Here is a 143173-nt window from a genome sequence, read left to right as displayed (position 1 = left end):
CCAAGCAGGTCTGCTCAGCAGTGCAAGGATGGTTCAAGAGCAGGACATTGACCAGCATTAAGAAGAAAAACTAGTGAAAGGAGAAAGAGGCAGAGAGCCTACACTAAGCAATCAGAGAACAAATGCCCCTTATCTGCTCAGATTCTCCTGGGAGGTCTGAGGGAGTCTGCAGAGGGTGCAGGCTGAGCCGGGGGGAACAGTGGGGGTGAGTGCCAGCAGCATGGGGACGGCTTGCTGAGGTGTCAGATCCATCCTGCGATAGTCAGGGGAACTTCAGGGCAACAGAGGACGCTGTTGGTGGAGGGACTGAAAGGTGGGGAAGGTCTCACTCTCGGTTGTGACAGTTTGACGGCAGGTCACAGACACCCAACGCAAACTGTCAGACGTGGACAGGGAACTTCCTAGAAGGGTGACTGTGGGCAGCTGATCTCAGGGACATCTGCCACCACGCTCTAGTCTCAGCCCTCCTCTCTGCTCCTCTCCGGGACAGGATGCCACCCTCCTTGTGCTCCTGCGAGCCACTGTTCTAGTCCACGGGCGGGGACCTGGGCCGGCTCTGGAAACGTCTCCTCCTCCCGCCCAGGGGTCATGGCAGGTGGCTGCAGCCACGGACCCACACTCCTGAGGAAGGCCTGCACCCACCCTGGTCAGAGGTCAGAGCCAGGCTGTCCCAGGGACAGGCGTTGGATAGCTCAGGTTAGCCCTCTCCCCACCCTCTGATCCTCTCCTGGCTCCTCAGAGGGGGTGGCACACAGCATCCAGGCATCTGGGCTGAGGTCACATTAGCCAAGGTTATGCTGGGGCCTCAAAGGAGATGGGGTGTTTTATGTCTGTGTTTGAGGGTCACAATAACAGTAAAAATGAACAAAATAGCTCTCCGGGTCGTGTGTGTTTACAGTGATTTTAATACTCCGCCCACTTGATGGAAGAAGTGCTGTGACAGCCTCTATTTCACAGATGGGGAAACCGAGGCAGAACTTGCCCACAGACAACTAGCCACCCAGATAACCAAGCTCTGGGGGGCTCCTAACCCCTCACCTGCCCACTTACCTGTGACAGGTAAGGACAGTGCAGTGTGTTTGGGAGAGGCTCCCTGTCCCCAGGCCCCGCCTCCTTACCACCATATTCTTCTGGGTGTGTCTGTGAGAGCGGGTGTGTGTGGGGGAGTGGGGGGGGGGGGCTGTGCAGGCCCATGGGAGCAGCAGGAGGAGGAGCAGGAGAGTTGGATCCTAGGTGGGGGAGGGTCTTGTGTCTGCAGGCCTCGGGCCCTCTCCCAGGTCTTCAGGTCTCAAAATACTGGGCCAAGCAGCCAGGCATGGAGGCCAACTGGTCCCGGCCACAGGGGGCACTTCTTGGTCGGGGAGGAGGGGCATGTTGACAGTGACCCCTGCTCTGGTTCCACTCAGACTCACCTGTTTGCTAGAACACTTCCTCCAAAGTACAAACACACCACACTGGTCGCCAAGCCCACCAGTGACTGACACCCAGGCGTGGTGGGCCTGGGAGTGACGGGCTCCTGGACGTCGGTGTCCAGGGGTTGTTTGAAGGAAGATGGCAGCACCAAGGAGGGGAGTGGAGCCCAGGACCTGAGCCCCTGGTGTGGAGGCTGAGCCCCGAAGGCATCAGGGCTGGACCGAGAACCGCAGCACCTGTGTCACAGGTGGCACGGGAGCGGGGGGCTGGGCAGGAGGCCTCTCCTGAGCAGCAGAGTTCTCCCTGATCCGAGCGCGGCCGCGCCTGGAACAGCTGGCGGGTCTGTGAGGAGCATGGGCTGCCCAGGGAAGCAGGGCCCAGGCGGGTGGGGGCGGGGGTCTGCTGCAGGGCCCAGCCCACACTGGGCTTCACTCCACAGGCGAGAAAGCCACGAAGACGTGAAGTCCCCCCGGTGGAATTCCCCCTGCCCCGGAGCAGCTGAAAACCAAGCGCCAAACACCACCCCCGAAGGAAGAGCAGGAGCAGAACCACCAGGTGGACGGCGGGAGCGGGAAGAACCACGCTCCTAGCAGGGGAACACCAGCCTCCGTGAAACTCCGAGATGGCCGGAGGAGTAAAGAGAAAAATAAAACCGCATGGGACCATTCAATGGTCTTCTTCTCAACCCAGGAAAGCATAGCACCTACTTGTGAAAACAACTGTTTGAAAGAAAAAGAATATATTCAGGCTACTAGTTTCACGCAGTAACACGTAAGAAACCCTTACCTGTAGGGAATAAGGACTAAGGAGGAGATGAGGCAGAGAGCAGGTGAGTGGGAAGATAGGCAGGTGGGAATGAGAACGGATGGAATAAGCCAGTGGTTGGCAAACTACGGCTTTCGAGCCACATGCGGCTCGCGAGCCGCGGTTTGCCGCTCTGTTGACTAATGAGTTTGCCGACCACTGTATATACTACCCTTTACCTCTTTGCACACAACATGCCACAATTGCCTAATCCTCACAGCTTCCAACTACACGGTAACATTTAGTCTAGTCCAGTGGTCGGCAAACTCATTAGTCAATAGAGCGGCAAACGGCAGCTCGCGAGCCGCATGTGGCTCGCGAGCCGCGGTTTGCCGACCACTGGAATAAGCAAATAATGTGGAATAAAGATGTGATGATGACTTTAGGGACATTTGGAGACAAAAACTAGAGATCTAACTGATTTTCCAGATGAATAAACAAAACAGAGACAATAACCAAAGAAATAATAGAAGAAACTTTCTTCGGCTGGAAATAGATCTCAATCTATTTAACAAAAGAACTTGTTGGGTATCAAACAAAGTTAATAAATATTTTATAATCAAATGCAGGAAAAGCACAGGAAGACAGAGTGGCCCAAGAGAGTTCTGTGCAAACACCAGGAGACAATGTGAATGGCCACAGTGTCCCGGCTGCAAACCCAGGCTTCTGTGCACAGCCAGGCCATCGCAGGGTGACCTGCTGCGCGTCAGCTACACGGGGGACCAGAAACTGAACTGACGACATTTCCTCCCTGAAAAACCAACTCAAAAAATTACCCAGCAACCAGAGGTGACCCAAAATAAAGACCACAAACAAGGGATGGTGGGATGGGGGAAGAGAGGTGACTGAAGCTAGAGTTAAGTCCAAGCAGATTTTGTGAATAAAATCTGAAAACTGCAAAAGAACTATCCTTGCCCTGGCTGGTTTTAAAGGCTGATGCTCTGGCCCTAGCTGGTTGCTCAGTGGTTAGAGCACCACAGACTGAAGGGTCCCGGCTTTGATTGCAGTCAAGGGCACGTACCTTGGTTGCAGGCTCGATCCCTGGCCCCAGTCAGGGCACATGAAGGAGGCAACCAGTTAATGTGTGTGTGTCTCTCTCTTTCCCTTCCACTCTCCCTAAAAAAAATTTTTTTTTTTAAATCAATGGAAAAAATATCCTCAGGTGAGGATTAACAACAACAAAAAGAACTATCCTTAACGCTAAAACCTTCTTCACCTGTTAGAAGTGATGGCTCTTTGGGGGTCTCACTGCAAAGGACACAAAGATGCACATGGCAGGCAGCACCCGGGAGAGGTGTGACGCCATCATGTCCATAGCCAGCACCGGTCTCCGTGCCCCCTGCCCACCCCAGGGCCCTTCTGAGCTGGCTCACATAAGCAGGAACGCCGGTCCCCATTCTACCCCACGACCTGCACCCTCAGCTCAGCCAACTACCTCCTGCCAGGCCCCTCCACACCTTCTCGTGCTTCGCAGCTTCATAACATTCACTCTACCCACTTCCCTTGTGTAGTAGTCGGGGTTCTCCAGAGAAACAGACCAATGGTGATATATCTCTCTCCATCTCCATCTCCATCTCCATCTCCATCACTATATCTAGAGGCAGATTTAGTTTAAGGAATCACCTCATGTGATGGTGGTACCTGGCAAGTCCAAATTCAGAAGGGCAGACCAGAGACCCAGAGAAGAGTTGATGGTGTGGAGTGGGAATCCTTCCTTCCTCAGCACTCTCAGTATGTTTTCTCTTAAAACATACCCACACCTGGAGGGCAATCTGCTTTCCTTAAACACTACGGATTCCATGCTAATCTTGTCTAAAAAATACCTTCAAGGCAACATTCAGATGTGCTTGGCCAAATATCTGAGTACCATGGTCCAGCCAAGTTGATATAAGATTAACCATCAGGCCTTGTCGGTCCTTTAAAAATTAAGGTTTCAAGATGCTGTAAGGACAGGCAAGTATTTTCCTTTCCAAAGAATAAACCATCTAATCTTACCTCGCACAACATGGGTTATTTCTACCATTTATGTGTATATTTATTATTATGTTTCATAAATATAACTTCATTCTGAATTACATAGTCAGGGCAGGGGGAAGGGACCCCTAAAGGTATTAATCTCCCCCTTAATATTGGCATATCTTCTTTCTACTTACTTTTTTAAAAAATCCTTACCTGAGGGTATGTTTTTATTGATTTGAGAGAGAGAGAGAGGAAGAGAAAGAGAGAGAGAGAGAGAGAGAGAGAGAGAGAGAGAGAGAGAGAGAGAGAGAAACATCGATCAGTTGCCTCCTGTACACGCTCTGACCAGGGATTGAACCTGCAGCCTGGGTATGTGCCTTGACCAGGGATCAAACCCGCCACCTTTTGGTGACAACACTCAACCAACGGCCCCCCCGGCCGGGGCTTTGCGTATGTTTTTAATGCTGTGATTTGACAGCAAATCACAGACATCCCGGCATGCCTTCCGGAAATATTTCTGTGTGCATCTCTAAAAAAATACAAATATGTCCCCCGCAACCAAATAACATCCTCGCCCTTAACAAAACCGAGACGAATTCTTTCATACTGTCTAACGTCCTCAGACCGAAAAGAATATCTTCAACATCTGGTCTCTCCCAAAGCGGACTCCGCCGGGGCCTCTCTTGTGGATGAATGTCCCCGGGGGTCAGGCCCGGAGCTCATGTTGTTTCCACGACCCTGACAAGCAGGAGACGGGCCAGCTGTCCTGTGAACGCGGAAACTTAGATCTAAGGGCTTGTTGGATTCCAGTGAAATGCTTTTGGCGAGAGCGCCTTGTGGCTGACGTTCATTTGCGGAGTTGTTTCACAGTAAGAAACACGAAATCCAGTTGTTGCCTTGTATGGGGCCAAGACTAGCCTTCAGGGTCAGGCTTGTGGTTTCAAATCAGGACACTGAAATTGGCTGGATGAGCTAAAGAAACAGCCTCATTTACAAAGGAAACTTTCTATAATCCCATAACCAGCCACTGGAATCTACAGTAACGCCTGTCGGCGACCCTCATGAATTTACTTCCGATTGCCCAGCCGCTCGTGGAAAAACTCGGTCTGGGTTTCACCCGGGAACCCAGTTTCATCCTGTCACTGGGCCCGGGTGCTGCCACGTCGAGGCTGAGGAACCCTCCCTCGTGGCCCAGAGCCCAGCGGCCTTTGCTCCCGCCTCACCTCCACTCTGATAACTGCCTTGTCTGGGGTCCCACCCTCACTCCTGGGGCCGCAGATCTGACGCCTCTGGCCTGTCACGTTCCCCTCCAGCCCCACAGCCCCAGGCTGGCCGGGCCTGCGCCTGCCATAAAAGGTGGCTCGCAGCTGTTGGGAAAGAGGCCAAGTGCCAGCACTGAACGGCAAGACGGGCACGTGTGGGCGCTGGTGGGGCCTGCCGTCACCTGTGCCCTCAGCAGCGTCATCACCGTGGCCTCCTGAGCCGGCTGCCCAGTCTCCTGCGGCTCCGCCCCTGCAGGGCCTTTCCCTCGCCCGCCCGGAGAGGGCGATGACCTGACGAGTGGGCGCGTTAGCTCATTCTGTCCACTGCGCCCGCCCCGCCCAGGCAGCTTCCGCAACGCTGCCCTCCGCCCGCCTCACGGATCCGCCACCCGTCCAGGGCCATCCCATCCTCATGCTCCTGCGAGGGCCCGAGCCCCTCACAGTGAGGCCAGCACAGGTCCCGGCACCGAGTCGTGTTTGAGAAACAGGGCCTTTTCCTGTGGAACCGACGGTAACAGAGCGGGGATGGCGCTGGTCGCCGGGCACCCCCTGGCTTCCGTGCACGCCACCACTTCTCCAAGTGGCAGTCCCTCCTCTCGCTTTTCCACGTTATGTCCTCCTGTCCCCCCATAAGCCCCCCAGCTCATGAGCCAGCAGCCCAAGGTGAGGCAGCACCTGGGCCAGCCCAGCTCATCCTCGTCCACCAGGCTGTGCGGGAGGGTGAGCAGAGACAGCCGGACCCGTCCTGGTGATGGCCCCAGAGGGATGGACGGCTCCCACAGAGACCAACCGGCTCTCCCGGGAGAAAGCCCTGGTTTGTGGCACGTGCCCATTTCCGTGGCATAAATACACTCACGTGGCTGATGTCAAACTGCCAGCGTGACAACATGGCTGCGCGTGGGTTGGGAGAGTTGCCCACCCTGGGCTCTCACGAGCCACGCAGGCTGACCCTGCAGCTGCACCTGAAGGGTGGGGTGGGCAGGTCTGACCAGCACCCGCAGGCCCAGGTTCCCGGGAGACCTGTGGGTTTCTAGAAGATAAAAGCAGAGACCAGAGCCAAGGAGATGGAGGCCCGTCCCTGACACTCGACCTTCCATCTTCCTGAGTTTGATTTGTGGCTGCGTTCTGCTCACCTATTGCTTTGAAACAAACCCTCCCGACGTGGTGGCTCAAACAATCTCAATAGCAGCTCAATAGCTGTGATTCGGCTCCGGGAGGCCAGCTCCGGCGCGGGGCTTCAGCAGGAGGGACTCACGGGCTGGCCAGACCCCGCTGCAGGCCGAACTCACACCTGGGGAGAAGGACGTGCACGCTGCAGGGCTCCCTGGGGACGCTACATGCAAGCCTGTGCCCGGCCCTGCGAGCCAGGGCTTAGCCCTCGGGGACCCTTTTCCTCGACAGGCGTCCACCAGGCACAGAGCCCCACGTGCCCTCGGGGACCCAGGGACCTTGGTCTTTCTGTCCGCGCCCCATGAGCTACGTGCCCACCCCACCTGCAGTGTGCACAGGGTGTGCAGTTGTTTGGGCGGGCCCATTGCTGCCCGCAAGGGAACTGCGGGCACCCTGCAGACGCAGCTCGAGGGTCACTGAAGAGGGCCACTGTGTGCCCAGACCCGGGGCCTGAGTTTGGCCTCAGATGTTCCTGTGCAGGACTCAGGGTCTGGAGCAAGCGAGCCCTAAGCAGGACAGGCTGGGCAGTGCCAGCAGTGGCTCCTCACCAGCCCCCCTCTGGGCCTCCCTGGACCCAAGGCAGTTCGTGAGAGATTGCGTGAGCTACAGTACACACATGTGCACATACACAAAGATGCACGCAGACATACACATGCAGACACATACACGCATGTGCATCCGAGCACGGCAGTGCGGGGGGGGGGCACTTTATTCTGATGGGGTTGGCATTAAGCACAGCCTAGGACAGGAGAGGGGGACCTGTGGGCCCCCAGGTCAGGTGGGGGTGAGGGAGTGCTCAGTGGAGGAGGGGTGGTGTGGGGCATGAGGTCTGGACGCGATGCTCACAGTGTGGGCCCCGGACAGCAGCCCAGACCCGCGGAGCCAGCACCCTTTTGCAGGACCCCTGGTGACTCCGTGCAGTCACTTCCGAGAACCCAAGAGTGGCCGGGACTCTGAAGGGACAACAAGCCCCAGTAACTGGGTCAGCGAGGAGGCTGGGGCGGACCTCCAGGACGCCAGGCGTGGCCCCCGCCCCACGCCGCCCGTGATCAGGGGTCAGGAAGGTGCGGTTAAGGTACCGACCAGCCGCCCTGCCACGAGGGAGTCTCCTCGGGTTGGCTCAGCAGGAAAGCCAGCGTGGACCGTGAAGGTGGGGGGCCCCTAGGCCAGGACCAAGGGCGGCGTCTGGGAGCTGAGAGCGGCCCCTGCCCGACCAGCAGCAGGAAACAGGGCCCTGTCCTGCCCCCAGGAACTGAGCTCTGCCACGGCCTGAGCGCCCCCGTGGCCCGCGCTGGTTTCAGCAGGTGAACCTCGAGCCGGGGCCCGGCCGTGCCGCACTGACTGCGGACCTACAGGCAAAGCTGATACATGGGGGTGGGTTCTTCCCCCTCACTTATCCCTTGTTGCTGCGGTAAAGTACACATAACGTGACATCTACTATTTTAACGGTTTTAAAGTACTTGTGTGACCATCACCTCTCTGTAGGTCCAGAACCTTCTACCCACCCGGACTCGCTGAGTGAACCCCCAATTCAGGTCACTGAGGACACAACTGGAGAAAGTGGTTGCGGGTCTCTCCCGAGGCCACCGGAGCCCCGGGAAGCCCCTGTGGGACGTTCACCAACGACCAGGCCACAGGGCCGCTTCCTCCAGACAAGCCCGCCCTGCTCACTTTCTCCTCCCGGCCCAGGGGAACCCCACGCCCGCAGGGGAGACTGGCTCTCTGGAGAACATTCTGCCCAGGACAACCTCAGACGCAGGAAGTGGCACGACCTTTCTCCTGCCCGAAGACCCCCGCGCAGCTCAGGCCACCTGGCAGGGAAGAGGAAGGCGCCTGCCCTGCTCTGGACTTGGGGCATCTGGAGTCAGCGGGTCACCTCCCCCCGGGCATTTCCGGACATCCTGGCTGGCATCTGCACCCCGGAACTCCTCCAGGGGAGGGTCTGGGCGCCAGGCAGTGAGAGGGGGGCTGGTCAGCACGTGGCCTGTCTTTGGAGTGGGTGGGGGCTGACAGGACCCCCGGGCACCACCTCTGGGCAGCACTGCTGGTTCCTGGCCAGAAGCCCACAGGAAGGCTGCAGGCCCTGACCTCCCCAGCACCTGTCACCGTGGGCACTGCTGATCTGCTGGCCCCACGACAGGTCCTGACACAGTGCCTCCCCTGGAGAGGAGGTCCTGCAAAGCGCCCCTCTCCGGCCAGGCGTGAACCCGTCCGTCCAACCCAGTGAAAGCATGCGCATATAATGGGTATTCACACATGTGCCCCCGTGGTCTGCAGGGTGGGCGAGTGTGAGCCATCACATCACGGTGGCCACCTGCCTGTCCCCTCCCACAACCAGATGGGACTAGGGGTGGGGGTCTGGGGGGCATTTGGGGCCCTCTTTTGACCACACCAAGACCCTTGTCCTAGAAACTTCTTTCTGCCCATCAAAATAATTGGGAATGCAACGAACCCAGTCCCAACATTCCCCACCCCCTCAAGTCTGCCAGCCTCAGCTTTCTTCTTTAAAACCTTTCCATTTTTGCAGGAGACCCAAATGAAGGTCGAGGCACCATGGGGGTTATGGGCTTGGCTCAGTGCCAGCTGCGGGCTCAGCAGTCCCCTCATCTGTTTGAAAGGCCCATTCATTTGTAACGTGGGTGAGATGGTGCTCGCTTTGCAAGGGTAAGAGGAGCCAGTGTCTGGCCCTTCTATGGGGCTCCGGAAACCTCACCTGCCTCCCTCACCCCTGGGGAGCGGACCTGCGCGTCCCTGGCGAGGTGGCACTGGGGAGTGGATGTGAGCTCTCCCACGGACCCAGTGTCCTGGCAGGAAATGTAGTTACAGTGAGATGAGAGCACAAATACAGGCCACACGTGTGAGGGTTCCATGCTCCCCTCTCCACCGTGGCGACAGGAAACAGTGTTCTCCCTGATTGTGTCTCGGTCTGTGCACTTCCTGGGGAATTTGGAAAGTACAGAAGAACACGGAGAAGAATCTAAAAACCACCCAGCTTGTGGCCAGCAACTGCCAGTGTGTGTTTTTCTTCCCAGAAAGACTTGTAGAGAGAACAAACTGATGGGTCCCAGTGGGCTCAGTCGTCCCATACACCAAGAGGTGGTGGGTTCGAGTCCTGGTCAGGGCACATATCCAGGCTAGGGGTTTGATCCCTGGTTGGGGCACGTGTGGGAGACAACCAATCCATGTTCCTTTCTCACACTGATGTTTTTCTCTCTCTATCCCTCACTCTAAAAATCAATAAAAATTTAAATCAAATTAGAAAGGTGAAGGGATTAAGGAGTACAAATTGGTCGTTACAAAATAGTCACAGGGATGTGAAGTACAGCATCGGGAGTATACACAACAATATTGTAATGACAGCGTACGGTGCCAGGTGGGTGCGAGACTAGCCGAGGGATCCCTTCGTAAGGTGCATACATGTGTAACCACTATGTTGTACACCTGAAATTGTACATGATATTGAATGTCAACCATAACTGAAATATAAATTTAAGTTTTTAAAAATAAAATTTGAAAATCAAAAACAAAAAGAAGTTCCCTGGCTGGGTTTGAGAATGTGTGAATTCTGTCTCTAAGTGAGACGGGTGATGGCTTCAGGTCGCCGAGGTGTGCAGCTCTCTGCAGAAAGTGTGTGTGTGTGTGTGTGTGTGGGGGGGGGTCTTCACGCAGAGAAAGGCAAGCCCGTGAATGTCACCCCCGATATCGGTTCGTTCACCAGGGACAGCAAGATGCACGGCAAGAACGTCACAGGAGAAGACGGCCCGCAGGACCAAGTCCACGCCTTCCGTCGACGCGCAAGTCAAAGTGCCTCCGTGTACCTCTGTCCTGACTGCTGACTTCCATGGAAGATCGGGGTAAAATTACACGACTCCTGTCTCGATAAGGCTGCATGTCTGTAGACAGAGCTGTGTGCACGTGTCCCAGGACAGAGCAGCCGGAGCGCTAACAGCGAGGTGCCGTGGGGGACCAGGGCTGGGCAGGTGGACGCAGGGGAGAACCGGACCTTGAGCGGCTCCTCTGAGCCACCCTCCGAGCACACGGGCCTCCCAGGTCGGTCCAGGTCCACGGGAATGTCGTCTGCCCAAATTCTCCGTGCGGGTTATTCTGTAAAACCAGGCAGATGCTGCCCTGATCAGGACATGGCCCTTCCCTGGCCCGGCGGGAAGGCTGCCTGGCAGAGGCCAGTAGACCCACTGGATTCGGGACGGACACGAGTAGGGATGCCTTCCCCGCTGAGGCCCGAGGCCGCTGAGGGAGGTGCCATCTTCCCAGCTGCCTCTCCCAGGAGCTTGGCCCTCTTACCCGCAGTGCCAGAGCACTCACCCCGTCTGCAAATTCACCTCCCACCTTGTGCAGGTGCCGGACGCCGCGTACACGTGGGCACCCTGCTGCTGGGCACCCTACAGTGGGAAAGGCCCGGGGTCCCGGGGCAGGAGCCGTCGTGGCCATTGTGCCCGGAAAACCACAGACCAGCTGACCACCTGAACCATCCCCGTCACAGTGACCCGAGGATGCAGGTGACCCGGGGGAAACGGAGGCTTGGCCACGTGAAGAGCCGTGTCCCCATTCCGGGGGGGAACTTGGGCTGCCAGGACCATATTCTGAGCACTTCAGCCCAGCAACAGCCACCTTCCAACCTCCCAGACCGGCAGTTAAGGGGGAACCCCAAGCCTGCCCAGACTGACCCCCCCCACGCCCTCTGCTATCGGAGGCCAGGAGTTGTGGGGCTGCGAGTCGGCCCCCTCCTCGAGGGTGGCTGTTCCGCGCCCAGTGCTTCGCTGGCAGGGACACCTCCCTGCCCCCAGCTGGGTGCCAGCGGAAGCCTGTCAGAACAGCTCACTTCCTCGGCCGGGCTGCGGGCCAGGTTCCCACGTGGAGAAATGAAAGTCGGGGCAAGTCCCAGGCTGCTTCCCAGGAAAGCCCCTGCAAAGCCCCACGGCGGCAGGTTCGCCGGCTCATGTTAGCCCAGGAGGAAAGGGGGTTTCTCTCTCCCAGTCTGCAGGCCTCACCTGCCTGTCGCATGTCCCAGTCTGGCCCTGACGCTGGCTGTCACCGGCGTGTCCTACAGTCTCCAGGGAGAGGGGATGAGGGGCCACCCCATCAAGGCCAGTGCCCGCCGTACCCCATGATGGGGGGCACTAGAACACTCCAGCCTGCATCACACCTTTCTGGGCCTTTCTTGGGGCGCAGGTGTCTGCACATTGAATTCTGCACTTACTCGGGGAGGGCCTCAGCCCCCAATTCCAGCCTTCCCTGCCCCGTAGTCACCCATCTCTCTCTCGTCTGGGATGTTTCTCTTTGGTCTCTGATCTCTCTAAGTCCCAACTAGTCTGTACAGACGACATTCACTGACCTTCATCCAACAAGCCTGTAATGGGCATCCACTCTGTGCTAGGCCCTGGGAGTGGGAACAAACCTCCAGGCAGGGGAACAGCCCGTGCAAAGGCCCTGGGGCAGAGGTGCTTGGACAGGGCAGAGTGGCTGAGCTCAGTGAGGTCCAGGGTCAAGGTCGGGCACTGTGAGGGTGTGAGCTGGGAGAGTGAAATCTGACCCAGGTTTTGGGCGGTGCCCTCCCGGCTCCTGGGACGTGGGTGGGTCTCTCCAGAGGGTGTTGGCCCTGGCCTCTGGCTGCGGGTGACTCCACTTTCACATGGGGTTTCCCCGGGAGCTGTCTCTGTGGCAAGGAGCCCGACCAGGAAAGTCCCGGACCACAGTCAGCGAGGAGAAGGCGGCTCCAGGCCGGGCCGGTGAGGCCAGGCCAGCAGTGCCCTGTAGAGGCTCCTGAGGGCACGGGCTCTGACACCACAGAGGGCCTGCGGGTCCGGAGCCTCCATCGGGCCCTCTCCTGTGGGACAGCAGGACACCTTTGCCTCAGGCTGGTGTCCCTGCCTCGGTCCGGCCTGGCCCTCAGTTGTGCAGGGACACTCAGGGAGGCGGGTGTGGCCCACTGTCCTGAGGGGGCAGCCTCCCCCTCGCCTGGTGGACAGCTGTGTCTACAAAGGGAGATCGGAAACCTCCCAGCTCCTCTGCACGGCGGCGTCCAGGGGGTAGACTGGGCCAACAGGGAGCTCGGAGGGACACGCTTTCCACAGAGACGGGAATGGCCTGGGGGACAGGCGAGCAGCTGACCGATGGCCATGGCCGGTGTAGGTGTTAACGAAGCCCTGCTGACAGGGGTGACAGTGAGCCCCTTTCTTCCCAGCCAGAGCATCTGCTCTCCCTGGAGCTGGCTGCTCTCACCACCCTTGGTCCACTAAGAGGAAGTTGGGTGCCCTGTGCCTCCTCTGTGCCCTTTGGGCCCCAGTCTCCCTCTCTCCTCCTCCGACCTTGACCTCTGCCCCAGACGGCTGGGTCACAGTGACAAGAACACGACAAGGGGAGGTGACTGGAGGCCCGGAACATGTGCTCCTGTGCCTGTGCGCCACCCAGGACACCGACTGGCCGTGTTCTCGAGTCCTCAGGGCACTGCCAGGCGCAAGGACACATGCTGCCCATGTTTAGAGCATGACCTTCACCTCCTCTCTGGACGCCCGAGAATCCCGCCTCCCAGCCCCTGCTCTGTCCACCAAGGCACCCCATCCAAGACCTACGACCTTCCTGCACTCCCACCCCACACAGACTCTGGCGCTGCCCTCACTGTCCCCTCCTGCCCATGCCCTTCATTCCATTTGCACCCCGCAGGCTTGCCCTTGGCAGGGGGTGGTGTTCTCTTGTGAGCAGGAGTGATGGACACCTGCCATTCAGACATGAGCAAATCCGATCCCATTCTACGGAGTCCACTCCGACAGCCTGGTCATGTCCGCACGTAGCCCAACACCTCATGCCCCTCGCCTGTGGTACTCACTAACCCATCTCAACCCCATGCACCCGGCAAGTCGCCTCCTTATTTTTCCATTTCACAGGTGAGGAAGTTGAGGCCCAAAGAGCTGGGCAGGCTGCTTCGGGCCACCCAGCACAGAGGGTGGTGCTCACTTAAGAGTGTAGATCAGCCCTGGCCGCCCCCCTCTTCAGCCCCCCTGTGTCCTTTGGGCCCCTTTCTCCCCAGCCAGGGCACCTGCTCTCCCCCCTAACCAGTGGGGACACCTCCAAAGGGAGGCATGCAGTTTTGGAGGAGAAGGCCCGAGCCACCGTGTGTTCCTGCTGACACAAGATCGAAGATCGGGCTCCCAGGCGCAGGCCGCTGGTGCTGGATGGCAGCTGGGACCCGGTCGCGCCTGCTGCGGACGGCCAGCCCAGGCAGCAGGAGAGCTGGAGGAGGACCGGGATAGCCCAGGGCGCTGCCCAGCCTGGCACCGTGGGCGAGCCCTGCAGGATGGAGGCACCACTGATGGCTCCCAGGTGGCTGGGTCTGATGCAGGCACGTGGACAGCCCCCTGGCCGGGCGCAGGCGGGGGACTCCAGGGCGGCGTGGCCACCGGCATTGTGGGACGCGGGGGCGCGGGGAGGGCAGATGTGCTGGGCCCCAGGTTCTGGGTGGGAGCCAGGCGTGGCATATCTTCAAAATATTTCCAAGATTTGAAAGACAAATGCCTCTGTGAAAGGCATCGCTTTTGGTAATTGGAGGGAACGGATAACAGGCACGCTGAGAAGAGTGACAGCTGAGGTGGTCTGGCTGCCGTCCTCGCAGGGCTGGGCGCAGGCGGGATAACTCAGAAATCTTCGCCTCGAAGGGCCAGGGCCGAGACGCGCTGAGCTGTGGGCGCGGCTGAGTAATAAGGTGACATTCTTGGAAACCCAGGGTTTCGGTCTAAACAGAGGGCGGCGTAGACACACAAAAGGCGAGGTTGGACGTCCTCCTGCTCATTTAAGTTGGGATGTGGTACGTGCTTTGCATTTCTGTATGTGTTTATTTCACGTTCTAGATCTACCCCAGGCCAGTCCCGTGGGAAAGCCGGAGCACCGTGACACCAGCAGCCCTCCCTCCTGCCCGGGCCGGTCTCGCAATTCCATTCCCACCCGAGAGGCAGCAGGAGCAGCGAGGGCGCCGGAGGGCACAGGTGAGCCTGGCACCTGAGCGGCAGGAGGGCCGCCCAGGGGCTAAGTTTTGGACAATTTCAACTTCAAACAGAACAATGACTGTAACTCATTGAAGGAGTGAAAACCCACACGTCCAGAGAAACACTGTTTAAAACCTAAAACGGAAACCAAATAAAACAGCAGAAGACTGGGGAGAGGAGAGGGAAGGAGGCTCTCTTGAAGGCAGCGAGTCAGCCAGTGGATGCAGAGGTGCTGATGAGTTCAAGCCTCTCATCGGCAGCCCCCCGTGATCACTGATGACCCGGGACCGGCAGCGGTGGCAGGAGCCACCAGGTGCAGGGGCACTGGGGACCAGGGTACCTCTTGGGGCTGAAGCAGAGCGCCTGTGACTTGGTAGTTGCCAAGGTGGGAATACACCTGCAGAGTGGAGGCCAAAATGGGGGCCCGGGGTCGGCTCCTGAGCAAGCACTTGGGACACACTGAGGGTCTGACCAGCGCTGACTGCCAGCCAAGACGTTTGGGGTGGGGATCTCTGTGGGGCCCGGGCTGCACTACACAGGGTGGGCGTTGAACAGCACCCTCGCCAGCGTGACAGCCCCAAACTCCTCCAGATGTTGGCAAACATCTCCTTGGGGGCAAAGTTAAGGTTAAGAACGGCGGCTCCAGATCCAACCTCCAGGTTACAGGAAGCCAGGGAGGGGACAGCAGACAAGTTAAAGAGCCCAGGAGGGGCGGGGAGACAGATCTGGAATGTGCGACGCTGTCCACAGCCAGGTCATCAGGAAGAGTCTAGACAGACTGATGAAGAGGCTGGGAAACCAGCGTGGAGCCTGGCAGGCGGGGACGAGTGGGGACCTGTGGACGGGGACTGGCGTGGGCCCTGCTACAGGATGTCCTGAGGCGGGAGGTGGCGCGCCCATGTTGTCCTCACCCCGGAAGCGTGCCAGCACCAGTGTGCAGCGTTACACCTGCTTCCAGCACCGCTCACTGGAGCGCATGCACCGTCAGTGCTGCGAGTGGTGCGTGTGCCGTCTTCCTGGGGAGGGTGCGGCCCTTCCCTCTCCTATTCTTTAAACTTTTTATATCAGTTTTCACAACCCCCCCCCCATTAGAATGGTTATTACATAAACACAAAAATGAAAGATGAGAAATTAAAGCCCTCGTGCACTGTGGGTGGGAATGTAAAATGATGCAGCCACCTGGAAAATATTATGGTGGTTCCTCAAAAATTTAAAAATAGAATTATCATATGACCCAGCAATTCTACTTTTGAATATACACTCAAAAGTGAAAGCGGGGTCTTGAAGAGGTAGTTGCACATCCAGGTTCACAGCAGCATTAATCACAGGAGGCTAAGGCAGAAGCAACCTGGGCGCACCGTGAATGACGGATCAGCATGTGGTCCAGCCACACCGTGGAGTGTTACTCAGCTTTGAAAAGGAAGGAAATGCTACACGTGCCACAGCATGGATGAACCTCGGGACACCACGCTCAGGGAAATAAGCCAGACAAGAAAGGACAAATACGGTGTGATCCCCCTCATACGGGGTCCCTGGAGCGGTCAGATTCATGCAGAGAGTAGGATGGTGGGTATCAGGGTCTGGGGCAGGGGGATGGAGAATTCGTGTTTCATGGAGACAGTTTCAGTTTGGGAAGATGGAAAGTTCTAGAAATGGGTGGTGCTCAATGCCACTGAACGGTGCACTTAAAAATGGTTAAGACGGTAAATTGTATGTGATGTGTATTCTACCACAATTTCTGAAAAGGTAATGTGGGTTCCAAAAGGTGGGAGGGTCCTGCAGTCAGGCCCCCAGACCCCGGCCCCCCACCAGGGACCAGCTCACACTGTGAGAACCTTCCTACGTGGTGACGTGGCTGCAAAACGCTCCCAACCTTGAGTCTGCAGCCCCATTTCTGGGAAAGTGCCCCGAGGAAAAGGTCTCTGGGGACAAAATGTTCCTCCCAACATGGTTTTAATCAGGAGAAGCTGCCAACAACGGAGCGTCCGCGGGAGCGCGGGGGTGGGCTGCATGTAAGCACCCCGAGGAACAGGGCAGGCCCGGCCATTTGGGGCCGTGACCCAGCAGGGCCGTCGGAGGGCTGGGAGGCGCGGCGGCTTTTAACGTGCTAACCTGCACTCACCGAGAAAGGACGAGGTCGCTCACTCCCTGAGCTACAGGACACACGGGCCTGGCCGCTGTAGGCTGTAGGCTGGAGGCTAGGCTTCTTTTTCTTTCCTCCATCTCCAGCAATGTGGCTGCAGCCACTTTCACAATAACGTAATTAAACATCAAAACTGGGAGCAGCGTGGCTCTAGGGCGGCCCCTGGACATTCCTGCCGTCGGCTTTCCCATGCTGGCATCATCATTGGGCTCTTCCCTGTCGGGAGAACCATCTTGGGGCAATTAAGGGCTTTTCCATGGGGAAGGGCTCTCTTATGTCTACTGGGGCACCCACCCCAGCGAGGGGAGTGCTCCCCACCCTCAACTCAGCCTCCTGCGAAGCCCTGAGGGGCCTGGGCAGCCTCACAGAGGTGGGCCTCGGGCTAAGGCCCGGGTGGCAGCAGCCCCGAGGCCTGAGGCCCTTGCACTTGGCCAGCGAGGCCGCCAGAGCCAGGTCTGGGGCCCGCACGCACGCTCCTCGCAGACCCCCAGGGACAGGTCTTGTCTGGCTCCCCAGGACTTGTTTGGGTTTCCTATCACCTGGTTTTGCTGAAATGGCCAGGGAAGAGGGTGGAGAGTCCGTCCAATCAAGTGCTTATCTCGTCAGGAAATGCCCGCACAGACACACCCAGAATGATGTTTAATCTGGGCCTCTGAGGGCAGTTACACTGACACATTTATTAACCATGACAGCGGAGACGCCAGCAGGGGATGCAGGGCTGGGGGCGGCTGGGGGTCGGGGGTGGGGGTGGGGGTGGCCTTGCTTGTGCCTTGTGCCGCGGAGGGAGCCTGGCACTCCCGCCCCAGCGCTCCTGGGCGTGGACCCAAGAGACCGCAGCAGTCTTCCTCGGAGGTGACTCATGTGACTGACCTTTCAGAGCCATCTAGCACCATCAATAAAAGCTGGTCTCCAGCTGGAAATCCCCCTCAGAATCCCCCACAGGCCTCCAGAGAACAACTTCCTCCCAGAGAGAGCGAGGGCTGGGACCCATGTCACCTGCAGTAACAGCCGGGCAGGTGAGGGGCCTTGGAGGGGCACCGCTCTCGATCCCCTCCAGCCTTTTCGTGCCCCGCCCCACTGCAGGGCACTCTGGGTCTAGTCTGGGCCTGGAGGCACCTGGGACCGTGTCCCAGGACCACTGGATAGGGTGGGGACAAGGAAGTGTCACCCACCTGTCCTGCAGGGAATCATGAGGCTGGGTCACCCTCAGAGCCCCACGATCCAGCAACCTACCCTGCTTGCTGCCCCATCCATTCTCCCGCGTCCCCTCCTGTCTCCACCTGCCTACCTCACCTGGGCTCCCTTCCTCAGGTGGCTCTGGAGAACCAGTCCAGGACAGCCAGCTGGGCGCCAGGGCTCGGCAGCCGGACCCCTCTGGGCACTGTGGGGTCAGGGCCCAGGCCTGGCAGGATGGCTGTGAGAGGAAGGTCCCAGTGTGCTCACGGACAGACGGGCAGACAGGCAGCGCGCGCTGCGGGCACAGGCCCAGGTCCCACTGCACTCAGGGAAGAGCTGGGATCTGAGATCCAGGCAGCTGCTTTCTACATTTTTTCTGAGGGCCAGCTCAGAGTTTCTGGGATCTAAAACCCATGACCACCCCGAGTGGACGAGCCCTCAGGCAGGCAGGCGGTGGGCAGCGACGGGGTACCAGGGGTCCTGGACTGACTGTGGGGGCCGCAGAGCACTGTGACTGCCCGTGCTGCCACGGAGCTGCACTCCGACCGGGTACGATGGTAACTCCTATGTTATGTGTACTTCACATGCACGTCCTGGGCTGTGCTGGGCCAGGTTTGGGCAAGGGTCCCATGAGGCTGTCAAGGGGGCTTTGGGCTTTGCCTCCTTCAAAGTCCTACCCAGAGTGAGCTGTGCGCTGTTAAAGGCACACCCGCCCTTTAACCCGAGGTGGTCAGCAACTTCACCTTCAGCCTCTGTACTGACTTACAAACCTCCCAAAGACAGGCCCCGGCTCCACAGTGTGCTCACAGACAGATGGGCAGCCCTGGCCAGTGTGGCTCAGTTGGTTGGCAGTCGTCCCATGAACCAAGAGGCTGAGGGGTCAATTCTTGGTCCCAGCACATGCCCAGGTCGCAGGCTTGATCCCCAGTTGAGGGCATGCAGGAGGCAGCCATCAAAGAGTGAGGGGTGCGCGAAGAGATTGGACAAAAATCTTACACCTATGGATGAAGACAGTGGCGGGGGGGTAAGGGCATAGGGTGGGGTGGGGAATCAGGTGGAGGGGAGCTATGGGGGGGGAGGGGAAGAGGAACACCTGTAATAATCTGAACAATAAAGAGTTATTAAAAAAAAAGTTTCACTTTCACATCAATGTCTCTCCCCCTCCCTCCCTTCCTCCCCCTCTCTCTCTTTCCCCTCAAAAAGAGATCGTTTTATAAGCTAAACTGTGTCCCCCGCAAAGCTGATATGTTGAAGCCCTGACTCCAGGACTTCAAATTGTGACTGTGTTTGGAGACGGGTCTTGGAAGAGGTGATTAAGGTAAAATGAGGTCATTAGGGTGAGACCTGACCCAATCTGACTGTGTCCTTCTGAGAAGAGACCAGGACACAGACACACAGAGGCACAAGCACGTGAGGACACAGGGAGAAGACGGCTATTGGCAAACCAAGGAGAGGCCTCAGGAGAAAACAGCCCTGCTCACACCTGGATCTCCGACTTCCAGCCTCCAGGACTGTGAGAAAATGACTTTGTTGTTTAAGCCGCCGGGTCTGTGGTACCATCATGGTCCCCTGACACTAACACAGCTGGGTTCTTGGTTTCTCCCAAACCATCCTTTACCCCCAGGGAGCAAACCAGGTCTTCCCCAGGCTGGGAACGGCCCCCTCAGGGGGAGAGTCCAGTGTCCCTGCAGGACCCAGAGTGGGGGCTGGGGCCGCAGGTCGAGTGCACAGAGCCCGTGATGAATGCAGACTTCCGATGACACGTCTCAGAGAACTTCCTGTTTCAGGTCAGATCAGAAGCTCCATGAGACATTAATGAAAACTATTTCAGTACTTCTGCTATTTGACCTTAGCCCAAACCAGGAAGTGCAGGGAAGCATGAAAATGAGACAGAAAATATTAAAGAGAACATTTAAAACAGTGATGGATTGTGCAATTTTAAGACAACTCCATAAATCCCAAGGCGCCGTGGTCCTCCCCACGCTGTCCCAGCAGGCACAGCTGTTCCTTTGGAGCCCAGAAGTGAGGCCACACTCGGGACACACAGGATCTGTGGGTGCTGGAGAGCAAAGCAGAACAGCTGGGGTTGGTGGCTGGTGGGGGTGGCGTCTCCACTGGGGGAAACAGCCGGAAGTATTACGTAGCCACAGGTCCCAGCTGGATCAAGCCTAGGGTGCCCCACTGTGCACACCCCATAGCCCCACAACCCCTTGTTCTCGGTGGCAAACGCATGAGGCTGGGCCTGCACCACTGTGGGGCTGCCAGGGGGTTCTGGAAGACCCTAAACGGGGCACAATCCCACACAAGGTGGGCGTTCTCCACGGCCTGTGAGGACAGAGGTGGGTGTCTGCCAGGGTGGCCTGACCATCTGTCCTCAGACAGCAGCCCAGCCTGAAGCCACAGCAGAGTACCTCCCAACACAGGGGACCCCTGATGGTCCGCCTAACCATGGACTCACCCAGCAACCTGGCTCTCCGACCCAGTGACCTCGCCTTTGTTCTCTCTCCTCCTGACCCTGAGTCCAAACCCGCTTGGGGGCGGGGAGACACGCACATGGCCTACCAGGGGCCAGGGCTCTGTAGTGCAGGGCCAGCCACCCAGGGCAGGACAGGCCCACGCCCCACCTGGCAGGATGCTCCCCTGAAGTTATAGACCACCTGTCCGTTGTGGACTGCCGAGGAGTGAGCTTTTCTGCACCACAGCCACCCATCTCGCTTCCTTCCTTCCTTCCTACCACCTGCCTGGATGTGCAGGTATCGGGAGACTTGCTGCCCTCTGGCACAGACCTCTGGGGTGCTCATGTCTCTTGTTCACTCTAAGCACTGCATCAATGCGTCTCTCACCCCAGGCCCCGAGCTGGGGGTTCGGACGGATATGAACAAGAAGCGTCCTATCCAGCCCCCCTCGAGCACCCCTTCTGTGGAGGTCAGCCAGATGCTGTTTCTTGATGCAGGGCAGCCCACTGGACAGGCCCCTGGCCCAGCCTGGGGCAGGGAGTGTATCATTACCTCCTACTGCATAACAAACTACCCAAAACTTAATGGGTTAAAACAACCGGCACTTTATTGCTCACAGTTCTGAATCAGCAGTTCGAGCTGTTCTCCCCAGGCCTTCACGCACCTGCAGCCATTAAGCCATTGGTGTGGCCGTCAGCCCACTGTCAGAAAGGGAGTGTGCGTACATACAGGCTTGCCACCAGAGTGGCACCATTGGGACTCCTGCTCCTGTCTCTAAGGAAGCACCAGGCTGTGAGCTCAGGGCTGAAGGACACGGCACAGACAGCACCTGTCCTCCATCCACCCACCAACACAGCCAGCCTGGCCCCTTCATGCCCACCCACTCCTCTCTCACAAGGCCCACTGGCTTCAGGAGAGCAGCAGACACAAGGAGGGAGCTTCCAAAGCCACATCCCTTTCCTGTGAAAGTGCAGCAGGAACAGGGCCCCACTCATGGAACGTCTGCCCTACTGTGTGCAGGGCCCAGGGGCTGAATCATGCCCTCAATGCGGAGCACGCCAAAAACCAGAACTAGGCTTGTCAGAGTCAAACTACAGAAAACCAAGATAAAATCTTGAAGGAAACCACAGCCCGGCTGGTGTGGCTCAATGGTTGTGTGTCCACCTAGGAACCAGGAGGTCACAGTTCAATTCCCTGTCAGGGCACATGCCCAGGTTGCAGGCTCGATCCCCTGTGTGTGTGTGTGTGTGTGTGTGGGGGGGGGGGGCATGCAGAGGTAGCCAACCAATGATTCGCTTTCATCATTGATGTTTCTATCTCTCTCCTTCTCTGAGATCAATAAAAATGTTTAAAAAAAAAAAAGAAGTCACAGAATTAACCACCTGACCTACAGAGGAGCAAAGGTAAGAATTATATCTGACATCTCCTAGAAATCATGAAGCAAGACAGGGAGTGAAATATTTAAAGTGTTGAGAAAAAGCCCACCAACACATAGAAGTCTATGCTCTGAAAAATGATCATTCAAAAGCGAAGGAGAAAGACTATCTCAGACAAACAAAAACTGAGGGGTTTGTTGCCAGTAGACCCCGCCTTACAAGAAATGTTAACAGAAGTTCTACAGAGAGAAGGTAAGGATATAGATCAGAAACTCAGGCCCACATAGAGCAAAGGATTGGAGAAGGGACAAGTGAAGGAAAAACAAAGCACCTTTCTTATTCCTAATCTATATAGCAGACAGCGGTTTGTTAATAATAACAGCAACAATGTAGTCAATGATTAGTTTTCATAGAAGTGGAATGAATACAAGAGAGGGAGGGATCTACAGTACTTTGTAATTAAATGTTATTGCCCGGCCAGCGCGGCTCAGTGCTTGAGCCTTGACCTATGAACCAGGAGGTCATGGTTTGATTCCAGGTCAGGGCACATGCCTGGGTTGTGGGTTCAATCCCCGGGTGTGAGATGTGCAGGAGGCAGCCAATCAATGATTCTCTCTCATCACTGATGTTTCTCTCTCTCTCTCTCTCCCTCTCCCTCCCTTTCTGAAAAAAAAAAAAAAAGTTACTAGTATTTGAAAGCAGTCTTAGTTATAAATGTATTGCAAACTGTAGGCAATCATTAAAAAAAGTAAAAAAATATAATTGATATCCTATCAGAGAAGAGAAAATGGAATCATATAAAATGCTCAGTTAAAACCACAAAAAGCAAGAGTAAGAGTGGAAGGCAAAAATAGGAACAAAGAATAGAAAATAGTAACAGTATGGTAGACATGAATAGAAAATAGTATGGTAGACATTAATTGAACTGTGTCAATAATCACTTTGAATGTCACTGGTCTAAACACACCAATTAAAAGACAGATTGTCAGGCCCAACTACATGTTGTCTACAAGAAACCCACTTTAAATAGAGGGTGGGCAAAAGCAGGTTTACAGTTGTTGGTACGGAAAAATAATAAAATTATTAATAAATAATAATATAAGAACAAATTCTGCCCTGGCAGGTGGCTCAGTTGGTTAGAGCATCTTTCCATTCACCAAAAGATTGCAGGTTCGATCCCCAGTAGGGGCCTGTACGGGAGGCAACCAATCAATGTTTTTCTCTCTAAAACTCAATAAAAACATATCCTTGGGTGACAATTAAGAAGAAAAAAAGAGAAGCAACTCTGTGTTTCCCATACTCACAATTGTGAACCTACTTTTGCTCTGTCCTGTACACAGATACATTTAGGTTATAAGTAAATAGGTAGACAAAGAAATACAATGCTAACACTGATTAAAAGAAAGTGGAAACAGCAATGTTAATTTTAGACATGGCGACGTTAGAACAGAGGTATCAGGGATAAAGAGGGGCCTTACATGATGATAAAGGAGCCAATTCTCTGTTTAAACCTGCAGAGAATCTTTATGAGTTTGTTTACTGACAATTACTGGGAAGCAGAATTTTAATGGATTGAGAAAATGTTCTGGAGAATGGCAGTTTTGCACCTTATTTTATACATCAGAGTCAAAGGGGTTACCTAAGGAGAGTTAGGGAGAAATCTCTCAGATTGGGTAAAAAGTAAAATAGATAGACACATCCTTCTTTTACACCGGCGGATATGAGATAATTAACAGCACATAGCGATAGTATGCGGGAGAATGAGGTAACAATGAGGGGTTCTGTGGTCTCATGTTCTGGGGGGAGGCTGTGCCCTGACGGGTCTGGAAAAGGGGACTGCTCGACACTCCACAGGTATGCTACTGTAGATGTGAAACAAGGTAAAACAGTGAAGGGAAAGGCTGACCTTTGTCAAGGAGATACTGGCCTAGGACATGAACATCCGCCATGACTCGCTCTTAGAAAGTTTTCATTTCAGACCATCCTGTGTGGTTACTGTAGGCCTCTGAGTTTGTAAGGCTTGACATGCAGGCCTCCCAAGAGCTTGTCAGGTTTAGTATATGGCCCCTTTTTTGTCCACATCTCCAAGAAGACGTAACAGATCCTAACACACATGCACCTACAAAGAGGGTCAAACTACATGGGGCAAAAAGTGATAGAATTGCAAGGAGAAAACCCACTATTATCATTAGAGACTGACACTTCTGATTCAGAAATGGACAAACCCAGCAGATGGAAAAGCAGTGCAGAGACAGCTGAACTCAATGACACCAGCAGTTAGCTGGGTTTAACTGACATCTAAGGACCACTTTATACAACGACAGCAGGACACACATTCTTCTCAGGCTCACATGGGGCATTCATCAAGAGAAGCCATATTCTGGCCCTAGCCAGTTTGGTTCAGTGGATAGAGCTTCGGCCTGTGGACCAACGGATCCCAGGTTTGATTCCAGTCAAGGGCCTCGGTTGCAGGCTCCTCCCTGACCCAGCCCTGGTCGTGGCAAGTGGAGGCAAGCAATCGATGTGTTTCTCTCACATCGATGTTTCTTTCTGTAGTTCCCTCTCTCTTCTACTTTCCCTAAAAGTCCATGGAAAAATACCCTCAGGTGAGGATCAACAAACAAAAAAGAGGCCACATTCTGGGTCAAGGACACAACTTAACACATTTAAGAGAACAGAAATCATATAACATCTGCTCTCAGACCACAATGGAATTAAACTAGAAATCAGTAACAGAAAGATAATGGAAAATCCCTAAGCACTTGTAGATTAAATGACATACTTCTAAAGAACATGTGTGTCAAACAAGAAATGTCAAGAGAAATTTTAAAATACTCTGAACTAAATAAAAATGAAAATACAGCAATCAAAATTTGTGACATGCAGCAAAAGGAGTGCTTAGGAAAAATTTATAGCATTAAATGCATGTATTAGTAAAGAAAAAAGACCTAAAATCAATAATCTAAGCTTGCACTTCAGGAAACTTGAAGAGAAAATGATAAGTTCTGAGGAAGCAGAAGAAAAGAAATGAAAATTAGAGCAGAAGTAAATGAAACTGAACACAGGAAATAGAGAAAAATCAATGAGACCAATAGCTGGTTCTTCTTTGAAAAGATCAGTAATATTGATAAGCCTCTGGCCAGACTAAGATAAAAAACTAGAGAAAACACAAATTACTAATATCAGAAATGAAAGAGGAAATATTACTACAGATCCCATAGACATTAGAAAGATAGTAAGAAATACTGTGACCAACTTTACACCCAACTTTACACCTGGATGAAATGGACCAATTAATTCCTTGAAAGACACCATTTGCCAAAATACACAAGGTACCGATGATCTGAATTGACCTATATATGAAACAGAATTAAAGCAATAATTAAATAATCTTCCCAAGCAGAAGGCACCAGACCCAGAGGGGTTCAGAGGTGAATTCTGCCAAGCATTTAAGGAAGGCTTTATACCCATTCCCCAAAATCCCTTTCAGAGGGAAGAAGCTGAGAGAATACTCCCTAACTCATCCCATGAGGTCAGCATCACCTTGGTACCCAAACTAAAGGCACTACAAGAAAACTGCAGACCAGTATCTCTCATAAACAAAGATGCAAAAATCCTCAACAAAATATTAGCAGGTCAAATCCACATGTTTAAAAAGAATTAAACACCACAACCAAGTGATTTATTCCAGGCATGCAAGGCTGGTTCAACATCTGAAAATCAACTATGTCATCCATCACGTCAACAGACTAACCAAGGAAAATCACAAGTTCCCATCCATAGATACAGAAAAAACACTTGACAAATTTTAACACCGATTTATGATAATTTAAAAAAACCCTCCTGGGAACTTAGAAATAGAGGAAAACTTCCTCAACTCAACAAACAAAATCTATAATTAACCTACAGCTAACATTATACATTTTGAGAAACTCAAAAGCTTTAAGATGCTCTGCCCCTGGCCGAGGCGGCAGAGGAGACTCAGGGAGGCCACCCACCCAGGCTGTCAACCAGGGAGCCTGCAGCCAGACCCCAGGACAGCTCTGTGGTGCCCCTGGTGGCAGCACCTGAACCACAGGCACGCTCCATGGCTGGGCCTTCTGGTCAAGGAGCCTCCAGGGACCGGCCACACAGAGCACACCACTCACGGCCCTACTGCCCCCATGCTGTGCTGTCCTTGGCCTTGCTGGTGCTCCCACTGAGCCTCTGCACCAGCCACTCCTGTCTGGAACATTCTTCACACATAGCCACCTGCTCACTCCACTTCATCCTCAGAGGTGCCTTGTCCCCTCCCGTCCCTGACCACCCGGGCCCCACTGGTCCTCCTTCCCAGTGTGTCCAGGTGTCCTCCACGGTCTGTCGGCTCCATGGCTCACCTGCCTATATACCGGTCGTGCCCCGAGCCTGGAAAATCACAAGCTCTGTGAGTGCTGGGGCCACGCCTGCCCGTTTGCTCTGCTCTGGGCATGCAGCAGGCACGCAATCGTCAAAACAAATAACTGAACTCGGGTTCGGACTGCTGGGGCCTCTCCAACGTTTCAGGTTTGAGCAGCCGTCTTTGCTTGACCCAAGTCCCAGCTTAGCCTTATGACAGGAGGGGACAGCCAGGAACCCACTGCCCAGGCCTCCGCAAGGGTTATGTGGGACGGGTGCAAGTGGGACAGGTGACCCTCTTTCCCCAGCACAGGGGATCTCAGGAAGGCAGGGGAGTGCCATCTGACCCGGGCCATTAGCACCTTGTGGAAAAGCAATGGGATGCACAGTAACCAAGCACACAAGGGAAGTGCCTGAGGACTGAGGGACACGCTAGCTTTCCGGGGTTTCCTTCCAAGTTCTCCCTTCCCTTTTGGTCACCTGCCCTTTGGCCAGGTCACCGCAGGTGAAGCAGAAGTGAGAGGAGGTGAAACCCGGCCAGCCTGTTGTTCCCCGAGCGCAGGCTCCATTTCTCGGGCACCTCTGATCACTAAGCCCTGGGGGTGAGCCGAAGTGGGTAGAGGTGTGTGTGGGGGGTGCTGCCCCCGCCCAGGGTTCCATTCCAACAAACCACACTGCAGAGCAGATGGAGTCACAAACTTTGATTCTAGATGAACCACTGATCTGAATGAAGGTCAAACAACAGGTAACAGACGACAACACAGGAAAATGCCTTCATGATGAGAGGTGGAGAGGAATAACAGAGAAACACAAGTGTGAAAGGTGATCCATGGGCCACATAAAAATGAGGACTGCCCTAGCCATTTGGCTCAGTGGGTAGAGCGTCGGCCTATGGATTGAAGGGTTCCAGGTTCGATTCCGGTCAAGGGCACATGCCTAGGTTGTGGGCTCGATCCCCAGTAGGGGGCATGCAGGAGGCAGCTGATCAATGATTCTCTCTCATCATTGTTATTTCAATCTCTCTCCCCCTCTCCCTTCCTCTCTGAAATCAATAAAAAATATTTTTAAAAATGAGGAATATCTGCTCACCAAGACGCCCTTGAGAATGAAGACAGTGAGGGAAGAGATGGGTGACCCACTTAACTGACAAAGGCCTTTAGCCAGAACACATACGTAACCCCAATGACCAGACAGACAACCACAGGGCTTCACAAAAGAGGACTGCCAAAAGGCTGAGAAATACATAAAAGGTCATCAGCTCAGTGGACCTCAGGGAGACACCATCCACCTACCAGGGTGCTGGAATGAGACCGACAGCCAACCACACCCAGCAGGTGGGAGAGGACACGCGTGCTGGGGCACACAGCATGGATACGCAGGAACGCTGCTGACATTCCCACTAAAGCTGCACAACATCCCTGCTCTGCCCAACAGCCTGGCAGCTGCCCGTGAAAGTGCAGGGAACACAATGAGACGTTGGTGGAGGCGTGGAACGTGAGCAACACCCCAGTGGAGAAACCCGTTTGGAGATTCTTCCACCGGGGAAGCCACACAGCCGAGGCTCCCCCGTGCTTGAGCCGAGACGCACCGGCACCTGTGGGCTCAGGTCTGGGGCCGTGGTCTCTGGGTCCGAGTGGAGGTTCCAGAGTGCATTCTCTGTGAGAACTCACCAAGGCCCACGCTTGAAATCGGCGCATTCTGTCAGATGTGCACACCCACGAGCAGTTTTTCAATCAACACCTTTCTTAGGTAGGAGACTTCAACCTGTTACCTGCCCTCCAACGGGTCCTGCGAGGTTCCCTTTAGCTGCCCAAGCAAGGACAGGCCTGGCCCTCATGGCTGGTGCTGGCAGGTGCACCAAGGGGGCTCTTGCCCACGGGCCCAGCTTCAGTGGGAGAAAAGCTGGCCGCCAAACAATGGGGTTCCCGTAGAGAAAGGACTGGAATGTCAGGGATTGAAACAGATGCAGGTGAGCCAGAGGGCCTGGGCGAGCGTGGAAAACCAGCAGAGGGGCGTCCATCATCTCACCCTCCCTGGCAGGGGTCGGGGAGGAGCGGAGTGGCAGGCCTGTCTCTGTACCCGTTCCCAGGCCGCCTCCGACACAGTGCAGTGTGCAATGGACCAAATGAAACAGTCCAGCTGCTTCCACCCAAGAGCTTTCCCAAAACCAAACAAAGCACAAACACTGTGGCGTCCGTGTGTCCAGAGTGCCCCCCAAGGGGCACAGAAGACAGACCAAAAGGGGAAGGTGCTCCACACTTGGGTGGTCACTCCAAAAGCCCTCTCCCCATAACAGAAACCACACTCGCAAGGGAAACACAATAGAATTTACTGTGCCTTCTGGATACATCTTGTGTCAGCTGCTGCTTGTGCCTGGGACCACCTGACAGTCACTACCCAGCAGCCCCCCACCCAGGCTGAGGCCTGCAATTTCTTCCTGAAATTTAAGAGAACTGAGACTAATTAAGAAACCTCATTTACATTTTTCATTTGCCCATTTCAGAAGACCTGACATGTGGCTGCCTCCTACAGAAATCCCAATAACATTTTATTGAGTACATATTTACTCCAGATTAGAGAATCTTTGTCAATAACCATGTTTCAAGTTTTCTGATTACATTTATAAACTTAAAATTATTTTTTCCTTCCAAACACTAAGTATTCTGAAGCTAGGCAAACCTGAGGTTATACAATACCTCCACCTGACTGGCTTCCTGAGAAAGCGGACTGTCATTTCCGGGATGCACCAGGAGTCCAGTCGCCACTCCATCCTACAGGCAGGGGGCTCCAGCCGCCTCTCCAGGGCGCGGGCTCTGCCTCCCTCCTCTCCTGGAAGGAAGGTGAGCCGAGCAGAGCTGATGACGACTCGCACACCAATTATCTGACCCCAAGTGTGTCATATTCCACGCTGGACAGCACAACAGGCCGCCGGCTCCGCCTGGTGGATGAGGCGAAGCCAGAGCCCGGCGGCTCACTTCCTGGCGAGCTCCAGCACCTTCGTCACCATGGCCCCGATCCCGTCATGGATGTGGTGGAGCGCCGTCTCACACATGAAGGCTGGGGTCGTGACCACCTTGTTTTTCTGGTCCACGTGAGCTTCGTGCACAGAAGTTAGGGAAAACACCGCCCAGAAGGATGAGGGGAAGTTTTAGGCACAAAGCACGTACCGGCCACTGCTCCCAGCTGCCCTCAGAACAAGCGTCCCGTCCTTCCCAAGGTGGGGGTGGGGGCGTTCTTCCTGGAGGAATCTGCTGGCAGGGCCCCTTCTGCACAATCTGTGCAGCTGAACTACACGAGAACGTGACCAGCACGCTCCCAAGAGAAAGCTTGCACCTCATCGAACCGTGTCGGCCTCATGAAGCTGTATAGCAGTGTGCCCCTCGGTACCCACACGGCACCCACAACCTTGAAGGCAGCAGCAGCACCTCTGCTTTTCAGATCAAGAAAACTAGGAGAGCTCACCTGCGTGCCAGCAACAGCAGAGCAGAGGCCAATTCCACCTGGGACCCGCCTCCCCACCCCAGCTCACGCAGACCCTGGAGGTGACAGAACTGGCCTCGCCCCATCTGCCCTGGACCTACACAAAACCCCGGGCTGGCCTGGCTCCTTCCCACCGGCCACAGGGTTTGGCTGGCTGCTCTGTGCAGGGGGGGCACAGGGACACCTGAAACTTAACTGCTCATAAAGACACTAAGGATGACGGCCACCTTCAGCACAGGCAGGCGCCCAGAGGTGACGTGGGCATCTCCAGGATCCCCAGGTCCAGGTGCAGACCCGGGGTGTGACCTGCCTTTGCCGGAGGCTCTCTATGCCCACGGCGCTCGGCGCAGTTCCTGGCTGGAGATTGCCCAGCCACAGAGGGGAGCCCCCTCGCCACATGGGTCCCCGCTGCTGGAAAGGATATGGTCACTCCCTTCACACAGTGCTTGGCACCCATGGCTTTGATGGCCTCCGCGGTCCCGGCATACGGCCACTTGCCGCCTTCCTCCTGCTCGTGGCCCACGGTGACCTCGACGCCAGGGAGCACTTTGGCCGCGAGGACAGGAGCGATGCAGCACAAGCTGAAAGGCGAAGGAGAACAGGGTCAGGGAGGCGGAGCCTCTGCAGCTCTGAGGGGAGACACGCAGCATGGATGGCATCGGCCCGGTCCACAGGTCCAGTCTAGGTGGGCAGGAGGCACATGCGCAGACCGCTCCCAGGCTAAAGGACCAGTCTAGGAGGGCAGGAGGCACATGCGCAGACCACTCCCAGGCTACAGGACCAGTCTAGGTGGGCAGGAGGCACATGCGCAGACCGCTCCCAGGCTCGGACCCTCGGCGGCCCTGGTGGTGCTGCAGGGCTCCAGGACGGCCGCTGGGCCAGCTCTGTCCGTGACTGAAGTCTGTGAGGCGCTGTCAGCGGGCACTGTCCTCGGCAGCCTCTGTCTCCCCCTGGGATGACGGGTCTAACATAAGCTGCTCTTGTTCGGTTCGCCAGTGACACGGTAGCAAGCAGCACCCACGGGAGCCAGGAGTGGCCTCAAGTTTGCATCCCGCAAATTTGTTCCTAGTATGTGCGCTGTGCTCCTGCCAAGCCTTCTCCCAGTGACTGACTCTAAAGACGGGAGACATTCGCGCTCTGGTTCACTGACGTGGACAAACCACGCAGTGGAGTGAGCAGCAGCCACTGGGACACTTGTGGACACGAAAGTCTGATGAAATCAGGTCTTATAACAGGGTCGCCATCACACGTTTCTGAGCCCCTCCTGGTTGCAGGTATGGCCAGTCTCACCTGTCTGTCAGGACCAAGGACCAGGGGCTGTGACATGAGCAATGGTTGTGCCGATGAGTGTGGGGGTGCAGAGAAGCAAGGGGACCCTAGTGTGCGGCCGGCCTTAGGAACCAGGCTCCACAAGGAAGAGAGGGCAGTCGAGAACGACATGGAGGCAGGAACAGTGCGCACAGCAGCAGTGAGAGGGGAAGACAAGGGCTAACTAGCTGAGCAAGGACAGGAGAGCGGATGGAGGCCAGGCGAGGGGCAGGGGTGTTGGGAAAGGATGGTGGTCAGGGAAGGACTGGGGAACATTATGGAACCTGACAATCACCCCCTCTCCTTCCTGTTAAGTCATCAGGAGAAACTAATGTAACCACAAGACTACAGAATTTTCAGAGCTGGAAGGCACCTGTGAAATCCCGCAGTTAAAAGGAGGAAACGGGCCGAGTTTTCAAGACCACACAGCTCCGAGTGGCAGCTCCTCGCTGCCAGTTATGAGCCCCGGGCCCCCGCCCCCTGCCCTCCCGCCACTGCCGGTCACCAGAGGCCCACCTGCCCCCAGGCCTGCTCCTGGGCCAGCAGAACCTACCCGATGGGCTTCCCCGCCTTGTGGAAGTCCTTCAGGACGCGCTCCACGTCTTTGTTGACTTTGCAGTCTTTTCCGTCCACGGCGAATGTGCTCCTACAGTGAGAACAGGCTGCCTTACATCTCAGAGCCCCTGGCTATTTGCACACTGAGATCTGACGTGTGGTTCCATGGATTCCTCAGCAATGGAAAGGATTAGCCTGTGAGTGTGCACATGTACACAACATGTGACTTCTCAGATCACTGTATGTTTTTCTGTTTTGTTTTTAAAAAGAAAACAGCATGGAAAGCGGGAGGAGGGAGGTGGGGCAGCAGAGGTGAGGTGGGAAAAGCAGACCCAGAGCTAGGTGAAGCCTCGGACTGCGAGCCAGCCCGCCTGGTCCTCAGAGGTCTGCTGGAAACCAAGGGACAGCAGGGTGTGCGCTGGCCTAAAGCCAGTGACAGGTGCTCCACTTGACTGACAAGGAAGAGGAATGCGAATTAAACAAGACACCATCTTTTTCTCCAGAGCAAGAGTGGCTCAGGGTCTGGAATAGTCTGCCCTCCCAGGTGGTGGGTCTGCCCTGCCTGTACCATCTCTATGGAAGGCAACTGGGAGAGACCCGTCAAATTTCAAAGTGCACCCTCTTTGCCAAGAGCCACACGCTGGGCTTCCCCGTGTTCTGTCTGTGGGTCCCACTCTTCCATCCCAGACACGTGCATGGCGCTGGCACAAAAGACTGACGGGTGGTCACTCTCCTGACACGTCAAAAATGCATCATTTAAAATATGCATGTCGCCCTAACCAGTTTTGCTCAGTGGATAGAGCGTCGGCCTGTGGACTGAGGGGTCCCAGGTTCGATTCCGGTCAAGGGCATGTACCTTGGTTACGGGCACATCCCCAGTAGGAGGTGTGCAGGAGGCAGCTGATCGATGCTTCTCTCTCATTGATGTTTCTAGCTCTCTATCCCTCTTCCCTTCCTCTCTGTAAAAAATCAATAAAATATATTTAAAAAAACAAAAATAAATAAATAAAATATGCATGTCAACTGCACCGCCAAAACGCTATTAGGAGAAAAGAGGACTGACTGGACATCATGAGCACATACCGAAGTCGGGTCATCCACCCAGTGGGATGTATTTGCAGCTGTTAGACTAGTAACGGACCAACAAGCCACACTATTAGGAGGCTACCGTCTGGTTAGCATTTTAACACAACCACATACGTGAATATCTCGGGAAATACACACAGAAGCTAGTAACAGTGCCAGGTCCCACCATGAGGAGCCAGGTGACTTCTGTCACCACTGAACTCGCGTGCTGCCACGTGCTGTACCCAAATCACCACAGCAGCCACCCGGCAGGAAACCACGGATGTAGGAGCAGGCCTTCCTTCTGGGAAGGCAGGAAAGAATGGGGCCAGCGACCAGAAGTGCATGCTGGCCCAGGGTGCCCCACACCCTTTAACACCGAGACACAGACACACCAAGAACCCGGTGCACCTCCGGTCTGAGCTCCTAAGCCAACCAGGTATGGTGTCAGCCATGCTGGGGACACGCCCCAGGGGTGGTGCTAACGGTCAGAGGTAAGGCCAGCGGTTTGTGAAGCCAGCTTATATTTCTGAGAAAGAAGCCCCAGTCCTGTTGCAAGTGAAAAGCCTTGCTGATCCAGACAGTTCTCTGCCATCTCCTACCAGGAAGCTCGTGAAGATGGTGACGTGGGAAGTCACTTGAATGGCTGGTTTTGGGGACCGAGAGTGGGTGTGAGGCAGGGGCAGGGCTCCGGGCAGAAAAGCAGCCTTCTCGGGGCTGGATCTGGAGGCATCAGCATATCGAGTGGCCTTGAGCAGAGTCAGACTTTAGGGAACATAACCACCTCTGCCCATCACTTCTGGGTGCAGGACGCCCAGATGGACAGAGCCAGCATGGGGGTCAACTGTTCAAACAGGGTGATGGGGACAATGAGCAAGGACCCTGGCTGAGGCCTGAAGCCTCCCCTGCCCCACCTCCCCGCTCGCTGTTTCTGATGACAGGTGAGTACAGGTGAGGGAGTCAGCGCTAAGGATCAGCAAGATGTTCCAACAGGACTGCGGGGCAGGCAGCTGGAAATGGAGGGGGAGGTTTGCAGTCCAAACATGATGGCAGAGAGGCAACATGTGAATGCAATTCATGGGGAGAACGGGAAGGGGTGCAGGAGGGAGGCGGAGACTCCATGAAGGAGTACTCAAAGGACCACTGGGCCCAGCGATCAGGCCAGGCCCAACAGCGCCCAGAAGAGTCACATAGGAGGGAGCGCCTAGGAGGGAGCACCTAGGTCGACACCTGCAAAAGGTGTGAACAGGACGGCGAGGACCCAAAGGGGGTGGGCCTGGAAGGGCTGTGGGAGAGCAGCACCCACTCAGTCCGAGAGCTAAGGGGATGAGGAGAGAGTAACAAGAGGAAGTGGTGATTCCTGGAGCGCTGCACGGGCAGGCGCCATCAGCAGAGGGTGGGGAGCAAGGAAGCTGCAGAGCCCCAGGAATGGCCTAGTCAGCGGAAGGCGGTTTGTCACCACAGACCCCGCGCCTGGGAAGGAACGTTCTTACGAGTGACGCGGAGAATGCTCCATTCAGGGCCAATTTGCTGATCTGCTGTGTTTCCCTCAAACGCATAGAATCAGGGTGTCACACATACTACACTGCGTGTTCACGCAGCTGTGACGTGAACCCCGCTGCCCACCACAGGAGACAGGTCCTGGGACAGTGAGGCCAATGCAATTTCCATGAAACTCAGAGACAAGGAATGAGAGAAGAGAAAGAGGACCTGAAACCCAAAGGACGTCATAGTGACGGCCTCCCTCCCAGGCTCCCAGCCAGCTGCCGTGGCAAAGACCCAAGGATTCTGGTCAGGACCGTCAGGTGACTGGAAAAACACACACTTTTCTGAGCCCTACGGCCCACAGGAGCGTGGGCGCCTGCAGGAAGACACCGGTTTGCTGTGAGGAGACACACCGGCAGAGGTTCGGTCAGAGTCACACCCACAGCAGGGCCAGGGGCCAGGAGGGCTCGGAAAGGAGCAGGCAGAGGAAAATTCATGTCCTGCCAAAATGTGACCTAAGCCCCGTCCTGCACTGGCTCCGTCAGAGCAGCTACTTGTAGCTCCTCAGCAGTGGCTCATGTCGCCACCTGGTCCCTGGCTACTTCTCCAGGTAAAAAGCACAAGGCCCCAAGCTCAAACACTCACAGGTTCTTGGCAGCTCCAAAGCCCCCAGGAAAGATGGCAGCATCATGGTTGGCTGCACTTAGCTGGGCCAGGTCAGTGATCTTGCCACGGGCGATCCTTGCTGACTCAGCCAGAACATTCCTGGGAAAGAGCACAAAGAAGCCAAGAAAAGGTTCAGCGCAGACGGGAGAATGCCAGGTAGGAGCCCACAAGACAAGAGGCCGTGTTTTCTCAGCCCCAGGGAGGATGCTCGCACATGAATTTCATGTCAACACGCAGAAAAGGCAATTAAAGCTACAGGGACGTAAACGTCTGCAGGACCCTTCAGATCAGCACTTCACAACCCACCCGGGTCATCTGGAGCTTCCTGCATCAGTCAGGGGCCACCAGGAAGGCAGACCCCAAGTGCCTGAAGCACACAGCTTTGTGTGGCACTGACGGACAGGGCGGTGGTGGGGAAGTTAGGAAGCTCCTGAGCCGGGTGAGTGCAGCAACCACAGTGGGGGCCACTGCCACCCTAGGCCAGGGTCCTGACTAGGATCCAGCCCCCAGCCCCCAGCAGACAGCTGCAGTTTCTTCCCCTGGCCCATCTCGCACTGTCTGAGCCCAGCTCAAAGGTGTCGGGAACCACAGCCTCCAGGGGCCATTCTCTGTGGTCCCGGCAGGACAGGAGGGAAGAAGATCTCAAGCACCTGGGGCCGCAGGAACAGAAACACTGCTGGGAGCTACTCAGACATGTGGGCCCAGGCAGGCAGTGAGGCGCCAGACAAACTGAGGTGCATCCCTTTGGTCAGAACAAAGCATGGAGCTCACTCTGCAGTAGTTTGTTTTGTGAGGAATGGAAGTAAGTAGGGACAGTAACACTGGCTCGCTGCATTAGTCCCGACCAGAGGACGAGAGCGTGAGGAAGGATGCTCATTTGAACGGGTTTGGCCCTGACTGGGCTGAAAGAGCTATGCGTGCAGGTTCTCAGGGAGCTCACAGTCAAGGACGAGAGGGGCAGGACCCACACCTGGTCTCGCTCTCAGAAGGCTGCCCCTTGGTGTGGTCAATCACGTGCATCTGAGGGATGTTAGGAGCGAAGATCTGGACCTCAGCCCCGCCACGGCTCAGGTGCACCAGCGCCCTGCAAGGGAGGAAATCACACCAGGCTTTGAGACAGGCCCAACCCAGCTTCGCCTGTCAACGTGTTTTTAAAGGCAAGATTTTAGCTGAATGGCAGGTATAAATTCCTTGTGTCGTTAATATCTCACTTGCTTTGCAAAAAGCTGTGGCTGGCTTGCTCAAGATCCAAACACACACAATTTGAATTCATTGTCACTGAACTAGCCTGCACTGCAAGCCAGTCTCCATGTTCCCTTTACAAATCGAGGTGCAGGGGGCAGAGTGACCTGGCTGGTGTCACAGTCTGGGTGTTTGGGTTCCCAGGCTGCTGTGGGGTGTCGTCCTCTCACAGGCCAATTGATGTGGGTCTCAAAAGTCTGAGGTGGGGGGGGGGGTTTCGGTAAGTTTAATTCCAGGTGTCCCCCAACTTTGCTGTCACGGAGGTGGGAGATACGGAGACATGCGGCAACTCACCAATCAGCCCCAGACTCGGTGCTGTCACTGTGCCCCTTCTGGAGGACGCATGACCCAGCAGAGCCGGGACCGCCCTGGTACTCACTCGGGCTCTGCTGCTCTTGTAACTTCCTGGGCACTCCACGTACAGCTCCTGCTCCATGCTGGGAGGTTTCAAACTGTGCCCCGCTGCTCCTGCCTTCTCCACTCTCTAGTTCCCCCACCAGGAAACTCTCCTGGCCCTCTGCCACCCACCTCTGCACACTTTAAATTCCACGCCTTGTCTAGCGCCAACACCAGCATAAGCTGGCAACCCAGGGATCTGAGGCCACGCACAGCCAACAGCCCCAGGCTCCTAACTCGGTAACAACTGACAGGTTTACATGAGTTAACAGTCTACAGCCAGGAATGCTGCAAGGGTGCTGCGTGGATGGAAACCCGGCTGATAGAGGGGGAAAACAGCTCCAAAACTCAGGCACCTGATCCCAATGTTTGTAACACGTGGGTGTTCAAACCACTAGAAGGATGTCACAGGTGATACTGAAGCAGCTTATTTTGCGTGTCGTATTTTATAGCTGTAATTTAGAACTTCCCCCCTGTGCCTCCCTGTGTCTTGTCAATCACTCCTGCCTTAACGGGACAAAGGTTTCTCCGATCGGTTGGGGAGAAGACAACCCCTTCCCCAGGGCACTGTCCCGGGGTCTTACGCCGAGGCCTCGTGGAGCTCCGTGCCGTCGTAGACTCCGCACCCGGACAGCACCTGCGGGGGAGCGCGGGTCACGGGAGTCCACACAGTGGGGGAGGGGGGGCGGGAGAGGGTGTTTCAGCTCGGGAACGGGGCGGGGGGAGCCCGACCTCGGCGGCCCGCCCCACGTCCCCGCGGGCGCGCACTCACCAGCGCGACCCTGGGCCCCGGCCGCGGCGCGGAGCCGTGGAAGGCCGCGCGCGGGGCGGGCGCTGGCCCAGTGAGCAGCAGCGGCCGCAGACCGGGGGCCGGCGCGAACGTAGAGGCCGCCGCCACCAGCCGGGGTGCCAACAGGGCCCTGACAGCCGCCATGGCCGCGCCGGGACAGCGGGGTCAGAGGGTCACAACGCGGAGGAGACCCGCGCGGGAACCCGCTCGGTGGCGCCTGCGCAGTCACCCTATTCCCCGCAGCGAGTGCCGGTGGGAGGGGCCGCGCCTGCGCAGCCACCGTGCTTCGCCTGCGCGAGAGCGGCGGTGGGCGGGGCCGCGCCTGCGCAGTCGCCGGGCAGCGCTGCGGCTCAGCCCGCGGGAACTGGGGCGTTTTTCCCTGGTCCCTGGTCTCGCGGGGCCGCCCGGCCCTGGACCCTCGCTGGTCTCCTCCAGCCCCGCCCCGCGCCCCCAGCTCCGGCGGGTTCAGGGCCGCGGCCGCAGTGTGCCCCGGGGACCGCTGTGAAATAGCCTGTGTCAGCTCACCCCTAAAAGCGATTCCTGAGCAGCGGAGATCAGCGTTCAGGCGTGAGGCTCCCAAGGGTCCATGCTGTTTGCGTCGGAAGCCGAATGCAGCCCCGGGCCTGCCGCTCCTTGTTTTTCCCACGTGGGTCTTTCCCTGCGCGTCCCCAACACAGCGTGTGCTCGAGCCTCCTGTAAACTGCAGGCCCTAGGGGCGCCACTCTCTCTGGGATAGCCCCAGGCGGTGGCGCGTCCTTCCATCCAGAGCCCGTGAGGTCTGTTAGCTTCCTGCCCTCGATGCTCAGTGTGCGGCACCCTTGCACTAATCTTTGCAAAATGGGGTCATGCTCTCATTCTTTAGGGTACATTAAACACACCTAGTTATCCAGGAGCCGGTCGGCATACAAACGCCTGGATAGATGCTTTATCCTTTCCCTTGATTTGAAGTTTCAAACTAACACAGATTTTTTAAAAATTATTTGAGAAGTCACAGGTGAGCAACAGGCTGGACTACAAACACAACCCAGGCCTGTTGCTTCTGGGCCCCACCTGCTGAGCTTCGCCTTCCATTCCTGTTACCTCCCTCCATGCGGGTGTGCTCAGCTGTACTTCCCTGTGCACACCGTGAGGCTTACTGAAAAGCTCAGGTGAAAAGGGAATACACCTTTATTCAGCCTGCCCGCGTTACAGGTGGGTAAGGTGTAGAACAAACAGCCAGTGACCCGGGCTGAGCTCTGCCAGCCTAAGCATGTACACTGTGGGTGAACAGATGGGTTAGAGGCCAAGAGCAGGCATAGGCCGGCCACGGAGGGCCGCACCTGATAAGCGGCAGGGTGGGGCCCACAGACACCATTCCCGTACACTCTGGGGAAAGCACTGCACCTGACACTGTTGCTACCAGCGAGGGGGGCCAAGCACCTGGCTGTGGTGAAGCTGGTCCAAGCTACTCTCAGGGACGCCTCCCAAGGGACACTGCAGGGCAGAGCTGGCACAGCAGGCCTCTGAGCTCAGGAGGCCCATGTGGTCCTTCTCCAGGGCCAGAGGCAAGCAGCTGCTCTCTGCCCAGACCCTACGGAAAGGTTATGGGGTAGGCAGCCTAGGGTGGGGGCCATGAAGGCTGGGCATGGCAGGCGATCCACTTGTCCTGCTCACCTCTTCTCCTGGCGTGGAGGTGCCAGTGGGTGGGTGGCCCTGACCCCCCTGCATGACAGTTACACTCACGATACATTATAAACATTTTAATTCAGAGTTTAGACTTAATCCATGTTCACATTTTAGAAAATCCCCATCTTTTTCATCCCTAAATGTACAATTAAAACTTCATATTAAAAATATAAATAACTTTCATACAAAGTTCACGAGTCTATAAATATAACCTATTTGCGTCTCGAAAAGGCATTCTCAGTAGCAGACGCTCAGCACTTTTTTATTCATACCATCAGGTCCCGGGCCCTGTGTGCCAAGCCCGTGCTGACCAGGGACCGGTCCGCTCGCTCTGATGCTGGGTTCTTGCACAGAGCGAGTCCTCAGTGGTGGTTCCACAGCTCCGCGGACTGCCCTCCACTCACTGCCTGGGACCAGACAGCCGTGGTTCTCTTTCTTCCACGGTCTTAACCGAAATGAACGGGGTTGCAACGCGGCCAGCTTTACACCAACAGTCTATCCCCGTTGTCCCCGTCCCCATGTCCTCCACCGAGCAGGTGCAGACTGTCCTCATCATCAGACGCATCGGCTTCCTCACTTCCCAGCGGCTCCGAGGGGCGTTTCATGCCCCGCTGCTTGGAAACTGCCAGAGCGTACTGAATGTTATAGCGGTTCCAGTCGCAGCTGTGAAAGTGCAGGGGTCGCGTTAGTGAAAGCAAGAGTGACTTCTATTCCACCAGAAACCCTGGTTCACCGGCACCCACCACCCTCTCTGTGAACCTGACAATACCCAGCCGTGGCATCTCTTGTCCCTGAATGAGATGACACCAGGAGCAGACCCTGGTGCGGTCCAGCTGCCGATGATACCGCCCCACCCAGCCCACCGACGCCGATGATACAGCCCCACCCAGCCCACTGACGCCGATGACACAGCCCCACCCAGCCCACCGATGCCGATGATACAGCCCCACCCAGCCCACCGACGCTGGCAGAACGTACAGTTTGGAAACATCGTCCAAGTGCCGCTGGATGCTCTTCTGAAGGAACTGAACTGCCGGCAGCAGCTTCCCTGCTCTGGAAAGGAGACTCCCCTCAGCGCTCAGCAGCTGTGAACGGCCCCACGGGCCGCCCTTACGCTGTGTGTGCTTGTAAAGGCCTCCCTTCGTGGTTTATGTGCATCTGAAGGCCTCTCTTCGTGGTGTATGTGCATCTGAAGGCCTCCCTTCGTGGTGTATGTGCATCTGAAGGCCTCCCTTCGTGGTGTATGTGCAGCTGAAGGCCTCCCTTCGTGGTGTATGTGCAGCTGAAGGCCTCCCTTCGTGGTGTATGTGCAGCTGAAGGCCTCCCTTCGTGGTGTATGTGCATCTGAAGGCCTCCCTTCGTGGTGTATGTGCAGCTGAAGGCCTCCCTTCGTGGTGTATGTGCATCTGAAGGCCTCCCTTCGTGGTGTATGTGCAGCTGAAGGCCTCCCTTCGTGGTGTATGTGCAGCTGAAGGCCTCCCTTCGTGGTGTATGTGCATCTGAAGGCCTCACGTCACACCACACACGCTTGCAGAGGCCTCACTTCATGCTGTGCACCCCCGTAAAGACCTCTATTCACGCCGTGATTGCATGTCAAGTTTCCCTTTTTATCTGCAAAGATCAGCTGTGACAGGAGTCACAGACGAACGAGCACGTAAGCACGTCATACCTGGACTTCAGCTTCTGTCCATGCGCCATGAGCAATTTCTGAGTCCAAATGAGGTAGAATTCCAGATGGCGAGACACCTCAAAGGATGAAGCCAAAAACTCAAGCACTTTCTCCACGTACAACTCGGGGAGGGAGGAGCTGATAACGTCAACTGTAAGGGAGAAGGAAACCCACGCTCACTCCGGAAGAACTCAAACCAGGAGAAAAGCCGGTTCCAGCTCATGCCCTTTCTGTACGTGCACAGAACCCGAGAGCCCCGACCAGCGGCTGTGGGTGCAGGGTCCTGGCAGCTCCCCGCCCCCCCGCCCCGTCCCAGCCGGGCCTGGCGCTCACTCTCATCCCAGGGCACTGCCTCCAGGGTCTCCTGCAGCAGCAGCTTCTCGTTGAGCCGGACGGCCATCAGGATGGCCCTGGTGAAGTCCTTCTGGCGCAGTGCCGCCCGGATCCGCCCAGGGGTGACGCTGGTGTCCAGCTCAAAGGGGTCAAAGAGCATCTGGGTGTCCAGAGAGTAGATGAGGAGCCCCTCGGTGGTGGTGGCTGCCCAACAGCGCCCTGCGGAATGAAGCAGTCACATGCTCCTAGACAGTTCCTCCCACGTTTCCTCACTTACTTTAAGGAACAGGCACTGAACAGAGTGCGTGGTGCCCGATGCGGCAGCACAGGAAGGAGCACGGGGATGTCCTGCCCCGGCCACCGGGTCCTCTGGGCGGAGCACCCGGTCACTGGCGCCAGCCGTCCTCCCGCACCGTGTGCACGAGGCAGCAGACACATAGGTGCCCCCCGCCTTGTGTACCCTGGCAGGCCTGGCAAGGGCAGCAGACACTCCCAACTCTGCAGGCCGTGTGGTCTCCGCAGCAATGCCTCAACTCCACCACAGTGCCCAGACAAAAAGGGCAAGCAAACTGGCATGGCTGGTCTGTAAACATTTAACCTACAAAACCAGGTGGCCCAGACCTGCCTCTCGGCCGCGGCCGGCACCCCTGGCTCACAGTGATACTGTGCCACGTGCTGCTCTGCACCTTACTGTCCTTGTCACCACTCCACACTGGAGCGTGTCAGCTATCAACTAGTAAAGACAAGCCCACCACCACCATCACGTTCTGGTGTGCACACTGCACACCCAAATGGCCCCTGGCCCTGGGGGTACTGACCCCTCCCCACAGCTGTCAGAGGTGGTCTGCTGGACACTAGGTGGGGGGGGGGGGGGCAGGGTAGAGGAGCAAGGTACTTGATGGTAGACGAGGAAGCGGCCTCCCAGGATGGTCCCAATTGGCACATGTGAAGGGAGCTCAGAGCAGGTGCCTGTCTCCCCGTCCCCAAGCCCAGCCTGTCTGAGGTCACAGCTTTCATAGCCAACCTCCAGAGAGGACAAAGATGACCATGCCTAATGCACAGGGGACAGCGCAGCTCAGACAGAGCTAGTTAAAAACTGAGACCGACACTGTCCGTGGGAGCAGAGGCACTGTGTATAGTGTGGGTCCATGCCTGACTCCCACCCCTTCCAGCACCAGCAATGCACTGCTTGGCTCACCTGTGGGAGAGAAGCGGAGTGAAGTCACCCTGATTTCGGGTTTGAAGTGACGCGAGCTCATGTCACCTGGAAATCAAAGGAACCACTCAGTTGCAGGGCAGCACATCCCTTATCAGGCGAGTCACTTCACTGGCCAGGGTGGCAGGCCTGTCCCTGGCCCTCCAGCCCTATTCGCAGATGTGGCAGCTGAGCCCCGAGGTGGCATCTCAGGTGCTGTTTCACAGGCGCCTCAGACCGGCATGAGTGTGCATGTGGACTGGCCAGCCAGCCACTTACTAGTTCCGGGAAGAGGCAGGCTGGTTCCCGCCTCCACCTGTCCATCAGCCGGGCACCTGGAGCAGTGCACAAGCCGCACGACTGCACCAGGCAGGTCTGGAGTGGAGGGTCATCCTTCCTGGGTAATGTCACGTGAATCCTTCCTGGCACATTGTTTTCAAATTTGCTTTTTAAAGGGCAACACATTCTCATGGTAGGAAACTCCACAACTCAAAGGTGACCTGTGAAAAGTCTGTCTCCTCACTGCTCAGCCCTCGGCCGCCGGGAGCCCTTCCTGGAGGTCACCAAGCCGCGTTCCATGTGCCCCACCCCGAAAGACGCTGCTGTGAGCGCTCAACCTCGGGTGAGTGACATTTGGAGCCAGGTCCTTGCGGGTCTACAGACCCCTGGTCTATCTACACTTAGTGCCAACAGCAACACCCCCGGAAGTTGTGACAATCAAAATGCCCCTGGACAGGTGGAGCCACTCTCAGTCGGAGGGTCTGGAGGGCGTGTTCAGTGCAGGCCTGTCGCCATCTGGTGGAGAAGTGAGCGTCCTGTGCTCTGTGGTGCACGGAGCTGCTCTAGAACCGGCATCGGCTCGTTTGATCCTCCCCGTCACCCAGCCAGCTAAGGTGCCCTCACTCCCCAAGTGCAGGGCGGGCCTCAGGTGCCGGAGTGGGCATAAGCCAGGGCTAGAACGAACCGGGCCCAGGTCAGATGCTGCAATACTGTGCCACGTGTGGGCTTTCTGGCGGATAGATGTCCCTTCTCTATAGGACCCGAGGGTCCCCGAGTCTGCTGCCCTGTCCCTGGGAGGCACATGTACCCCTCGGGCCTCCTAGACTCCACAACACTGAAGTCCTTGTGGCCCATATGGGGGGCGAGGCACAGGGCTAGGCCTGGCCCAGGGAGCACACCGAGGCCCAGAGGGAGGAGGACGCAGCTGTGCAGCAAGTCATAGGGAGGCTTCCCGCAGCCCAGCCTCCAGCAGACAGCACACGTGTGCAGGGAGTTTTCAGACATCAACCACGGAAGCAATGACAAGGAGAGGCAGGTGAGCAGGGCGGCCTGCTGTGGCAGAGTCCATGGGGACAAGAAGGACCCTCTGCTCACCTTTCCTTACGCCTGGCAACGGAATCGCGACTCCGTTCTCCTCCCCGGCATCTTGATCAATTAGCGCCAGGTTGCCAAACTCTGTCATTTTCCTTCTGTTCAAAAATTCCTAGAGGAGTAAAACCCCAGGTATCTCCGTAAGAGGGAGGGGAGGGGAGCATGTCCCCCCTCCTTTGCTGTGTGTATAACACTTAAGGAAACCCCAGCCGACTAGAACATGCACAGGACACAAGGACCCTGAGGAGAGACAGCAACAAGCCAGTTTCACGGCAGAACCTCCCTCAGAGCCCAGTGCTGCTGGATAGGAGTCCCTGCTGCCACAAGGGGGCTGGGTTCTCTAACTCAGGGGTCCTCAAACTGTTTAAACAGGCGGCCAGTTCACTGTCCCTCAGACCATTGGAGGGCCGGACTGTAGTTTAAAAAAAACTATGAACAAATTCCTGTGCACACTGCACATATCTTATTTTGAAGTAAAAAAACAAAACAGCAAAAGCACCCGCATGTGGCCCGCGGGCCGTAGTTTGAGGACGCCTGCTCTAACTCAACCTTCAGAGGGCCCCCAAGGGCCTCTGTGAGGGGGACGAGCACAGGGGGGGTGGGGGGGGCGGCTCTGCTCCCTCAGACTGCCAGGCCCACCCTGGCCACATGCCCTCACACCACAGCCCCGCCCCGCCCCACGCCGGGTCCCGAAAAGCCCACAGAGCTGTGCTACGGAGCCCCCGCCGCTCACTCACCTCCATGGCGTCCAGCGACAGGTTGCAAGAGATCTCAAACTTCTTCCTGAGAATCTGCTCCTTGACGTGGTAGATGCACACGAACTTGGACATCCCTCCTGCCAGGACACTCTGGCCGTCCGCAGAGTAGCACAGAGTGGTGAAGGCCCTGCAGCGCAGGGGACTCGGACTTAGTCACCACCCGGGGACCTGCGACGTGTGGTCCTCCCACCATGTTCCCCAGCAGCCTCCACGGCTCACAGCCTAGACACCCACAGGACCCTAACCCTGCACCCACAGGACCCTAACCCTGCACCCACAGGACCCTAACCCTGAACCCACAGGACCCTAACCCTGCACCCACAGGACCCTAACCCTGCACCCACAGGACCCTAACCCTGAACCCACAGGATCCTAACCCTGAACCCACAGGACCCTAACCCTGCACCCACAGGACCCTAACCCTGAACCCACAGGACCCTAACCCTGAACCCACAGGACCCTAACCCTGCACCCACAGGACCCTAACCCTGCACCCACAGGACCCTAACCCTGCAGCACAGGACCCTAACCCTGCACGCACAGGACCCTAACCCTGCACCCACAGGACCCTAACCCTGCAGCACAGGACCCTAACCCTGCAGCACAGGACCCTAACCCTGCACCCACAGGACCCTAACCCTGCACGCACAGCACACTAACCCTGCATGCACAGCACACTAACCCTGCACGCACAGCACACTAACCCTGCACGCACAGCACACTAACCCTGCAGTCCACTACTCCAGTCCGTTCCCCTCAGTGTCGGGCATGGACTGCAGCCTCCTGGGAGGCACAACCTCAACACAAAAGGACCACGTGGTTCAAATCAGGGCGTGTCCTTGGGAAGCCAGAAGGAAATAGAAGTCTTCAAAATTAAAAACCTCTGTGCTTCAAAGGACACCATCAAGAAAGCGAAGACAACCACAGAATGGGAAAAATATTTGCAAATGGTACTATCTGCTAAGTCTCTCGTTGTATCTTGAAGATATGCATTCTTACAACTCAAATGAAAAAGACTCCGTTCTCACTGACGTCAATTAAAATGGGCAAATGCTCTGGAGACACATTTATCCAAAGCTGACGATCAAATGGCCAACCCAACCAACCCATGAAAAGATGCTCAACAATATCAGTCCTCAGAGAAATGCAAATCAGAACCACGAGTTTTGCCATCTGGTGCAGAGAAGTGAGCGTGCTGCGCTCTGTGGTGAACACGTCCTCAAACTGCAGCAGCTCACCACCAGAATGGCTGCGATGTAAAACGGTGCACAGGAACGTGCTGGTGAGGATGTGGGGAGGTCGGAACCCTCCCACGCTGCTGGGGAGCAAGGGAAATGGTGTGAGTCTTTGGAAAACCATCCGGCAGTTCCTCAAAAGTGAGCGTCACCCCAAGTCACCCAGCAACTCCTTACTAGGAACAGACCTAAAAGAGCCGATCAGGTATCCACGCAAACCAGTCCTGCGTGCTCAGGGCAGCGCTGCTCACACGGCCTAAGTGGGGGACACTGCGATCTACTAACCCACACAGAACCCCAACACAGCTCAGTGCCCCCTCTGGGGGATGAGGGGGAAGAGTCCCCTCTGCTGAGCAGGCTCCTGGGTGCCAAGGCGCACGCCCCGGGTGAAAGACGCCCTGCCCCCAGCAAGGCACTCACTTCCCCTTGGCAGAGTGCTTGGCGGTGATCTTGTCCAGCTCCTTCCTGCCCGTCTTGAGGTCGTGCCTGCCCTCGATGGAGCCCGTCTGCACGGCGTTCTCAGGGTCCCAGAAGGTGATCTGTGAGTTCAGCGTGGCCACAGCCAGCTCGGCACCATCGGGTCGGTAGGTCACAGCCAGAGCTGAAAAGAGATGGAGAATCAGCGCCTGAGGAAGACCCAGGCTCCAGCAGACGGGCCACACCCTCGCTGTCCTCGTTACCAGCTCCCTGAGGGATGGGCCTGGCCGGGGTGGAGATGGGACACACAAGCTCTCCCTGATGCTCCACCCCAGGAGGAAGGACCAGGCCTCAGCACCAACAGCTCACAGCCACATCAGCTACACGTGCAGACAGGGCGGGCCCCAGTGCAGTGGGGCAAGGGGGTCCAGACTTGGCCACAGTTGGGTCCAGGGAGGACTAAGCAGGGCCAGCCTGGTGGGAGGGCACAGGGGTCACAAGGAGGTCAGGCAAAGGTGGTTCTGATGGGACTGCAGGACAGACTGGAAACAGACCAACTGGAGGTGGAGGTGTGTGGAGGCCCCATAAGGATAGAGGAGGCCGGCTCGTACGAGACTGAACCAGAGGCAGGTGGGGGGCGGGGGCAGGGGGCAGAGAAGCCCCCAGGGACCCGGAGTTGGCAGATGTGTTCTATGCAGGACAGACAGCGAACAGTCCAGTCTCTGCTGTGACCAATCAACTCTGCTGCCGCAGGGAAAGCAGCCAGAGATGGGACGTCCACACTCCGCTGGCTGTACACGGGGGCGACTTCATGCACAAGCACAGGTGGTGGGGCTCCGGGTGGCAGGGTCCACCCAGCCTGCCGTGGGGCCCCCTGCACTACTGCTTTCTGTGGACCAGGGTTAACCTACCGGCCAGGGCAGAGCGGCAGGAATCTGCAGCCAGGCCCCAGCTCACTCTTAGGGGGGAGCCTGATGCAAAGTGACATGACTGGGCTGCCAACCCCGACAGCTGTGGGGCCCTTGGGAGTCCTGGGCTTACATCCACACACACAGCTGGGACAGGCAGGATCAGCACTGAGACCAGCCAGGCCTTCCCACCTGGGCCACGACTTCCGCCCGCTCACCCCACGGTGCAGCTTACCATCGGAGGTCAGAGCCAGCGTCTCTGTGGTCCTCCAGCTGTCCACCATGTCCCACAGACGCACTGTCTTATCCCAGGAGGCGCTGGCCAGGATCGACTTCATCGGGTTAAAGCACAGACCGCTGATGGGCCCCTCGTGGCCGGACAGGACCTACAACAGTTCACAGAGGAGGTTTGAGAGATGAGCTTGGCGATGGATCCCTGCTGGACAGGGAGCACAGATGCTGTGGCTGCTGAGACACGACCCTTCTCTGAGCGCTCAAGGCCGTGGGATGAGGAAAGCGGGGAGGCGAGGCCAATAACTGGAGTCAACAGTGACCTCTGCCCTCCTGCATCTGTCCCCCACCACCCGACCCTTCCAGAGCGCAGCTCCTGGGACGAGCGGCCCTCACCTCCAGCAGCCTGCCTGTCTGCATGGACCAGATAAAGATCTCGAAGGAGTCCTGGGCCCCGGCACAAACGATCTCCCCGCTTGAGTCCACCGCCACACAGGAGAACTGGGTGGGCCTCGGGGACGTGAAGGTGCGGAAGTTCCGGTACCTGCCGCGAAGGGAGAAGCCCCAGCTGACGTCGCCCGCTGAGGCCTCCGTGTTCCGGGGCCTGAATGCTGTGGCTCCATCCCGGGCCTCAGTCCACACCACATGCTGCCCGACAATCCCAGAACCCCCAGCCTCACTCTCACCGCCCAACAGAGGAACAGCTTGCTTTGAGCCAGAGACTGAGCAGAAAAGTCACCTGTGAAGGTCAAAGGCCCGCACAGTCCCGTCCATGGAAGAGGTCACAATGACGTAGCCAGTGGCGGTGAAGGTCACGCCGGTGACGCCGCTCGAGTGCTCCGTAAAAGTGATGAAGCAGAAGCCACTGAGGGTGTTCCACACCTTGACCTGTGTGGGGAGTGAGGAGCCGGAGGGCCCCGGTTTGGGCTCACTCTCTCACACACACATGCACGCACAAATCCCGTGTGGACACCGCCTGCCCTCACCTCCTCCCATGAGGGAGGGCTGGGGGATTGTCGGGGGCCCTGTGTCACCCTGGGAAGGCAGCAAGTCAGATGGTGGTTGGTAGCACCAAAGACCCATCAGCCAAGTAGCTGCAAGTGTGGGAGCCCAAGCTCAAGTCAGGGAAAGACACCTGAACCCACTCCACTCAGATCCGGGTAAGTTTGTAAATGACTTTTCATGAGCCCAGATGAGGCGAGTGGGCCTGCAAGCCCTCGGCTGAACCCCGCAGCCGGGCCTAGCCCCAGTGCCTCGGTTCCCAATATGCCCCAGCCGGAAGGACAGGGGCAGGACCGCACAGCTCCTCCCACCCGGGCCATGCTCCCTCCCCGCTGACCAGCCCAATTCCAAGGTAACACAGCCCCACCTTGCCGTCATCCCCGCCGGTCACGATGTACTGCCCGTCAGGGGAGTAAGCCAGGGACACCATGCTGTTGAAGTGGCCCTGCTGCTTGAGCACGTAGGACTCGCTCTGCCACTCCCACACCAGCAACTGGCCCAGGCCTGAGGGGCACACAGGGTGGGGCTGAGGACCTGATCACAACACCCTGCCCCATGGGCAGACGAAGGCACCAATGGCTTGTGAGATTGGGGGAGGGGGGTTGGCAGGTGTCTATCTGGCCCTGACTCATGCTGGCACCCTGAGTGCCAATCCCACTCTGAGGCAGGTGCCGCCATCACCCTCCACCTGCGTGAGGGGACCCAGCACAGACGCACCAACCTCCTGAGTCACCAGTGTGCAGAATGGCCCCACACTGTAACCCACCAGAGAAGCCATTCTGGAAGTTTCACTGACTGCTCCGTCACCAGCGGGCCCCGGAAGGGGTCTCCCAGGGCCCGGAGGAGGGTCCGGGGACCGAGGTGGGACCACTGGCAGGTGCCCCAGAGCAGAAGCTCCTTGTTCTCACACCATCGGGCAGGAAGACGAACCTGAGCAGCCCAAGGCGATCCAGTCCCCGGAGCTATTGATGGCGACAGACTCGATCCTCTGATCTGAGATGCTGAGCAGAAAGCAGGACTCCGTGAGCACAAGCGCCTCCTGTCCCCACCCTCGGTGGCCAGCTTGCCATCGGAGACCAGAGCCAGCCCCTCCGGCCTACACACTTCCTACCCACTCTCACAGAGTCAACAACTCAATGCCAAAGCCCTGGCAGCCCCAGAGCGCTGCCCTGCCTTCAAGCCCTCGAAAGTGCATAATTTTGTGAAATAGGTATTTTCACTTTCTCTTTGTTCCCAAGATCAGAACAGAAGGGGGAAAATGCTGAGACCCACACGTGGAAGGGAACAGCTGCATCCCCTCCACTCCTCCGAGCACCTGGCCAGGACGGAGATGAAGCCAGGTGTCCTGGGAAGCCACCCATGCGGCCACCAGGCCTGCTGGCCACTGCAGGGCCCGAGACCAGGGCAGGCACAGCATGGCCTCACCTGGTCCCCCGCCACTGGCCCCTCAGACTTGCAAGGGCATAAACCACGCCCACCAGAAAGCAGAGGCACCCACCTCAGGGAGTGGATGAGGTTGAACTCCGGGAGCTCGTGTAGGTGGAAGATTCCAGAAGCAAAACCAGTGACCAAGAGGTGGATCTTCTTGTGATATGCTGCAGCTGTCAGATTGTTGAAATCTCCTTCTTTGTTGAAAAAGTACCTAAGTACAGGGGACAGCAGAGTTGGAAGGACCAGAGAGCCAGGCTGGTCTCACAGCCCCGCCTGGGACCGGAGGCCAGAGCGCCCGCTCCATGTGGGCACCCGGGAAGCCAGCCCTCACTGTCCTGCCTCGAGTCCCCTATTCCCGCCCGCCCTCAGCTCTCCACTCGCTGAGCCTCCCTGTGCCTGGGACCCAAGGAGCCTCTCAGCTGGTGCCCGAGCCAGGATTCCCCACGATGGGCCTAGGAGGAGCGGTCTGTTCTGTGCCTCTGGGTCCTCGCCCCGTGACACCCCGCTGCGGGGTCCCTTCTGAGGCAAGAGTCCACAGGAGCGTGACCCATTCTAGTACGAGGCCCCCCGCCCTCTGTGGACGGGAGACCTACTTGGCCAGCCGAGAGTACTTCACTTTGCCCTGCTGCTCCTCCGAGGCCGGCGTGGCTTTCCCTCGGATGGTGGTCTCCTGCTCCGCCTCCTCCTCCTCCTCCTCCTCCTCCTCCTCCTTCTCCTCCTGCTCTTTCCTCTGCAGCAGGTCTGCCTTCCAGCCCGTGGGGGCTTTCAGCCTCAGGCCCTCAGGGGGGGTGTCACACTGCCACACACACAGGGCGCCGTCCTGGCTGAGCGTGTAGAGCTGCAAGTGGGAGCACACAGGTGGGCACTGGTCACCCTGACCCCAGGCCCACACCCTCCATAGGCAGCTTGACAAGAACCCTGTTTACCTGTTCCACGAAGCCTCCCCGCGCACCAGAGAGATGACCCAACGGGCAGCCAAGAGCCACCCATGACTCCCCAACTGACCCGGGAGGACCGCAGGGGAGGGGGCACCTACATCTACAGGGACATGACCCAAGACTGTGGGGCTAGGGGTCTGGGGGCAGGGACATACGTCTAGGCTGTTGGACTCAAAGAAGCAGGCCACGATGGCGTCCTTGTGCCCGCCCAATGCGTAGTAGATGAGGTTGTCCCAGCGCTCGGCCCCAAACACCCACGTGGACATGTCTTTGCTCCCGACCGCAAAGCACCTGGGAAGAGGAAACAGCTCATCCCCAGGGCTCCCAGCTGAGCACTGCCCCAAGCACAGCGGAGACACCCAGGGTGACTAGCGGGGACACGTCAGGGTGTTGGCTACATCCATCTCGGCGTCTCCTGGAGCCTTTGTGGACATGTGTCACTGTTCTTCCTCAAAGAGTAGGTCCTCACAGGGTCAGCCAGAGAAGTCCCAAGAGCCGATCACAGAGCCCATTGGGTGTTGCTTGGGGAGCCTGCCTAAGCCTCCCTGAAACCCCACCCTCCCCCCAAGATCCCAATTGGGGCAAACTCTGCTTATGGCAATGACAGAGCCAGACCCAGGTGCCTCTTCAGAGAAGACCTGGTCTCGGGGCACCCCACCCTTCTCCCATAGACCTGTCCCCCAGGAACGTGAGACTGCTGACTCCCACTGACATGCTGCCTGGGGGCTGTGTCCCCGCTCCCCCGCCCTCCCTGAGGCTAGGGATCTATAAGGCCAACTGGTCCGATGTACAAAGCAACAGCCACCGCCAGACTTCATCTCTCCCTGAACGCAGAATGACAGGCAGCTGAGAAAAAGCCAGCCACTCTCAGGTGCCTTCTGGATGGTTAGGGATGACGGCCATGAAAGGATGGGCCACAGCCACCCCGGGCACCCAGGCGGGGAAAGGCTTGCCAACTCGCCCACCGACCACGGCTCCTGAGACCTGTGCTGGCATGAACCTGGCCAGCGCACTGGGTTACAGCTTCCCTCGCCAGGGTGGACTGGTCTCCGGTTTCAGTGACCAATGCCAAGCAGTGTGGCTCTAACTCCAACCAGACCCGGGCCATGACCTGGCGCTCTTTCTCTAATAAGAGGCTGGTTACAGGCATCCTTTACGCGCCCCCCCCCCCCCCGCCCATCCCCCAGTCACCCCCCCCAGGCCTCACCGGGAATCATCTGTCCAGTCAATGTGTGTGGTCTCATCGTATGGCCCAAAGTAGGTTTTGTCCAGGACAAAGGCGTTGAACTCTCTCTTCCTCCCAGGGGCGTGGTACATCTGAGCAATGTTGCCTTTCGTGATGACGAACTTCCTGTGGCAGAAATGGTGGTCCCGGTAGTTATCAACATTCAACACCAGCCAGAGCTGAGGCCAGCTCGGGGCCCCGGGAGCACAGACCACCTGCTCTGAGATCAGTCTCCGAAGAGGCAAACCTGGGGGCCTGCCTCACTGGCCCAAGCCCCCCTTCTCCTGTGGGGACCCAGGCTGAAGGAGGACCGGCGGACAGTCAGGGAAGCTGCCACACCGCTGCCCTGAGCAGATTCCCTCAGGCGCTCCCTCCCACCATCCCAGCTGCCAAAGCCCTGGGAGGAACCGAAAGGAAGATACTGGCCCTGACACAGGCAGGACCTCGGATGCTGGCTAGGGGGTTTCTCAGTGTGGACGTGAGACTCACAGCTGAACCCGGAGCCGCCCCTTCCACGGCACACCCAGGTCAGCCCAGGTCTGAGCAGCCTGGGAACAAGCCCCTTAACTCGGGCCTCGAACCTGTGCCCACACAGCCCCCTCACTACGATTTCAAAGCTGGTGGCTCCTTCACGGCCCATGGTCTGGAGGCCGTGTGCCCACCAGCCCGGAGCAGGCGGAGCAGAGGGGCCACGTGGCAGCCCCGCAGGAGCCAGGACCCGGCGGGATCACTCGGTTCAAGAATTGTCTGGGCTGCCAACACAAGGCACCGGCACAGGCTCCCACGGGGACGTCCTGAGTGGGAAAAGCCCCCCAGGTCTGCCCCAGACAGCTCCAGCCCTCGACAGCGCCGGTCCTGAGCCGGGGGCCCTTACCTGCCGTCAGGGGAGAAGGAGACGCTGTGCACGGAGCCCTTGAAGTGGAAGCGGTGGAGCACGGACCTGCACACCAGGCTGACCAGCAGCGCGTTGCCCCCTGCAGGAAGGAAGCGAGTGGCCACCGTGCGACACCTGACCTGCAGCTGACCTGCAGAGCTCTGTGGGCTTCCAGCACATGCAGCCCAGCCCCACTTCGAGGCCAAGGACTATGCCCACCACTGCCACACTCCCCACCCCCGGGTCCCAGTGTGCGGGCCGATACCCCCAACAGGACCTGGAGTCGGCTGTGTGTCACCCCGATGCCCACACCTGCCCCCCTCCCCCAGCTTGTGCCACCCGTCACCACCCTGCACCACCGTCTCTTATCTCTTGGTCAATGGTGGTTACCTTCATCAACGATGATGGCGAGTCGGCCATCTGGGGACAGCCCCACACACTTGACATTGTACCGAGTGGTCAGGGGCAGAGTGTTGGACTTGTTGCTGGGAGACAAAAACCAGAGCCGTGAAGGTGGCCTCATGCTGTCAGACCGGGAGGCCAGGACCACCAGGTCACCTGCCCCCACAACACACCCCTCCTGTCCCCGGGGCCAGAGCTCATTGAAAACCCTTGCTCCTCACTAAAGGGAAAGGAAGACAAATCCCTGGGGAAAAGTTGGCACAGCATATTAAACACCTAAAATACGGGCTTTGGATATGTCAAGTTTGCTTCTAGGACCGCACCTCCAAACCCTGCACATGTATGAAGTCAGAAAACTGGACACAAGAGAGATTAACAGGAGAGATTAACCAAAGACAGCACAACCATGTAAAACTGTTTTTACAGAAATTGCACAAAAATGGAAAAAGAAGTAATGCCAAAAACAAATAACCACTGGGTTAGATTCTAATTTTGTTCTTTATTTTATTCCCTAATTGTTCTTCAGTGAACGTTTGATAGTTACTCTAGAGAGCCCCCGTCAGATGTCATTTGAACAAAACAGTGACAGTAGTGACCATGCCAGCAGCCAGCCCTGGGCACGCCCTGCGCAGGCTTTGCTCTTGGGCGCCACAGCCAGGAGAACGCTTGCACGATGGTCCTATCCCGCAGACAGGGATACGGAGGCCTTCAGAACAGGGGAGAAACCCAGGCAGCCTCTGCAACAAGAGGATCGTGCTCAGGCCGCACCCGTCCGGGGAGGGGTGACAGCCCGCCCATGCAGGAGTCCTTCCCGTAAGAAAGAAACACAGAAGCACTGCGCTGACTGGGCAGGAGTCCAGGGCGGCTTCCACGCCCTCGTACCTTTCCCACACAGTTTAGCCCAGTGACACAGGATTTGTACCTGGAAGGTAACGACCTAGATGCATGGGGTGTAGCTGAGGGACTAGAATGAAGAAACTGGGACTCCTACGACCAGTTCCCCTGCCGACCCATCCACTCTATGTAATCCTGCGGCCTCCGCCTCAGGCTGCCTTAATGAACAGGTGTACCATTAAGAGGAAGTTAAGGAAAACACCGCCGATTTTTACATGCAAAACTATGACTGCTGCTGTTAACATGATTTTAGTGTTATGAACTTAATACTTTGTTTTTTAATCCTCACCAGAGGATGTTTTCCATTGGTATTTAGAGAGAGTGGAAGGGAGGGAGGGGGAAGAGAGAGACAGAGACAGAGACACACTGATCAGTTGTCCCAACAGGGGTCGGGGATCGAACCTGCAACCCAGGTACATGCTCTTGACCAGGATCCGAACCCAAGACCTTTCGGTGCATGAGCCAATACTCTAACCACTTAGCAACACTGTCCAGGGCTTACAAACTTACTTTTTAAGGTCAAATACAGTGACTCTGTTTCCCACAGGACTGATGACTGAATTTCCATCACACGTAAAATTTAAGTTTCCACGCCGATAGACTGTCCCCAGCAAATTTGAAAACTGGAAAGAAAACAAAGTTGTCTTCAGACAAAGAAAACACAGAAACTCAACTCCAGAAAAGGGCTAAGTGACAAAACTGATCAAGAAGATGGTGCAGAGCCCGCACAAGGTCCCTGGTCACCCCGGGGTCCCTCCAGTCACCCCCTGGGACACTAACTGGGCACCTTTGCAGCCAGCCCTGAGCAAGAGAGAGAGAAGTGAGCCCAACCCCTAGGGGCCCCGAGCTCCCACTGCGGTGGCTGAGGGTGCCATGAGCACTGGGGCAGCCTCCACAGACAGGGGGTATTTGCCAGGAGGAGGAGAGAACAGGGCCTGCGTTTCAGGAGAAAAGCTGCACCCACCCCAAGTGCACTCTGGGTTCAAGGCTTCCTGAACACAGGAGGAGCCTGCCAGCATCCTATTTATTAACTCATCCATTTATTCAACCACATGTGAGTGTCCCCTGGAGTCGTCTCTGTGCGCAGGGCCTCCGCCCTCAATGCCCTCGCCGTCTATGTGCGGCAGGCAAGGCCAAGGAGACATCATGAGAGCACACGGAGCCAAGCGCAGACAGCAAACCCCAGCAGTGGGAGAGGCAGAGGCATTTCAGGGAGCGACTCCTGGAGGGGCCACCGGGCAGCATTGGGAGCTACAGGCCAGCAGGACCGAGAACCTCAGGGAGCCCCCGGGGGCCTGGTCATCCAGGGTTTTAAGCAGAGGCATGCTGTGATCCAATGCCTACTTTTTGACAACCCCTCCAATGACCATGGAGGCCAGCGGGGAAACAGGGAAGCCGCTTAGGCTTCTGTGATACTCCACACAGAAGGTGTGGGTGTCCCAGCCAGGGAGGGAGTGCCAGGGATGGAGAGGCCCCTGCATGTCGTCCGGATATGGGAGGGAGAAGGGCAGCGAAGCCCCTGGGGATTTGGGTCACAGAGGAGTGCTGGATAAGACAAGGGTCTCCACGTCTGGGCGGTTCTTACGAAATGCTACTCTTGGTACATGCTAACATGTAGCACAGTAGTTTGCACTTGAGCTTTACCAGAACCACAACGGGTAAGTTTACTAGTAGCCAACTGTAAAGAAGAAAGCAACATGTGATCGACCAGTGTATATCAGCAACAGCCTCCCCTGCCTCCTTGACTTGTCGCAAGTAAAAATGGGATCAGCGGGTCGGCGCTGGGTCAATGGTCCTGAGCCGCGGAGGAAGAGGACCAGAGTGACGTGGGGTGGGCTGGGCAACAGGTCATGGACGTCTGCGCCTGCACCCCTCCCCGTCAACGGGGCTCCGGTAACCGGGATTTCATCTCCGGGCCGGCCTACCCGCCCCCCATCGCCGCCTACGGCCCGGCCCGGCCCGGCCCGGCCCGGCCCGCCTTCCTTCCCGGTCCAGGACGCTGCGGCGCTTGGAGCCCCCGCGGCCCGACTCCCTCGGGTTACGCTGGAGACAGTGCTGCCGGACGCCGAGCCCACCCCGGCCTGGATCGCCGGCACCCGCTCTGCACGTCTCTAGCACCGACACCCCCGCCTCCGCTTCCCCCGGCAGCCGACCAGCGTTCGAGCTCACCCGGTACGCGAACTTCATCGCGGCCTCCGCACGTGTGCCGCCACACAGTCTCGTTGCCCCGCTCGCCGGCTTGCGACAAGTTCCGGGCCGGACCGCGGCCCCGCGCCACAGCGCCCCCAGCGGCCCGGAGGTGCAGCGCCGCCCGAAGCGGAGTCCCAGCCCTAAACCCCGCCCACAGGTGGAGCCTCAGTCCTCGGGCCCCGCCCCTGTCATCCTGGAGTCGCGCGCCTGCGCAGGCCCGGCGCATTCAGGGAGGATTTGATCTTTGCGGGCTTGGGTTGGGCTGGTACCCGCTGGCCAGAGGAACCCTTCATGCACTAAGGAAAGTGAGAAGATCCGACCTCGCGCTTACTTAATAGCTTTGGATTATGAAAGGAGAACCAAAAAGAACGAGACTGAATAAGTTGAAAACCACACTTTTCCGAAAAAACTGTATTAGCGATACCACCAGACATCACAGAGGCAGTAACCTTGTCAAATGATAGGTTGGCAAATATGTCTACAAAAACTGAAACCTCTGAAACTCAATTGTCTTGGTTCTTGTGAGCTACAGGGTAATAAATTATGAAAAAAAAATCCTTAATGCTCCACCAACGCGAATAATCTACGCTTAGAGTCAGAAACAAAGTTCAGGGAGAAAAAACAAGATAACTCTGTAACTGCACACTCAATTTTCACATCCCATAGCAAAAGAACAAAATGCAAATCAGCAGTTTCTTTTTAAAATGTGTATTTTTCAGAATTTAAAATGCTTACATTTTAAACAGTCTTAATACAATGGTTTTAGTCTAACAATATATTACAGAATAATGTGAAAAATGACTTTCATAGTAAACTTTGAAAATGGAATTAATACCTGCAGTGTCAAAGTCACCAACTTGTCACCTTTTCCAGTCACAGAATTCCAGCAAATTTGATTAACAAAGCCTTCTAGTTTTATAGCTTGGTGTATAAAATGAATAAATTTAGAGAAAGGGACATTTTCATGAAAAAAATCAAATTTTAAAATCATGTAGGATTTATTTTTAAATCACAGTTAACAGTGAAACATTTGTGTCAGCCTAATTCTTTAATAAAAAATATTTAACGTTTCATTTTATATATACACCTGGAGTGTTTAAATTCATTTTATAACAATCTTATTTTAAACACTAAAGAAAATTTGAATATAAGTCTGTGTGTATTTTCTCTACTGACTCTTTATGGGATATCTATCCTCATCAACTAAGACTTACTAATTTAGGAATCCAACCCACTACAGCCTGTGCTGACAATGGAACTGTAGGTAGAAGTCATTTTCAGATTAAATACATCTATTTTCACATTAGAATCAGAAGAGTTATAATTTTTCCAATCATAGGAGACCCCATGAAATTCACCAAAATTATAACTTACTTTCTGTTCCTTTTGCTAATATTTACATTTCCACACATATTTGCAAAGTAGCTGCATATTGTTTTTTTTTTTAAGATGCATATTCTAAATCTGGCTTCATAATTATTTAACAGCTGCTACATCTTTATCAACTAAACCAGCTTGTCTCAAACCCATAAGCCTTATTTTATTTTAAACACCACAAAAATCCAAGTACAGCCTTTTAGTTTTAAAAAAAAAAAAGATAAAGTTTTAGGTGATATTCTTCTTTTGTGTAAAAAACAAAAATAAAATTTAAAAAACAGAGGCATTCGTGTAACTTATATTGCAAAAGATCTTTTGGTTAGGGTAAAAAAAAAACCACCTGAGATAAATTTGATTTCCTTAAATTTTCAGACAGTAAGAAACCTCCATAAACATTTGGATTTCCCCTTCATTTTTTCCCCTCTCTATAATTAGAGAATGTCATCCTGGGATTAGAGCCCATACACAAAGAGAAATAAGGTTACCACTGAATCACATTGCCCCTTCCAGAAGGAAGGGGGAAATTTACACATGGATTTGTCCCCTGGGCTCCAAGCCTGACCACGAGGATTAGAGCTTTTCTGGCCAAATCAAATCTCAAAAGATCTTTTCATTCACAGGGCCTGGTAGATCTTTGTAGGGCAATCATCAATTTTTACAATAAAACAAATGTATTTTATAAACCCTAAACCATCATTAGATGCTGAAGTTCTAATTTGCCTAAATAGGTGACCAAGTTTATTTGTTTTAAATGGCTCCTAAGGAAGATATATTTCTGGAAAGTTTAATTAAACACACAAATATTTATCTTCTTCACACACTTCTCCAATTTCTATAAACGAAAAAGACATGGGGGAGAAATGACACCACCTTTATTTGTTGAATGAGTTATAGACTACCTACAGGAGAACAGTGACGACGGCTCTGTTGTATATGTACTGATCTGACCTTTTACCCCTGTACCACCAGCCTCTCTCAAGCAGGTGACAAGCCCCGGCTAGTAGCAGCTGCAGGAGGCTCCTATTTCTGTAAGGCTTACACATTTGAGGTTATTCACATGAAGCCCCACCCTCACTTGCATTAATTTGTTCAAGTTATAATTCCAATCACACTTTCCTAGTGAATTAAGAGTTCTCTATTCCATATGTACAAAAATACATTGCTTTGGAGAGCTGGAAAAGGTTTAATACATACAACACTTATTTACAAGCTGTGACTTTCACACCAATAAAAACAAACACGCATTTATTCTGTCCTTGATTTTTGGTGCAACTTATACATAAACATTACATCAGTTAATTTGTACTTTTAAAAATAATAAATCAACCATATGTACAATTAAATTTACAACCGAAAGCAAATTAATCCATTGGTATGATATAACTGCAATTTAGTGGACCAGCAGAGAATATGCCAAGACTTTCGTCCCTCCTACAACCAGACTAGAAATGCACTGAGAGGACCCCTCTAATCTTCACTTAATGGAACCTCTAAATTTCTAAGATTTAAGGTGCAAAAGAAAAATATTGATTTTACAGTTACAATTAGATGTAAAGACTTTAAGTTTAAAGGTGAGAGAAAACACAACATATTAACCCTCACATATGACAATTAAAATAAATATATTTTTAATTTCAAGTGCATATAATATTCAATCAACATTATGAGGGAAAAAGAGTCCCAGAAACATTTATTCCTTCAACACTGAACTGTTCCTTAGGCCCTGCTCTACCTTAAAGTACCTTTAAAATGGCTCCAGTAATGGGTGCTCCAGGTCCGCCCAGTTTGACATCCCAAGGCACAGAAGGGGTTGTTCCCTCCCCACCCCACCCATTAGCCCACCCACCTGCCCTAAAAGGGTATTTTTCTAGAAAAGCACAACTAGATGAGCTGAGGTAAAGGACTGTGTTACTCCTTAGGAGACTGACAAATCCACCTGGTCCAGAAATTGGGCGGCCGTGTGACCAGAAAGGCACACACGTGTTACTGATAAGACTGCAAGGCCTGTTGTGTGCCTCCCTGGAGGACACACAGACCTCCATAAAGAACCAGAAGAAGAAGGAAAAAAAGAACCAGAAGGTTGTCTGGGTGAAAGACCCCTATGCAGAGCGTTCATGAGCAGGGAGTGAGGGATAAGGAAGTGGCTCTGGGCCAGCACTGGGGGACACCAGCACAGGGAGATGAGAAAGTAACAAGCAACCTTACACCACTGACAACACAAACTTAACGTTGGACTCAGCTGACGGGCTGCACACTGAGACGCTCTGATGCTTCCATGGCCAGGCAGAGTCCCCAGATCTGGTTAGAGCTAGAATGACAATGGAGAACAATGGAATAGGATCCCTTGGAGTGCATTCACGCTGGGTCTGGGCGTGTTAACTGGAGGAGTGGTCATGTGACACTGACTTCCAGAACATGGTCATCTTTGCTGGGGATGACCAGGATCTGCGTGCCCGTGCTGGAGTTGAAGACCTGACCGGGCGGCAGCGCCTGCAGCCGGGGCATAGGCAAGCCTTTATGCTCACTGCTGGCGGCCGAGTGCACGCTGCCCCTGCTCTTGATGCTGCTGCTGTCCAGCTGGTCATCCACGTGCTTGTCCACCGACAGGCTGTCGTTTTCTATCCAGCTGTCTGCAAAACACACAGGAAGTGAGATGCAGGCCACAGAGCCGCAGACCCTTTACCCACCATGGGGAGTAGCAAGCCTCCCAAGACAACCCTCAGGGCAGCAGCATGTTAACTCAGGCAACCCCGTAAGGAACCTAGCACACCAGTCCTCAAAGGATCGAGCTCCAGAGCAGCTGCCTAAGGCTTGTCACCCCGAGGAGGTTTGGGTTCTAGGTTCCACTGGCCCAGAGAACATGCGGTGATCCGCAGGCCTGCTCCCCGCACCGAGCCCTTACCAGCGTCCAGTTGTGAGGAGTGCGCAGAGTGATGTGGGAGGTACTTAAAGAGCCTGACGTCGGGAAGGGGCAGGTAACCCGCAAACAGGGGCATCACCTCCATGTGGACTCTGTGCGTTGCCTGAGCGACCACAGGCATGGAGATGACTCCAGAACTTTTCCCACACACTGCCCAGTTGCTACTGTTGTCGACCACTGAAACAGAGAGGGAAACACTGTCTTACCCCGGAAAAGGGCATGCATATTCATACAAACAAAAGCATCAACAGTCTCACACTCAGCATAAAAGCCCAAACTGGGGCACATGCCTCTGTCTCCATGTCTTGTGACTGCACGTTCCAATAAGACACACATGGTGGAGTAACCAGGACACATGGTGATGCCCAGGGAAATCACTCGAGAATTCTCATCGATAAATGAACAAGGATCAATTCTGATTGAAATCACCGCACAACCTGTGTGATACTTCGGGAGCATGGCTGCCTGGCTGCTAAATGAAGAATGGGGACGGGACCAAGGTGGCATCTTCTAATGGGTGGCATCAGAGCAGAGAGGCTAAATCCCAGTTGCCGCTCAGAGTCTAATACATGGTAGGTGTTATTATTAATACTAATAACACAGCTGTGTATAATCCAGTGCAAGTCAAACACCTAACTGAGCCGTCACTCCAAAGTCTGTAGGACGGCATCGTTGTCCTCAGGAAGCAGATGGCCCTGCAAAGAGGTCAGAGCATCTGGGTCACAGGGAATCAAGCAGGCGCCCAGGAGCATGTGGCTGCAAGTTCTATGAGCAGCAAAGAAGGGGTTGCAGAGGAGGGCTTCCTGCAGATGGGGAAACCTCTGAAGATGAGTGGTGCCAAGGACATGCAGAGTGGTGCCAAGGACATACAGCATCCGGAGGGACACAATGGAGCAGCAGTTCCCAGAGTGTGGTCTCAGGGCGGGTCAAAGCCATTTCACATTCCTGTCCTAACGCTGTGAAACGATTATAGACTCACAAGAAGCTGCAAACAGCAGAGAGGCCTGTGTGCCCATCGCCTGCCTCCCCAGCCTCGCTGTCTCCTGTGATGTAGGACCGGGCATCTGCACAGCGCAGGGCGCCAGACTGCCGAGCTTGCCTCGACTTCGCCAGCTGTGGCTACTCAGTTTTGGGTTTTTGCAGACATTTTCTTTCAATTGAATGACATGGGCCTGTCACTTTAAAGAAGTGGCCAATGATACAAGTCTCATAAAAAATTAGAATTTTGGAAAACTTGCACTTGCCATGGTGAGCTTGACAATGTCCCTATAATCAGACCATCCTGATGAGTTCAGTGTGAGCTTGAAACAATGTGAATCTGTGAGGGTGAATGAAATGTGCCAACGTTGAGAAGATCTGTATAACCCAGGAACCACGGTGCCCAAATAACCAATGCATGGTGCTAAAAAGTGACGCCTTTCAAAATGCAAGACAGATAAAAGGATTTCATGAAATCCAGTACAAAAGGGTCATTCGTGTGATCTCAGACTTCACATAGTACCTAGCCTGTAAAAACAGCCACTTGACAAGTTTTGGTGTAGTATCAAAGAATATCTAGTAATCTGAAAGCTGTTAAAATATTCCTCCCGATTCCAACTACATAGGTGTGTGAGACTGGAGTTTCTTCATGTACTTGGACCGCCATGATTACTGCAGACAGAATGCAGCAGACAGGGAAACTCAGTTACCTCCAGAAGCCGGAAATTAAAGAGATTTGAAAGAATGCAAAAACAAAGTTGTTTTTCTTGCTAGTTTTTGTTGTTGTTGTTTTGGAAAACATTTCTACTATTTTAAGTAAATAAGTAAATATTTGGCTCCTCAATAATTTTTTAGAGAATAAAGGGTCCTGACACCAAAAACTGAGACCTGCTCCTGAGACCTGAGGAGGAGGGCTGGGAAGGGGTGTCCAAGGAATCAGCGATGAAGCAGGGGCCTGGGCGCAGGGGGTCACTGTGGGGGTCACTGTGGGATGGGGAAGCATGAAAATGTGATGAAAGGAGCTGGAGGGAAAAGGGCAGGAGCCATGACTACAGGACTACAATGGAGTTCAGACTTTGTGAAGACCCTGAATCACAGCAGAAAGGAAAGGGCAGCTCCAAGTGCTGCCATGTGCTCAGCTCTGAGCCCAACACCTGCTGGGTAACACCTGTAACAACCAAGTTCAACTTCCTGCGAGCGTAGGACCACCATATAAAAACATTCAATTCCAGAACGTTCTCTTTGGACAAGGCACTCTGTGAGAGAGAGGGCACAATCACTCGGCACACTGGATCAGCACAACAGTTAGGAAGGAAGAAGCCTCTGAACCTACCTTCGTACATCAGCTTGGTCGAGAAGTACTCGTCGGATTCTGTCAGTGCTTCATCCCTGTCCACTTCCAGGAGGTCCGAGAGGCGCGTGATGGACACCTCCAGGGCGCAGAGCGAGCCTGTCCTGCAGAGCTCCGTCCCCGTGGGGGGCAGAATCTCAGCTTTCACGGTATATAAGGTCTGGGCGAGAGGGGGAAAAAAGGACAAAGGAGATGTGTAACACTGAAGACAAATCTGAAGAAACACTGTGAGGCAGACAAGGTGCTGCCCCCAGACTCGGAGGAGAACGGAGGAGACGCCTGCCCAGCGCTGTGCCATCTGCCAGCAGAGCAGCTGCGCTTGCCCTGAACGACTCGATGCTCTTGGGAGGCCTTGCTTCACTGCATGCTGACCGCGCTCGAGCACGCACAACAGCACAGCGCAGTGACTCTGTGTGCCCGTCACCCACATCCCAGATTATCAACATGGCGTTTGTTTGCTTCCTTATCTATCTACGCTGGTGTTTTTTTAAGTGGACATATCAAGATTTTATTGTCATGTAATAAAAAAAAATGAAGCTTAGAACTGGATCACTTGACCCTTTCTCTTATCTCTTCCCAGTTCAAAATGCTCGCACCTCTTAATAGCCAGCATTCTCTTAGATCTGCAGTTGGGCACAACACATTCAAGCCTCAGCACAATCTTCTTCGTAGTTTTAGCCTTTTTTTTTCCCCCTGGAAAATCAGCTTAGTTCCTGTCACGCCACTTCCCCTGCGCACACAGAGAATCCGTGCCCTTCTTGCACTGTGTTACTTGGTGGGGTTGATGCTTGCCACACTTACAGAAAGTCCCGAGCGTTTTAGGAACGCTCACCATGTTTGTGAGAGCACTATCGGCAGGGAAAAGCTTGCCTGGGGTATTTTTAGCAAATTTCAGACAATCTGTCATTTTACCGGTGTATGCTTCAGTATGTAATACTAAACACATGGGCATTTTCTTACCAAAGAATAATGCCATTACTACAACTAGCAAATTTAACATTAATTCCTGGGATTACCCAATATCATGTCCATAACCAGCTTTCTCTGCAGTTTCCTTCTCCGTGACATGTTTATCTGATATTCACACCTATTCACACTCACCCAACATTTGCTTGCCACCCAGGACAAAGACCCAAAGCCTGCCAGGGGATAATGCCCACCTACCGCACGCTGCAGGCTGCACTTAGGAAGGTGAGCTCCTTTCTTTCAGGACACCACTGAGTGTAGCTCAGCTACTCCGTGTTGGCCCAGCGGGGCCCTAAACTGGCCCCTCGTGCAAGCCACACCCTGGATCAGCGGTCACCAACCTTTCGGACCTCACGGACCACCAGTGGTCCACAGACCACCGGCTGGTGACTGCTGCCCTTGATAACAGCCTAGAGAGTCACGAGCAAACGTATATCCTGATACAGTTTCTCCAGTACCTGAGATCAACAGTCTCCCCTGCCTCCCAGCGCCTTCCCCTATGAGCCCCTTAGTAAGAGCTCTGTGGGCTTACTCAAGCCCCGATTGGAACTAACGAATCCAGTCTTAGTCCAAGAACCTCAAAGCACTCCACCCACAGACCCTAATAAAGGCATGAGCCCCAGGTCCTGCTCCCTGTGTGCACTCTGCCCTGACCTCCCGGTGTGGCCCCTCCAGGCATGTACCTCCTCCAGGACCTGTGACTAATAAACTCTATTTCAATTCCCCTTGTGGTCTATTGCTGAACCATAGCCCACCATCCAGCTACCTGTGCTCCACTTACTGTTAATTTACTGAAATCATAACAGATATATAAAGTAATTACTTAGAGTATAACTCGATTTAAGGTGTTCTGTTGTTATAAAATGTTCAAAGAGATTTCACGTTTTTCTGGGAGCTAACAAGGCTGAGCACTAACCCTGATGGGCCTCGAGAGCAGTTTGTTTCCCTGTCAAACACCCAATCATGGCTGTTTGGGGACAGGACAGACTTGTACCCATCGGAAGAGGGCTGCACTGGAAGTTTATGCAAGTCTTCAACTGGACGTAAAAGATGCCTGCACTTGCAGGTACAAATGGACACAAGCCCTTGGATGGGCAAGGAGACACACGTCTGTGGACTGGGGGAAGCAGCAGTGGCAGGAGATGGAGGAACGCTGCGCAGGGAAGGATGGCACCACGGCAGAGCTGCCTGAGAAATCTGCTCCCAGGAAGCTCATAGTCTGGACCAGGCGTCCTCAAACTAAGGCCCGCGGGACACATGAGGGTGTTTTTGCCGTTTTCTTTTTACTTCAAAATAAGAGATGTGCAGTGTGCATAGGAATTTGTTCATAGTTTTTTTTAAAAACCATAGTCCGGCCCTCCAACGGTCTGAGGGACAGTGAACTGGCCCCCTGTTTAAAAAGTTTGAGGACCCTTGGTCTGGACTGTCTGAGTGCAGCCGAGGTGGAATGTGACTGTGTTCAGAGCTTGGAAGGAAGCGCAGTTACAGACCGATGAAGGTGCGTGTGCTCCCAAGTGTGTGTCCCTGAGCTCACTTTTTGGCTGCATGTGAAATGCAGGACAGCAGCCGAGGGGAAGCACAGGACCATAATCTAACAGTGAAGTGCCTCCCAAACCTGACAGCAACTGCTGAGGCTTTAGGGACAGTGTGAGAAATATTTAGAACTATTTATTTAGAAATAAACCTTGGCAGAAATAAACTCTTACATTTATGGCCAAATGATTTTCAACAAGAGTGTCAAGACCATCCAATGGGGAAAGAACAGTGTTTCCAACAAATGGTATAGGGACGCCTGAATAACCATGTGGGAAGAATGAATTTGGACCCCTGCCTATCACCATACAAAAGGCTCACTCAAAATAGATCACAGACTACATGTAAGAGCTAAAACTATAAAACTCTTAGAAGAAAACATGAAGGAAATCTTTTTTTACCTTGGGATAAGCAATGATTTCTGAGATTCTGGACCAAAAGTACAAAAAATAAGAGATTAGTAAGTTGGACTTCATAAAAAGTAAAGATTTGTGTTTCAAAGGACACCATCAAGAAAATGAAAATACAACCCACAAAATGAGAGAAAATACTTGCAAATCATATCTGATAAGGTACTGATATCTAAACTATATAAAGAACACTTATAACTCAGTAATAAAAAGACAACCTTATAAAAAGTGGGCAAAGGACTTGAGTAGACATTTCTCCAAGAAGATATATAAACGGCCAATAAGCACATGAAAGACGCTCAACATCATTAGCCATCAGGGAAATGCAAATCAAAACCACGAGATACCACTTCACACCCACTGGGATGGTTCTAATAAAAATGACAACAAAAAAGTGTTGGTGAGGTGGAGATTGCAACCCTCGTATGTTGCCAGTGGGAATGTAAAGTGATGTCTCTTTGATAACTGAAAAACAAAATGTGGTCTATCCACACAGGAATATTCTTCAGCCCTAAAAAGGAATGAAGTTCTGATCCTGCTACAAAATGAATAAACCTTGGGAACACCATTCCAAGTGAAGAAAGCCAGGCACAAAAAGATCACACACAAAAAGATCACACACAATATGATCCCATTTACATGAACTATTCAGAATAGACAAACTCATAGACAGCTTGGCCTCTAGGCAGTGACTGCCAGGAGTTGAGAAGAGGATGGAATGGGGAGTAACTGTTAATGAGGCACATAATTTCTTTTTGAATGATGAAAGCATTCCACAGTAAGACTATGGTAATGGCTGCCCACCGTCAACATACTACGATCATCAAACTGTACCATTTAAATGAGTGAACTTCATGGCATATCAATGTGCATAGTTTTTTTAAACTACAGTTTAAAAAAAAACTATGAACAAATTCCTATGCACACTGCACATAGCTGTGCTTCCTTCCAAGCTCTGAACACAAGTCACATTCCACCTCGGCTGCACTCAGACAGTCCAGACCAGGGGTCCTCAAACTTTTTAAACAGGGGGCCAGTTCACTGTCCCTCAGACCGTTGGAGGGCCGGACTATGGTTTAAAAAAAAACTATGAACAAATTCCAATGCATACTGGCATATCAATCATATCTCAATAAAGCCTTTAAAAAAAAGTGGTATCCATATATCTGGTCCTCAGTTGTGAAAAGAACAATCTACCAGATTGTTTCTCTGGTCTTTTACTCAGCTTGTACAGTTCTAAAGGAAAAATTTTCTATATTCTTCATTTGAAGAGGAAGCAAAAAAGATTAAGGTACCAGTGAAAACTGCTAACCAGTTAATAATCATCTGTATAATTAAACCAGATAAATTTCTGCAGACCCTCTACCATGTGAATGACTTAATGTTCAGCTGCTATTAATACATCAAAAAGGTACCTGTTTGTACTACAAAAAGGTAACTATGCTAGTGATCATGTTTTACACTATAGCTAATATGGAAAGTTAAATAAGACAGAGGGTCAAAACAAATAGTCTTTTGGTTGAAAGGAGATATTGAAAAGATTGCTAATCAAGAGCTGTCAGCACAAACACTTCTCAAAGTGTTGACAATTTCAGTAATAAAGAGAAGAAAATGAAATACCACAAAATTGTTGAGCCTTGAAAAATATAGGTTTGAGCTGCGTAAGACTGCTTATACACAGATTTTTAAAATAAATACTGTAAATGTATTTTCTCTTCCTTATGATTTTTTTAATAGCACTTTTTCCCTCTAGCTTACTTTTTTGTAAGAATATATAACACGTAACGTACAAATATGTGTCAATCGTTTGTTTATGTTATCAGTAAGGCTTCTGGCCAACAGTAGGCTAATGGTAGATAAATTTGGGGGGAATCAAAAGTTGTAAGGACACATATGTAATACCTTAATCAATAAAGAAAAAGTTATATGTGGATTTTCGACTGAGTGGGGGTGGGTATTCCTAATCCCCCAAGTTGTTCAGGGTCAACTGTATTTTCATTTTTAATTAGCTGTTCAAAAATCCAATAATTTCACTAAAGAAACAAAAACCAACTATCTACTCACCTAGCTCAAGGCTACTTTAAGCTCCATGAGCAGGCTATAAAAAAATCTTCCTAACATTAAGGAAACTTCTATGACATTTTCACTTTTTCTTTTAGAAAACTAGAGATATGTCTTTATAACAAAAACGCCCTGTGTAGTAGCTAATGATCAAGATGAAAGGACTCTACTAAAGTCAACTAAGGAGGAGAAGGGAGTAGCAATAAGTCTTCGGTCTTTCTGCTTATAAACACTCACTTTAGAGCCACCTGCAATAGTGCACGTGTATCATGTCACCTGAAAAAGACCTGGGATCAAATACAGTCAGTCAGTGATTAACTACCCTAAGCGTTAACTATTTTCTTTGATCTGTTGCTTCATTATATTGAAAGATCTTGTCTAATGTTTCTAAGTTATAAAGAATACATGACTTTTCATTTTCCCACCCCACATCTCACCAAAAAAAATATATATGTAATACATACAAAAAAGTTTTCCACTTGAAATTCATAAGTATAGGGCTTTAAGGAGATAGACAGCCGTTCTTCAGAAGCTGGGCGGAATTCCATGGAGAACCGGCCGCGCAGTGAAGGGGGAGGCTCTCGTGTCCACGTCAGTTCCCAGACAAAGAACACCGACTGCTGGCTGCAGATGTGCTGCAAGAGAGTCGGTGTCATTGCACAGAGAAAGCCACACTCCGCCAACAATGCACACACACATACACGCACAGAGAAAGCCACACTCCGCCAACAATGCACACACACATACACGCACAGAGAAAGCCACAATCTGTCAGACACACTTCCTGCAATGGGAATGCCGGTGAGCCGAAGCAGAGACCCCACAGAGCTCTGCTACTGACATCCAGAGTGTGTTGTGCTAAGTCCTGTACCCCTATCACTGCTCCTGCTCCTCCTGCCTGCCCTTGCCCTCAGAGCAGGATGCACAAGGTTGGTAAAAAGATTTTAATTTTTTAAGATTTCATAAGTTTCACAGCAAAGCAGATTAAAACTTAAGGAATGTTTATTAGTATATAGTATCCCATACATTTCCAAAGTGGGAAATGCATTAAAAAGGAAATCTACATCCATGCCAATTACTTTGTATTTAACATTAAGTTAAATGAGGATCTAGCACCACCTCACACAAAAAGTCCATACCTATAGCACAGCCATAGAATTGGGTAGTGTCAGATGTTAGTTGGGGAAAATCCTTTGAAAATGCTAAAAATTAGGCATTAAGAACCTTTGCTCTTTTAAACACTCAGCACTTACTGTCTAAAATGCATGTGACAAGTGAACATGAAAAGCAAGGCCAGATTCAGCCAGGCAGTGTGAACATGGACATGACCCCTTTACACCAACACCTCTGGTTTCTTCCTGGGGTGCGGGCAGGCATTGAATGACAGGCAGAATGGAACAGCCACCATTCCCTGTCCACATGAGACTAAGAATAAGCTTGTAGTTACATAAATCTGTATGTAGGGTAGGACAAGTGTAAGATTTAATTCTTCTATGAGAATCTAATCCCTTCATGTACCACTCAGCCCACAGAGTGGGGGGTGGACATGCACGCTGTGGCACAAAGCTGTGGTTCCCAGCAGTCTCAGGTGCACGTGCTGCTTACTGACCACCAGCACGCCATTCTCTGTGTGGAGAGGCTTCATCTGCCATGTCCACCAACGCGTGTGGTGGCTCGGTCAGTACACCCTTGTTCTCCTATGTTCTGTTAAGTTCATGCTCAACTCTGGAAGATGGTTACCTGCTGGGATTTCGTGTTCAATGGCAGTAGCTGCAGGTCAGTACTATCCCCAGTGTCTACAAGATCACTATTTGACAGGCGAAAGTCAAGTTCCGACAGATTCTGGACACAAACTTGAATATATTTCCTAAAGCAGAAAAACAAAAAATATGGCTTTGACATTTAAGAACTTTATGAAATATACTTTGGCTTTGTTAAGAAGACCCTCTCTGGGGAATCAAAAAAGTGACACAGGGAAATAAATAAGAACTAGTTGTTACTTACATTCCTACTTTTGATTTCACATGTAAAAGGGTCAGAAAATATAAATCTTTCTAAGTGAACTATTTCTAAGGAAAAATGGATTAAAGAACATTCTGATTCGGATACAGTATTATTACATGATTATAACTGAGTTCCCTAAACATGCAATGGATCTAAATGAGTTACGCAAGAAAGAAGTGATCACGAGTAATGAGTACTCACTGAGAAACTGAGTACAGGGTTCACTTTAGCTTCTGTTACAGGTAAAGAGGAGTTTTGAAAAGAGAGTTCTTAAAGCAACTCAGGTTCTGTTAAAAATTGTTTTGTTTTTTAAATGAAGAAGTTGAATGTTTTATTATTGAACTTGGTTTCCTGAAAGGCTGCTACTTCACTGTATAAAACAGCACCAGCGACCTCAGTATACTACAAAATTAAGATAGTATTGTGGGTCATCTGACACTGTAACAACTAAAAAACTTTTCTCCACTGCTAGTTATTTCCAATCATTAAGTATTTTGACCCAAATCTAGAGACTAATGTAAGTAAGTTACAATATTATATTATAAAGGCTTACGATAACAATGCTATCCTCAAAATACAAAATTCTTATAACTAGGTTTTAACACAGATAATTTCAGGAATTATGAATATTATAACTGTAGCCTGGCCTAAAAATCATAGGGTGCTGGGAAAAGATGCATAATGTCTTTAACTGCAATCATTAAAAAGTTAGGGGTATTTTCTTCCAATAGCATTGCTGTAGTTTCTTTTTTCATGGTATTACTAAAAATTGCTATATTCTACCACTAATTTAAGACAACTATGTTAGATAAAGTTGTTTCATGCTACTTTAGGGTTTTTTTTCATCCTCAATAGATTTATATATTTTTCATATGCTTCTTCACTCATTAGTTCTCTAGTTCTGAAGGGTTACTCGGTGTCATCTTGATCACCCAACCATTTTCATGATAAGACTAGTGGCCCGGTGCATGAAATTCGGGCATGGGGGGGGGGGTTGTCCCTCAGCCTGGCCTGCACCCTCTCCAATCTGGGACCCCTTGGGAGATGTCCGACTGCCGGTCTCTCGCAATCCGGGACCGCTGGCTCCTAACCACTCTGCCTGCCAGCCTGCTTGCCTTCAACTGCCCCCCCCAACGGCCTTCTCACCCCCAACTGCCCCCCCTTGCTGGCCTGATTGCCCCCAACTGCCCCCCCCTGCTGGCCTGATCACCCCCAACTGCACCCCACTGCCAGCCTGCTTGCCCCCAACTGCCCCCCCTGCTGGCCTGCTCGCCCCCTACTGCCCCCCCTGCCAGCTTGATTGCCCACAACTGCCTCCCCACCTTTGCTGGCTTGCTCACACCCAACCCTTCCCCGCCCCGCCGGCCTGCTTGCCCCCAACTGGCCCCCACCTGCCAGCCTGCTTGCTCCCAACTTCCCCCACCACCAGCCTGATCACCCCCAACTGCCCTCCCCTCCTGGCCTGATCGCCCCTAACTGCCTCTGCCTCAGCCCTGCCACTATGGCTTTGTCTGGGCAGTGGCCACGTAGCCGACTGGGGCAACCAAGGAAGCCAAGCCTCCCGCCCACTCCAGCCGGCTCCATGGCTCTGGCCGACACCACCATCTTTGTCACATCAATTTGCATATTCCCTCCTTATTGGCTGTGGGCGCTGCCATCTTTATCACAAAGTGACGATTAATTTGCATATTACTCTTTTATTAGATAGGATTTGTTGACAAGTCCTGGATTTTCTGCAAGCACTTCATTAATCTCAGTTACTTCAGATAGAGGAGAATAGAGTTCATAAGCAGCTTTCACACTTTTCAAAGCAGCAAACTCATCTAGTTTGTTCAATTTTGTCCCGAATTCAGGCAGACTATGGTAAACATTTCCAAAGCTTCCTATGCAAAATGGATGATTCCCACTGTTCCAATTCCATTTCTGTTGCCATCCATTCATGTTTCTCTGTGAATTTACACACCAAGAGCACATTGGGGCCGGTGCGCAGCCTCAGGACAGCACCTGCCCTCAGGCCCCAGGGCTGTGGTGTGCATGGTGTGGCAGGCACTAAAGGCTGCAGGCCGAGGCCCATATGCTCGGAGCACCATGTTTGCAGAAGTGCCAAAACTATTGATGTTTTTAACCATTATTATCTACAGTTCCCTTACTGTCATTTAAGAGAAAAAATAGCTATTAGAATAATGTTCCACTCTAAATATGGTTCTGAAACCTATATGTTCATGTTGACCAATGTCACCCCAATAAATTTAATTAAAAAAAACTCACTACCTCACAGGTGAGCTCTAAGTATTTCACTATTTTGCTTAAAAATAAATCTTAAAAGTTCTCAAATAAATAAATAAATATGATCCTGACATTTTTGTTTCCAAATTACCCAAATAAGCAATGGCTGAAGCAGAAGGGGATATTACAATGGAGGCCAGGCTCACCTAAGCCCAGCGGTCATGTGAGCATCATCACTGACTGGGGACAACAGAAACGGTCTCCTGATGCAGTGACATATGAAGCACAGGACACATTTCAAAGATTCCCGCCTTTCCAAGGGCTGACTCTGAATCTGATCAAGCCTCAAGCGCAGTGGTTCTCAACTGGCAGCAATTTCCCCACACACACTCCAGCCAGGGGACATCGGGCAATGTCTGGAGACATTTTTTGGTTGTCACACTGGGAGTGGGCAGGATGGGGAGTAACGTTGGCATAAAGCGGTGAGCTGCTAACACCCTACAGTGCGCAGGACAGTGCCCAGAGCAAGGGTTATCGACCCACAGCATCAGCAGTGTTGAGGCTGAAAAGGCCTGCTCTAGAATTAGCTAGAGGTTCTGGGGGAACTAGTTTAACAAACCCACGAGGATGTGACCAGGCAAACGCAGAATGCAGACCTTCCAGAGGACAACTGGCCCATGTTTGTCAATGGGAAATGGGCTTGAAGAACAAGGCAAGGACGGATAAAAAGGATCTGATACTATCATGGGCACTTGGTTGGATCCCCTCTCCCACAAACCAGCTGTGCAGGCCACTACTGAGACAGCTGGGGAGATCTCAGTATAGACTGGGTACTGTAGTGGACAACAGCATCACAGTCATGTAAGAAAACATGCTCAAGGTCTCCAAGGCCAAGCTCTCAACAGCAAGGGTCTCTGTGTCAAAGAGCCTGGGACAGAAGCAGGGACTCCCTTACCGTGTCCCGGCTGACAGCACAGCATGTGTGGTCCTGAAGGGCACGCTGAACGTCAGTGCGATGACAGTGGAATAGATGGACCATGGGCACTCGATGGACACCTGAGAAACAGAGGGACACCCATTCAGATTACTCACCAATGGCACAGCACCACTACCATCCATCCAAGTCTATGGGGGCTGCCAATATACTACATACCTGATGGCTTTACAATTCCTTATTCAGAAGGAAAACCCCATTAAACATATGCACAAACATAGGAGAGACACAAAGCTACATACACAGTCAAGAAAAAGAACATGGGACTGGCAGAACGTCCAGGAGTCACCAGAACGGTCTCAATGGCTGCGGAGCAGAGGCCACGGCAAGCACACAAGTCCCACCTTGCTAACCTCCCACATGTGGCCATGATGCTAAATGTAGTTTTTACTGTGCAGGAGGTTATGACAAAGTGCTTTTAGTCACTTATGTCCAGATGATATTACAAAATTAAATGAATTATTCAAACACTTCACACACATGACGCTGAATGCATAGCTAAAAACCAATCAATTTGAAGGCACAGTGTGGACAAAGCTATTAATTCCTGTAAGGGCAGAAACCAGGCTTCAAGCTTCAATTTATTTCCCCCACTTAACAAATAAATATATTGAATATGGAAACTCACTCATTCAGCATGACTACATGCTCTTAATTGAAATAAACATCACCTTTGTCTCCTGAACTCTGTTATCAGGTGAGGGAAAACATTTCAGAGACTGAAAAATAAAAACATTCTTCTTTAGGTGCTGACTGGTCTGATAGTCTATGCTTCTCTTTTAAATGACTGCATTTATTAGCCCTTTGTGCATATACTTTTTAAAACTTGTCATTTAAACTAAAACAAAAAACAAAAAAGTTCAATCATTGCTCTCACCCATTACCACCAATCTGTTCTCTGTATCTGCAAGGTGTTTTTGAATATTTTTTTAGATTCCACATTTAAGAGAGAAGATACACCCTTTTCTCTCTCCGATTTATTTCACTTAGCATAATACCACTGAGATCCACTTGTGTTGCTGCAAACAGCAGGATTTCATTCCTTTTTATGGCCAAATAATACTCCACTGTGCATGTGTATCACTTCTTTACCCATTCATCCATAAATGGTTCTAACAGGTTTTTTTTTATTGAGGTATTATATGTGTACATATCTTATCATTGGCCCCCCCCCACTCCACACCCATACATGCCCTCACCCCCCAGAGTTTTGCGTCCATTGGTGATGCTTATATGCATGTATACAAGTCCTTCGTTTGATCTCTTATCTCCCCCACCTCTCCCTAACCTTCCCCCTGTAATTTGACAGTCTGTTTGATGATTTACTGTCTCTGTATCTATCTTTTTGTTCATCAGTTTATAATGTTCTTTATTATCCATAAATGAGTGAGATCATGTGGTATTTTTCATTGACTGGCTTATTTCACTTAGCATAATGTTCTCCAATTCCATCCAGGTTGCTGCAAATGATGAGAATTCCTTCTTTTTTATGGCAGCATAGTATTCCATTATGTAGATGTATCACAGTTTTTTGATCGAGTCTTTAGGATTTTCTATATATAAGATCATGTCATCTGCAAATAGTTTCTTATCTCCCTTTCCAATCTGTATGCCTTTGATTTCTTTTTCTTGACTAACTGCTCTGACTTAGACATCCAATACTGTGCTCAAAAAGAGTGGTGAGAGTGGGCATCCTTGTCTTGTTCTTGATCTTAGAGAAAAAATCTTCAGCTTTTAACTACTGAATGACATTAGCTGTGGGATTGTCATATGGTCTTTATTATGCTGAGGTATGCTCCTTCAACACCAACTTTGTTGAAAGTTTTTATCATAAATGGATGCTAAATTTTGTCAAATGCTTTTTCTGCATCTATTGAGATGATCATATAATTTTGTCCATTTTGGTGATGTGTATCACACCAACTGGTTTGCGGATTTGAACCCACTTTACATCCCTGGAATAAATCCCTCTTGATCATAGAGGGATTTATGATCCTATATGGTTGTTGAATCTGGTTTGTTAACATTCTGTTGAGGAGTTTTGCACCTACCTTCATCAGGAATATTAGCCTGTGGTTTTCTTCCCTATGGCATCTTTTCTGGTTTTGGTATCTATTAGGGTAATGCTGGACTGGTAAAATGAGTTTGCAAGTGTTCCTTCCTCTTCTACTTTTTGAAAGAGTTTGAGAAGGTTTGGCATTAATTCTTCTTTGAATGTTTGGTAGAATTCACTAGGTGAAGCCATCTTGTCCTCAACTTTTGTTGGGTGGTTTTTCATCACTCATTCAATCTCCTCACTAGTAATGAATCTGTTCAGATTTTATATTTCATATGATTCAGTCTTGAAAGGTTGTATATTTCTACAAATTTATCCATTTCTTCTAGGTTGTCCAATTTGTTGAAATATAATTGTTCACCATAGAACTTTTTGTATTTCTACAAATTTATCCATTTCTTCTAGGTTGTCCAATTTATTGGCATATAATTGTTCATCATAGAATCCTTTGTTATTTCCATGGTATCAGCTGTAACATTTTCTCTTTAATTTCTGGTTTTATTGAGTCCTCTCTTTTTCTCTTGGTGAATCTAGCTAAAGGTTTATCAATTTTATCTTTTCAAAAAAGAACTCTTAATTTTAGTGATTTTTTTTTAGTTTTTCTCATTTATTTTTGCTCTACTTTTTATTTCCTTCCTTATACTAACTTTGGGCTTTGTCTGTTCTTTTTCTAGTTCCTTCAGGTATAAAGTTGTGTTGTTTATTTGAGACTTTCTTGGTTCTTGAGATAGGTAATTATCACTATGAACTTCCCTCTTAGAACTGCTTATGCTGCAGCCCATAAATTTTGGTATGTTACATTTCCATTTTCATTTGTCTCAAGGTATTTTTTTGGTTTCTTCTTTGACACATAGGCTGTTCAATAGCAAGTTGTTTAATCTCCACATATTTGTGAGTTTTCCAGTTTTCTTCACGTATTTTCTAGTTTCATACCATTGTGGTTGAAGAAGATGCCTGATATGATTTCAATACTCTTAAATGTAGTAAGACTTGTGATCTAACATGATCTACCTTGGTAATGTTTCATATGCACTGGAGAAGAACATGTATACTTTTGCGTTTGGATGGAATGTTCTGCATACACGTGTTAAGTTGATCTGCTCTAACGTGTTTAAGAGCAACATTTCCTTACTGATTTCCTATTTGGATGATCTATCTATTAATGTAAGTGGGGTAGTAAGTCCCCTACTATTATTGTATTGCTATCTATTTCTCCCTTTAGGTCTGTTAATATTTGCTTTATATATTTAGGTATTCCTATGTTGGGTATATAAATGTTCTATTTTCTCCTTGTATTGATCTCTTTTATTATTATGTAATGCCCATCTTTGTCTCTTACTACAGTCTTTGTTTTAAAGTCTATTTTGTCTGAAATCAGTAGAGCGCTTCAAGCTTTCTTTTGACATCTATTTGCATGGAATATTTTTTTCCATCCCTTCACTTTCAGTCCGTGTGTATCCTTATATCTTATGTGAGTCTGTTATAGGCAGCATACAGATGGGTCTTGATTTTATTCATGCAGCCAGAAGAATACACTTCTACACCTGAGCTGGTCAGAAGCCCTCAGAACCGATATCGGTGTTACAAGACACAGACCCACCTGGAATCAACACAATGCTAGCAACACATTCTGTGAGCTGATGGACTGTGGATCTGGGACCAAAGTCATGGATCGCTCCAATTACTGTCAATAAGTACCAGCACCAAAGCAGAGTTTTTTCCTTGCTAAGTTTGATGTGACACCTCAGTGGACAGAAACAAGCACACCAAGACACAGAACTCCCTCTAGCCTAATCACTAGGACAAAGAGACTACGGGCCCAAAGTTGCCTCCCCTAAGCAAACACTATCTTTCATAATAAACTGTCCTTCCCTCTTGAGTTGGGATAGGAAAGTTAGAGCTGTTTGTCTTTGTCTTTCCAAGATGTACCCATTATCAAAGGAGGGGTGATTCACAGATATAAGTGCTAAACCCAAGAGTGCGTGGCATCAGGAACTGGAAATCTTCCACTTCAACCGAAGTCATCCCTTATGCACTGGCTTTCAGAACCAGCAGGACATGACCCTCCTTACTTTGTGGTCCGTGGTAGCCATGCAGTGGCCAGCTTTCTGTGTGTCCTTAGACTTCCTCTGGGCCTCTGTCATCCCCAGCATGGTGCTCTCCCCCTCCCCTCCAGCTGCTGGAGCTGAAGGTAAAGACAGAACTTCCAGTTCAAATTCGATCATGTGGTATGCAGGCGCTGCAGGCAGACTGATGCTTGTGACCTTGTCAGAAGACTGAACCCGGAGGGATGCGTCAGAAGCCTTTTCTAGGAATGATAGAAAAAGTCACTTCAAACACAATCCTTCTGTTTCCTTGTTCCTTTTCCTTCTAGCAGGTGATGGGCCCAGCAGTGAAGTTCCAGCCCAACTCCTGCTGCTCCTATACACATAAAAGCACAGAAAGGATCAAGGTGGGACCGAAGAGGCAGGAAAATCAGGAACAAAGCCCCCTAAGACAGAGTCACACTGCATGAAAGCCAGCTGGTCCCAGGCCAGAGAGCTGTCATTGTGCTCAGTCTGAATACAGAAGAGCATTGAGCGTGTCCCTGCACAACGTGCTCCCACTCCGTCACACTGCCAGACCAACTCCCTCCCAGAAAGGGAGCAGCGTCCTTCTCTCCATAACCCTCCCCACTCACAGCTGAGGACCGGGGAGACAGACTGTTCTAGGGCCTCTGACCACGCACTGCCTAAAAAGGCCGGTTTACTTTTGCTTTTTGGTGAGGAAAGCGGGGAGGGTCCTAGGAGGCTAGAGGCCCGCAGGGCGTCACTATCAAGCACAGGCCCATGCTGCATCCGAAGTTCGAGCAGGGTCAGCACCACCTGGCAGTGAGCACATGCAGGGCTCTGTTTATCCTTCCGAGATGTGACGCCCCACCCAGGGGCAGGGTCACCGCCCACCCACAGGCAGGAAGCTGCTAGGAAAGAGCTGTAGACAGAAGCAGGCCTCCGATGACAGCTCCTTACATCCTCATGATGCACGGCAAACAATGCTGAGAGTCCACCTTTGCTAGGTGACCACCCCTTACCTCTCGTGTTAGAATAGATCACGGCTTTGTTCTCTGCGTGACACAGGATGAGCATGGCTTCCACATTGCTGAGTTGGAGGCTGTCCCCATTTTTCACTGTATAATGGCCAGTAGTGACAGTGAACTTGACCTTCTGAGGAATACCAGCTAAAAGGCTATCTAAAGGGAAAAAGACTGCACTTAGCATCACTCTCAACCAAAAATAGCAATGGAGGAACTAGTATGAGGCTAAAATACACTTTTTAAAAAAAATAAAAACAAAACAACAAAAAAAAGCACTGTTTTTTCTACTAGAAAAGATTTGTTCACTTCAGATGCTCCTCAAATTCACTGTTTCCATCCCTCCACTCTCACTTTTAATCTCGATTACATGGACCGCAGGGTTGAAGGGCCCTTGCTGAGAATAAGAGAAGCTTTGAGCCTGAGGGGTCTCATCACCACGCTGGCTTAGAGTTAGGGATCACAGTGGCAACCATGTCTATGAGGGGCTCAAATTTTTATCTGCCAATAAGTTAGTAAGAGAGAACCAGATAATGACACTAAAGAACAGATTCATGAGACCTGGTCTGTTAGCTCAGTTGGGTAGAGCGCCAAAGTTGAGGGTTTGATTTTTGGTCAGGGTACATATAAGAATCAACCAATGAATGCTTAATAAGTAGAACAACAAACCAATATTTCTCTTTCTCTCAAATCAATAAATTAAAAAAAAAAACAGAACAGACTGATGAAATTGCATGTGCTATTGCGATTCAGAATTCTCTCTGGCTGTTTCAGATTAGGGCTTCAAGATCTTGGGCTTAAAAACAACTTAGTTAAAGGCATGGCTATTGGTTTCTCTTAACATGAAAATGAGCTAAGGTTTCTGAGAATCCCACTCCAGGGAAGGCGGAAGGAAGACGGCAAGAGATAAGAAACATGGAAGAGAAAGAAACAGACAAGACAGAGGGATGGGAAGGCATGGGGCAAGAGGAGTGAGGGACCGCAGCATGGAGGCCTGAGCACAGCTGGCTGGTCTCACGGGGCACATTCCAGGCTCTGCCAGCAACAAAGCTTAGCCTTTTTCACAAAAGGTTCTCTGTAGAATCATTTGAGAGACTGCTGTGGTCAGCATCTGAGGGCCTTTCCTGATGGCCATGGGAGAAGTTTAAAAACACAAAAATAAAAAGTATGAGGAGATTCAATAGAAAAAAAAATGCTTTTTTTTTTTTCAAATGGAAGAAACAAGCCAATAAATACATTGTTCCAACCTAAACAAGTAAGACATCTTGTTTTACTGTTTTAATTGATGTGTGGTTTTAAATCATTTGTTTACACCAATTCTTTCTAATTTTAGAACTTAACAAAGAGGACAGCAGCTTTAAATTTCTCAAATACTATGTTAGGAGATCAAGTTTAATCAACACTTTCAAAGGAAAATACTTTTGATCAGAGTATGGAATGTAACTAAATCTGGCATTTAGCCTTTGTAATGAAACTCTAAGCAAGAAATTATATTTACTTATTAAGTTCTCTGTAGTAGACATTAACTGATAGCTCATTTTTCTCTCTCTTTTTTTTTTTAACGTTTGGATATACCATGCTTATTAAACATGAAAGTTAGCATTTATAGAACGCAAATATTCGATGAACAGAAAAGTCACAGCCAGGCAAGATTTCCTTGATGCTACCGCAAACGTCTCTTACAGAGGAATCCAGCTACAACGTGCTACAAGTCCGCTGGTGCAGAAAGCCCTGCTTTCACAGACTCCTTTGAAAAGGAGTGAAGTACAAACCTGAACCCCACAATCCCAGCTTTGTGCAGCCCACTCACCGGCCAGCGGCTCCACGTGCAGCTGCGGCTCCTGGGAGTACACGTCGTACTGAGCCAGCGGGTAGAGGTGCGGAAGTACGAAGCACACCGGGCCCGCTGAGGCGCACAGCTGCCGCAGTGTGTACGTTCCAGGCTCCTTGGCCTAGGGTCAAATCAAGCATTTGGAAAGTCGTCACCCACTTTCCCAATTGCGAGCACCCGAAGAGCAGGAGGTACCATTATCCCTGAATTGATCGTTCTTTTACCCTCTTTATCCTACTGCTCTGTGCTCACGTGTCTACAGGCAGGCTGTGCAAAGGGCCCTAAAAACTTCTACTGATGTCTTTCTGAGTAACGGGGGTTTCAACTTGACTTCTAATAATGAATTTTCAATTTAATAAACTTTACCTGTGGCATTCTCTTCTGAATGCATGAGATGTAAAACCTGCTCTCAGACTAGACTAAATCACATGACAAATAGCTGTCCTTCCCAGAGGCCACACCCCTGATTAGAAGGGATTACAAGACACACTGCATTGGAGAAAGACTGTCAGAGTGAATCATAAGCAACTGCTTTGACAAGCCATGCGTCACAAAAGGAAAATAAACTTTAACATCAAGGATGCTACCTTCTTTGAAATCTCATTTTAACAAATGAGGGTATATTTTAAAACAAAGGCAAAAAATCTAAGTCCAGTGAGAACACAACTATGTTAAGAACTTCATTCAAAAGTTATCAACTGCCTTCAAACTGTATAAGTATAAAAAATATTTTAACTGTCAGTCTATTTTTCTTTAAGGATAAAACATTACCAAGGTTAAAAGAACAGAGGCCTCCACTTGATTCCCACCACACCAGATAATTCTTGCAGACCAGCACCCCCTGCTGACCACCTATGAAGTTACCCCCCCAACTCAACACATACCTGTGTCCTGAAGGTTATGGTATTGGCCCCTGGTTCCAGAGTCACACTGCAGCACTTCAGCACAGGGGCCCCGTCATCCAGAGCCACCCCTGAGGGCGTGTCCAGAGCAGTGCTGCTTTCCTGCCGTCTCAGGAGCATGTGAACATTTTTGCATATAATCCCTGTGGTGTTCAAGGAGTTATCGGAAGGGCTCCTCTCAAACATCTCATACAACTCCAGAGCTGGTAAACTGTTTTGGGACGCAGGGAAAGGCGAGGTCTCCATTGGAAAGTTAATAATCCCATTGGACGTCTTGTGCTTGGTAAGCCACTCAGCAGTCTTCCGATAACTGTTTTTCTCAATGCTGAAGTGGACGCTGATGGCGATCTGGTCCATGTGGACAGGGACGGGCATCTGACTGTATACAGTTATCTCCACGGATAAAACACCACCCACGTGTACCACAGCATTGGAGGGAGTAAAACGGAGATCTCTCAGGTGTGCAAAAGAATGCATAGGGAGTACGACTTTGTGACCTGCAAATACATAGCACCATATTTTTCTTCCCAAGTCACACTTCTAGAAGATGCAGAGGCAGCAGGACCTTGTTTACCATTGGGCCAACTGGAGTATCTCAACATGAGAAGCAAGAAGTAGTGAAGTTCAAATGAGATAGTTTAAAACTACCCAACCTCATACCATCTTCACACACCGAAGAATTACTTTGTCAAAAGCAGAACATAATCAAATGCCTAGATAACGCCTGGAAATCATGAAACCTGAAGAATTATGGTTTCTAAGTTCTGTTTTGATAAACCAAAGAGAAATACAGGTCAACTCCTCAATTTCAAAACATTTTGAATGGGAGGAGGAAGGGAATGGGGAGGGGGAGGGAAACATTGATGTGAGAAACATTGATCAGCTGCCGCTGGCACGTCCCCTACTAAGGGATCAAGCCTGAAACCTGGGCATGTGCCCTGACCAGGAATCGAAACAGCTCCCGTTTGGTGCATGGGATGATGCTCAATCAACTGAGCACACTGGCCAGGGCCAAAACAACGTTTTTAAATAGTCCAATTAATTCCTAGAGCTGTTTCAAGGAATTCCACCACTTTCCACCTCCATAACAAAATTCCCAAATGAAGATGTCCACCCATCCCTGTACATCAGGAAACAAACCTAGGTGTTTGCTGGCCTATGACGTCAGCCCATTGAGCAAGGAGCCCTGCCTCCTGAACTGCAGAGGGGCAGTGCAGCCCTAGCCCCACAGTCACTAACCAAGAGGAACCCACTGCTTTCTCTGACCTCCTTTCTACAAGCACCTGGTTAGTCTAGAAAATCCACAGGGCTGCCGGACTGAGCAGTGGTATTTATTAAACACTAATCAACAAAAGAACTTGCTGATGGTGATGCTATAAAATCACACAAAAAATAGCGGATGATCACGGAATAGCCTATTCACACAGAGATACCAAAGAACGTTGGCAGGAAAGACATAACTGCATAGTCTCACATATATGTCACACACAGCAGACTTGGCACAGGGCTCTACCAATAGCTAGTTTGGGCACATTAAAGAACCTAAACAAACCAACTAGTCAAGGCCATGTTGCTCCTGAGAAACCTATCCGAACAGCTCAATGTGAGTGAAACACGCCAGCAGTCAATGATCATGTGGACCTGAAAACAAAACCTATGAAATACTGGCTTTCAAGTAGCTAGTAACTGCTATGGACTGAACTGTGTTCCCTTCACAGTCTAAAGTTGAAGCCCCAAACACCCCTCTCTCCTTGCCATGTAAGGACAATCAGGAGGAGATGCCTCATCAGAAACAAACCCTGGTGGCATCTTGGTCTCAGGTTCCAAACTCCTGCTGCTTGAACATCCAGTCCATGGCATTTTGTGATGGCCACCAGAGCTGACCAAGACAGTACTATTTCAGCCCTGGCTGTTTGGCTCAGTGGTTGGAGTGTCGGCCCACAGACCAAAGGGTCATGGGTTCGATTCCCAGTTAAGGGCATGTGCCTCAATTGCAGATTCAATCCGCGGCCCTGGTCAGTGTGAAAAGCAACCAGTCAATGTGTCTCTCTTGCATCAATGTTTGGGTGAGGATTAAAAAAAAAAAAGACAGTACTATTTTAAATAAGTACTCTTCTTGATAAACAAAACCCCAGGAGCTAAGTGTTACAATAAATTTAATCCTCCTTGATAAACAAAACCCCAGGAGCTAAGTGTTACAAGGTTAGCTATAAAATATATTTGCCAAAAGGTTTAGCTTGAATCTTAGCCTTTCGGAACAACCTTCTGTTGGACACACTCATGAGGAAACACTGAACAAATTCCAGAAGGTGGGACAGTCCATGATGTCTGGCTCGATGTCTAAAAGTCAGTGTCTTACACACAACCAATAAAGGAATACACATAATGTGGCCATCCATACAATGGAATACTATTAGCCATAAAAAAAGAATGAAATACTGACACATTACAACATGGATGAATCTTGAAAACATTATGCTGAATGAAAAAAGCCAGTCACAAAAAAAAAACACATATTATATGATTCCATTCACATGAAATATCCAGAATAGTATCTAGAGACAGAAAGCGGATTGTGGTGATGTACACATATCTCTGAATACTGGTATACTAAAAGGTGTTGAATTGTACACTGCAAAACAGTAAATTTTATGGTATGTAAAACCTATCTCAAAATAGCTGAGACGTTAAAAAATTTTGATCAATGTCTTGAAAAAAAAAAGATGGGAAAAGTTAAAAGAGAATTCAGATACAACAATCAAATGTAATATATGATCCCTGATTAGACTCTACTAAAAATAATGTATAAAAACAATGAGGAGATTTGAATTTGAGCTGCTGAGTACCAGGAAATTAGAACCCTGTCAATTTGGGCACAGTTAGGGGGCTGCCCTTGTTCTCCAAGACGCATGCTACACTGTTTCAGGGTGAAGTGTTACATGTTCAGGGTGAAGTGTTATACTTGGTCTGAGGTTGCTTTGAAGTTCAGCAAAAAGAAAAAAGTAAAAAAATATATAGATACATGTTTGCTACACGGCAAAGTGTTACTAGTTGTTGAATCTAGGTGGTTAGTATACATTACACATTGTATACTCTTTTTACTTTTCTGTAACAATTGAAAATGTTCACAATAAAAAGCTTTAACAATTAGCCTTACCTGGGCTATCTGTCTGTTCACTGGCAAAGTTGAGTATCTCTTGGCAGAAGTATTTCCGTTCCTCTTCATTTAAGTGATGATCGCTGGCTAAAAGGCTACTGGTCTGAAGGTAGCTGGGATGGAGAGTCAAGGGCCTGCACAGAGGACCTTATACCAAAGGGTGCTGCATGCAGATGGCTTCTCCAGGCCCCAGAGCTTTCAAAGTACAGTTTAACAGGTATTCCCCCACCCCCACCCCCACCCCACCCCACCCCCTTTTTTTTTTTTTTAATTATTAGGAACTCAGCCCAGCTCAGTGGTTGAGCAGACTCATGAACCAAAAGGTCACAGGTTCAATTCCCAGTCAGGGCACATACCTGGGTTGCTGGCTCAATCCCCAGTAGGGGGTGTGTAAGAGGCAGCCAATCGATGTTTCTCATCAAAGTTTCTATCATTCTATCCCTCTCCCTTCCTCTCTCTCTAAAAATCAATAAAAACGTATTTTTTAAAAAAGTATTAGGAACTCAGAAAGAGATCAAATGTGAGGACTAGGCATTTAACTTACATTTAACATGGTACCTATGTACAGGTTGGCTTTTTCTCTCCTAATTATTAGGTGTTTATTAAACACTCAATTGTAGACATCGTTGCTGTTTAAACAAAAACAATTTTCCTATTTCGTGAAAAATGCTACACTTAAAGGATACTTCTCAATCTGTCCAAGGTGTTTTTGACATTCGGCCAGCTGCTTCCTTGTGTGTGTAATAGGCAGTGCCCAGCCCTCAGCCAGGTAATTCTTCAGTGCTCCTTGAAGATAGGTTTCTGCCTTCTGTGGAGACTTTTTCTTCCTTGCAAATCAACAAATAGAAGCTTTCATTATGGTTCATGATAATCAACAAACTTAGACATAATTTTCATGACTTGCTCTCCGCCCTTTCCAGCCCTCCACAATGACCTTTGTACCATCTTAGACAGTCCTTCTCTGAGACGTGCCCTGGTCTGAGGAAGAGCACAGGATCAGGGCCCGAAAATGGGCTCATGGCGATGATGATCCCACACCATTTGCCCAGCATCATATACCAGTCGAAGAACTTTTATAGTCGAATCTCTGAAGAAAGTGAGGGCACTATTCACTATCTCAAGCTGACATATAAGAATACCAAGGTAAGAGGAGGTGAAGGTACACAGCTAGTTAGGGAGGAAGCTACAAAATCAGGGCTTGGTGCCACCTACCTACTGAAGATAGGAAATATAGAAGCAGTCTATATGGCCCAACCAAGAGGGGAGCTTGGGCAAATAGCACTGAGCAGGTTTCCAAGATTTACAGAGAATTATGAAGAATTTAATAGCAACACTTATCACTCAAGAGAGGATCTTCCCAATTTAAACCTTCAAGATGTTCCGAATAAAACAAAATTGAAAGCACAATTAGCAAGAGCTTGCCAAAGCCTCCATGACAACATGGGTCCCCTGGCCCTCACCAAAGGGCTGGGACCACCAAACTCACGGGACAAAGGCTAAGGCTAAATAGGCATCCTTGGAAGACACCCCGTTTTTACTGCCCTACTCTTGAAACAATGACATTTCTCAAATTATCAAATCAAATAAAATGTAAACCTATCAAAGTATGTGTTAGTTTTCCTACACTTTTATGGTCCCCTCCCATTCCACCCCTTTTTATTTTATTTTTTTTTTCCCACCCCTTTTTAAAGAGGTCCAAACCTTCAATACTTCTTCAGTTACTATCTCTAGCCAAAGATTCTTACATTCTAGAGTTGGAAGTCTACAGACCATCATTCAGCCCCCAGAGATGGAGGCCAGTGGCCACCCAGCTATTATGTGGCCAAGGTGAAACCAGGACCCAACTGTCGGATTAGCCACTGTAGCTCCCGGCCTCAGAGCAGACTAATGTCCAGGTGGGCACCACTCACAGCATCTGCAGACACGGCTCCTTTGCTCCTCTATAACTTACTCCTGAAATGCACTAGATGGAGGCTCGAGAGAGCCAAGCCAGCCCTGATTGTTGCTAATCAGTGGTGTGACTGGCTAGCTGCTCTAAGCAAAGCTGGAAAACTTAAGTTCACTGAGATGACCTATGAATCCCTTCTGCAGCCACTCCAATCAGTTGAAATAAACTATTCTTCCGTGTTTCCCCTAATGAAAGTACTACAGATTTCAAGATATCATTTCAAACACACATTTCTTTTGAGAAAACTTAAATACCTTTTCCCTTATAATGTATATTTCTTTCCAATGCTTTCAAATAGCAATGACACTGCCAGCCGGGATTTCTCCTTCGTGGTAGGCCAGTTTTATCAAACACATGAGAAACATGCTGTCTTGAGTTTTTCTGTGAAATCTGAGTCTAAAGCTGGAGCAAGACTGGGAATACCCCCTGCATGTGTACACATCACTCAGTCATGGTCATCCTCTCTCCCGACATAATACATGCGGTTACTTTACATCACTGGCCTCCAGGCTTTCAAACTCCTAGGAGGCATTTGACATAAACCAGAGAAAATGCTATAGAACAAAATATTTAAGAATCTACACCCCAACTTAGTAAACACTGGATGTACAATCTTAAATATTTCCTCATAATTCTTTAACTGAATAAATGTAATTATAATACTGTATCTTACATATAATACTTACATATATACAATGTTATATATACTACATAAGATCATTATGTTAATTTAATTAAATAAAAGGAATGCAAAGATCAATGATCAGCTATTAAGAATAACAAGCTGAAAATCTCTCCATTTGGTTTTCAGAAGAAATTGAAAAAAATGATGATGATTGGTTAACAGATTTTAATCTTTCATTCTATAAATATGTGTATACTTCACATTAACTCCATACATAACAAATCTTCTCTTACTACAGGTGTGAAATATCTGAAATTCAAAGAAAATCAATTACATGTAAAATTCTGCCAGATCCTTTCCAACAAATTTAGCAGATCGAATCCTCCCAATACTTGTATACATTTCAATGGTAGCGTGGGACAGATCCTGTGGGAAAATAAAACAACACATAATGTTGTACTTTAATTTTAATGCTAGAGACATCCCACATTTATTAACCCAAAGCTGAAGCAAAAGTTATTAAATAATACTAATATTATTTTTATTTTGCATCTACTTTTGTATTGAGATTTTATATAATGTGATTTATTTATTATTATTTTTAAAAATATATTTTTATTGATTTCAGAGAGGAAGGGAGAGGGAGAAAGAGAAAGAAACATCAATGATGAGAGAGAATCACTGATTGGCTGTCTCTTACACGCCCCCTACTGGGGATGGAGCTGGCAACTAGGGCATGTGCCCTTGATTGGAATCGAACCTGGACCCTTCAGTCCGCTGGCCAACCTGCTCTATCCACTGAGCCAAACCAGCTAGGGCATATAATGTGATTTATACAAGATCATTAACTTGTACATAAAATTAAGCAGTATAATAAAAGAAATACAAACTCAGCAGGCATATAATATTTAGCTTGTCAAAGTACTTTCTGTATATGGGTAACATTTCTAGTGTTTTTTTCACTCTTTGGGTAACAGGGACAAACTATTAGAAGCCACTGTCTAATACTCTTGAGTTAACCATGACTCAGGTATGCAGTTGACTCACCCAGCTTCTACTTATACTGCTTTGTAAGGTTCCAAATTTAAATCCTTTAAAAACAAGCACAATAGCTCTGTTCAAGTCCAAATGATTCCTCTGTCCATGGAAAACCATTCACTATCCTCTTTTATATATTCTATTCTACTGAATTAGCAATGACATTTTAAACCAACTTATAAATATCTGAAAATAAGTTTATGCCTAAGTATGGCCCCATGAACAACAGCTATTCCAGGTTTTACCCACAACTCCCTAGGACACCAAAGAAACTGAAAAGGCCAACAAGAAGGAAGTCCCAAATTCCAGCTCATTCCCAATTCACAAGGTCACAGAGCAGCAAGTCTTCTAGAGCTGGGTTTTCTGCCACAGGTAGACAGGGAACAAGATATAAAATACTTACTAAGTAGTGTTTTTCAAAAGCTTCTACTGATGACAATGCTTCTTTGAGTTTCTTATAAGGACTCTGAGCTGTGTTGGCTTAAACAAAAAAGAAATAAGAGTCCTTATTCATCTTCGCTATTTAGGGACATATGAGTTTACATTGCCCCTTGCCTGCCGTAGGCAGATGACTTCATCTGACACTTGTAGAAACTACAAGCATAGCCGTGCAGACTGAAACTACATAATTACCTATATTCTTGTACAATTAATAAATGCATGAAACAGTCTAAACCCTTCATATAATTTTTTTTTATATGTTTTATTGATTTTCCACAGAGAGGAAGGGAGAGGGATAGAGAGTCAGAAACATCGATCAGCTGCCTCCTGCACACCCCCCATTGGGGATGTGCCCACAACCAAGGTACATGCCCTTGACCGGAATCGAACCTGGGACCCTTCAGTTCGCAGGCCGATGCTCTATCCACCGAGCCAAACCGGTTAGGGCCCCTTCATATAATTTTTAAAAAAATCTTTGAGATTAGAATTTTTTAAAGTACATATTACAAATCCTCCAATGAATTACCTACTGCCAAATGATCTGAGGTGGTCTCTGGGTGAGACGGTGCAATATTATACATTTTCCCTTGTAAATGTATTCAATTTAGTAGGAGTCCTTTCAGTTCTTGGATAACAGGGACGAAATATTACAAGTTTGTCCCTGTTATGCTAAATCATACTCATCACTATACTTGTACCCACAGGAACTAGTAATGCTCCTTTCGAAGTGCTTTTATTACCTAGGAGTAACTTACTGGCCATAAAAGCATTTGTCTGGCCATATTGTTAGAACACTAGATTATTTAGTAATTCCTAGGGAAATTGGTGCATTTAAATGTCACATGGGTTGTAAAGTCATAATCAGCTCATGTAAGCCTGTGAGAAGCTCACACACAGTTTTGAGAAATCTTCCAACAATTTCTTAAACAAGTTCTAACATTTCTTTATGTTATTAAAAGGTAAAATATCCTACATATATCTGGTCAGCTATTAATGAGTGCAATTTCCCAAATGGTAATTATATTGTTAAAATTTGAGTTACATGTGCCAAGTTACAACCTACATTTTATTATTTTCCACTGCGCTACGTGCACAAGTGCATCTCAGAAAGTACCTGTTTCAGGTCGCTCAGCTCCCAAACCTGCCAAGAGATCAACTGTCCTATTGAGGTCTTCTGAGTTAGGTCCTTTTTCTGACACAAGTCCACACAGGTAGCCCAAGGATTTTAGCTGTTGAGATAAACCCACAACTTCCAATTAGTTTGCCACAAGAGTCAGCAGAGAATTTATAAATTTAAATATAAAAATTAAAACTCAACTAAATTTTAGAAAAAAATCAGCTTTCCATCTAAATGATTCTTATCTGAATATAAAGATATACTTATTGGGATCATTTCACCCTCCTACCTTCAACACAGTAATTCTCAGAGTGGCTCTGAAGTTGGTAATTCTCAGCTTACGCCATGCACCTGTTACGCTCTCCCAAGTTTTCAAGGCCTCCCGTTCAATCTGCATCCCTGTAATCCCACTCCAGCAGGCCCTTGTGCTACACACACAGGACCACGCTGCATTTCTCACGTTTCACACTTCATCCTTCTTTGTAGACCCCCTGCCCCCCGAAATTGCTGGCAGAGAACCACACCTTCAGCACAAGCATAACAAGTGTTTAATCTGTGCTGAATAAAGTGGTATGAGTAGAAACCATTTAATCCAGATACGCCCTAAAGTAATTAGAACCCATGTAGTGACTGAGTGAACAACTCTTCTTCAAACAGCTTAGTCCATCCACCCCTGAGAGGCCTAGCTCACAGACAATGCCCACGTCTGCATTCAGGGGCATCTACCTTTTCTGTGGCATAGCTCCATAAACCCACAGTGTGGGCAATGTTCGAGTCTATCTGCGCCCGATCACAGCAGCCTTCTATCCTCTGCAACACCTCCAGACAGCTCAGAAACACCCAGCAGTCCAGCGCACCGGGCGGGACAGAGACCTGGGGGTACAAGAGAGGGCATGTGAGGAGGGCACATGAGGAGGGCACTCAGAGAAAGCACGCAAACCCACACGTTCTAGTCTGCCCCTTCAAGCAGCTACCCAATCTGTCACCTGCCAAACTACAGGAAAGAAAAAGGAGACAATAACAATAATTATATCAGTTCACGTCCAAAGAGAAAGAAGCGATCTATGTCCAAATACATGATTTGGTTCTATATTTCAGATGCTGATGAGTGATTTGGCAGGAATATACCTTTCACTCATTGAGTTTTTAAAGCTTATGAAGAAAAGAATCCTATAAGAAGGCCTGGTCATATCTGGGTTCGAAGAGCACATATTACAAAAAAAGGAAGCTAAGATCTCAGATGACCGCTGGGTCACATTTTAGAAAGGTCATATTCAATACTAGATATCTAAATATTAAGTAAATATTAGATGATATTTAGGAATTACTGTTAATTTTTTTAGGTGATCATGTTTCTAAAAAAGACCTCCTATTGATTAGATATATACTGAAATATTTATACACAAACAAGACATGATATCTAGGACTTGCCGAAAAAATAACTCAGGATAAAGTTGACAGGGACTTAGATGACATAAAAATTGACCACCCGCCCAGCTAGTGTGGCTCAGTGGTTGAACACTGACCCATGAACCAAGAGGTCACGGTTCGATTCCCGGTTAGGGCACATGCCTAGGTTGCTGGCTCAATCCCCAGTAGGTGGTGTGCAGGAGGCAACAATCCATGTTTTTCTCGTGGATGTTTCTATCTCTCTGCCTCTCTCTAAAATCAATAAAGACATATTAAAAAAAAAATTGACCACGTTCTGGTTGGGGACCGTTGTAGCTAGTGATGGGTATCTAGAAGTTCATTATATTATCCTCTCTACTTCTGTATATAGTTGAGCTGTTGCATTAAAAAAATAAAACAAATGTGATATTATGCAAAAATATTTTATGTATATGATCAACTCTAAAAGGTACTTTTTTCACGTTTTAGCATCTCTGAAATTGGAAAGTGTCTCACAACCAACGGCATCTTGACACTCACAGTTGGCAGTGCTGACTGCTTTCTTGGTGGCACTAAATTATGAGGTATCTCACAAATGGCACCCCAGTTCTAGTGAGATGGTCATTGGTACCATTCAAAATGGGAACCTAGCACTGACTGGGTGGCTCAATTGGTTGGATCATCATCTCACACACTAAAAGGTTGCAGGTTCAATTCCCAGTCAGAGAACATACCTAGGTTGTGGGTTCGATCCCCGGTTGGGGCATGTATGGGAGACAACCAACCAATGTTTCTCTCTCTCCCCCTTCCTGTCTCTCTCAAGTCAATGAAAAAAACATATCCTCGTGTGAGGATTAAAAAAAAGGGAACCTAGAAAGTAATGATCTGTCAGCTGAAGAGGGAAGGGCTGCACAATGCTGATGAAACTGACTTATGTAAGGGCTCTTTCAGCATACCCTGAGCACAAATAAAAGACGGAAGTAGAGAGGGCCACTAAACGTTCCTATCAAAACTAATTTGCCTAGTCTCTAAAAAATGAGATAAACCTCTTAGAGCCTTTGAAAAGAAAAATGAGCATAGAAAAAAATCACGTGATCAGAAGGTGCATTCATAAATTGGTACAACTTTCTCGCCCAGACAATGGACTATACCCAAGGGATGCACAGAAGAGCTGGTCGCAGGACGCAGCTCTGGGACAGAGCTCCTCCCTGCCCCGTCAAACCAGGGCAGGCTCCGAGTGGGTTGGCCTCACCTCACAGGGCCTCCTGGTTCCACAAGACACCACCACACGGGTACCCATCCTGTGGACAGTTCCTCAGGCACACACAGGTTATTTGCCAGGGAGGATGAAGGGCATGGACCCTGTAGTGCTCTAAGTGTCTTGTGACTTGGAGGGGTCTGAGGAAACCCAGGAGTCACAGCAGGGAGCTCTGAGAGGTGAACACTTGTACCAGCAGCCAGGGGCCGGCCAGTCTCCGAGACCAGGCTGCACCCACCCCTATGTGGCACGTGAGTGTGTGCAGAGGAAGAATCGAGAGTCACAGTAGGCCACTTTGTGAAAAGGTTACAGCATAGATTTTTTTTTTTTGGCTTATTTATTTTCTGCAAAGAGCAAGTACCACTTGTAAATCTGAACAACAGTGTGTACAAAATAACACCGTCAGTTAGCAGCAGCTTTTCTAATGGCCGAAGCTGAAGCCTCAACTTCCAACCTGGAGGAAGTCAAACCCAGCAGATGGACAGCTCGTTGACACAAACACAACGCCTTGAGGTGCTCTGTCCTACTGTCCAGACGCAGCGCTGGTTTTACCAACTGGAACCTGAAGCCTCCAGCCAGTCCTGCCCAGTGGGAAGTCCCACACACCCCGTGCTCCTGCACCAAGGCTGCTCAGGAACTGCAGAGCGCTCATTGGCCCTATTTCCAGAGACTTTCACAGCCTCCTACATTTCCTATGATACCCCAGTTTAAATGTAAGTTTTCACTGAAAGACATCGGAACATAAATTGGTATGCCACATGGCATCTTACGACACCTGTGATCTGCAGCTTCTCGGTGCCATCTACCTCTTACATTGCCACTCATTTGTGTGCGTCCATCTGGGCCCCCAACCAGACCCCAACTAAACACCCCAAAGTGACCAATGAGACAGTTTCTTCTCCATACATTTCAAAGGCCGGGCAGAGATGGGCTCCACAGCAGCCAGAACTTCAGTCATGGGTCACCTAAGACTTTTGGAAAGTTTAGTGAAACTTACTTATTTAAAATATGATTGTAATACCTTCCCCATTACTTAAAAAATAAGTTACAAAATACATACAGCAAGGTATGTAAAGGGCACAAATCCTAAGTTTAGAGCTCAAGGACACATCTGTCACTACCACTCAAATCATTATCCTGGAAGGTTCCCTCCAGCCCCCTTTCCCAGTCGATACCCACTCCCCTGTTCAGACTCTGTCACCAGTAATGCCTTCTGCCTGACTGTTGAACTTCACATCAACCGAGTCACACAGCACGAGCTCTTCTGCACGTGGCATCTTTCGCTCAATATAGTGTCCGCACAGCTCAGCTTTTCAGGGCCTACGGGCAGCAGGTTGTGCTTCACTGCGGGGTGTCAGGCCTTTCTCCGGTATGCCAGTTCCTTCATCCATCCTCCCGCTGACCGGCATTTCGGTTGCTTTGAGGGTTTGGCTCCTACAGATAAAACTATTTGCAATGCTTTCCTCACTCTGGAGGAGGGAGCCTTCTCAGACCTAGAAGATCCCTGTCCCAGTGCTCAGCTACTCACAGAGGAGGCAGGCGATCCTGGCATTGGGGCCCTCATGAAACCTTGTGGCCCACGGAGCCCCTACCTCCTGTAACAGCTGCACACAGCAGTGAGGCAGCCCAAGAGCATGGCCTCCTGGTCAGGTTTCCATAGTCTCCCAGTCCAGACACAGTCTACTAACCAAAGGTGACTGATCGTAAGCCGTGTTGCCTAGGAACATAGGTGCACCAACTTTATTCCCAGGAAGTTAACAACAGCCAGAGCCCCTGCTAGGTCACCAGCTGCTCTGCACAGGGCCATCCTGTTTTCTGGTTGGGCCCATTTTTCTTGGATGCCTAGGAATGGGAGTGCTGAGTCACAAGGCAGGCATGTTTAAGCTTTAGCAGACACTGCCAAAGAGTTTCCCAAGTGCTGTACCAGTTTACACTCATACCATCACACTCATGTTCCAATTTTTCTGTATCCTCACTAAAATTTGGTACTGTCAATCTTTTTAAAATGTTACTTTATCCGTTACAGTAGAGTTTGAGAATTTTTTCAAAGTCCCATAAACTGGAAACAGTGGTTGTTCAGCAGCCATGGTAACAAGTAATCACTAGAACAGTGATGGGCAACCTTTTGAGCTTGGTGTGTCAAACTTCGCCAAAAAACTGAGCATACCTCGGGTAGTGTGTCACTTTGAGGAAAAAACATTATTTCACAAATGTTTCATCCTCAGGAGCAGCAAATGTTTCATCCTCAGCATACGGCCGCCTCAGTGGCCGCGTGTCATCAGAAATGGCTACGCGTGTCATAGGTTCGCCATCACTGCACTAGAACAAGCTTAAACCTATTTAAATTACTGCAAGCCCACCTCGGGAGCAAGTCCAGGAGTGGTAGAGGTGTAAGACAAATGCACTCAACAAACACACCAGGAGTGCCAAGGGACCTGCATCTTTCCCAAGAACCACACGTCTGTAGGTGGTGGCAGCTGAGTCCCTCTGAGAGCGGCCAACCCAGAACCCCACACTCCCAACCTGACAGAGAGCGAGGCTCTGCTCCACTCAGATTCACTCAGAGGGCTGGGCCCTGGGCTCTGTAGTCTCACTTGGAATGGGGCAGCAGGCTGAGACTCTTGACAATTCATGTTCCCTAACAAGTAGGATGCTGAGCACTCTTCCAGACTGGGCCATTCGGATAACCTCTTTTGTGAACAACAGACTTATTAAACTAATTTCTTAATCTGTGTTCTTTAGTTTTCTTAAAGCCCCCCTCCTCTCCCAGCACCAGTATCATCAGTAACCACAAGAGCTGTTTTTCCTCTTTCAAAGCCTAAAATTAAAGGTGTTCTTTTTATTCTTTTTCTATTAAACCTGTATTTATATACATACTAGGAGCCCATTGCACGAAGTTTCATGCAATAGACTTTTCCTTCACCTGGCTGCCAGCACCAGTTATCCGCCAGCAGCAGTTTTCCTCTGGCCACCCGCCGATCAGAGCGCCTCCCACCAGCACGATCAGCTACCCCGAGAGGAACTCCGATCGGGAGGCGCTCCGATCGGCTGGTGGCCAGAGGAAAACTGCTGCTGGTGGAAAACTGGTGCCGGCAGCCACACAATCGGCCACCCCGAGTTCCGCCACAAGCGTCTTCCGCAGCGCCGGCTGCTTAGGCCGTTTAAGCGGGCGGGAGGAGCAGGGGTCGGGGACTCACGAGTCCCCGCCCCCCACTCCTACCGCCAGCCAATCGGCCACCCTGAGTCCCGCCCCCCACGCCTCCAGCCAGCCCAATCGTGGGCGTAGCGGAGTGATGGTAATTTGCATATTACCATTTTATTAGGCATGATGATGATATATAACCCAAATACTGAAAAACAGTGTCCTAAGTAAACCCCAACATCCCCCCTGCCCCATTTGAGCTCCCTGCCAGTCACCATCACCTTCACAAACCCAACATGGCCAACCAACCCTCATGACAGACTGTTCTTGGTTAATCTTGAACATTGGAGACAAGGAACCAAATACACATTCTTGTGTCTGACTTCTTTAGCTCCACTTTATGTGGGTGATGTCTGCCCGTTACAAGTTCGTCCATTTGCACTGCTGGATGCCTTCCATGGCCTGAACATATCGCAGTGGCTATATCCCTTGGACGTCATGGACATTTGGGTTATTTCCATTTTCTAGCAATTAAATAATGCTGCCACGAGCATTTTGCATGTGCCTTTGGGTACACACATGTATGTGTTTCTGTACACCAGGGTATGTGTGTGTGTAGCTCCAGGAGATGGTGCCAAACAACTTTCCAAAGTAGTGGCACCAATCACACTCCTCCTCATGAACGTGGTCAGTTCCTGCCCTCTGGCTGGCACCTGTCAAGTCTGTCCATTTTAGCCAGGATGTCCTAGGGGGTAGGGGATGGTTTTGGCTTTTGTTTGCATTTCACTGTGATTGATTCATGTGCTTATTCACCATTTGGATATCTTCTTTTGCCTATTTTTCTACTGATTTGTCAGTGTTTTTTACAAGATTTGTGGGAGCTCTCTGTGAATTCTGGGTAAGGGTCCTTCCTAACCACACATTCTGTAAACACTCCTCCACTCTGTGCTTGCCCTTCACTCACTCAGTGGTACCTACTGATGAAGAGCTCTGATTTCCATGCAGTCCTGTGTGTCACTCTCTTCCTTTAGAGTTAGTGTCTTTTGGTCCTATTTAAGAAACATTTGCTAATATGAAAATTGTCCCCTGACCGGGAGTTCAACCAGGGGGCGGGGCCGGCCTGCCAACTGCCTGCAGCCCCTCCCCCCGCTGGCCAGATTGACCCAACTGGCCCCTACCCGTGCACGAGTGGGTGCACTGGCCTCTGGTGTAAGAGACAACAATCCTCCCCCTGCAGAAAGAATCTGAGAAGAGAGAGTAATTCCGTGCTTCCAGGGTCGCATGACCTCTACAGTCTTAGGAGAAAGCTGACACGTCAGTGTACAGGGAACACCATCTCTTGAAAGAAACATTCAAGAAGACAGGGATAAGGAGGGCCATGCTAAGCCCTGACTTGGAAGAGGGGTGGTGATGTGCCAGCCCGTGCCACGCTCCCTGTACACGTGGTACCTCATGGGTCCTCACAACCCAATGGCAGCCACGGTCTGCCTCCGTCTCGGGGAGGAAGAGTGACCTTGAAGCCAAGTACCTGCGTCAGGTCCCAGCGGGAAGGGTGCAGGGCATGCAAATGCAGATGCTGGCACCCGCCCGTGTCCTCAAGCCTCACCAGGGACACCGACGACACTGCCATCAACCTGCTGGCACAGACAGGAAAGCGCTTCTGCAGTGAAAGCAGCTCCCCGGGGAGCCCTGCAAGTGGACGGCAGTCAGGTCCGTGGGGTTCAGGTCACTGTGTGCGCAGAGCAGGCAAGCGCCCAGCGAGGAAGGTGCAAGTCACCCCGGGGAGCCCCAGGAAATGTCACGGGCACGGTGGACTCCAAGGACTGGGCACCTCGTGCATGCACGGAGGTCCTGAGGAATCCGAGCGACGGCGCAGTCACACGACAGCTGCTGGCGTGTGTGGTGTGAGAGCAGGAACAGCTGGGACCTGAGGAAGGAGAGAGACGGAGAGCAAACAGCAGGTGGCGTGTCCTCACCGTGCGGTCCCATTTGGCCTGGGTCCACTCCGCAAGAGGGACAGTGAAGAACAAGAAACGCGCAAAGAGCACAATAAATTTGATTAAAAGTGGGGACAGCCTCCACTCGGGGAAATACCACGATGACAATGACCATTTTCATCCAAAGAAGAAAGGAACCAGGGGTAAAGCACCCCAGTGCATGCGGATCCTGACAACAGCACAGGGTGCACTGCCCAGCAGAGGAGGAGCCTGAGAGCTCGGTTACATCGGCCGACGCGCTGACCTCCACACACTCTGCCAAGGCACTCAGGGGCCATGCCACTGTGCCTCGCACGTCTCTTCCCAGGGCAATAACTGGCCTGTTCCATTCCTCCCCACAACAGCCAGAGGCCTGACAGGGCTCAGAAGACGGCTAAGGTGAGCAAGCCTGTTCTGCACTGGGAAAGCTGACAGGAGGCGAGTATGCCGTGGTGCAGCCCACCTGCGCGTCGGGACACACCGGAATGGTAAGGGATCCGTGCCGGGACAAAGACACCAGTGCGCGATGACACATCCTGTTCTGAGCTGGATGTCCCCGGCCACACTCCCCCCTGCTGTCGTGTGTGATGCATCAGGGGGCTCCCTCACCTTCCTGCTTTAGAAGGCCTGGAGGAGACAGGAGGGCAAGAGAAGAAGGAAGTGGTTGCACTGCCGGCTCCCTCCCCAGGGCCAGCGGCCCCACCAGAGGACTGGCCCTCAGGCCATCTGTCCCGCTGGCTCTGGCAATGCCTCCCCTCCTCTCTGCAGGTTGGCAGCCATGCTACGACTGGTCAACTTTCTAAGGTAAGAGAAAGAATTTGAGAATGGTTAAATCCCTGAGTTTGTGACAAGCTGGGCACTATGCTAAAGGGGGGCTCCGCACCACTCTGTGGTTTCCCATGCCTGCCCCAAGCCATACAGCACTGCCTGATCACCTGTCCCGGGGCTGTTCCATATGAAGTGCCCGTGGGACGTGCCTGGACTCTAATATAATCCCCTCCCCCTCCCCCAGTAAACTAATAAGACGAAAGTCTAAACCAGGTAAACTCTAGGCACACATGAGCACAGACAGCCTGTCTCATTAGTGAATGGTCACTCACAGTCCCCACCCCCAGGTCTATACAGCAAGATCGAAGTAGCCAGAGCAGGTGACCTAAAGCTACTCGGTTATAGGGAGCCAAAGAATGCCATTTCAAGGTGGAAAATGTTATTTTTCCTCATTTGCTTGATTAGATGTCTGAGGACAGAAAATAACTTGATAAGATTCTTAAATTCTCAAGTTTGTGACAGCTGGGCTAGGCATTTCTCCTTTAGAAATGAACTAAAATAATTTTTCTTCATTTGGATTTTAAAAGTTTAAATCGCTTGAGATTATTTCAAACTAAGTGTTGAGCCTGTGTTTAGTATTCTAGGGCACACAAAATAAAAGTTCCTGTATTAGGAAAGCTACCCCCTGCCCACGGCTTACCTAACACAGGAATATTACACTCTTAGACCTTTCATAACTGTGCCCCTTGGCGTGCTGGTGTGGACCAGGACAGAAGGGCCACTAACCTGGCTTGGATGATCTGATTCTGTGACTACTTATGTTTCTGGTAAGTCACCTAACCACTTCTAGACCCACTTTCTTCATGTGTGAAGTGGAATTAGACCACTCACTTAGTTCATCATCGAGGAATGGGGGTCGGGTATCTATGAATCCTCTGAAACAATATAGAACACTGTGTATGTGCATATGTGCATTTTCCCGGGCAAAGAGGCTGCTGAAATTAAATGGCAGGAACCCATTTAACTAGGTTTCCTCACAATAATGTTTATGATTCTACAGGCAGAAAGAGTTCAGGCGCCCTGGGTGAATTCATCTTTAAAGGCAATATTTCACTATAGATCAAATCAACAACATTTAGCCTAAGTGGTTTCTTTCACACACATATGTACACACGTATTCATAATGTACTTTCCATTAAGCTTTGTGCTACTAATTAACGTGGCACAGCTGGCTGTGTGTCACACTGTTACCTGCATGTTCACTTACAAAACGAAGACAGTTCTGAAATAAAACAAATATCTACCTGCAAACCTAATCCTACATGTCCATCAGGAGGGTACCTTTATCATGAAGACCTGCTCCCAGAGAATAAGCCAAAGGCCACTTTCAAAATTATATTAAGAAACTAATCCAAAAGGCTTGCTTTGTGCCAACATGAACTCCACCACATTGGGAGCAGAAATTATATTTTCCAGCAATTAATTAATCAATGCAAAGAGTAACTATACAGATTATATAAAAGAAATTAAGGACATTCAGAAAAGAAAACTCTTTCCTAAGCACAAATAGTTCAATGTCTGGGATTTCTGTGTGAACAGTCAAGAAAAGGGTAAATTGGGAAAACAGACGACTCACTTCCAAGAGCTTCAGCTCCTGCACACAGCTGTGCAGCAGCTCTAGGGCGCGCTGAGCCACCTCCCACGGCCTCTGCAGGAAGAGGAGCAGGGTGCACTGGCGAGCAAACAGGTAACTGCGCAGATCTAATAGGGTAGCTTCTTGCCTCTGTATCAATTCACGCTTCTCCATATCTATGGGCTTTCGGAGGGTCAATCCATTCCAGCTCTTCACCGGCTGGCAGAAAAAAGTCAGCCAGTTGGCACCATCTAAACAAACACACATCATGAAAGCTGACTACAGATCCCTTCACCTCACTGAGATGCTGGAGGGACTGTGGGACCTCAGGTACCGGCGGGCAGCTCACCACCCGGTTACTCCCTAAGTACCGGCCCGCCCCTTCCGGTTGGCATGGAACCAGTCTTGGGATGCGGGGATGGGGTCCTTACAAGCACCTTACTCAGGACTTGTCACTTGACAGTGAGCATAGGGTAACATGGCCTAGGCACAGGCTCCGTCGTACCATGCCACAAGGTGGTGACAGGTGGGGACGCAGTCAGACTGTGGCTGAGGGGTGAGGGAGCCGCGGGCCCTGTGGTCAGTCAGCTCTGAGGGAAGGCGCAAGGCCTGGGCTGGAGCGGGTCTCCTGGGGCTGGAGGGCAGCCTTCTCACGGGGCCACACAGGTCTTTTTGTCTTCCTTGTCTCCACTCTTTTCCTTACTCAACTGTCTCTAACTCAGCCGTGCCGACTACCTGAGTCCTGCTCCTAGAGAAAAGGATGGTAAGCAAAGGAAGATGGAGTACAGGAAGCAGAAAGAAAAATCCTTGCTTGTAAAAAATTTCCAACAATGCTCTCAATTTAAACTTATATCCCCAAGACTCAAATATGACCTTAAAATAAACATAAGAAACTATAATAACAAGTCATTCAAACTCTACTAAAAAATCTTAATCTATTTTTCTCACTCCAAAAGAGAGGTGTTAGAACCATTCTGTTCTACGTTCATGTCAGGAAGCAACTTGATAATGGGCATCTGACACTACTGAGTATCTGTAGTGCCAACTGCAACCCACAGCATCCTTTGCTGACTACACTTACACTCAGAGCTGTCAGAGTGCACACTAAGTGTGGTGTCTAGTCAGACCCTTGGAGTCCCAACACCAGCAAGTCCTTCTGCCGGTCCTCACCGCCAGGATTCTCCTGGCTCACACCCACCTTCCCTTCGGGCTTTGTGTGAAGGCCACCTGCTCAGAGCCTTCCTAGACTGTTTAGCCTAAAACTGAACAGCACTCACCGCCACCTTATCCCCTCCCTGTGTCCTTTCTGCAGCCTGCACTTATTCCTGCCAGCCTGTAAGTTAAATATTTCTCTTCCTGTGCCTGATTTCGTTCTGGTCCCTGCTTCAGTGAGAATAGTGCCTGGTACAGAGTGGATGCTCAACAAGTGTCTATGAAATGAAGGAACAAAAATGAACAATCGTATCAGTCAGCTGCAGAACTTGGACCAGTTTTACTATTGGATTTTAAATGGCCCCAAGTTTATTTTAAAACTGAGAGAACAAAGAAATTATATAAAATATAATGTAAGAAATAGGTAAGATATTTAAAAGATATACATGTATAATATATGTAAAATATAAAAATGTCATTTTATCTCTTCTAAACTTTTTTATTAATTAGTAAATACTTTGCTTTGGTTGTATGTTTACATTGTGTCTTGGCAAAATAAGAGATCCAAAGCTGAACTTGATAAAAACTGGCTGGGAGTGGGGGTCACCAGTGACAGTGCATCATCCTTTTCAGAGCTAAGGTGATGCATGGCTCTAGTGGACTGCCCCGGGACCGCTCATCCCAAGTTTTCTAGCAGACCCTATGGGTCCCCGAAATCACTCCTTTCATTGGACATCGTAACAAGAGTTCTCTCTGAAAAAACAAAAAAAAAACACCCCACCACCCAACAAAGATGTCTATTACAACCCAGCTTGTGATGGCAAGAGCAGAAAACACCCAAATGTCCAGCACCAAGGGATGGCTGAATAAACTAACAAATCCACGCTATGAAGCACCACGCAACTATGAACGAAAATAACTTAGAATTTCAGCTGTTACCTTGGAGAAATGCCTGCGATGGGCTGTTAATAAGAACAAGCTACAGACAAATATCTACATATTTCATGCTATTTCCATCTAAATAAATTATCAACCAAAAAAATTGTGAGGACAATCATAAACTTCATAAATGGTTTGACAGTGCTACTTTTATACTTTTGAAAGAATTTAAGACATTACTGAAAGTTTAGAGGAAAAATGAAGACCTATCACAATGGTGTCATATAAAACTCACTGCAACGAGCATTCAAATAGCACAAAGGTGACCTCTCAACAGAAGCAAAGATCCCACCCTTATGCTAGCAAGGAGGCACAGAATCAGAAGTATCACTAGCCAGCTGTCAGTTGTAAAATTGACACTTTATACCTGAAAAACAACTTCTTAAATGCTTTGGTTACTTAGGAGTCTTCTAAAAGTGAAAGTGACTAATTCTTAATTCTCATTTCATTCCTACTGAAACCATGAGAATATATCCATATAATTTACTTTAAAACAATAATACAGATGCTCTAATCATTTTGTGAATGAATGGCAGCTTCCAGACAACTTAAAAGTGGGGAAACTGTTGAGAAGAGGATCTGCATCTAAAGCGTCACCACTCACCGCCAGCACCGAAGTTGACCACATACTGAGAAAACAGGGCGTCCAGCTCGTCGTACTGCACCAGGGCATCTTCAAACTGCTGCAGCATCTCAAACACAAAGGCAAGTTCCTCCTGTTTACCCCAAGTTTTAAAAAAGCAAAAGCCTAAATCAGTATTTTGAAACACTATGTAGCTATTGAAGATTGTAACAGAGGGAAGCATGCAGCGTTATGAACAATGCTTGTACTAAGCTAAGTAAAAACCAGTTTAATGACATGTCAATGACATTTATGCAGGCACAGAGAGGAGACTGGAATGAAATCAGGGCCAAGGTGAGTTCTGACTCTCCATGACTTATCAGCAGCACAGAACACCACAGTCAACTCTTGTCCTGGACATTCCCCTTGCCATCATTCCAGATACAAGTTTTCACTGGAATCTTCCACATGGAAGAGTGCACACTAAGTGCACACTATGGACCTTCTTCTCCATATACTCATTTAACCAGCTATTTATTTACACTGAGTGGCCAGATTATTATGATCTCTGAATGCATAATAATCTGGCCACTCAGAGCGTGTGTGTGTGTGTGTGTGTGTGTGTGTATACACATACACACACACTAGAGGCCCAGTGCACGAAATTCGTGCACGGGGGGGGGGGGGCGGGGGTCCCCTCAGCCCAGCCTGCACCCTCTCCAATCTGGGACCCGAGGGATGTCCAACCGGGAACGGGCAGTTGGACATCCCTCTCACAATCCAGGACTGCTGGCTCCCAACTGCTCGCCTGCCTGCCTTCTGATTGCTCCTAACCGCTTCTGCCTGCCAGCCTAATCACCTCCTAACCACTCCCCTGCCAGCCTGATTGATGCCTAACTGCTCCCCTGCCAGCCTGATTGCTCCTAACTGCCCTCCCCTGCAGGCCTGGTCACCCTTAACTGCCCTCCCCTGCAGGCCTGGTCCCCCGCAACTGCCCTTCCCTGCAGGCCCGGTCGCCCCCAACTTCCCTCCCCTGCTGGCCTGATCCCTCCCAACTGCCCTCCCCTGCTGGCCATCTTTTGGCGGCCATCTTGTGTCCACATGGGGGCAGCCATGTTTGACCACACGGGGGCAGCCATCTTGTATGTTGGAGTGATGGTCAATTTGCATATTACTCTTTCATTAGATAGGAAATATATATGGGGTCCGGCCAGCCTGGCCAGGGGGAGGGGTCATGGGTGGTTGGCCGGCCTGCCTGCTGGTCGAACTCCTGGTCAAAGGGACAATTTGCATATTAGCCTTTTATTATATAGGATATACACTGAGTGGCCAGATTATTATGCGTTCAAAGATCATAATAATCTGGCCACTCAGTGCATATCTATGCAGCCTCATGGGTATGAACTTCATTGCATGGGTTACAATCCAACCTGTCATTATTTATCTGGCACAAACGGTTCGGCTTATGTTCTTCTGGTGGACCTCCACCTTTCTTGTGCACTTCCTTACTTGCTGGATCTACAGATATTCCGGGTCCCTGCCCCAACCCTGGAATCAACCACTTCTACAAGGAGCTCCAGCACCTTTTAGTGGAAAATGGAATTTAGAAACCAAGATCTAACACTAGGTGTGCTTATTGCTACTGAGGTGTCATCTTTCCTAGGCCCTGTCAGAAGGCAGAGCAAGTATGTATGTGTACTAAACAACACATACACATATATGTCTGAATCAACCCATCAATCTACCCACCCACCCACCATACTATGGGTTCACATTGATACCTCAGATTCCAATCCAACACCACTGGGTTCAAGGACAAGGCCATTTCATAAAAGGCTAAATGTCAAACTCTGAAGCTCCAGGGAGCTGCTGATATAATTACTCAGGATACCATTTCTGGACAGATACATCTGTTAGCTACTATATTGTCTCTTTGTTTAAAAAACAATGCCAATAAGACTTACCCCAAGAGAGCTGCTTTATTTAGAAGGGAGGGAGGGAGGAAAGGAAAGGAGGTAGGGAACAGGGAGAGAAGGAAATTGTCCAGTTCTACCATTAGTCAAATACCTGAACCATGAAATATTCACAAAAGCTCCAGCCTGGCTCAGTCCTCTTCTCCCTCAAGGTTCTCATGTCATCCTCAAACTTGCCTAGGTTTTTGGTAAAAGACATAAGAAGCAATGTCCTGAGTTTGGTCAGGAAGGCATTCCAGGATTCCTGAGTTCGAGAAGAGTCCTTCAAGGGGTCATTGAGCACAACACACCTGCAGAGACATGAACGGACTATCTGGAAAATACTCTCCAAGCACAGCATCACTGCTCCATTTTTCCTTCCAATGAGTTCCTTCCTCCCCTTCCTTTCTTCCCTCCCTCCCTCCTTCCTTTCTTCCTTCTTGGACTGGTGAGTCAGTCCCCGCAACAGAGTAACTACCAAGGCTTCGGCAGTCCCAGTTACAGTTTGTGAAGGACATGAAGTCAGCATTTTATAACTTCTGTTTTTAAGGAATCCTGCACACAAGAATATCAAGACTCCTTGAAGCCCTTGCTATGCTGACGTCCATTATTATCAATAATGAGGGCCTACCATGTGGCCTCCCCCAGGGTCACTGGGCCAGAGGGCCTCTCCACTGGGGGTTACTGTGTACAGGTTTCACCTGCCAGACCAGCAACTCCACCAGGAGGGACCTGGTTCTGTTTTCAGCACCCCCATCACATGCTCAAGGGTCAGGCACACCACAGTCACGCAGAGTAAACATTTATCACTACCCGAAGCCAATAATCTGTATCATCCCAGTATCAGCCCAATGAGGTAAAATTAAAGATACTTACCTGTCACTCTGTTTATTACAAAAATCATTTCTTATTTTGTCCACAATAGAAGTTCGAGGAAGGATGTTGGTTTTGTTTTTTTTCTTGGCATCATTTTCAACTACCACTATTAACCAGTCCACAGAGCTATGAGCTTTCAGAACATTCTGCCACTTGGTCAGGTCATCTTTTACTGTTGCTTTATACACTTCAGTATCCTAAAAATAAATACGTCACTGTGAAAGCAAGTTAATCCATCCCTTTCATTTACATGGCAAAATGTGTCTAATAGCAGGGCATACAGCAGCCACAGCACTTTCCAGTCCCGGGATGGGGACGCTCCAGGAGACGCCCAGTACCGAGCCATCCCTGCAGGTCTCTGGGCAGGCTCAGCATGTAGCCTTTGAGTTATCCCCAAATACTTGGGAGCCTGAGGGAAGATCTTCCAATGCCACAGAGGAAGAGACTGTAAGTCAGACAGCTCGGGAAGTTGCCCACAGTGAAAGTCAGCTAGGTAAGTTGGGACTTCAAAACCCAGGACTGCATGGCCAAAGGCCCTGTGCCCAAGCACTGCAGGAATCCCATCCACACACGTGCCTGGATGGGGGAGGCAAGAGGCTCATCCCGCTGCAGGCTGCCTGCCATCAGTGTAGGCCCTTTAGAAAATGCAATTTAAGGGGGGAAAACATACCTCATTCATAATGTCCACAAAAATCATATCCAACAATAAAAATACAAGACTTTTGTGAAAAACATTGTAACACATTATTAAAGGATATAAAAAAGGTAGAAAGAAGGCAAAAACAAACCATGTTCCCAGACCAAAAGATTCATAATTATTAATTCCTCTCAAATTAATCTATAACTTATTCAAGGCAATCACAATCAAACCCTCTCCAGTCTTTCCTTTTTTCTTTTCAGTGACCTGCTGTTCCAGTGGCCTGTTGCTTTGTAACAAACCATACAATATGCAATGGTCCAGAACATATATTCTGCTCATGAACGCACAACCTAGAGACTCAGTGGACAGCTCATCTGCACCTCCTGGTGTCAGCTGTGGGGTTTGAAGGCTGGAGCTTGTAGGCCAGGACCTGCTGGGACTAGGGCTGCACCTCCACATGCCTGCCCATAGAAGCACTTGACTTCCTCACAGAATGGTGGCTGGGCTCTAAGAGAAAGCATCCTAAGAGGACCTGGCAGAAGGTATATTACCTTTTATGACTTGAAAAAATCAACAACCTTCGTATACACAAAAAACTGGAATATATAATGGGAGAGAAAACCCCATTTACAATAGCAACAAAAAAGTAAAATACTTAGAAACAAAGTTAACAAAAAACGTTGACGCTGAAACTGGTTTGGCTCAGTGGATAGAGCATCAGCCTGTGGACTGAAGGGTCCCAGGTTCGATTCCGGTCAAGGGCATGTACCTTGGTTGCTGGCACATCCCCGGTAGGGGGTGTGCAGGAGGCAGCTGATCGATGTCTCTCTCTCATCGATGTTTCTAACTCTCTATCCCTCTCCCTTCCTCTCTGTAAAAAATCAATAAAATATATATTTTTAAAAAAATGTTGAAAATCTATGAAGAAGTAGAAAACACTCTGAAAGGCACAGAAGTAGACCTGCACACATGGAAAGACATCCCTTGCTTTGGGTTAGAACAGCTCAACATCATCAAGATGTTAGATCTGCATGTGGTTATTTATAAACTTCATATGATCCCAATAAAAATACCAAGAAGCTGTCGTCTGGAGCTAAGGAACTTGATACTAACGTTCACCTGGAAAATCAAGCAGGCAAGAGCAACCAGGAACACACGTTAAGGACGAACCTCCAGGGGGACTAGCCCAAGCGGATAGGAACGACATGTTCCATCAGTCTAGGAAAGTGCAAACTGCCAAGTGCTGAACTCTTCTTAGAAGATGTGTTTCTAACCATAGTGTAGTGTTCATAGCAGCCGTGAAACTATGTTATGCATATTGTAGGACTGAACCCAGAGCCGATGTGTTCATGGTGTCGAGAACCAAGGTGAATATAAACATGAATGGGTAAGGCCAGAAAGAGCCCTGCGGGGTCAGGCTAAAATATGAGGCATCAGTATCAACTCTAGGCTCGAGAGAAATGTCCTTTCTTAACAATGTCTACAAAAAGGGCATAAAGCAGGGGCACGCCACAGTGGCAAAGGGAGAAATGGCTGATTCCAGGACAACGTAGCAAAAGTACAAGAACCTAGAACATCTTATCGTCCCAGAAAGTTAGAAAATGTTCAAAAGGACATAGAAGCCATTTGAAGTGACCCTGGCTGGCCAAATCTGGGACAATTTGAACCTCAAATAAGTAAGGCTAATTGGCTGTAAAGCATTAAATTAAACAAAACCCATGCAGGCTCTCTCCTGGAGTAGAGCACTGGCTGATAAATTTGGGGGAGTGCAGTTTGCAACCTTTGGTAAAGGCTGGCTCAGGAAGAGTCACCAGTGGGGATGGCATCTCGGTGCAAACACTGGATAAGGAGAAGGGTACTCCCAGGGCCGTACGGTGCTCCCAGAGATGGCTTATTAGTTCAAGGGGAAAACAACTAGAGCATGAAGAAACCAGACAACTCCTTGACCACCAATCAAACCTGACATTACCACTGAGGGGCTGGAGAGAGAAGTTACCAGGCCTGGGCAGCCATCTCCAGGCCTCTCACCAGGCTGGCCCTTGGCTATCACCTGGGAATGTGGACTTCGAGAGGGCTCCCTCCCACCACATATGACGAGAGTGCTTCCCTGGGCCTAAACCATTTGTGTAGACACTATGGCTGTGCTGGAACCTACTCTCTCTCTGGGAGGGCAGTTTTCATACATGCCAGGCAAAGATGCCACATGACCAGCCCCAATAAAAACCCTGCGTGCTGAGTCTCTGATGAGCTAACAGACGACATCTTACACGTGTTGCTGGACAAAAGCAAAAGGTGCATGGGGTGAAGTCCAGAAAAACCAGGCATGAGCTTTGAGTTATTTCTCATTAAAATTACAAAAACTGCTTCTGCACCCTCAGATTCAGGTTAAAATGTCACAATATGCAATGACTTATGTGTTTTTATTGCTAAACTAGAGGCCTAGTGCACGAAATTTGTGCACGGGGGGGGGGGGGGCGGGTGGGGTGGTGTCCCTCAGCCCAGCCTGCACCCTCTCCAATCTGGGACCCCTCGAGGGATGTCCAACTCCCCGTTTAGGCCCAATCCCACCAGGCAGTCGGACATCCCTCTCACAATCCAGGACTGCTGGCTCCCAACTGCTCGCCTGCCTGCCTTCCTGATTACCCCTAAATCGCTTCTGCCTGCCAGCCTGATCACCCCCTAACCACTCCCATGTCAGCCTGATTGATGTCTAACTGCTCCCCTGCCAGCCTGTTTGCCCCCAACTTCCCTCCTCTGCCGGCCTGGTCACCCCTAACTGCCATCTGCTACAGGGTTGATTGCCTCCAACTGCCCTCCCTTGCAGGCCTGGTGCCTCCAAACTGCCCTCCCCTTCTGGCCATCTTGTGTCCACATGGGGGCAGGATCTTTGACCACATGGGGGCAGCCATATTATGTGTTGGATTGATGGTCAATCTGCATATTACTCTTTTATTAGATAGGAGGATAGAGGCCTGGTGCATGGCTGGGGGCCAGCTGGCTTGCCCTGAAGGGTGTCCTGGATCAGGGTGGGGTTCCCTTGGGGCGTCGGCCTGGGCGAGGGGCCTGTGGTGGTTTGCAGGCCAGCCACGCACGCCCCTGGCGACCCAAACAGAGGCCCTGGTATCTGGAATTTATTTACTTTCTACAATTGAAACTTTGTAGCCTGGAGCAGAGCCAAGCCTCCTGCTGGATCCGTGGCTGCCGCTTGGATTTGTTTACCTTCTATAATTGAAACTTTGTATCCTTGAGTGGAGTCCTGGGCCCACCAGAGTGTGTGGAAAGCTTGGCTTCTTCTGTTGCCAGGGAAACCCAATGGCAGCCATCTTGGCTGGGGTTAATTTGCATACTCGCCCTAATTGGCTGGTGGACGTGGCTTGGCTGGTGGGCATGGCTTGTGTAGTGGAGTGATGGTTAATTTGCATATTACCCTTTTATTAGAGAGGATACCTAGTGGCCACTGGGGCACAGAGAGATGCCTCACAGAACTTGGAACACAAGAAGGAAGACTGCAATGGGTGATTACCATGAGAGCAATGCACTGGACCAAAGCAGAAAGATGCAACAAAGCCATACATCTGGCCGAAGAATGGAGAAAAGAGAACACCAAAAATAAAGGGTGTACAAGAAAGTAGATATGAAAAATTGTAACTGTCTCAAAAAAAACACCTAGACCGTGGATTGTTAACCACATTCCAAGACATCCCCCACACCCAAGTGAATACTTACACAGCATTCTGTCCAATAAATATGAAGGAAGGGGAACGTAAGCAGAGCTTTGTTTCCTTCTTTGGGGAGTAACTCCTCTTTGAACTGCACAAAGTTGGATTCTAAGTGAATCATCTTGGGAGCCCGGCCATAGGACCTATAAACAATTTGAAATGTCACTGAGAAAAACAACTGAAGTATGGTCAGCAGAAAGAGAAAAATGCAACAAGAATTTCATTATTTCTTTTTCTTTTTTTTAAATTAATTTTTTTAGAGAGAGACAAAGGAAGGGAGAAACATTGCTATTCCATTTATCCATGCACTCATTGAATGACTCTGGTATGTGCCCTGACCGGGGATCGAACATGCAATCTTGGTGTATCAGGACAATGCTCTAACCAACTGAGCTACCTGGCCAGGGCAAGAATTTAATTGTTTCTATGAGTTCAGAAGTACATATAGACTATTAACCAACAGGAGTCTTCCAAAATAATTCTAGAAATTATTTTAAACACAGTTCACAGCTACACATCAAAGCTCTCTGTCCATAAAACCTTTTTTTACTCAATGATACTTGCAAGCACAAGAATATGCTATCTAACCAGGGCTATTTGCAACAATACAGATGTCTGAGAAAAATGGACCTGACTACTTCATCTGTAAGTCACTATAAAAGAAAAGTTTCTCAAATGTCCAAAGTGAAGTTTGAAACTATGAAAGCTAATACTGCTGTCACCTGTGTTATCCAGAAAAGAGAACTGTGTGGTTAAAGAGAACAGGATTTGTTTGCAGAGTACAAATAAAACCATGGTAACCACCCTCCTCCCTTTACTCAGCCCAAGAGGAAAGAACACAGAAACCCCATCACGTACAAATATCTAACCTGAGGTTATCAGAAGATATGGGTGCTATTTTGTTATACTTCTAAAAATAAATTATGCTACATGTGTCTTTATTCCAAACCTCATTTTCCACCTCTTGAGGTTGTGTCTCCAATCTGAAGAGCATTCCTGCTTCGAGCTGACACCAACCGTGTTAAATGTGACCAGGCTCACACCTGAACTTGTCTACATCCTATTTGCAGGCTATTTTTTTTTCTATCCTTTGTAAGACGAATCAAGTTCTCTTTTTCCATCTTAACCATCTATTCCTATTCTGCTGCTGCTTACATTTTTATTTTTAACTAGTGGCCTGGTGCACGAATTTGTGCACATCGAAAGGAAATTAATTAGAAGAAATATTTTAATATCGCTATTCGCCCTTTCTCTATAATGGAAGTGTCAACCAAATTCATGATCAACAACAACAGATCAAAATACACGCATGCAATTGGCACCAGCGAGAGCTTTATATATATAGATAAACTTGCTTAATTATACCTGCTTTCTGATTTAGCTAAACTTTTTCCAGCCCAGTGAAGCACCCCAACTTCTCTTTCAGGTAATTGTCAGCAACACAACAGTAAATATCAACATGAAGCAGATATTATTGTAGATCATGCAGGGAGAACAAAGGGTAAAATATCTAACTGCAGCAGTGTTTGACTATATTCTGCACAGTGAGAAAACCTGAAGTCATTTTCAAGGTCCACCATTTCTTACTTCTTTTCAGTCAGGTCAAGTTTCTAAGCTTTCTAAATCTCTGTTTTCTGGCTAATGAAAAGAAAATGGGATTCCACCAAGTCTCCTACCTACCTACTCCAGGGCTTCTGTGAGAATCAAATGAGATGAGGCACAGGAAAATGCTTCACAGACATTTGATTAAGGTGTAAAATGTTTCCACCTGGCTATAAAGCAAGTCGTGTTCCTGGGCTGAAGAAACTCCAAGAAGACTAGTCACTAGAGAGAGGAAGCAGGGCATTGCTACATGACGTCATTATCCGGCGCCCACAGCCACCGTTTCCAGGCTGGGCTGGGCCATGGGCCGCATTTTGCGCCACAGGGTCTCAGCAGCTTCGGCTGAGATTTGGTAGGCTGTTGCTCTGGGTGGTGGCAGGGCCTCATCTGCCCCCTGGTGGTCAGTGCACGTCATAGCAACCAGTCAGACGGTCGGATACTTAGCATATTAGCCTTTTATATAGATAGATAGATAGATAGATAGATAGATAGATAGATAGATACGCATAAACTTACATTTTCTTTCAAAGACTAAAGTCAACATGTATCTTCCTTGAATGAGACAAGAAAGCACACCTCTCTTTTTTCCACACATCTGCAACTTTAGATTTTTTTCATTTTTAAAAGAATTGATACCTTAACTTTAGGAAAATATTTTATGACTTGTTTGCTGGCATCTGCTTCTTTCACCTTGTAAATTTTGAGATCATTTTTCTTCTTGAGAGACATCCTTTAATTATTTCAGACAGAGTGGTAAAGTTTCTGATCACATATGTCTAAAAATGTTATTGTTTATTGCACTGTTTTCCAACTATTTCCATGTTCTGGTAAGCAGTGAGTAGAATATCTGAATGGCACTCTGGAGTAACACATATGGCTGTGCACAGCAAGATGTGACAGATCAGGGTCCCTAGCCGTCCTGGGCCCCAGTTGGTCCCCAAGGCCAAAAGGAACAAAATCTCTTAGCACCCTGTCTCGTCCAGGCCTCCCTCCCCACCCCCCGCCACACACACACACAAGTGCAGGTGCCTACTCCATCCTCTCTGCCTCACCTACATATTAGTCTCCTACAGCTGCTCTGATGCAGTTTTCCCTCTTGCACAAGTGCTAGGTTCAAAGGTATTTTCCCTCAGTACTTTGAGAAGGCTGTTCTTAAATGTCCTATTTTATGCTGCATTTCAAATGTTGAGAGAGACTGCAAATTTGGTTTCCCTTTTCTCCGTTTTCTTGGCATAGCTTTCTGTTTGCTTTGTTTTACTTTTATTATGCTTGACTTTCAGCAAGCTCTGATCATTTCTGGGAAAATCTTGATGTTAGTTCTTCAAATATTGCCTGTTTTCCATTCTCTGTTCTCTCCTCTGAAACACCTATTAGCTGTCTGTCCATCCTCCTGCTCTCCCTCCCCTTCCCAATGGCTCTATCACAAGTGTTGGTTGCCATATATTGTGTGCCCCTTATTACTAAATGTAAGAGCACGGTTCATTAATGAGCCAAGTAATACCCTGTGCTTGCAGTAGCTTTAGGATGTAACTTTTCTTCTTCTTGGCATTTTTATTTTCTTAAGCTCCCAGTGTCACCATTTGTACATCTTCCGAAGCTCTCCAACAGAATGGTAAACCCTCTGAGTGCTACCCACACAGTCAGGCATCAGGGATTCTATTGGTTCCTTTTCCCTGGTGACATCTCCCAGGAGCACAATCTTGCTGCGCCAACCAGGTCCTAAATTTGATGAAGCACCTCCTCCCAAGGTTTTCTAAAACAGGGAGTGTGGTAGCCTTATCCCTTGGGCCACCCAGTTTCTCCTGGATGAATTCTCTACTCTCTTGCCTGGAGAGCTGGACGTGGCACAGAGTTCTTGGTTCTCAGCTGTACCCCATTCAGATTTAGATATGCTGATTTTAGAATGGAACTTCTCCCAACTTTTTGCAGTGCCTCATATCCAAGGGTCTGTAGCTTCATGTCCATAGAAAGACTCCCCCCACCGCCTCCAGGTTCCTGCAGGGCAGACAACTATGGTCACTTCTGCGCATGCACACACACACGCAGGCAGGCATGCATGCAGACACAGGACTGTGGGGGCCCTGCATCTAACTGCTCCCTGCCCATGCCCTCTGCCACTATCCTTTCCAGCCTGGTCTTGCCCTCACCTATCAAGGCCCTGACACCTGTCAGGGACTTGCCTGCTCCTCAGGGAGTCTCCTCTGCAGACACATAGGGCTCAGCTGTCTCTCCCAATTCCTCCATCTCTCTTCCTTCTAAAAGTGCCCAAAAAGGTGTCCACGTCTCTTTAATGCCATCATCTCCACCACCTTTCTCAGTCCTTGTGCATTTATGCCTTTTTAGTCCTTTTCCCATTTAATGTTTCAGGAAGATAAAGAGATTAATACATATATTAAATCTATGTAGTTTCTCTACTTCGTTTTTCCCCTCATAACTCTCTTTATTGTTTCATGGAGACACTTTTTTTTCTTTTATCTTTCTGAGTGTTTAAATAATGTATACTTATTTGAAATCCTTTTTAAATTACTCCATTTCTTCAGACATTAAATTCCTCCATTTGCTGAATGAAATGTTTTCTCTCATTCACAGCACTAGGCCTCCTCAGAAGCTAAGCAATCTAGATATAGAAAAGGCTAATATGCAAAGTGTCCCCTCGGGAGTTCGACTAGGAGTTTGATCGCCTGCTATGACGTGCGCTGACCACCAGGGGGCGGCACAGAACATGGCATGCGACCAGCGTGGTGGCGGCACACGGGTGGCGAAAGGAGGCAGCGGGGCGGCAAGGGAAGGAGAAGGCAGGAAGGTGGGGAGGCAGGGAATCTGATCGGCCCTCATCGCTGGCCAGGCCTAGGGACCCTACCTGTACACAAATTTTGTACACTGGGGCTCTAGTTTTTTTCATAAGAGAATTCTCCCACATTCTGTATACTATTTATATCAAATGTTAGTGATTAAGCACATTCCTGTAACACAATAATTGGGCACAAAAATTAGACTAGATTCAATAGCGAACTTGGGTGTGTCATCCTCAGAAAGCCACACTAATTCTTTATGGTAAAAATTGGTAGTCAGAAATGAATAATGTAGCAATAATCAGAATTACATGAGCATGAATAACAACAGGAAATTTTTATCCACATTGTTAAAATCAGATTACCTATGTTAACAAATTAAAATTCAAACACTTTCTAAAAATAATACCTTACCAGAAATAATCCAAAACCAAGTATTTCCTTTGAACAAGTCATTAAATAAACAATTACAACAGGGCAGCTGGGGTGGCTGATGTGGTTTCTGTCCTAATTTTTAAAAAAATCCTTCTGTATACTTTCTCATCCTTAAGGAAGGGCATGGGAAGGAGCTCAGGGTGGACAGAGGTGTTTATGAGAGCACAGATAAAGGCCCATCTTCTGCCTTAATGTGGAGTCTGAGTGAGTGCCCATCTCCTTTCCAGAGCGCCTATGCTTCTAAGACATGCTGATGAACCCTGAAGAATCAGAAATCATTCCTGGAAAGGCAGGCCTCTAACTCAAAAGGACTGTCCTATTTCTTCCACCCTATGACTCGTTAAGAAAATCCGTCTATTTCTTAGGGAGGAAGGCCCACAGCTGTGGTGCCACTCAGTTTCTCTGCAGTGCCCTGCAGGACGCAGGCTTTAGCTTGTACTGCCTCACTTGTTCACACAGATGTCTAAAAAGTGAAAGAGGGAGATACAGCCGAAAAACAAACACATCATACCTTCTCCATTCCATCGGTTCTCTCGGCAGCTGCTGTGAAAGTGTGGGGTAAATAGAGGTAAATAAATTCTGATCTCCAGCACCTACAACAGGAATAAAGAGAAATCCAGTTAGGACATTTTTAGGTAAGTATAGGCAAAACGGGCTCTAAAGTGTATTAAATTAGTAATTTTAGACAATTTCATATTTAGTAAAATGATATCACAAAACGAGATGTCTCACATCTTTACATAACTGGTCTCTATAAAACCTGGAACCTGACATATATTATCTAACTTAACCTCCAAGAGTAGGTATGATTTTTCCCTCGAGGAGAGTAAGGCTAAAAAAAGTTGAGTAACTTGCCCAAAGCCACAGAGCTCAGGAAAGATGGAGCCCCTCAATTCCACCCAGTTTCACTCCTGAGTCTGCCCTACAGCCACTGCTTTCTTCAACTTCAAAAGAACAGCCAGAACATTCCAGGCAGCAAAGTAAACCAGATGATGTGCACATGAACTTCATCATCAAAATAAATTCAGTCTGCATCAAAATAGCATCGGGAGCAAAACCATACAAAACACCCACCATGCAGTCTCTCACTTAGACCCCACAGTAACTCCTAGGAGGCAAGGCCAAACCTGGAGCCCTCTCGACAGAGAAGGAAGAGGAGGTGTGAGAGGCGTTCAGAGCACACCGCTAGACTGGCAGACACTGGTCATGAAACACACACATACACACACACACACACACACACACACACACACACACACACCCGTGGGCCTGACTTTAACTGCACACACACTCAGCTTTCCACTCAGCTCTTTCACAGTAGTTCTAACAGAATGGAAAAAGCCCACTTAGCTCTCATAAAAGGATAGTATAACCTCACTGTTATACGTAAGCTAGAAAAGAAAAGTACTTTTTTTAATATAGATTACTCAAATTCGTATACTCAGAGGATCCTCTGACTTTAAGCAAAACCATTTTCCAAATTGCTTTAATATTGATCTTAAAGAAAAGGAATTGATGGGGGCCATTAAAACATTTGCTTGTTTTGCTATCATGAACCTAAAAAAAAAAAAAAAAAAAAAAGGAAAGAAAAAGAAACCTCCCCAAACCATGTGACAATGTCGAGTCACTGCTGAGAGTAATGACACTGGGCAGCTGAGTTGTGAGGATCAGAAGGCGGTGAGGCACTGTGAGGGCACAGACGCTGAACACCTGAATCCCCGTCTCAGCTTCACATCTGCTAGCTGAACATCCTGGGGAGACCCTTTACCCCTCCTGTGCCTCAGGGGGCCATCTGTGAAATGGGAAAGTAAGACTTCCTCTCCAAAAGGGCTGTGGTGAGGAGTAAATGAGTCAACACCAATAAATAACCCTGAACAAGGCCTGGAGTAAATACCTCATAAGGGTATTATTAGTACATTTTTGTTAAACTAAAAACAATCTTTATGTCTTAACTTATCATTTTTCATCATGTTCATTTCTTTGGTAGTCATCCTAAAAATCATTAAAGTATGAAAATCTACAGTTAGATTTCCTATCTTAGATTGCCAACTTCTGTTGCCTCTTTAAAAGGTTCCAAGGTTAACATACAAAAATCATCACTCTGCTACACAGAACTTAGGGCAGCTACATGAAAGCTTTCTCCTCTTTCACTCGGTTTTCTATAAAGTCTCACATAAATGCCCAATTAACACTTGCACACAGAGTAAAAAAGTGAAATGCTTCCTGCACCCCTCCCGTAAGCTACTTCCCCCAGGAAATCCGTTCTACAATAAAATCTTCTAAATGGAGGCTCTAAAATAACAATTTCTCTTACATTCTATCATGGACTAAACACTGAATTTGTGTCCAAATTTTCATTTTAAAATACTATAGGTTAATTAGCATATCTGTCAAGGGCAAAGATGTCATCTGACAACAACTGGGAACTTAAAATGTGTCCATTTGACCTCAGTGCCTGTTGTGAACTGTGTGCCCCCCCGCTCCCCATTCTTATATTGAAACTGTACTACGGTCTTGGAAAAGGTAATGAAAAGACCATGTGAGGACACGGCACGAAGGTGGCCATCTACAAGCTAAGGAAAGAGGTTGAAGAAACCTACTCTGTGGACACACTGAGCATGGACTTCCAGCCACCAAAACTGTAAGAAAGTAAGTCTGTTGTTTAAGCCACCCAGTGTGTGGCATTTTGTTATGACAGCCCTGGCAAACTAACACAGTACCCTAATTTACATTTGAAAGTCAAATTCTTCTAAACCACTGACGCTCTACATTGAACAAGAATGGAGAAAAGCCACCATGACTTTCTCCAAATACACAGTTATTATCCTATCCTACCTAATAATAGACAAATATGCAAATTAACCGCACCTTCGCTACGCCCAAGACACGCCCACCAGCCAATCACGGCGAGTATGCAAATTACCCAACAAAGATGGTGGTTAATTTGCATACACTGAGGGAGGGAAGAGTGAAGACTGAAGACAACTTAGAAGGAAGAGGGAGGAAAAGCGGAAAGCAAGGTGGCTGCCAGAGGGAAAGCCCAGGCGGGGCGGAGCGGGGTGGAGCGGGGCGGGCGGCAGCGGGGCGCGGGTGCAGGCGCGGCGGCCGCGGCAGCGGCAGCGCACGCAGGCCGCAGCGGCCGCTTGCAGGATTCTTCCTGCAAATGGGCTACTAGTTAATTATAATACTCTTAGGTCTTTATTATCATAAAAATTAGAGATGCCTTTGAAAATGGGCTCTAAAGAGCCAGAGAATGAAACAGAAAGATAGGAAAGGGCTTATGTGTAAAACCCTCAAAGAATCAAATCTCAGTTTATGTGACAGGTAATTAAATTAACAGTATATACTTTGTAGCTTCCCAAAGTAGCCCAACCACTAAGTAGAAAGTCATTAGAGCTTTGAGGGCTGAATTGTAAGAGCAACAACTTCCAGGCTGAGTTTTCATTTTAATCCCATGGACAGAGACAAACCAAGGATTAAGCTATTAGAAAACAGCTACTAAAAGCAAAAATGAGGCTTAAGATAGATGTGCCCGTGCTCAGAGAACCCTGTTCAGAAACTTGCTATGTTCATTTTTCTGACTCAAGAGGCCTATTAAAAACAACTAAGATTTCTTTTTTTTCTTTTTTTGCTCAATCCCTCCACCCTTCCCAACCTACCCCACCCCCAAAGCTGTCTGCCTGCTTGAGCCCTAAGTTTCTGATTATATGAATCTATTTTCTTATTATTTATGCCAGCTGTAACTGGATTTTCTGTTACATGCAGTCAGATGACAGACCTTCACTATTTCCTGAATTATTTCTGCACACTCTGAGATTTTTACAAGCATAAATCCATGTATTAATCGTGTAATTTAAAATTTTTATGTCTTAAGAGCAGATAGCTAGTTAAACATGGAGGAAAGAATTAAAAAAGATGATTTCAGTGATTTGAGTATAAATGAATCATATCTCAACAAACTCTGCTTAACATTTTCTTAAAATCTTTGAAACAGAAGGACTTAGGGTCTAAATTATAGAGAAAGTAATTAGCAACTTATATCGACATTAAAAAGACACTAACAGGTCTAATTTACAAAACATAAGTCACTACAGATATAGACGTATCATTTAGATACTAGATCATCAACAATAAGTCAATAAGAAAATGGCCATTTTTAAAGAAACTCTAGACTTTGAAGAAGTTGATTATAACTAAAAATAGAATCCTATAGGCTAGGTGGTCTTTTTAGACCCAAGATGCTATCACTAAAATGATAAGCTAACCAAAGCCTAGTAACAGGCCCAGATAAACCCAACGATAATGATGCTGCTGCTACTGCTAACCAGCAATGTGGACGGGTTAATTAGAAGCTGTCGTCAGAGTCATACGTCATCTGTTTTACCGTTCGTCAACCTAAAGGGTAACAGAACTGTTACCGTCAATCATTTGATGCACAAAACCTTTTACTTTATGTCCACTAGAACTGCAAAGTCACAAACTTATTTAATATTAAACAATTTTTAAATTCATATTTTGACCCTGGCCAGGTGGCTCAATTGGTTGGAGCAATGTTCCATATATCAAAGCGTTACAGGTTCGATTCCCAGTCAGGGCACATACCTAGGTTGCATGATCAATCCCTAGAACTTGGGCACATCGGGAGGCAACAAATTGATGTTTCTCTCTCTCTCTAAAAATCAATAAAAACATATCCTCAGGTGAGGATTTTTAAAAAATCATATTTTAATCCTTAACAGTCCATTGATACTTAATGAGCAGAGGATTCCAGGATGTGGGTGATTTTAAATCACAGCTCAGCACATACTGCCATTTCATCCCTCGCTTTCACGGTATGCTTATGCCATAGCCCTCCTCCTGATCCTTACTGTGAACATACCCACGAGGACATACACACGCGCTCTCTCCCACTTTGCTTTTCCCATTTCCCCAGTACCAAGTCTAGATAAGTTACTTTCCCTGGTAAGTGTAATCAAAGGGGGGGGGGGGTACAAAGTATATTAGTGTTAATCAAGTTTTATACTCTGGGAATCTGTAGAAAAGGGACAACAACAGATATAGAGAGACTACTACAAGATATAAAATCCTAAAGTCTTTCTTTTTCATCAGTAAAGATAATTAGCACACATGCCAAGTGTTAAAGAGGTCTGGGCAAATACTTGTAACCAGGGGACAACAGTCACCTCTAATACTCAAAGACCAGACTAGACTTAAAATCGGAGAGTCTAAACAAAGAGATTGGATAAATGCATATAAATATAAGAATACTGAAGAATCAGTCTTTAACAGTTTGTTTTAAAAAATGTTTTTAAAGATGATTGTAGCAGTCTGAATCATAGCACTTGTAAGTTCATGAAGAGATCATTTAAAAAAAAAGAAAAGCCCAGCAATGTGGTTCAGTGGTTGAACATTGATCTATGAATCAGGAAGTCATGGTTTGATTTCTGGTCAAGGCACATGCCTGGGTTGCAAGATTGATCCTCAGTAGGGGGCGTGCAGAAGGCAGGTGATCCATGATTCTCTATCATCATTGATGTTTCTATCTCTCCCTCTCCCTTCCTCTCTGAAATCAACCCTCCTATATAATAAATAGGTAATATGCTAATTGACCATCACTCCGTCACAAAGATGGCTGCACCCACAGCTGAAGCCAAGTTCCCATCAGGAGCCTTAACAAGCAATCAGCAGGGACCTGAGGCTACGCCCTCCCCCGCCCCTGCGGGACTTGACGGGACCTCAGGCCGTGTCCCCCACCCAGCAGGGCTTGACAGGGGACCTCAGGTCGTGCCCTCCACTCAGCAAGGCTTAACAGGGGACCTCAAGGTGCACTTCCCGTCCTGTGCTGGGCTAGGGGACCTCAGGCTGCTCCCCCCGCCCCAGCGCCAGGCTGGGGGACTTCAGGCCGTGCACCCCACCAGGTGGGGCTTGACAGGGGACTTCAGGCCGCGCCCCCCACCCTGGCACCAGGCCGGGGGACCTCAGGCCGCACCCCCAGCCCCGGCACCAGGCCAGGGGACCTGAGGCTGCGCCCCCCTGCCTGGCGGGGATTGACAGGGGACCTCAGGCCATGTTCCCCACCCAGTGGGGCTTGACAGGGGACCTCAAAGTACACCCCCAGTGCTGGGTCGGGGGAACTCAGGCCGCGCCCCCCGCCCAGCAGGACTTGACGGGGGACCTGAGGCTGTGCCCCCCTCCCGGTGCCAAGCCCGGGGACCTGAGGCTGTGCCCCCCACACCTGGCGGAGCTTGTCGGGGTACTTCAGGCCATGTCCCCACCTGGCGGGGCTTGATAGGGGACCTCAAGGCACACCCCCCGCCCCGGTCTGGTCTGGGGGACCTCAGGCCACACACCCCGTCCTGGCACTGGGCCAGGGGACCTGAGGTTACGTCCCCTGCCCGGCGGGGCTTGACAAGGGTGGGACTGGCCGGGTCTGGATCTAGCCCAATGGGTGGGGGGAGGGGTCTGGCCAGGTCTGGGTCTCACGCGATTTTGAGACGCCTGTGGGTGGGCGGGGACTTGACTCTGGGTCCTGTGGTGCGCCCCAGACTCTGACAGGAGGAAGGTTTTCATATACATTTTACTAATTTTCTTTCATCTCTGACACTTCTATTATAGAGAAAGGGCAAATAGCAATATTAAATTATTTCCTCTAATTAATCCCCTTTTAATGTTAACGAATTTCGTGCACCAGGCCACTAGTAAAAATATATTAAAAAAATTTTTTTGCAAAGTCCCAGGCCCACCCAGACCTGTTGAATCAGAAACTCGGGTGCAGCCTGGGGGTTCTAGCAAGCCCTCAGAGCACTGGGATGTAGCTCCTTTGAGAACCTCGCTCTAACTCTGTCATCCCCAAGAAAAAAAATACAGAAGATAGAGCAGTTCATTAAAACTCTGAAGTCCTGAATTTGCATTGAAAAGATCCGTGTGAATTTAGGGCTCTAACTTTAAATTCCTAGCTCTATTCCCCTGAAAAGGCTCAGCAGCAACGTTAGAAGCCCAAGCATGCAGATCGGGCTCTCAAAATACCACCTCCCACCACAGGGAGTCAGGGCTCCTTGGAGAAATGGCTGATTCCAGGTCTAGGGCAAGAAATGTACAAAATGAGTCTGGGACCATCTTGTTACCCCAGATAGCAAAGAAACTAACAAAACTTCGTACATCTCAGAAGCCGAAGCAGGAACAACTCGCTTATCAATAAGGATGACAACTGCAATGGGTGGAAACAAATCAAGAGTGTTTAAATTCTTAAGTTACTTTCTTTTTTAAAAAAAAATATGTTTTTATTGATTTTAGAGAGAGGACGGGAGCTGTACAGAGAGAGAGAAACATCAATGAGAGAGAACCATGGGTCAACTGCCTCCACATGTCCCCTACTGGGGATCTAGCCTGCAACCTGGGCATGTGCCCTGACTGGGAATCAAACTGGTGATTCATGGGTTGATGCTCAACAACTAAGCCACACCAGCTGGGCTTAAGTTCTTAATAATACTTAAACACGCACACACACACACACAAATTGATCATAACTAAAGGAACTAATGAACCAGCTTACTTTGAAAACAGTACATAAAGGAAATGATCAAGCACTCAGTCTGCCTTTCCTGTACACACTATACCACTGGGAAACCAATAATAGAAACATATGTATGTATAGTGTATATGCATATACACATACTCCTATACAGAAATATTTCAGCTTATAAAAAAGAAATGGTAAAATTAGAATATCACCATTTTATAACCCTGCGGAAATTAATGATATGAGAATAAATCACAAAGACAGACCACCAGACATTATGCACGGGCTGATGGAAGAACACACCACCACCTGTGAAATGGACTTGCCAAAAATAATCCAACCCGAATCTGACGCGGCCTCTGGCTCCAACAACCACTTTACAGGAAACACAGAGGGCAAAGGATGGTACTCAAGGACAACACAAGACACAGTTGGCAAAGTCCAGACAATGGGTGGACACTGCCACAGGATTAACAACCTGGGCTCTTGAACAATTTGCAAGGAACGAAAGGGAAATTGAAGGGAAACCAGATGGAGGTGGTCAATGGGGGGGGGGGGGGGGGGGGAGGGGACATCTGTAATACTTTTAACCATAAAGATAAATTTTAAAAAATAAATGGAAGGGAAACCAAGATTTTAAGAGAAACTGAAACACTTATCTAAAAACTTTATTTTGATACAAATTAATTCAAAGAGTTTAAAAAAAGACACCCTATAAATGTAAACACTGAATATTTGATATTAGGAATTTTTTAGGTGTTGTCAAGGTTTTGTAGTTATGGTTTTTGTTTGTTTATTTTAGGATGAACTTTTAATGAATTTTTCTTTATTATTTTGAGCGAGAAACATTGATCTGTTGTTCCACCCATTTATGCATTCATTGTTTGATTTTGGTATGTGCCCTGACGAGGGATCGAACCTGTAACCTTGGTGTATTGGGATGACTCTCCAACCAATTGAGCCACTCTGGTCAGGCTGTAGGGTTTCTTTATAATATTCTGTCTACTTTTGTACAAAGTTACAAGTTTCCATAATAAAAAGTTTGAAATTATACAATTCTCCCATTTCTCTTACCCTTTACTCCTTCTTTTTGCCATAGCACTTATCACCTATTATCTTCTATATATATAAAAGCCTAAGCGACTGAAGGACCGAACAACCAGTCGACTGGTTGCTATGACACACACTGACCACAAGGGGGCAGATGCTCAATGCAGGAGCTGCCCCCTGGTGGTCAGTGCGCTCCCACAGCGGGAGCGCTGCTCAGCTGATGGGTGCTAGATGCCGGGCTCACGGCTGGCAAGCACACCTGCAGCAGCGCAAGCCTCTCCCGCCTCTGCAGCAGAGCTACTGAGTGGAGGCGGGGCAGGCCCAGCAGGGCCGGGATGAGCAGGAGTGGCGCCTGGCCTGGGCTCAGGCTCCTTGCCACCTACCACTTCGTGCACTACTACATCCCCCGAAGGGCCAGGCCTGTGGGAATTGGGCCAAAACTGGCAGTCCGACATCCCGGATTGTGAGAGGGATGCCACCAGTGCACGAATCCATGCACCAGGCCTCTAGTAGTATATAATTTACTGTTTATGTATGTTGTATATTTCCTCTTGCTAGAATGTAAGCTCTAAGAGGGCTGATATCTTTGTTCACAAATGTAACCCAAGCATCTCCAACAGTGCCTGGCATGTAACAGATATTGAGTGGATATTTGTTGACTGGTGAGTCTAGCCTCACTCCTTCATATTTTACACCAGACAACCCAGGGCCCCCAAAGGACAGGATATACTACAGCAGAAGTGATGACAGGGTTGGGCATCAGAATATGTTCTCAGAATACAAACTTAATTTTAGATTATACTAAAAATTTCTAGTGTGGCTGACTTAGTTCTTAGATTGCTAAACTAAAGGAAGTGATAATTTTATTTTATTTAACTCCATAGGAAATGCTTTCTCACAGGGCTAATTTTAGGGAGAACACCCCTTCCACATGGGCAGAGGGTGCCTGACTCCTCAACTCCTTGGTCAAGTTATGGTAGAGGGGAATCAGTCACCTTGATGCAGATCCTCGTCACATTACCAAACACTGAGGGACCTGGTCAAGCACAGTGATGCCCTCAGGTCTTCACACCTTCAAAAAGGCCTCTGACAGCCCTTCCCATTGTTCAGCTTGAAACTTAGAAACTTTCTAATGAATCCAGATGAATTAAAAGTGCCCATAAATGGTGAGTTACAGATTTTGTAAAAATTACTACCCAAGTGTTGTTAGTTCCAAGGTAACTACCTAAACTTTCAGCTCTGAAATCAATGCAATGACTTCAAATGCTAAACAGATCTGTCAAAAATAAGAAAAATGTCCTGATATACATACCTGTTTCTTTATATTCTCTCCTCACTTTGTGAAAAATGTAACTAACAAGGACCTAAAACAATACTGAGGAAGGAATCATCATGTAACAATGGCCAAGAAGCCAAATAAGGACATTTATTTCCCTTGGGGGGGGGGGGGGGAAGACTGCAAAAAGGGCTCATCTTTTTCTAAGAAATCATCCCACCTTGTGTCAACTTCTGGAGCCCAATTTCCAGATGCCAAGGAATAAATTACCATAGTCAGGAGGAGAGTGAGGACACACCTCCAAGACAGAAGTGATATAAAAACGCAAGACACTCACTGGGTGCTGGCCAATATGCACCTGGCTGCCAGTGGAGATACTGTGGTATAGGGATAAACAGGGTCCCCCAAAATTTGTGCACATCCTGACACCCAGAACCTGTGAATGGGACTTTGGAAAAAGGGCCTTTGTAGATGTTCTTAAGTTCAGGATCTCAAATGAAATCACTCCAGATCACCTGGATGGGCTCTAAATGTCCGATAAAAGACAGAAGAGAAAACACAGGGAGAGAGAAGGCCTTGTGAAGACGAGGCAGAGATCAGAGGAATGCAGCTACAAGCCCAGGACCGCCAAAGATTTCTGGAAGCTGAAGAGTCAGGAAGGATTCTCACCTAAAAACCTGGGAAGGAGTGCAGCCCTACTGATCCCTTGATTTTCAACTTCTGGTGCCCAGAACTGTGAGAAATTGAATTTCTGTTCTTTTAAGCCACCCAGTTTCTGATCATTTTTACAGCAAAAACTAATACATATGGTATAAAATATAAAAATGGAATGCACATTTTTTCCTAGTACTATTTCAATTCATCTTCTACACATGTTTTTTGCTATATCTCTTAAGTGTCAAAGTAAACACAGGTAATTCTGAAGAGGTCCAATCACCAATAAACACATAAAAAGAATCTCACTAATCATCAGGTATGGGCACATCAAAACAAGTACGATGACCTTGGGCTGGACAAAGAATTCTTAGATACGCTATCAAAAGTACAATCCAGCCCTAACTGGTTTGGCTCAGTGGATAGAGCGTCGGCCTGTGGACTGAAAGGTCCCAGGTTCAATTCCGGTCAAGGGCATGTACCTTGGTTGCAGGCACATCCCCAGCAGGAGGTGTGCAGGAGGCAGCTGATCGATGTTTCTCTCTCATCGATGTTTCTAACTCTCTATCCTTCTCCCTTCCTCTCTGTAAAAAAATCAATAAAATATGTACTTTTTTAAAAGTAAAATCCATAAGAGCAAAAAGAATTAACTAGACTTCATCAAAATGAAAAACATTTGTGCCTCAAAAGACACCATTGAGAAAATATCCACAAATCATCTCCATATATCCAGAAAATATAATGAACTCTTACAACTGAATGACAATCTAATTTTTAAATGGGCAAATAATTTGAATAAATAATTCACTAAAGATATATAAATGGCGAATAAGAACAAGCAAAGATGCTCAATATCACTAATCATTAGGGAAATGCATATTAAAACCAAAATCAGATACCACTTCATGCCCACAAGGATGACCATAATAAAAAAAACAGACAAGTATCAGCAAGGACCTGGATAAACTGGGACCCTCACATATTGCTGGTGGGAGTGTTAAGCAGTACAGCCACTTTGGAAAACAATTTGACAGTTTCTTAAAAAGTTAGATATAAGCTTATCATACAAAATAGCAATTCTGCTCCCAAGAATCTTTCCATGAAAAATAAAAACACAAGTCCAAAAAAAATAAAAACACAAGTCCACACATATAAATATTCATATAAGCCAAAAACTAGAAACAAAATGTCCATCAACTGGTGAAAGGATAAATAAAATGTGATTCATCCATACAGTGGAATACTATTCAGCAATAAAAAGGAAACAAATGATAAATGGCGCAACATGGATGAACCTCAAAAACCAGTGTGAAAGAAGCCAAACACCAAGACTGATTCCATTTCTATGAAATACCTAGAAAACACATGTTTATAGAGACAGAAAACAGATTGGTGGATGCCTATGCCTAGGGGTGGGAGCAGGGATTAACTGCTAAAAAGTACAACGGAATTTCCTGGGGTGATAGAAATGTTCTAAAACTGAATTATGGTGATGGCTGCACAACTCTAAAAAAATAAACAGTCAAAGAACTGTCCACTTATAATGGATAAATTTTACGGTATAAGGATTAAAGCTCAATAAACCTGTTTTTAAAAAAACACAACTATGGTAGTTTTCCCATCCATCAGACTGGCAAAAATTTTTTTTTAAATAACTCCGATCCAGTGTAGTAAATATAACTTGGAGTACTGCTTTTTCACAGGGTGATTAGGAAGCAGTTTTCAAAATTTAAACTGCTCTCACCTTCTGACCCAGCAATTCCACTCCTGGATTCCACTCTTTACCATAAAAAACTGTATTCCTGTTTTACTGATGCACTCTTTTAAGATTTCAAGTTCAGTTTTTAAAGTTACAGATGTATCTCTTTCAAGGCTTCATCCAAATGCCAGGGTTGATAGCCCCCCAACCTAAATCTCCACCTCAGAAGCTGAATCAGTGACCTGAGGAGAATGTTTCAATTTGGTTATAAAGTTTCTACTGACTTGTAGTCAAGACCGTGTATGTGAACACAATTCAGGGGCCCATTTCAAAGAATAGAGTCCCTCGCATACAAGTTAACTTTATTTCTTTTACTGGATTAACAAGTATTTCCTCAGTCAAAACTAAACAGAGAATTTTCCATTAACAAATAAACTAAGCATATAGCAGTTTACCTAAAAACAAGTCTAGGGGATGAGAATTCAAACTCTCCAAGTATTTTCTACAAAGCTGTCTTATCTTGACAAAAACTTGTATTTACAGAAAATAATTGTATGCCATCAAAAGCTTCTAACTTACAGAAGCATTACGTGACTTATAGCACCATTTTTATTTACTGAGCAGTTACTATGTGCCAGCACTGTTCTAGGTGGTGCAGACAGCAATGAACAAAACAGATAAAGTTCCTGCAATTCTGAATCTCATATTCCAGTTTGTAGGCCACCTGGGTTAGGGGTAGAGAAACAATGAACAAAGAAAACAATATTTATGTCAAGGGGTGCTGAGCCAAGAAAACTGAATGAAGTTAAAGGGATGCTAAACGATAGGTGGAGTGAAGGGGTGGCACCTAAGCAGCCACCAGAGGAAGGAAGGGACCCACTGAGGATCAGGGGAGCCATGCTGGCACTGCTGGAACACAGCCCCGAAGGCCGCAGAGGGTACAGGCTGCAGCCAGGAAGCTAGTGCTGGGGGGCCCCGAAGGGGGGGAGGGGCACTGTATATTAGGGAGTAGCCTATGGATGTCACTGCAGGGGTTTGAGCAGAGGAATTATATGCTGTGACTTCTCCTTTAGAGGGATCACCCTTAACCCCATAGAGAATTAGCTTCAAGGGGCTAAAATAGAAATAGGGAGGTTAGCTGGGAGGCCACTGGAATAATCCTGGGAAAGATGAAGGTGGCATAGGTTTGGGGGAGCAGCAGTAAATATGGAGAAAAGTGGCTAAATTCTAAATAAATGTTAAAGATAAAATGATATTTGCTGATAGTCTGAATGTTAGCTGTGAGAGAAAAAGAGGAGTTAGGAATGACTCCAAACTCATTAATTTTTAATTTAAAATTCAAATATTCTCTAAAACCAAAATACTGTGAATACATTGAAAATTCACATTAAGAGCAGTTATTGAAGAAAGATTTGATTACTATAGAAGAGGCTACAGAGGCTCTGAGGCTACTATAGTCAGAAGCTATTCAGAAAGAGGTGTCTGTAGTTTAAGGGGTTCAGAACATGTGGATTATTTTGAGGTGAAGGCAACTGAGACAAGAGAAACTTGTACCTCTCCCTTATTTTAAACTAGAGGCCCAGTGCATGGATTCGTGCACCAATGGGGTCCCTCAGCCTGGCCTGCGCCCTTTCGCAATCCGGGATCCCTCGGGGGATGTCAGAGAGCTGGTTTCGGCCCTTGCCCATAACAAGAGTTTGCCAGAAATAATTTTTTTTTACCTATCTATAGAGCAGGGCAACTACTAATTACTGGACATCTGCTCTTATCATCCTGCAATGTCCCTCCTCCCCTCTGTAGCCCCAGGTGCCTTACCTCATCCTTAGCTCAGAATGTCATATGTCCCTCATTTCCCCTGTCTGTCGCTGAACCTCTCCTGTATGTGGAGTAGCTGACTCTCTCATGTACATGGGATTCCCATACTTAAGTATGTAATTACATTTGGTTATTTTCTCTTGTTAATCTGTCTCATGTCCATTGATTATTAGACCAGCCGGAAAAACCTAGAAGGGTAGAGGAAAAGTTCTTCCACCCCAAGGGAGTATTTAAAGCCATGCAGTATTTTCCGACACCCCAGGTCTGTCATCTAGACCTGAAGTTACCAGATGAGAGCAGAGGGAACAGGACATCTGCAAGTGATCCCTTGTGAGACCACACACAATAAATTGTGCAATTCATATGAAAAGACACTGTCAACTGGCAAAAAAACATTTTTAGACCAAAAAAAATTATTCAGTGAGTCACTTGCATTTCCAATAAAAAATTACCAACTCAGCCTTTCCTATCTCACTGAGTAGCCCACATCATCATATCAGTTTCCTTCTAGGAAAGTCTAGCTTATGTGTTATGTCTTCCATACTTGATTACTTTAGATTCATTAGCACTTTTAAAAAATCAGACCCTTTGAGTTTCATTTGCATAAACCAAATTTTACTTTACTAGAAACTCTTCAGAAACGTATCTTGTAAATCAGATATGTGAATTGAAGTTCAAGTAGAAAAGGAAGCTTTTCACTTCTAATTTATCCATACTAATCCACCCTAGAGTCAGGATATTTGTATCCTATACAATAAAAGGCTAATATGCAAATAGACCGAACAGTATAATGCCGGGTCATTATGACATGCACTGACCAATAGGGCAGAAGCTCAACACAGGAGCTGCCCCCTGGTGGTCAATGCGCTCCCACAGGGGAAGTGACGCTCAGCCAGAAGCCGGGCTCGTGGCTGGCGAGTGCAGCAGCGGTGGCTGCTAAGGATGTCCTACTGCCAGCTTAGGCCCGCTCCCTAAGCCGGCAGTCAGACATCACCCAAGACCTCCTGGACTGCGAGAGGGCTCAGGCCGGGCTGAGGGACGCCGCCCCCTCCCCCCGCCACCGAGTGCACAAATTTTGTGCACCGGGCCTCTAGTGTACTAATAACATGAGTTCCCAAACTGTGTACCCAGGTGAGGTGCCTCAGGGTACCAGCAAGCCCTCAGAGGCCCCAGGAGACAGTTGAAATTATGAGGAAGCAGCAATGCTAGGGATGCAGCTATACCCTACTTCAGGTATTGTTTCAATATGAGATCATAGCACATTCCTTTCAATGATGTCATCACAAAACAGGGTGGTGCTGTGATAAAAGTACCACCAAAAAAAATCACAGAAGGTAGCAGTGTCCAATCTGACTCCCAGCTTAGAGAAGTCCTGCAGTGCCCGAGAGGTGCAACCATCCCACTAGTACGTACGTTGCTGTGGTTATCTAAGGATGAAATAAACTTCTTTCCCCAACTGGTATGTATTTTTTTTCAAATAGCCATTAGGATATAATACTTAATAAAATTATTTGGACCTAACTACTTAATAAATGAAATTACTAAGTATTCTTTTTTACCTAAGTGCCAGGAAAAAAATCTGAGACACTAAAGCCATTGTGAACAGAGAAAGTTTAGGAATCTCTCCTCAGTAGCTAACTTTTTGCACAGCGATCACTCTCCTGAGTGCTTCACAGTATTCATTCTTCTAACCCCATTCCCCCCTATCAGGTTGGTGCTATCACTATCCCTAGTTCACAGATGAGGATGAGATTATGGAACGCTCTCTAAGTCACACGTGTAAGACCTGATTTTAACCAGTCACAGGTAGAACTGGCAAACAAAGCAAGGTGAGCACATCTGGTAGTGCCTGCAGCCCCTGCCCTCCAAATATACTCCAGGGAACAGCTGAGCTTTCCTAAGAACTGCTGCTCCCACTTCTCATTGCTGATTTGTTATTGGCTTAAGAATCCAATATGGACCAAGACTTGCATTTATGTGTATTAATTTTTAAAAAAAGACATTAAAAGGTACTTTTCTGGTAATGAAACTGAGGTAGTAGTTAAATTACAAGCACTGTATTTTCAGGCTTGGCGGAAAACTGTGATGTGCAAATTTTAATACTTTACCTTACAGGGGAAAAAACACAGATTCCAACCAGATACAAAATGTTACAGATTTGCTCATTTTTGCCTTTTTCTCCCTTTCAAAACTTGTAATATCAAATCTGGAACCCCAAATACAGAGATTCAGACAAATGAAATAGGCAATATAAGATGTGACTGGCAAGAACAGAGCCTTTGGACAGAGTGTTATTTTTCAGATTTTATACATCCCATTTGGATAGTATGTGCCATTCTAGGTATAATGCTGACACTCAGCAAAGAAAAGTCACACATCTCAGGGGAATCCCAATAACTGTCCATGAACAAGACAGCTGGAAAAGGAACTTACCTTTCCTAACATACCCTTGGATCAGAAACCTAACTAAGTCTTTATTCTAAACCAAGGAATTGACCCAGTGATGGGGGAGAGGGGGGGAAATCTAAGCTAAAACAAATTCGGATGAAATGGATCTGCTGGATGTGTTTCAGTTTCACTGTGTATTTTTCATGATTAATAAATCACACTACAGGTATTCAAATTGCTATGATTAGGTAATTCATCACCCAATGTCCTCACGTTATTAGTACCACTACTGTTCACCTAGCATCCCTGCCAGATGTCACTGCTCCAAAGGCAGGTAGGCGGCAGGTGCAAACACTTTTAACTATGGACGACGGCCATTAAAACTTTTAGGTAGCTTCAGAATACTAATTCAGCAAGGTTTTCAAGTAACAATGAATGCCCCCTAATCTCTGGGGACTTTCCATTCTTCTCATGGCCACATATAAACAGTTTCTAAATTTACCTGAACCAGTTATATTCTACATTCTTCTCAGAAAGATCTACGCACAATTCATTTTCACTTAAGATGTTCTAAATTCTATGAAGAAGAAAAAAACTGAATCAAGCATAAACTCTACTTTCACTTGAAAATGAACAAACACAGGCCTCCTAAGGGCACGATGGCTAGGTAAGTATTCAAGAAGATGTAAATGGACTCTTGAAAACAAAAAAGTTGCATACTAAGACAACTATGTACATAATAGCAGAAACTGTGAAGCCTCTGGATGGATTTTTTAAAGCGATTTTCGCACTGCTTTAGACTAGCTCCTCCCTCCAAGCATGTGCAGCTGAAAGAATGGAACAAGGTGAAGTATGAAGTTAAACCAGGACAAGTGGCACCAAAGCTCAGCCCAGAGACACCAAAAATGTCATTTCAAGGCTGAACTGTGAAGGCAGCCTTTCAAAAAGTTAAAAAATCTTTACCTTCTAAAGGGATCTTTCTCACCTTCCAAGCTAACTTTCTCTGAAAGTTTACTGACGCCGCTTTCTTTTCTGAGGTGCCTTTTAAGTCAGATACCGTCAGTGCACATAGCATTACTCAGGGGAAAACCTCCACCAAGGTAACAAATCTGCAGGAAAGGAAATTGTGCCTCAGCTGTCCTGCATAAGAAACTACACAGTAACAGGATCTCAAACACAGACTACTGCTCACGTTGAATCCAACAGAGCTTTAAGAACTTCTCAGAAATGTATAGACACACAGCTATAGAAACACTGCTATTAAAAAGTAAGCTAAGGGGTAGGAGATGTGATCAGATATGTGGGTGCCCCTACCAGCAGCATTTATGCAGCATGCACAATGTGCACACCACCTGGGGAGAAGCTTCAGGAAACCTCCCGTTAAGACTGCACTGAGCATGGCACTGGCTCCCGTGCCCTGATATCAGAAAGCACCTGGGAACTGCAGGGCCTCCAGATCAACCCCACACACCTGTCCTCTCTGACTTGGGGGGGGGGGGGGAGCTACTGCTGAACCATTCAAGTCTCCAAATTGAGATGAAACTGTTCATTTCCCTAAGCAAGTTTACCAACTAAAGATGAAGTAGCAAACTTTAAATGTACAATTTCTCGGGGATCTGACAAGAGGGAGCATACAAGGAGTGTGTCCATTAATCAGAAAAAAGGGGAAAAAATAAAAAGCGGAGGAAAGAGAAAGAGAAGTGCACACACAGTCTTCTATGGCCTGGCCACCCAGATGTTGCTGTAGAAGTGCTTCCTTTCAGAGCACGGAAGACCATCTGAAAAATTAATTGAAGACACAAAATACTGTCAAAAGTCAAAACTGACAGTTCGGAATACCTCTCTGCACGTCTCGAAATGCCAGCCAACATTTCAACCCTTCTCATTAGTTATTTTTTAAGTATTTAATTCTAAAGTTATGGCTGTAAATATTAGGAGGGATTTCTGTAACAGAAAAACAATTCCTCTGGGTATGCATAAATGTGGCAAAAATGGGGGGCGGGGGGGCCGCAGGTCTAGTTGTCCGGAGTGTGGATTCGCAAGTGGGGCCTCGCTAACCTCTACGATCTCATCTGTGAAATGGGTTTCTCCCCGGCAACAGCATCCGGGCAGGCGAGAGCCTACCAGCTGGGGGCATAAACTCAAATAGCAGGTGCGCACGGCGCAGCCCTGGCCCGCCGTCCCGGTTTGGTCCCGAACGGTCGCGCCCGTGCAAGACAGACTACCTGCGCCCTCCATTTAACACTTTACTCAAGTACAAACACGATAAACGCACGCAAACTTCTTCCGTGCTCCCGTCTGCGAGCAACGAGGGCCCTCCCCGGAGTCGGGGAGTGGTGTGACCCGGAGGACAACACGACCCCCGGCCGGGAGGACGGACCCTGCGGTCGCAGGCCGAACGGCCGAGCTTGGGAAACGCGCCGGCGCCGGGCGCTGTCAAACTGCACGAAACGGCCCGGGACGGCGTCTTCCACGGGGTCAGAGGTCGCTCGCGGGACGGAGGCCAGCCACCGCCGCCCCGGTCACACCTCCATCCAGGGAGCGGCCCGGCGGGGTGCGAGGGGACCGAGGGGCTGGCGAGCCTGGGCCGGGCAGCCTGCAACGGCCGCCGCCCCCTCCCGTGCCGACGGGCACTCACAGGTGACGATGGGCTTGTTCTCCATGGTGTAGATCACCGGCGGCAGCGGCTCCTCAGGGGCGTCCATGGGCGTCCGGCGTCACCGACCCGGCCCCCCGCGCCCCATGGGCAGCCCCGAGGCCGTACCCGGCCAGCCCGTGCCTGAGCGGCGCCGCCGGCCGCGACAGCGACGCCTGCCCGGCAGCGGGAGGAGGATTCCCGGCCGGCCGCCCGCAGCTGCCGGCGCATCCACTTCCGGTACCGGCGCTGCCGCGGGACCACTTCCGGGACGCGCGTCTTAAAGGGGAGGGCTCCCCGTCTGGGCTGGCGCTGCCCTCCGACCGAAAGGCAGCCCGGCGGCGCGGAGTGCGGAGAGGGAAAGCGGGCGGCGGCTGAGAGCCGGAGGCAGCTGCCCACATCGGAGCGGAGCTTTAGCGGCTGCGGGGCTGGGAGCCGCCCCTGAGACCGGCGTCTCCCTTGGGCGGACCAGGGACCTAGCCTCCCGGAGCGGAGGGGACGCTGCGGGGCTCCCAGGACATGGTTCCTCGCGGAGTGCACGACGTCCAGGGTGGGTGCACGTGGCCGAGAGGGCCCCTCCATCGCCCCGTCCCTCCATCGCACCTGGTGACCCGGGCGGCCCCAGCCCCACCACACAGATTCCCCAGGTGGGGGTGGCAGCCACGGGTGGGGGGCGGGTCACTGACAACTTCTGGACACAGACACGACCCGGGAGTCACTGTGGACTCGGGATGACCCTGAGGGTGTGGGGGTCACTGAAAACGGCATGTGGACACAGGCATGGCCCTGGAGTCACTGACAGCATGAGGTCAGGGGTGACCCTAGGTGACAGTGGCATGTGGACACAGGCATGGCCCTGAGTCACTGACAGCAGGAGGTCAGGGGTGACCCTAGGTGACAGTGGCATGTGGACACAGGTAATCTCTCCTGTGCGGGCCTGCTGCCATCACCTAGCCTTGTTCCTTTACCCAACGCTGGAGGCCTCCGGCGGAACCAGTTAGGACACCGGATTAATTCCCACCGCTGGGCTGAGCGGCAGTTAGCCCTTGCAAAACCCTGTCTTGTGCTTTCTCGTTACTCGGGTGTTAGGAAGTAATATTGCCCTAAAGTAGAACAAGGTTACTGCCTTCTCGCTATAACCAAAGACCCTACAGCACAGCACCCCAATGCTGCCTCCACACTCACCTCCCAGGCCACCTTTGCCACAGGTCCTTCCAGATGGTTGGAATGAACCGCCTCTCTCTCTCTGAATTCCCACAGCATGTTGACTCCTCTCCTGTTAGCACTCGTTTCCTGTGTCCCTGACCGGAACACTTTTGAATTTAGGGACTGTGCCTTTTACTTTGTCTCTAACTGCCCCCCACCCCCCACCCAGGTGCACGGGACCTTCCATGGAATAGGCAGTGGTACACATTTTGGGAACGCCACAAAATGAATCCTTACTTCTAACTGCATATAAGTTTCTTGTGTAAGGAAAGTACATTTAAAGTAACTTTTTTTTTTTTAACAGAATCTTGTTTTAATCTGATTTTTAGAAATATTTTTATTGATTTCAGAGGGGAAGGGAGAGGGAGAGAGAGATAGAAACATCAATGATGAGAGAGAATCCTTGATCGGTTGCCTCCTGCACACCCCCTACTGGGGATTGAGCCCACAACCCGGGCATGTGCCCTTGACCGGAATGGAACCTGGGACCCTTCCGTCTGCAGGCCGGCACTCTATCCACTGAGCCAAACCAGCCAGGGCTAGAGTAACTTTTGCAAAGGAAATAAAGTAAATGTGCATGTGAAATAGTTTGAGTGTGAACACAGCTGCTACTTGTTGGTAGTGTAGCATGGTGCATTGTAGTGAGGAGGCGAAAATCAGTGCTGGGGTGGCTGGCACCCCTGAGGCAGGCAGAGCACTAGGAAGGAGCTAGGCGGGTGGAGAGCCAGAGTCTAGGGGGGCTGAGGGGGGGGGGGGGGCTGTAAGTCCTTGGCTTCTGCTGGGTTCAGCATGTGTAGGATGAGATTCCAGGAAGAGGCTGTTACAACATTGAGAATGACACAAAAATAGAGGCCAAGCAGAGCTACAGAAAAGGCCTCATTGATACCTCATTAACATTCAGTTCAGCTGGGACACTAGCTTGAGGACCACATCCCCAGGGGTCAGCCTACTTTATCTGTGAAGGCCCAGATAAGTATTTCAGGCTTTAGGGCCATATAGAGTTTCTGTCTCAAACTTTTCCTTGGGATTTTAAAAAACAGTTATCTGAAAATATAAAAACTATCCCTGACCAGTGTGGCTCAGTTGGTTGAGTATTGTCCCATGTACTGAGAGGTTGCTGGTTCAATTCCCAGTTAGGGAACATACCCGGGTTTCTAGTTTAATCCCCAGTAGGAGGCGTGCAGGAGGCAGTGGATCGATGTTTCTCTCCCTCTCCCTCTCTAAAATCAATTTAAAAAAAATTTTTTTTAAGAAAGATTATGTATATATAAACTATTCTTAGCTCAACGGCCATACCAAAACAGGTCGTGGCCAAGATGTGGCCTGTGAGCCATCTCTAACCCCTGCTCTAAATAAGGCCTACACTAGACCTACCATAACAAAGTGTAAAGCAAAGCTTGACAAGATCTGCAAGAGAGATTTGAACATTGACTCCTGCAAAACCCTTACCGTGGACATTTCTCAGATCCAGCCTAACAAGAATAAAACCAAACTTTTAAAAGGTCAAGGTGATAAAGACAGTAATTGACCTGCCAGCTACCACAAATGTCAGAACTCTTCTGTGGAAGATGGTCCAGAGTCTCTACAACTTATAACTGACCAATGTCCAGTATACACACAAAAAATGTACTAGACATGCCAAACCACAAAGTGTAAACCATAGTCAGGAAAAGAAAGTAGTCAATAGAAAGCAACCCCTGTATAGCCCAGATGTTATATTTACAGATAAAGACTACACAGCAACTATAATAATTGTGTTCAAAGAATTAAATGAAAATATGGTCTTAATCATTAAAGACTGCAGAGTAATAGCAAGTATAAAAAAGAACGGGCAGTCTAGCCCTGGCCGGTGGGCTCAGTGGTTAGAGCACCAGCCTGCACACCGAAGGTTCGCGGGTTCAATTCCTGGTCAAGGGCCTGGGTTGTCGATTCCATCCACCATATATGGGAGGCAAACAATCGATGTGTCTCACATTGATGTTTCTCTCTCTCTCTCTCTCTCTCTCTCTCTCTCTCTCTCTCTCTCTCCCCCTCCCTACCTCCTTTCCACTCTCTCAAAATCAATAGAAAAATATCCTCGGACGAGGATTAACAACAACAACAAAAAAGAATGAAGTTCTAGAACTGAAAAGTACAATTGAAATGAAAATTTTACTGCATTGGCTTAACAGCAGATTGGAAGAGTCAGTGATCTTAAAGACAGATCAATACAAATTTTTCAATCTGAAGAAGAGAAAAAAGATGGAAGAAAAAATCAACAGAGCCTTAGAGAATAGGCAGACATTTTATTTGAAAACATTATGGCCAGGGTCCACAAATTTGATGGAAAAGATTGATTTATAGATCAAAAAAACTCTGCAAAACCTCAGGACACATACTAAGAAAAACACGTGCAGGCATATCACAGCCAGACTGTTGAAAACCATAAAGAGAAAGTCTTGAAAGCAGCCAGCAAATAAAGACACGTTACCTTCAGGGGAACAATGACGAGAATTTTCATTGCCTTCTCATCAGACACAATCTCAACTGGAAAACAATGGTATAAACCAGTAAAGTGCTGAATTTAAAAAACTTAGCCCTAAACCCTGTGTCCAACAAAAATACTCTAAAAGATGAGGGCAGATAAAGATGTTTTCAGATGAAGTCGAGAGAATCTGTGTCCAGCACGCAGGTCCTACAGTAAATGCTGAAGATGTCCTTCAGGGCGAAAGGACACGGGACCAGGTGAAACTTGGACAAATAGGAGGGAAAGGACAGCCGGGGGAGCAGTCAGCAAGGGGGTAACAGTGGCGATGCTCTTTCTCCCCACAATTTCCTCAAGGAGGAAACATACCTAATTACTTTGTGTGATGGTTTTAAAAAATATATGTAAAAGGCATAACGATAGCACAAAGGATGGGGTGGACAGAGGCATTGGGGAGCTGGTATACTTGGGGGATGGGAACTTCAGGGTGTGAAGCGAGAAGTGGGCGATGAGAAGTCTCCTGTATACAGAGAGAAGACTGAAGTAATACAATAGTGACTCAAAATAGAATTTGATATAAGGATATCCAGCCCTAGAGCAAAACCACAAAATAAATAAAAATAAAATAACATAAGGGTTTGGCTAAGAAGCCAGTAGAAGAAGCAAAACGGAAGAATATAAAACATTTGATTATGGGAGATATCTGCAATACTATCAACAATAAAAAATATATATTAAAATGAAAGAAAAAAAAAAACCCAGAACATTTTATTAGTCCAAAAGCAGTCAGGAAAGGAACAACGGATGAATAAAAATCAGAGGGGACCATACAATGGCCAATCATCACATCAAAAGAGGTCCAGTGACCAGAAGATACCAAGGAAATGCAAATTAAAGTGACAGTGACTGACATCTCACTTCACATCTACTCAAACAGCTAAAATAATTTTTTTTTTTAAACCTGACAACACCAAATGTAAAGTCCAAGCCCAGGTCTCGATGTCATTCGTCTGTTCTCACCCAGACGTCGTCCGGAGACTGAGAAAAGAGTCACTCACAACTCTCCTTCATGAGGACACGGACACTGCCCTGGCCCCACTGGCCCGCTCTGGGTGGAAGCTTTTTCTTTCCGGAGGGATGGGGGCTGGGGGGAGGGGGAGGGCCGGGCTCTCCAACTCTGTTTTGGGCAACACTTAGGCTCGTAGGCAATTTTCTCTCCGGCAGAACCATCAGAGAGTCTTTGTTCACATGGGAATTTAGCAAATGCTTGAATTCAGCACAAACACTGGCTTAGCAATTCCTTTTAATCACGGTGAAAATGGTGGTATTACTGTTAATCGATGTCTATTCCTTTTTCAGATCCTTTTGTTCTGAGATAGCGTTTTGGTTTTTTTTAAAGGTTGCTGGAACTTGAGCCCAAATGGCCTTTCCTGGTAGCCCATTACATTGTGTCCAGACGCAAAAAGCCTGTTCAATTATGTATTGGAATGCTGCGTATGCTTGGTCTAAACGGAGGCACCCCAGGATTGCCTCTGTCCCACTGCTCAGGCCCTCTCCACTGAGCCAGCAAACATTCCCAGCAGGTGTATTCACAGTGGCCAAAGCCTAGAAGCAGCCCAGATGGTCTTTGACGGGTGACTGGTTTGACAAACTGGTCCACCCGCACCATGGAACACTATGCAGCAATAAAAACGACTGACCTGTTCAGGCCCACAGCAACCTGGATGAATCTTGATAGAAGGATGCTGCATGTAAAACGCCCAACCCCAGTCACATAACCTGTGATTTCGTTTATAGAACATTCTTGAAGTGACAACTTATAGAAATGGAGGACAGATTAGTGGTTGCCAAGGGTTAGGAGGGAGTGTAGGGTAAGGTGGGTAATGGATGTGGCTGTAACAGGGCAACGTGAAGCACCTCTGTGGCTTTGCAACAGCATGGATGGGTCTGGAGAGCCTTGTGCTAAGTGAAAGAAGCCAGTCAGAGGAAGGCAAGCACCATATGCCTTCACTTGCATGTGGATTCTACTGAATAAAATAAGCTAACAAACAAAATAGAAGCAGACCCACAGATACAGAGAACAGACTGACAGCTGTCAGAGGGGAGGGGCGTTGGGGAGGGTTAGGTGAAAACGGTGAAGGAATTAAGCAATAAAATAAAACAAAACAAAATACAACTTAGAGACATAGACGACAGGACAAGAGCATGGTGACTACCAGAGGGAAAGGGGGATAAGGGGGGTGGACGGAGACTTGACTGGGGGTGGTGAGAAAAAAGCAATCCTGTGGGATGGGATGCTCTGTACTGGGCCGTGTCGGTGTCCACGTCCTGGATGTGGTGCTGACCCAGAGTTGTGCAAGACGCACCCCTGGGGGGTTACCACTGCATGGGAACCTACCTACGTCATCTCAAAATAAAAGTTATGTAATTACTAATTAATCTGACTCATGAATAATTAATGAAATGCCATATCGATTTTTTTTCCAACAATTAACAAAAATGTGGGAGAATAAAAGAGACCAGAAATGAGCTGAGGGAGGGGCGGGTGTGGTAACCCAGGCAGACCAGCAGGCAGAGGGCACCTCTGCTCTGAAGTGCCACCTTTTTTTTTTCTTTTTCCTTTTTTTAAAATTGATTTTTAGAGGAAGAGAGAGAGAGAGACATCAATTTGATTTGTTGTTCCACTTATTTATGCATTCATTGGTTGATTCTTATGTGCCCTGACTGGAGAGCGAACCTGCAACCTTGGCCTCTTGGGTCGATGCTCTAACAAACTGAGCTACTCGGCCAGGCCCAAGCCACCTTTTAATTAGGCAGCGACACCCTTTCGTCCTTTGACCCAGCGCCTGGACTTCTGAGCTCTTTAAGGAAAGTCTCTCCCAAAACCTCGGATAAAAACATGTGGCAGCATCGTTTGCAGCATCAGCTAAAAAATGGGACACAACCTGAAAGAAATATCAATAACTGTGTTACCTAAAGTATGCCATTGGCATTGATAAACTGTTATGGCATCATCAAAACGGTGTTTGGAAAAGGTTTCAGATAGTCTGAGGAACGCCTATAACATTCGCTGAGAAAAGTCGATCCCTGGATTAGAAAGCTTTCTGCCTGGCGGCGACACTGACGGCTGCTGCCGTGGTCTTTCTGTCGTTACTGGAGTGGCCACCTGTGTGGAGGTTTGCCAGGCGTCAGAGGAATCCCACTCCCCGCCAGAGGAATCTCGGCAGCCTGGGATTGAACAGGTTGACATTTAGGCTTTAGCAACGGAGAAACCAACAGTCAGCACCTGCCTGAAATCTTATCTGAATCCTGGATATCTTTAGGCCTTTGTACTTGGGGGGGGGGGAATTAAAAAAAGGTCTCTTGAGCATTTTAAAAGGAATAAATGAGGACTTTTAAAAAGCTAAAATATGCCCTAGCCCCGTGGTCAGCAAACTGTGGCTCGAGAGCCACATGCGGCTCTTTGGCCCCTTGAGTGTGGCTCTTCCACAAAATACCACGGCCTGGGCGAGTCTATTTTGAAGAAGTGGCGTTAGAAGAAGTTTAAGTTTAAAAAATTTGGCTCTCAAAAGAAATTTCAATCGTTGTACTGTTGATATTTGGCTCTGTTAACTAATGAGTTTGCCGACCACTGCCCTAGCCTAGCCGATTAGAGTGTGGGCCTGCGGACTGAAGGGTCCCGGGCTTGATTCCCGTCAAGGGCACATGCGTGGGTTGTGGGCTTGATCTCCAGTAGGGGGCGTGCAGGAGGCAGCCGATTAATGATTCTCTCATCATTGATGTATCTTCTCCCTTCCTCTCTGAAATCAATAAAAAATATATATTTTTTAAAAAGCTAAAATAAAAGCCTTAAAGTGAAGGTGTGATAGATATGATCAAACCACATAAAAGAAAAAAACTTTTAAAGAGTTTGGAAGGGATGCATCAAAATGCTGGCCGTGACTGTCCTGGGCTGGAGGTGACCTTGACCCTCTGCATTCCACCACCAGTCCACATTCGTCCCTGATCTGAAGGAGGCGGTTGTCTGCAAAAAGGGCTCAGGCTGTGGTTAGGCAGCGGATCTGAGCAGGGTGCATGGATTCTAAATTACTCCTTGCTTCTCCTAAGTCTCAATTTTCTCATCGGAAAGCAGGGCTCGTGACAGAGTTTTTCCCTCCAAGACATGCATCCTATGTAATTGATCCCCACAAAATCCCCAGGAGGAAGTATTCCCATCTCCATTTCACAGATGGGGGAGTGGAGGCACTGACCCCTGGGGCTCGGCCACACGGGAACACTGTGCTCCTTGCTCATTTCAGCTGGAAGCCAGGGCACACGAAAGCGGGGCTGCCCTCATCATCCCACTTTATACAGGAGGAGCCTGAGGCACGGGCGTTAGAGGGCAGAGCGGCCCGGGCCCCGGGCCCTGTCCTCCTAGCACACGGGTACCTGTCGGTGTCTTTGTGTCTCATTCTCAGAAAGAACCTGCTCTCCACACTTACTTGTGCAGAATCGAGCAGGTTGAAATCTAGGCTCTAGCAGCGTCCTCCTCCCAGGTTTCATCCTGCATTATGTGACTTAAATAATTAGCGGCGACGAAATCAAACCTGGCCCTGGAGATGGCATTTCTGGACATTCTGTTCAATGCTCCTATTTTTAGCTCAGGTGCCTTTTCTCTTGGCTTTCTGACCGCCTGGGTTCTTACTCTCCCCTTCCAAACGGAGGGTATCCTCCGAGGAGCCTGTGCATTCCCAAGCCTCCATCCCTCACGGGTGTCCCTGCTCAGTGGGATGGGAGGCAGGGAGTAGGAGTGACCACCTGCTAGAGATCCTCCTCTGTCCTCCACCCACCTTTTCAGACCCTCGAGCCCAGGGAGCCACCCCTGCCCCGGTGGGGGAAGCCGGCTGTGGCCTGGCTTCGCCTTTGGGAGCAGGGCCAGCGCCTCTTGTGCCAGCCTCTGGCACATCTAATGTTGGGGTAACAGGAACAGAAGAGGAAGGAGGGGTGAGGGAAAGGCCAACGTAAGGGCTGGCTGCCCAAAATGCTAACCTCCAAGGGCACCAAAACCTCTCTGGAAAGGCAGAAAGGATGCAGTCAGCTAACCCAGAATTCCAAGCGTCCCTTTTTACCTAAGCAGCACAACGTCAATTGTCCCGTCACCGTGGCCTGCGTGGTGCACACAGACCCTCGCAGACATGCTGGGTGCCCAGGCCACAGGCCCTCAGGTCTGATTTAACCGCAGCGGGGCGGCCCAGGCACTGTAAGGTGCCCACTCCAGGACCTTCGGGGCTCCACTTTCCTGCCTCAGGCCCAGAGCAGGCACCACCAGGTCCCTCCGCTCCGAGTGGGTAGATCAATGTGCCAACCTCCCCTTGCTCAGAGCGCATCAGGGCGGCTTCTGAGAGGGGTTCAGCCCCCAGAGGTAACCAGCAATGACAGGCACCGTCGTGGCTCCTTGCCCATCCCTCCTCACCCTCCCCTCCTCACTCCCCGCTCTGGGTCCGCCGGCAAACAGACCACCTGCTCCGAGCCCTTGCTCAGAGACCGCTGTGGTCCTGCTGCCCACGCACGCTGCCCAGCCCCCACCCAAGAGGGGCACACATGGCTGCCCGACAGCCGAGAGCAGATGCCTCCGTGGCCTGGTTACTGAAAATCAATGATTCACTTATTATTTCGATGTTCAATGTTTAATACGCTGCCTCGGGACTTGGCTGGCTCAGGACACACGTAATAAATACTTCCTTTCGAGCGTTAAGAGGACTTAATGGTTATTAATAGAAAGCCCTTTCAGGGAATGTGGGAGCCATGTGTGAGGGCCGTGGCTCTGAGGGGGCTGGGGGGGGGGGGCGGCTGCCCTGGCCAAGCTGCCCGCAGGCCTCAGCCCAGTTCTGGTGGGACCTAAAGGCTCCCTCGAAGGCTCAGCCAGCCCCAGGGGTCCTGGCAGGACGGGCCAGGAGCTCAGACCAAAGGCGACCGACAGCTGTAGGGCTGGGCTGGCATGGTTCTGGTGGGACTAACGGCCACCCTCAGCCCAGGGAGCCTCCCCCTCCTGATACACGGGAGCTTCCCGAACCCCGCGCTATTGGGGTTCCGTGGAGGCTTCCTCCCGTAGGCATGGTGGAGCATCACCTCCATCTCCGCCCAGCTCCTTTCCCTTGTCTGAGGAGTGGGGGAGGGGCTGAAAGGTCCAAGCTTGTATCTAGTCACAGTTTGCTCTCTCTGGTGCCCAGCCCTCCTCCAGGAGCCACCCAGGAGCCCACCCACAGTCACCTCGTTAGAACAAGAGAGGTGACTAGTGCTCTTATGGCTTCGGAATTTCCAAGGGTTCCAGGAGCTCTGTGTCCTGGAGAAACAGACCGGGAGGGGCTGAGGAGGTACATTCTGGACCACGAACCTCACACACCTTAAGGCAGGGCACCCTCCAACCCCAGAGTCACGTGCGGCCCGAGAGGTGGGCACATCTCCTTCCACACCGAACCTGCCCCTGCTCAAGGGGGCGCTGCAGCTGGGCCTCCGCCACTATCTGTGGTTGGAAGCAGCCGAAGAGGGTGTGAGCAGGAGGAATGGACGGTAGTTCATACCTGCTCCGCCGTCTTCTGAGAGGCAGCTCCTGGGTCACGTCCGGGCGGCCGGGTCCCTGGAGGCAACGACCACCTCCCCACTTTGTATAAGTGTGGAGGGTCATCCGACGGCCCTGGGCTGGCCCCGTGGGTCAGGCTCCTTGCCAAGTCCTGGGCAGGGAACTGACCGCTTAGAGACATTGTCAGAAAGTGGGCCGGTGGAACAGCCTGTG

General features: G+C 49.5%; 3 protein-coding genes across 4 annotated transcripts; all 3 read right to left on the bottom strand.

Moving 5' to 3' along the window:
- Window positions 1-28035: 28035 nt before the first annotated feature.
- GATD3 (glutamine amidotransferase class 1 domain containing 3) lies at window positions 28036-37379 on the bottom strand. Of its 2 annotated transcripts, XM_079766506.1 has the most exons (7): window positions 37100-37378; window positions 36912-36964; window positions 35660-35773; window positions 34669-34788; window positions 31472-31564; window positions 30041-30191; window positions 28036-29236 (listed from the first exon to the last, which is right to left on the bottom strand). In XM_079766506.1, exons 1-7 carry the CDS (start codon window positions 37259-37261, stop codon window positions 29102-29104), a joined length of 828 nt encoding a protein of 275 aa, XP_079622632.1. In that variant the 5' UTR covers window positions 37262-37378; the 3' UTR covers window positions 28036-29101. The 2 variants fall into 2 exon arrangements, with proteins under 2 accessions (XP_079622632.1, XP_079622631.1); XM_079766505.1 differs by lacking the exon at window positions 28036-29236 and having other exon boundaries at window positions 29678-30191; window positions 37100-37379.
- A 1468-nt stretch (window positions 37380-38847) lies between these two features.
- PWP2 (PWP2 small subunit processome component) lies at window positions 38848-55930 on the bottom strand. The gene is made up of 21 exons (XM_079762984.1): window positions 55835-55930; window positions 54176-54288; window positions 52760-52854; window positions 52370-52469; window positions 51478-51621; window positions 50426-50561; window positions 49926-50170; window positions 49400-49543; window positions 48832-48902; window positions 48269-48405; window positions 47639-47787; window positions 47296-47443; window positions 46904-47054; window positions 45764-45944; window positions 44088-44235; window positions 43354-43462; window positions 41983-42048; window positions 40785-41003; window positions 40452-40602; window positions 39761-39835; window positions 38848-39445 (listed from the first exon to the last, which is right to left on the bottom strand). The coding sequence occupies exons 1-21, from the start codon at window positions 55850-55852 to the stop codon at window positions 39265-39267; spliced, it is 2781 nt and encodes a 926-aa protein (XP_079619110.1). The 5' UTR covers window positions 55853-55930; the 3' UTR covers window positions 38848-39264.
- A 3153-nt stretch (window positions 55931-59083) lies between these two features.
- On the bottom strand, window positions 59084-132971 carry TRAPPC10 (trafficking protein particle complex subunit 10). Its single transcript, XM_079767100.1, has 23 exons — window positions 132735-132971; window positions 114207-114288; window positions 108874-109009; window positions 104508-104704; window positions 103747-103942; window positions 101722-101833; window positions 99030-99277; window positions 89587-89733; window positions 88858-88972; window positions 87706-87782; window positions 86599-86690; window positions 84378-84518; window positions 83692-83804; window positions 80517-81031; window positions 79612-79753; window positions 77802-77960; window positions 76804-77039; window positions 72637-72737; window positions 69192-69318; window positions 67916-68086; window positions 62464-62641; window positions 60135-60329; window positions 59084-59862 (listed from the first exon to the last, which is right to left on the bottom strand). The coding sequence occupies exons 1-23, from the start codon at window positions 132799-132801 to the stop codon at window positions 59624-59626; spliced, it is 3786 nt and encodes a 1261-aa protein (XP_079623226.1). The 5' UTR covers window positions 132802-132971; the 3' UTR covers window positions 59084-59623.
- Window positions 132972-143173: the final 10202 nt, after the last annotated feature.

This window comes from Cnephaeus nilssonii, assembly GCF_951640355.1.
Source record: "Cnephaeus nilssonii genome assembly, chromosome: 3".
NCBI lineage: Eukaryota > Metazoa > Chordata > Mammalia > Chiroptera > Vespertilionidae > Cnephaeus > Cnephaeus nilssonii.
The sequence above is the reverse complement of the archived record's forward strand: the minus strand, read 5'-3'. Positions and strand labels throughout refer to the sequence as shown.

What these genes read in the sequence shown, in the direction of transcription:
- TRAPPC10 (XM_079767100.1), bottom strand. Translation starts at nt 132,801, where the DNA reads ATGGACGCCCCTGAGGAGCCGCTGCCGCCGGTGATCTACACCATGGAG. An exon ending in GAACCGATGGAATGGAGAAG is followed by an intron (nt 109,010 to 114,206) that starts GTATGATGTGTT and finishes AATTGTTTATAG; the next exon opens with GTCCTATGGCCGGGCTCCCA. An exon ending in TGGCTACCACGGACCACAAA is followed by an intron (nt 72,738 to 76,803) that starts GTAAGGAGGGTC and finishes TCTGTTTCTCAG; the next exon opens with GTGTCCATCGAGTGCCCATG.
- PWP2 (XM_079762984.1), bottom strand. An exon ending in GACTGGACAGATGATTCCCG is followed by an intron (nt 50,562 to 51,477) that starts GTGAGGCCTGGG and finishes TCCTCTTCCCAG; the next exon opens with GTGCTTTGCGGTCGGGAGCA. An exon ending in CGGGCCTTTGACCTTCACAG is followed by an intron (nt 47,444 to 47,638) that starts GTGACTTTTCTG and finishes CCTTCGCGGCAG; the next exon opens with GTACCGGAACTTCCGCACCT.
- GATD3 (XM_079766505.1), bottom strand. Translation starts at nt 37,261, where the DNA reads ATGGCGGCTGTCAGGGCCCTGTTGGCACCCCGGCTGGTGGCGGCGGCC. An exon ending in CGGGGCCCAGGGTCGCGCTG is followed by an intron (nt 36,965 to 37,099) that starts GTGAGTGCGCGC and finishes GCTCCCCCGCAG; the next exon opens with GTGCTGTCCGGGTGCGGAGT. An exon ending in TTTGGAGCTGCCAAGAACCT is followed by an intron (nt 31,565 to 34,668) that starts GTGAGTGTTTGA and finishes TTCTCACTGTAG; the next exon opens with GAGCACATTCGCCGTGGACG.